General features: G+C 47.9%; 4 protein-coding genes across 6 annotated transcripts in view; 2 read left to right on the top strand and 2 right to left on the bottom strand.

Annotated features, from left to right (window-relative positions):
• The first annotated feature begins 51,368 nt into the window (after positions 1-51,368).
• LOC115078612 (WAP four-disulfide core domain protein 12-like) lies at positions 51,369-56,581 on the top strand. 2 transcript variants are annotated; one of them, XM_029581545.1, is made up of 4 exons: positions 51,369-51,528; positions 52,611-52,784; positions 53,026-53,121; positions 56,455-56,581. In XM_029581545.1, coding segments are annotated over exons 1-4 (339 nt in total). In that variant the 5' UTR covers positions 51,369-51,461; the 3' UTR covers positions 56,457-56,581. The 2 variants fall into 2 exon arrangements, with proteins under 2 accessions (XP_029437405.1, XP_029437404.1); XM_029581544.1 differs by lacking the exon at positions 56,455-56,581 and having other exon boundaries at positions 53,026-53,305.
• A 5,551-nt stretch (positions 56,582-62,132) lies between these two features.
• On the top strand, positions 62,133-76,781 carry LOC115078895 (WAP four-disulfide core domain protein 3-like). Its single transcript, XM_029581965.1, has 4 exons — positions 62,133-62,259; positions 67,485-67,703; positions 76,224-76,357; positions 76,525-76,781. Exons 1-4 carry the CDS (start codon positions 62,175-62,177, stop codon positions 76,534-76,536), a joined length of 450 nt encoding a protein of 149 aa, XP_029437825.1. The 5' UTR covers positions 62,133-62,174; the 3' UTR covers positions 76,537-76,781.
• A 340-nt stretch (positions 76,782-77,121) lies between these two features.
• On the bottom strand, positions 77,122-132,881 carry LOC115078024 (putative DBH-like monooxygenase protein 2). 2 transcript variants are annotated; one of them, XM_029580593.1, is made up of 14 exons: positions 132,707-132,881; positions 122,307-122,570; positions 121,593-121,739; positions 119,307-119,468; positions 118,419-118,502; positions 117,756-117,932; positions 114,476-114,578; positions 97,306-97,475; positions 95,372-95,463; positions 94,778-94,871; positions 91,982-92,041; positions 83,125-83,255; positions 81,340-81,448; positions 77,122-79,028 (listed from the first exon to the last, which is right to left on the bottom strand). In XM_029580593.1, exons 2-14 carry the CDS (start codon positions 122,565-122,567, stop codon positions 78,735-78,737), a joined length of 1,884 nt encoding a protein of 627 aa, XP_029436453.1. In that variant the 5' UTR covers positions 122,568-122,570; positions 132,707-132,881; the 3' UTR covers positions 77,122-78,734. The 2 variants fall into 2 exon arrangements, with proteins under 2 accessions (XP_029436453.1, XP_029436454.1); XM_029580594.1 differs by having other exon boundaries at positions 97,306-97,358.
• Positions 132,882-140,175: 7,294 nt separating this feature from the next.
• Positions 140,176-143,415, bottom strand: part of LOC115078241 (DBH-like monooxygenase protein 2) — a 10,023-nt gene continuing 6,783 nt past the window's right edge. Inside the window, exons 2-3 of the mRNA XM_029581032.1 lie at positions 143,189-143,297; positions 140,176-140,973 (exon numbers count right to left, since the gene is read on the bottom strand). Of these exons, the coding sequence (XP_029436892.1) occupies positions 140,860-140,973; positions 143,189-143,297 (223 nt within the window). The 3' untranslated portion in view covers positions 140,176-140,859. The remainder of the gene's footprint in view (positions 140,974-143,188; positions 143,298-143,415) is intronic.

The raw sequence follows: 143,415 nt of genomic DNA, 5'->3' as shown, positions 1-143,415 counted from the left end.
AGATGAGCTTCTCTTTGGAATGGAGGAATAAGATGCAGCCAGATTTTCTCTCATACATGGGCTGGAGCTCCATCTCACACGTCCCATAAGTAGAGTATTATATAATGCCACATGAAAATCAAGAACTGCACGGTTCAGAAGATTTATCAAGCTGGTAGGGTGTGTTCCAGATGAGCTTCTCTTTGGAATGGAGGAATAAGGTGCAGCTGGAGTTTCTCTCATTCATGGGCTGCAGCTCCATCCCATTTGTCCCATAAGTAGAGTATTATATAATGCCGCATGAAAATCAAAAACTGCACGGTTCAGAAGATTTATCGAGCTGGTAGGGTGTGTTCCAGATGAGCTTCTCTTTGGAATGGAGGAATAAGGTGCAGCCAGAATTTCTCTCATACATGGGCTGGAGCTCCATCCCACACATCCCATAAGTAGAGTATTATATAATGCCGCATGAAAATCAAGAACTGCACGGTTCAGAAGATTTATCGAGCTGGTAGGGTGTGTTCCAGATGAGCTTCTCTTTGGAATGGAGGAATAAGGTGCAGCTGGAGTTTCTCTCATTCATGGGCTGGAGCTCCATCCCATGTGTCCCATAAGTAGAGTATTATATAATGCCGCATGAAAATCAAGAACTGCACGGTTCAGAAGATTTATCGAGCTGGTAGGGTGTGTTCCAGATGAGCTTCTCTTTGGAATGGAGGAATAAGGTGCAGCTGGAGTTTCTCTCATTCATGGGCTGGAGCTCCATCCCATGTGTCCCATAAGTAGAGTATTATATAATGCCGCATGAAAATCAAGAACTGCACGGTTCAAAAGATTTATCAAGCTGGTAGGGTGTGTTCCAGATGAGCTTCTCTTTGGAATTGAGGAATAAGATGCTGCCGGAATTTCTCTCATTCATAGGCTGGAGCTCCATCCCATGTGTCCCATAAGTAGAGTATTATATAATGCCGCATGAAAATCAAGAACTGCACGGTTCAGAAGATTTATCGAGCTGGTAGGGTGTGTTCCAGATGAGCTTCTCTTTGGAATGGAGGAATAAGGTGCAGCCGGAATTTCTCTCATACATGGGCTGGAGCTCCATCCCACGCATCCCATAAGTAGAGTATTATATAATGCTGCATGAAAATCAAGAACTGCACGGTTCAGAAGATTTATCGAGCTGGTAGGGTGTGTTCCAAATGAGCTTCTCTTTGGAATGGAGGAATAAGGTGCAGCTGGAGTTTCTCTCATTCATGGGCTGGAGCTCCATCCCATGTGTCCCATAAGTAGAGTATTATATAATGCCGCATGAAAATCAAGAACTGCACGGTTCAAAAGATTTATCAAGCTGTTAGGGTGTGTTCCAGATGAGCTTCTCTTTGGAATTGAGGAATAAGGTGCAGCCAGAATTTCTCTCATACAGGGGTTGGAGCTCCATCCCACGCATCCCATAAGTAGAGTATTATATAATGCCGCATGAAAATCAAGAACTGCACGGTTCAGAAGATTTATCTCACAGCAGCTGACACAAAAAGGGGTTGACTTAGCATAAGTTTGAAACTTGGGAGCAGTCTCATCAGTCGTCAAGTCTTCAGCCCTGGCTCCTGTCCATTCGGGCCTCTTTCGCATCCATTCAGAATTCAATCAGCTTTTTCCATTTAAGTCTGATCTAAAGTGGAGAGTGGAACAAAGCACATTTACTTACCTCAGGCCTGGTTCATAAAGGGCTGGCCAGCGGGCAGGCGGAAACTGATAAAGGAGAGTTAAGTGTCAATAGTGAGGTGTGACTGCGCGATGAAGATCTGGGAGAAAAGTGCCATATTTCTAAAAGTAGTAGGAAATGCAGCTGAAAATCACATAAAATACCGCCAGAATCATAGATTGCCACCGATCCTGCCACTGGTCCCCGGGGCGAGTGAGTGGGGGCTCCTGATGCTTGGCTTCATGGGACGAAGGCTTTGCTGCCCCCTTGTTTCTGACCCTCGAAGGAGTTTGATTGCCTTTTCATAGAAGAGAGGTCTGGGCAGGAAAGTCTCTGCCGGATTCCATGAGTTTGGCACCGAGAGTCCAAAGACAGATAAGGGAGGCATCAGTGCTTGGAATTAAAGGTACTCGGACAGTGCTTCTCCACCTTTTCCCCATCCTGACAGGCCACGTTCACACGTGTGACACGCTGCTCATTACAATTCACGACGGAAATGAAAAATAAAGCCCCAGTCTTACTTTCATTGTTAAGAATGACACAAGGGAAAGATGCGTACTCTGTCCGAACATAAATAGCATAAACAGTAATCATCCCACACCCAAACAGCATCAACTTCCAGCACTCAAGCAGTAACCACCTTACCCAAGAAAAGGCAACACTGAAAATATTACACCAGGCCATAAGACACCAATACTCCTCCTATTGCTTGCCAATGTTACTTTCTCCTCATGGCATACTGTCCAGATAATAACAGGATGTGAAGGTATGAAAAGATGACCAAACAGCTTTGGAGATGTCTAATGGAAGTAGCCTTGATATGAGCCACAGAAGTCACCATGGCTTCCACTTGATAAGACTTGACAAGAGTCCGTATTCTTTAAGCATGAAACAGTGTACGATACATTCTGCCACCCAACTGGACAGCGTTTATTAGGCTACTGCACTGTCCAATCTATTGGGATCAAAGGACATTAACAGCTGAGAATATTAACGCAAGGTTGAGTCCTCTTTAGGTAATATCCCAAGGATCTCTTTCAGTCCAAGGAGTGAAAAGCCCATTCTCCTTTGTGTACCTGTGATCTTGGAAATTTAGGTAGCACAAGAGCTTAACTAATGTGAAACACAGATACCACTTTCGGAAGGAAGTTGGGATGAGTTTGTGGGACAACCCTATTATGGAGAAATTGAAGATATAGTAAATTTGAGACTAGACTCTGTAGTTCATGTACTCTCTGTGAAGTGATGGCCATGAGAAACAGCACTTTCTAGGTGAGTTCAAGGGAGGAGGAATAGCCTAGTGGTTAGAGCAGTGGGCTACAAACCAGGAGACCAGGGTTCAAGTCCAGCTCCTTGTGACCTTGCTGAGCTGCTATAGAGCCCTACATAGAAACTACACACCAGCAGAAAACCTGACCTGAATCACATGTGCAGACTCTCACCTAATAAAGAATAGAGAGACCAAAACGCATAACTAGAAACATGCAGAGGAAAAACTGAACTGGAAACCACAAGAAGGCAGAGACTGTATGCAGTGCAACAAAGGAAAAAGAGAAACATCACCAGTCCTCATAAAACAAATCAAGAAATATAAAATCAGTAGCAGTAAAACCATTCTAACAAAAAGAACAGATTATTTCAAAACAGCTGAGGATCAGAATCTTCAATAATTAAATAGCAGACACAAAGACCCAATAATGAAAAATAAGGATAAAAAAATGTTTTGCTCTGCACACCTGGGAACGTTTGATATCCAGGTGCCCTGAGATTGTTTTGAATTTGCAGGAGGGATGGTTTGCTTGCAACTTTCTCCTCACTGTCACACATAAGCTCTCTCAATCACACTCACACTCCTCACTGTCACACACAAGCTCTCTCAATCACACACACATACACATGCTTTTTCTCTCTCACTTATATAGGCTGTCTTTTCACACTTACACACAGGCTTTCAATCACACACTTACATAAATACTGTCTCACGCATACAGACTCTCATTCACACACATACATGCTCTCTCTCTTTCTCTCACTTACACACAGGCTCTCAATCACATACTCACGTGCTCTCTCATCTACACCAGCTCTCAGTCACACACAGACATAAATTCTCTCTCTCTTACTTATACGCACAGGCTCTTAATCATACATACGCATGATCTCTCGCATTACATATACAGATTCTCAATCATACACTTACATTCATGGTATCTCTCTCTCACACACACACATACTCTCTTTCACACAAACAGCTGAACTAGCAGCAGCCGCAGCCTCCTCCACTTCCAGCCCTCACGACCTTGAGAAAGGTCCCATTGGCCGCAGGGGATGAGGTTGCTCCTCGTGTGCTCTGTGCTGATGATGCACACACTAGCATGGTCTCTTCTTCCCATGCACGTGGCCGCTGCACAGCACATCCTCTTCCGGGCCGTCGCAGGAAGACATGACCATGCTGGGGCCACTGACTCCAGCTCTCCTGCAGCGTTCCGCCTGGGCTATCAGCATTTTAAGCCTGGGCGGAAGATGAGTTCCTATTTCGCGGGGGCAGGGGGAGCAGCTGGGTTAGCTGTGGACCGGAAAGTGTGGCGACATACCTGTGTGAGCTTGGCGATACACTGGTGTGTCGCAACACACCGGTTGAGAACCGCTATACTAGGATAAGAGACTGGTGTGTGTAGGACATGCAAAGGCTGGGGAGAGAAGTTGTTTTCTAAAGCAAGAGATGGCAGTGGGAATAAAGACACAAGAGTCTGGATTCCCAGGATAAAAAAGAAAATATACTACAGCTGTGACACCTGCAGACCCAGCTTCCAATCCGACTACGACCACCAGCTCTCACTATGTGACCTTCAGCCTGGAGTCACTCAGAGCTGTGACACCTGCAGAACCAGCTGCCAATCCCACTGCTACCACCATCTCTAATTGTCTGACCTACGGCCTGGAGTCTCTCAGAACTGAGACACCTGCAGACCCAGATCCCAATCCCACTGCTACCACCAACTCTCACTCTGTGACCTTCAGCCTGGAGTCACTCAGAGCTGTGACACCTGCAGACCCAGCTCCCAATCCCATTGCTGACACCAACTCTCACTCTGTGATCTTCAGCATGGAGTCACTCAGAGCTGTGAAACCTGTATACACAGCTTCCAATCCCACTTCTGTCACCAACTCTCACTGTGTGACCTTCAGCCTGCAGTCACTCAGAGCTGCAACACCTGTAGACCCAGCTCCCAATCCCACCTCTACCACCATCTCTAATTGTCTGACCTACAGCCTGGAGTCATTCAGAGCTGAGATATCTGCAGACCCAGCTCCCAATCCCACCTCTACCACCATCTCTAATTGTCTGACCTACAGCCTGGAGTCATTCAGAGCTGAGACATCTGCAGACCCAGCTCCCAATCCACCTCTCCCACCATCTCTAATTGTCTGACCTACAGCCTGGAGTCATTCAGAGCTGAGATATCTGCAGACCCAGCTCCCAATCCCACCTCTACCACCATCTCTAATTGTCTGACCTACAGCCTGGAGTCATTCAGAGCTGAGACATCTGCAGACCCAGCTCCCAATCTCACCTCTACCACCATCTCTAATTGTCTGACCTACAGCCTGGAGGCATTCAGAGCTTAGACATCTGCAGACCCAGCTCCCAATCCCACCTCTCCCACCATCTCTAATTGTCTGACCTACAGCCTGGAGTCATTCAGAGCTGAGATATCTGCAGACCCAGCTCCCAATCCCACCGCTACCACCATCTCTAATTGTCTGACCTACAGCCTGGAATCATTCAAAGCTGAGACATCTGCAGACCCAGATCCCAATCCCACTCCTACCACCATCTCTAATTGTCTGAGCTACAGCCTGGAGTCACTCATAGCTGAGACACCTGCAGACCTGGCTCCCAATTCCACTGCTATCACCAACTCACACTCTGTGACCTTCAGCCTGGAGTCACTCATAGCTGAGACACCTGCAGACTCAGCTCCCAATCCCACCCCTACCACCATCTCTAATTGTCTAACCTACAGCCTGGAGTCTCTCAGAGCTGAGATATCTGCAGACCCAGTTCCCAATCCCACCTCTCCCACCATCTCTAATTGTCTGACCTACAGCCTGGAGTCTCTCAGAACTGAGACACCTGCATACCCGGCTCCCAATCCCACCTCTCCCACCATCTCTAATTGTCTGACCTACAGCCTGGAGTCACTCATAGCTGAGACACTTGCAGACCTGGCTCCCATTGCCACCCCTACCACCAACTCTCACTGTGGGACCTTCAGCCTGGAGTCACTCAGAGCTGTGACACCTGCAGAACCAGCTGCCAATCCCACTGCTACCACCATCTCTAATTGTCTGACCTACAGCCTGGAGTCTCTCAGAACTGAGACACCTGCAGACCCAGATCCCAATCCCACTGCTACCACATCTCTAATTGTCTGACCCACAGCCTGGAGTCATTCAGAGCTGAGATATCTGCAGACCCAGCTCCAAATCCCACTGCTACCACCATCTCTAATTGTCTGACCTACAGCCTGGAGTCATTCAGAGCTGAGATATCTGCAGACCCAGTTCCCAATCCCACCTTTCCCACCATCTCTAATTGTCTGACCTACAGCCTGGAGTCTCTCAGAGCTGAGACACCTGCAGACTCAGCTCTGAATCCCACCTCTCCCACCATCTCTAATTGTCTGATCTACAGCCTGGAGTCTCTCAGAACTGAGACACCTGCAGACCTGGCTCCCAATGCTGCTCTAACCGTGTAACCTTCAGCATAGTATCTCACATCCTCCTTTCACTTAGATGATAGCCCTTGTGAGTGCTCAAGCTCTATCTGGTGAAGCACTGTGTACGTGATGGCACATTAAGAATAATAAACATGCTGACACATTTAGTAAATGAGAAGAAGAGAAGAGCGCAGAATGGCAGGGAGGAGAGGAGCCCAATTTTTGAAAAAATGTAAAGGCGTTCCCCACCTGAAAGTTTTGAATTGGTGTTGCGAAATGACTGAAATGGGATCCTGCAGAGCCCTCCAATCTCCTGTGGTTTCCCTGGGATAATAGCAGAGGGTATTACTGACAGACAATGAGGAGAATGAGGGAGGGGCAGGGAGGGGAGAGCAGGAGCAATAACCAAGGAGATTTGAAGACCTTCTGGAGTGTCTCATTTCAGTCACTTCACAAGGACAATGGAAAGCTTTCATGGGGGCAACGCCTTTACCTGTTCAGGTAGGCAAAACACTTTCTAAGAACTTGCTGCTCGCTCCTCACAGAATGATCCAACTGGGAGGGACCTCAGGAGCTCTCCCAGCCCATTCCCAGCTTCCAGGCTACAGCCCTTTAACTAATGCATTCCCAACAAATATGTCTAAGCTGCTCCTGAAGTCCCCGATAGGAACCCTTGCTGTGCTTTGTCCCTTTTTTTTGTTTGTATTTGACATTCACTCAGATGGGGTTGAGACCCCTCAGTTCCTGTCCAGCTCTGTCTCTCCGGGACTCCAGATGACCTCGTATCTCTCTGTGTTCCTTCTGCTGGTGAGAGGCTGTACAAGGCCCCACCACTCAGAGAGGGAGTCTCTAAATATGGTAAAAGGAAGTCCCGCCAAGCTTCTCCACTCATGTGTTCATGGGCTCAGTGAGGTCAGATACGGACTGAAGGCACTCAGAGCTTCTGCCCGTTCTTCCTTCTTAGAGCAGTGCCTCTTGCTTTATCACCCAGGAAGACTCCCTTCTAATACAATTTTCCTCCCCATGCATCCACCTTGCCTTCTGTGAAGAAATATTTTGTTGATGTTATTCCTGAGTCTACCCTCTTTGAGCTTTACAACATGATCTCTGGTTCTAGAATGTTCTTTCCTCTGAAAATCATAGTAACACAGTATTTATTTATCTATTTAAATCTGTTATTTTATTTTAAATCTTTTCTATACTGTCGTTAAGATAATATAGTAAAGGTAATACAGTAACACAATAACATAATAATGTAGTAACAGTAATACAGTAACACAGTAACTTGGTACCATAGGAATGCTTAAACACAGTAATGCAGTAACATAGTAACACAGTAATGTATTAGCATTCTAACATAGCATTATAGTACCAGAGTAACATGGTAATACAGTAGCACAGTAACATAGTAATGTGGTAACACAGTAATGTAATTATATAGTAACAGTAACATAGTACTACAGTGCCATAGTAACATGTCAATATAGTACTAAAGTACCATAGTAATATGGTAACAGTAACATAGTGAAATGGTAACAAGGTAATACCCTAATGCAGTAACACAATAATGTAGCAACATATAGTTACATATTAGTACAGTAACATAGTACTATAGTACCATAGTAACACAGTTGTGTAATGCTATAGTATCATAGTAACACAGTAACAGTAATACAGTGATACAGTAACAGTAATACAGTAAAACATGGTAACATAGTACTACAGTGCCATAGTAACATGTCAATATAGTACTAAAGTACCATAGTAATATGGTAACAGTAACATAGTAAAATGGTAACAAGGTAATACCCTAATGCAGTAACACAATAATGTAGCAACATATAGTTACATATTAGTACAGTAACATAGTACTATAGTACCATAGTAACACAGTAACAGTAATACAGTAAAACATGGTAACATAGTACTGTAGAACCATAGCAACACAGTAACACTATCTTTCCCCTCTTACCTCCTCTAAGAACTCCATCTCCTCCTAACCCTTTCCTGTAGCCTTTACCTATTCCCCTTGAACCCTTTTACTCTCTATTACTTTTTAATTCAGCTCCGTTAAGTTACAACTAAATGATAGTTCTTTTTTAAAAGTTTCTAATTGTTTTATGTTCAAATATTTATATACTTACCTTTGTTAATTGTATAACGCTTATATAACTCTGTTAATTGTATAACGCTCCGGCGTAAGTTCCTGTTCACTGTACACCGACGTGATATCTTTGATGAGCGTCGGTATATAAAAATTTATAAATAAATAAATAAATAACAATAACAGAGTAACATAGCACTATAGTAGCATAGTAACACAGTAACAGAGTAACACTATATCATAGTTCTATAGTAACAAAGTAGCATAGTAAAATGGTAATACACTTATGGCAGATAAAGACCAAAGGGTCCATCCAGTCTGCCCAGATTGAGACTCTTTCCTCTGGTTTTCTCCCACCTGAGAGGTTAAGCATATCCGTCCTCACTGGCTAAACCAATGCTTCACCACACAGTTTTCCGAATACACACAGCCAGCCGGGTTTTCAGGATATCCACAATGAATATGCATGAGAGAGATTTGCATCACCTCCTCCTTTTTCTGGAAATCTATCTCATGCATATTCATTGTGGACATCCTGAAAACCCAACTGGCTGAGTCTGTCCTGAAGTCTGAGTTGAAGTTTCAATGGTCTAAATCAACAGCACCTGTCCTCCCTCCTTCCATGTCTTCAAAGTTTGCTTCTTGTGAATGTCTTTCTCACATCTCCCCATTTCTCCTCTCTTCTCACTCCAAATCTTATTATTCATCTTTCTCCTCCATGTGGGACATCCATTCTTCTTTCCTCCCTCCTTCCATGTCCTCAAGGTTTGCTTCTTGTGAATGTCTCTCTCACAACCCCCATTTCTCCTCTCTTCTCAGTCCAAATCTTATTATTCATCTTTCTCCTCCATGTGGGACATCCATTCTTCTTTCTTCCCTCCTTCCATGTCTTCAAGGTTTGCTTCTTGTGAATGTCTCTCTCACAACCCCCATTTCTCCTCTCTTCTCAGTCCAAATCTTATTATTCATCTTTCTCCTCCATGTGGGACATCCATTCTTCTTTCTTCCCTCCTTCCATGTCTTCAAGGTTTGCTTCTTGTGAATGTCTCTCTCACATTCCCCCCATTTCTCCTCTCTTCTCAGTCCAAATCTTATTATTCATCTTTCTCCTCCATGTGGGACATCCATTCTTCTTTCTTCCCTCCTTCCATGTCTTCAAGGTTTGCTTCTTGTGATTGTCTCTCTCACACCCCCCCATTTCTCCTGTCTTCTCAGTCCAAATCTTATTATTCATCTTTCTCCTCCATGTGGGACACCCATTCTTCTTTCTTCCCTCCTTCCATGTCTTCAAGGTTTGCTTCTTGTGAATGTCTCTCTCACATCCCCCCATTTCTCCTCTCTTCTCAGTCCAAATCTTATTATTCATCTTTCTCCTCCATGTGGGACATCCATTCTTCTTTCCTCCCTCCTTCCATGTCCTCAAGGTTTGCTTCTTGTGAATGTCTCTCTCACAACCCCCATTTCTCCTCTCTTCTCAGTCCAAATCTTATTATTATAGAAACATAGAAATGACGGCAGAAGAAGACCGAATGGCCCATCCAGTCTGCCCAGCAAACCTCACACATTTTTTCTCTCATTCTTATCTGTTACTCTTAGCTCCTTGTTCTATTCCCCTTCCACCCCCACCATTAATGTAGAGAGCAGTGATGGAGCTGCATGCAAGTGAAATATCTAGCTTGATTAGTTAGGGGTAGTAGGGGCAGTAACCGCCGCGATAAGCAAGCTACACCCATGCATATTTGTTTTACCTAGACTATGTTGTACAGCTCTTGTTGGTTTTTTGTTTTTTTTTTTCTTCTCCCCTGCTGTAGAAGCAGAGAGCCATGCTGGATATGCATTGAAAGTGAAGTATCAGGCACATTTGGTTGGGGTAGTAACCGCCGTAACAAGCCAGCTACTCCTCGCTTTGTGATTGCGAATCCTTTTTTTTCTTCACCCCTGTCGTTGAAGCTATGCAGGATATGCGTGAAGCATCAGGTTTTTTTTTTTTCCCCCTGCCCTTGAAGCAGAGAGCTATGCTGGAAATGCGTGATGTATCAGTCTTTCTCCCATGCCGATGCAGGAGAGAACCATGCTGGATATGCATGGAAAGTGAAGTATCAGGCACATTTGGTTTGGGGTAGTAACTGCCGTAACAAGCCAGCTACTCCCCGCGTTTTGAGTGCGAACCCTTTTTCTTCTCCTTTGCCGTTGTAGCAGAGAGCTCTGCTGGATGTGTGAAGTATCAGTTATTCTTCTCCCCTGTCATTGAAGCAGAGAGCTATGCTGTATATGCATTGAAAGTGAAGTATCAGGCATATTTGGTTTGGGGTAGTAACCGCCGTAACAAGCCAGCTACTCCCCTCTTTATGAGTGCAAATCCTTTTTTCCATTACCTCTTGCTGTTGAAGCTTAGAGCGATGTAGGAGTCACAGTAAGCATGTGTATGTTTATTTAGTAAGGGTATTGTGTCAATAGCCATCATTCTGGCGAGTCACCCACTCTTCATTGGTGGCCTCTTGACTTTATGGATCCGCAGTGTTTATCCCACGCCCCTTTGAAGTCTTTCACAGTTCTGGTCTTCACCACTTCCTCCGGAAGGGCATTCCAGGCATCCACCACCCTCTCCGTGAAGAAATACTTCCTGACATTGGTTCTGAATCTTCCATGTGGGACATCCATGTGGGACATCCATTCTTCTTTCCTCCCTCCTTCCATGTCCTCAAGGTTTGCTTCTTGTGAATGTCTCTCTCACACCCCCCCATTTCTCCTGTCTTCTAAGTCCAAATCTTATTATTCATCTTTCTCCTCCATGTGGGACACCCATTCTTCTTTCCTCCCTGCCCTTTCTCCAACCCTAACACGTCATTAGTGTCACAGCTCCCTGGGAACCATGGATCCCCTTCCCTTCCCAACCTATTATGTCTTGGCTCGGTTGTTTGGGTTTCAAAGAACCAAACAAAGCTCACTGCAAGCACAAATGGAACTATCTAATCTGTTAATTGTCTGATTAATTAGGGGTTTTCAGTCTGCAGCCCTGAAAAGTATTTGCGTAACCGGAGAAGCCCACCAGATGTATAAATAGTGGATGGGAACCTCTGGCTTTCTACTCAGAAAGGTTTCTTCTGCCTCTCTCTGTCCCCCTTGAGGAAGGCGAGTGAAGGTCTCTGGAGAATGCTGAGGAGCGTGGCTATCGTGACTCTTCTGACCGTGGCCTTAGCTGTCCCTTTCCGGCCGGGTGAGGACCAGGCACATTTTGTGAATATAATAGAATGTGATAGGGTCGAGGTGAAAAAGGAGAGTGAGACAGAGATAGAGAGTAAGAGATGACAGGGAGTGAGAGAAAGACAGATTAGAGGAACAGTGAGTGGGGGCAAGGACAAAGAGATGGATCTTTTTTAAAATGTTTCTTTAATGTAAATACTTTTACAATGTCACAAGTACAAGCTTTATTGGGCTGTGGTGGTTTCTGAAGTCAGAATGTACATTTGTGTGACACCATCCACGACCCAAAGGCACTGGGCAGGGTGCGTGGCGTCGCACTAACGCTATGATTCAGAGGCTCCCTGGGGGAAAGATGGTGGCGTTCCCAGGGACCTTCCATCTACTGAGCCTCGAAGATACTGAAAGCCCAGCATTTCTTTATTGAAAGGATATTTCCTGACAATTCATGATATAAACCCACTAAGGGGAAAACGGGATCTTTCAGATGGTTTTGTTGAAGAGAAACAACCTCTGAGGTAGCTTCTGGTTTCCTTTGGTGATTCTTTGTTTATGGGAAAAGATGTCTGATAATGTCCCAGGGGACCAGGTGCCCCACTCCAACTCCACGCCCCAGCTGGGCGCAATACTAATGAGTTCACATTTCTTTGAAGGTCCAGATGGAGATCCCAAGGGAAACTCAAGAAAGGATGTGGAGAAAGCTCCTGGAGCACCACAAAGTTCAAGCATGAGAGAAAAGCACCAGAGCAAAGAAGAACACCTGAGCAGTGCCGAAGGCTCTGGAAAAGGCCAAGAATCCACTTCACCTGAAGCTGAAAAGGGTGGTGTAGGGAGGCCAGGAAAAGAGCAAGTGCCCAAGCAATCCAAAATTAACAAGCGCAGTGCAGGGGGCCCTGGAAACAGCCAAGGGTCCGGTCCTCCTGAACTTAACAAGGGTGGGCCAGGGGGCCCTGGAAACAGCCAAAGGCCCGGTCCTCCTGAACCTAAGAAGGGTGGGCCAGGGGGCCCAGGAAACAGCCAAGGGTCCGGTCCTCCTGAACCTAAGAAGGGTGGGCCAGGGGGCCCAGGAAACAGCCAAAGGCCCGGTCCTCCTGAACCTAAGAAGGGTGGGCCAGGGGGCCCAGGAAACAGCCAAGGGTCCGGTCCTCCTGAACTTAACAAGGGTGGGCCAGGGGGCCCAGGAAACAGGCAATAGTCCGGTCCTCCTGCACCTAACAAGGGTGGTCCAGGGGATCCCGGTAAAGGACCAGGGCCCAGTCCTCCTGAACATAAGAATAATAGCTCAGGGTCCCACAAGTAACCCCTGGGCTGATAATCCCAGATAAGATCCCAGGAACCACACATCGAACACGGTTTTTCCAAGCTGTCCAGGAGGAAGAATAATCCTCCAGGGCTGTGTATTGCATTTACTCAAAGTTCATGCAAAGAGCACCGATGCTGATATTCAATTCCGGGTAAAGAGCAGCAATAGTCACACCAGAAGCATTCAGTGGTTTCCGACCGATGATTATGGTTCATGTTCTTTCACAATTTAATGTCACATTCTGAGTGCTTAATACATTTGTGTTGTTATCGTTCATTAAAGTCATTTAATCAGCAAAGCAAATTCCCATTGTATTATTTCAGTCCTTCCCTTCATTATGGTTTAGGGCAGGGGGGTGAACCTTTCTCCCATAAGCAAATATTACATCAAAGATCATTCCAGTTCTCCTACCTTTCCTGTACTTCTTCCTCCTTCTTCTCCTCACTACTCCATGAACGGCACCTGCATTATTTATTTATTTTTATTTAAAAACTTTTCTATACCGTCGCTAAGTTATCGCAACGGTTTACAAATAGGCACATAGACTAAGGTAAGTAAATGTAGGATATCTTACATTCTAACAGGTGCCAATAAAGTTCAGTTACAATTTCATAAATAAAATCATTATTTGAGTAATGTTGGTCAAGTCCAGGTGTATTATTGAGTTACTATCGCTTTGAGATGTTACTTCTTAAATGTAGGATTGAGTAAATTCATTCTCATCTGCATTACCCTGTACCTTCATTCTCTACCCTCCACACTCTTTAGTGAAGGCTTTTTTAAAGAGCCATGTTTTTAGATTTTTCTTAAAAGTTTTGAGATTATTCTGTAATCTGAGTTCGGGGGGCATCGTGTTCCATAGTATGGACCCAGCCAATGATAAAGCCCTTTCTCTCACTTGGGTTAATTTTGCTGACTTTACTGAAGGGATTGTTAGTAGTGCTTTGTTTGCTGAGCGGAGGTTTCTTTGTGGAACGTGTACTCGTAAGGCTGTGTTTAGCCAGTCTACTTCTTTATCATATATTAGTTTGTGTATTTATTTATTTATTTATTTATTTATTTATTTATTTAAATACTTTTGATATACCGATACTCAAGACTGGTGTCTTATCGTACCGGTTTACATTGAAACAAGGGGTAACCAATTAACTATGAGAATAAATAAATAAAGTTACAAAGAACAAGGGGTTTACAGGATGGGAGAGTAGAGAGCAAAAGCAAAACAATTAGTATAATAAGTTATACATAACTAAGATTTAAAATAACGGAGTTTAACAAATAAACAAATGTAGCAGGCTTAGACAATAGATTAGTCTTTAGGTCTATAAAGTTGCCGGTGCGAGTGAGGGAGGGGGAGGGAGGGGATATGTGAGAATGGATTGCATAGCTGTGTTGTTCGTATGGTGTCCATTAAGGGAAGGCTTGGGTGAACAGCCACGTTTTTAATTTCTTTCTGAAAGAAAGCGGGCAATGTTCCTGTCAAAGTTCCGGGGGAAGGAGATTCCAATAATACGGTCCATAAGTATGGTACATAAGGCCTTGTATTTTATCCTGTATTCGATGGGTAACCAATGTAAGTCTGCTAGAGTTTCGGTTATATGGTCCCTCCTCTTGGTAACTCCTAGGGGAAGAAAATACTCCTTCTTCCTCATTTCCACTCCTTCTCCCTGTAGATGACTCCTGTGTCATGAGATGAAGAGGGTGGAGAAACTTCCCTCTCAGGTCTCTAAATGAGTAAAGGCTCTTTGTCTCCTTTCTAAAACCAGGTCTCACCCCTACAGACTCCGGAGACCTTCCTCCTTAAAAAGAAGCAAAACCAGGAGGCAACCATTGACATGCTGGTTTTGGAATGGTCAACTCAAAAACCCCAAACGGTAAACCCAAAAACTTGAACCACTTTCTCCAACCCCCTAGGCTCCGAAGGCATCGCCATCAGTTTGATGCTCGGCCTTTCCATCAGCTCAAGGGGAGACAAGGAGCAACCTCCCCTTCCCCAAAGACACGGGTGTAATATGGCCATATTGGGAATCAAACAGAGAAGATAAGTTATAATAGAACGCCAAAGGACCGAGAAAATCCCCAAAATCCTTCCAAAAGGTAAGGAGGAAGCTAATGAAGACTAAGAAGGAGAAAAAGGGAAAAGGAAACCAAACAAAAAAACCCCTGCCAACTCTTCTAAGGACTCGTTAAGCACGAGGCTATGACGACCCAGCTGTCAGGTCGTCTCTCGGGGGCCACAGGCTTTTTACGATCTCACTGGTGGGACCGAATCCGTTTTTGCCTCGTCAGATCAGAAGAAGGGGAGAGTGCGTATTCTCTCCACGAAGACCTTTCCCTTTATGGTTCAGAAAGTCCAAAAGGACAGATTTCTTTTATCAAAGGGCACCTTTAACAATCTTAAATACACGTTGGTATCTGTACGTGCTCCTAATGTTTGAGACGTCCTTCATTACACTTCTGCTCTCTTTTGAAGAGAGTAAGATTATTGTGCGTGTGGCTGTGTCTCCTCATCACAGTCCAAATCTTCTCTGAACTGTGTTTCCCAGCAGATTATATGATTTCTGGAGGCATGTCCACTCTTCTGCTAAGGAGTATACCTTTCCCTCCACACCTCATTGCACTTATTCTACAATAGGTTTCATCTGGGATAGCAGAGATTTTCTTTGTGATCCTGTTAGTTTTAAAACTGGCAGGATCTCTTGGTCAGATCATGCCCCAGGCATTGTTACCCTTCACATGAACCATAATATTTTTTCCGCAGAGGACGTGGTCTTTTTACTACTCATTATTAAAAGATGAGGATAATATTTCTTCCCTTGAACAATGTTTGAGAGAATATTTTGAGTTAAATGATACCAGTGGGATCCACATAAATATGGTCTGGGATGCAAGAAAGGCCGAAATCAGGGGTCATGTAATTTCCTTAAGGAAGAGTGTGCTTAACAAGAAAACGCGAGAAGGAGACCACATTGAGAGGGGAGCGGAGGATACTAGATGTACAGCATGCTGTAAATTCATCTACGTTGCTTGGAGCTCAACTGGTTCGCAAACGTTGCCTTCTAAGTAATCTCCTTGAGCGTGAGGCTGTCAGTGCCCTTAGGAAAGGTCACCATAAATGTTATGAACAAAGTAATGAAGCGGGTAGATTCCTGGCATCTCGGGTGAATAAAGACGAGAGATTAATGTGAAGCTTGCTGGGCAGACTGGATGGGCCGTTTGGTCTTCTTCTGCCGTCATTTCTATGTTTCTATGTTTCTATTAATGGTGCCTTTGTCTCTTACCATCACCATTGATATTAGCAAGGGACTACAGGGATGGAAACTAGAATTAGCACCTTTTTAGAGGAACTGAGTCATTGGAGAAGGAAATTTCAGCACACGAAGTAAAGTAGGCTAGCAAGTCCTTACGCACCGGAAAATCACCAAAGATGGCTTCACCTTAAATTATTATAAGACTTTTGCACCAATTCTCATCCCTAATCGTACTGTAACATAGTAACATTAATGACGGCAGAAATTTGGTAAACAAATGACAAGAACAATTTTTTTTTTGTTTTAAACTAATGATCCAAATGGAGATGCCCCACAAAATGAATGAATGACTCTGGTAAGGTGTTTCTCTACCTCCTGGGTTTAAAAGGGACTTGGATAAGTTCCGGAGGGAGAAGGCTATTAATGGGAAATAGCCACTGCTTGTCGCCGGCACCAGTAGCATGGGATCCGCTCAGTGCTTGGGTACTTGTGACTTGTATTGGCCACCCCTGGAGAAAGGATGCTGGGCCCGATGTTAAACTGCTCTGTTTAACAATGTTCTGAAGGGAGAACCACTTCCGTCCTCTATGTTACTAGCTTCAATTGTGCTGATCGCTAAAGAAGGGAAGAACAGACAAGAATGTAGTTCTTACCATTCAATCTCACCTTTCAACTATGATGTAAAGATTTTCACTAAGATCCTTCCTGGGCATACAGTTCTTCCTGTACTGATCCATAAGGATCAACGTGCTCTGCTGTCAGGATGCCGACAACATTAGACAGACTATTAATTTCATCTATGAAGCAGTCATCCATAATCCTAATTCAGTGCTGTTCTCATTTCATTTCATTTTCATTTATTAAAACTTTATAACCCGTTTGTAAAACACATTATCCAACTGGTAGTACAACATTTAAAACAATCATAAACTTCAAATAGTAACATAGAATAACAAAAAAACATAAATAGAAATACAAATTAATAATCCAGAAATACACAATCAAATTAAAATAAAATAAATAAAACACAATAAAATTCAACAGATTAGCAGTGACAAGATAAGTTTTGTCAAATAAGTTACTGAAAAAAACCAGGATTTAACTGCTTTCCTAAACTTTAAGTAGTCAGGGATGGAACGAATGTCAAATGGTAAGGAGCTGAATAAAGAAGGTGCTTGATAAGTAAATGTATTCTCTGGTGGCATCTAGACGGATTACTGAAAGTGATAGAACATGAAGAAGCCCGGCAAAGAACGAGTCTGCAGAAATAACATGGAAGGCTCATTAAGACAGTACGAAACACAAAACTTGAAACTTTATATCTAATCCTATAAGAGACTGGTAACCAGTGCAACAGTTTCAAAGCAGGTGACCAAAAATGAGGTGGGCTGCAGTAATTCTGCTTCGCCTGTGAATTAGAAACCCCGGTAACAAAGTGGTACAGTAATCACAAATGATTGCACCAGAGATTTAAGATCTTTTACTTCTAATAAGAAACGGATCTTCCTAATGTACCTCGCAGAACAAAAAGATTTTTGAACAGCAGCGGAGATGAAATTTGACATAGAAAAGTCAAACTGAACAGCTACTGAAATCAGCCGAGGTTTTAGAGAGATCAGTACACCCAACGTCATGGGAGCCACAGCAAACCACATTTTCTCTGATTCTGAAAGATTCACCTGGAGGTTGTGATTAGACAGAAATCTAAACAATTGTTTAAGCAACAGATCAATACATTCTTTTATATTAAAGAAACCAGTTACTTGTAAATCATCCACATAAAATGAAGGACGAAATCCCAAATCCTGGAATTAACGTCGCCAGTGGATAAACAAAGATATTAAACAGCAAAGGTGATAACATGGAGCCCTGTGGGAGGTCCAAATGGAAGTTTCACTGCATTAGAAATTCTGATTATTCCAATTTAATAAGCAGCCAATGGTTTACAGTAACAAATGCCCTACTCGTGCCTAAAAATACTGTCAGTGCAATCTTCCAAATATCTGAAGTAATTCTGATGTCATTAGTTAATGAAAGAACAGCTTCACTGACAATGATGAAGTGCATTGCTCGTGCAGACAAAGTCACGCAACTGCTTACATACCAGCTTCTCAATTACTTTTGATAGGGTAGGCAAATGGGATACTGGTGTATAGTGAGAGACCTCCACGGGGTCCCATGCTCCTTTTTTTTTTATTAATGGCTGGACCATGGCCTTTTTCACCTGATGATGGAAACTCCCTGAGTTTCCATCATCAGGGTGGGTACTTGCCAGGGTGGGTACTTGCCAGGTTCTTATGGCCTGGATTGGCCACTGTTGGAAACAGGATGCTGGGCTTGATGGACCCTTGGTCTGACCCAGTATGGCATGTTCTTATGTTCTTATGTTCTTATGCTCATAGCTGCTGAAGGTGCCAGATCTAAAACAGCTTCCAACAGTAATCTAGAAGGCATGGGATCCAATTTAGAAGTGCTGAAACGAATAGATTTTAGTAAAACAATTCACACCAATTAAATGCTACTAATTGAGCAGCAGTAGCAGTTTGAGACAGAGACCAACTTGGTCTGAATAGTAGGAAAATTGTTGTAAATTAATTTGATTTTACCAAAGAAAAATTATGCAAACTTATCTGCTGAACAAGAGGAGAAGCCCAAAGAGAAGGTTGATTAGACGTAGGAGTAAGCAACCGGAATAATTGGCTGAAGCACGCTTATTAGAAATAAACCTTTTCTTGGCAACTACAACTGCAGACTGATAGAATCAATGTATTAGTCTCACTCCACTTCAGTTTGTATTAGTCTCACTCCACTTCAGTTTGTTTAACCCTAACTCTTATCCTTTGTTGGTTATAAACATCTCCTAGGGCTCAGATAGGAGTCGAGACAGGGGTTGTACCTTCTCCCTTGCTCTTTAATACCTTCTTGTGCAATTACATCTCATCCTAACATCCAGGGAAGGCAGACATGCATAAGTTAACTCTTCATCAGAGAACCTCTCCTGTCTCTAAAATCTCTTTCTGGTCCGATTGAGGACTTCAGCCAGTTATCTGGCTATAAAATTAATGTAAATAAGTCAGAATTGTCAAACGTAGGCATTCCCTAAACATTGAGCATTCATGTCACTGAAATACCTGGGGGTGCAGCTGTCTGCCAATTTAAATCAACTGTAGTCACTGAAATATCTACCTCTGTAAACAAGATCTTAGGAGATGGAAGAATCTCAAGGACAAAGATGAATATTTTACCCCTTTTGCTTTTCTTATTTGAGATGTTGCTCCCCCTCCTTTGTATCTGATAGAAACATAGAAACATAGAAATGACGGCAGAAGAAGACCAAACGGTCCATCCAGTCTGCCCAGCAAGCTTCACACTTTTTTTTCTCATACTTATCTGTTTCTCTTGGCTCTTAGTAACTTTTTGGTTCTATTTACCTTTCACCCCCACCATTGATGTAGAGAGCAGTGTTGGAGCTGCATCTAAGTGAAATATCTAGCTTAATTAGTTAGGGGTAGTAACTGCCGCAATAAGCAAGCTACACCCATGCTTATTTGTTTACCCAGACTATGTAATTCAGTCCTTGTTGGTTGTTCTTTGTATATAGATCCACTTTTCTTCATTCCCCCTGCCATTGAAGCAGAGAGCTATGCCGGATATGCGTGAAGTATCGGTCTTCCTCCCCTGCCGTTGAAGCAGAGAGCTATGCCAGATATGCGTGAAGTATCAGTCTTCCTCCCCTGCCGTTAAAGCAGAGAGCTATGCTGGATATGCATGAAGTATCAAACTTTCTCCCCTGCCGTTGAAGCAGAGAGCTATGCCGGATATGCGTGAAGTATCGGTCTTTTTCCCCTGCCGTTGAAGCAGAGAGCTATGCTGGATAAGCGTGAAGTATCAGTCTTTCTCCCCTGCCGTTGAAGCAGAGAGTTATGCTGGATATGCGTGAAGTATCAGTCTTTCTCCCCTGCCGTTGAAGCAGAGAGCTATGCTGGATATGCATTGAAAGTGAAGTATTGGTCTTCCTCCCCTGCCGTTGAAGCAGAGAGCTATGCTGGATATGCATTGAAAGTGAAGTATCAGGCTTATTTGGTTTGGGGTAGTAACCGCCGTAACAAGCCAGCTACTCCCCGCTTTGTGAGTGCAAACCCTATTTTCCACATTTCCTCTTGCCGTTGAAGCTTAGAGCAATGTTGGAGTCACATTAACCGTGTGTATGTTTATTGAATCTTATCTCAATTTACATATATCTGCCTTTGTTTGGAAGGAAAAAAGAGCTAGAATAGCGGGTAACGTGATGAAGGGACTTCAAGAAAAGGGAGGCCTTGCTTTTCCTGACCTTGGAGCTTATCATTGGGCAATTCATCTACAAAGTGTTTTAATGCCATGAAAAGCCCCGACTGGAAAGCACTGGAGCTGTGCTCCCTGTCCACGCCTCCTGTTAAGTTCTGTTAGGGATGACGGATCATCATCCTAACCACATCATTCACCTCTGTAGACTCAGTGCTTACTCCCTCTAATCGTGTCACTCACTTTCTATGCCATTGCTCGGCAGGGATTCTACAGGACGGCCGCTTGGCATGGACTGTGCAAACCAGCTATAAGCTACCTTCGGTCCTGTGGCCCTGAATCTCACAGACTACATGACCTTTAGTAGCCTCAAGTGCTGAGAATCCACATAGAGGCATGAATGAATTTCTGGCAGATATTAGTGGGACATCCCTGTAAATGGAATGAGGGGAGGGTGCTGCTTCCTTCCTCTGTGAGCTCCATTGTCTGGCTGGAAAATGTGCCTTTATTCCAGGTTGCTGTCCCCTCTTTAAGTAGTCTCGTCTTACCCTGTCTGTTGTAAGGGAATTGTAGGTGCATTGTACAACCCGAATAGGAACATTTAGAATCAGAGTCAAGTTTTAAGGATTGCTTTCAGAGGAAGAGACACACTGAAGACTATGGAAAGATGTTTTTATAAGGGGAGTATTTTTACATCAGGAACTTAGCTTCTACACAGACTCCGGACTTTTTAGTTTTGTTGTTCACTGGGTGAGCCCTGTAGATGGAGGGTCTGGGTCACTCACATCATAATGTAGGTTGCCCCTCTCTTTTCCAACCTTCATCTTTTCACATTCTGCCACACCCTGCCCGGTGCTTTAATACCTTCCCCTACCCACCCTGAAACAAAAGCCCATGGGTGTTCATTTCAGGGACAATGACAACACAAGAGACATTGGGTAACACCCATTCTCACCCCCTCTCCTTGACCTGATTACCAAATCACTTCATGTTCTCTCCCACCCCAAATGCTATCTGATACCCAACAAGTTATTACCATCTGACAGGGCCTTCTATTGTCCAATGAATGCTGAGATTATAAAGAGGCACTCCTGTGTCCCTGGATTACAGACCTCTTCTCTTGCTTCACTCCTTCTCTCCTCCTTCCCGGCTCTGCCAAGAAAGGGAACGTGCCATCAGAAACCATGAGGGGGATCTTGCTCGTCTCCGTGACACTTTTGGCCTTCTCATTTTGTGCCAATGGAGTTCCCTTGACCTGTAAGTCTTCCTTTGAGAATATTAACTGCAGTGGGGAAAGGGAGCCAGCTACATTAATGGATATATTAATATTAATGGAAGAGCTGAGAAAGATGATAAAATGGGAGAGTGCAAAAATCTGTCCTGCCTTGAGTGGAAAGAAAGTTTAATTCTCCTAATGAACAGCATTTCTCTTGCTTGACTGTATCCCAAGTTCTGTCACAGGGAGGGAGCTCACAAGGTCATTAGAATTATGAAGAGTTAGAGTTGGAAGGACCTCAGAAGGTCACCTAGAGTCAGAGAAAGATGGGACTGGAAGGGACCTTGGGAGTCATCTAGAGTCAGAGAAAGAAGGGGATGGAAGGGATCTCAGGAGGTCATCTAGAGTCAAAGAAAGATGGGGCTGGGAGGGAACTCGGGAGGTCATCTAGAGTCAGAGAAAGATGGGGCTGGAAGGGATCTCAGGAGGCCATCTAGAGTCAGAGAAAGATGGGGCTGGAAGGGACCTTGGGAGGTCATCTAGAGTCATAGAAAGATGGGGCTGGAAGGGATCTCAGGAGGAAATCTAGAGTCAGAGAAAGATGGGGCTGGGACAGACCTCAAGAAGTCATCTAGAGTCAGAGAAAGATGGGACTGGTTGGGATCTCAGGAGGTCATCTAGAGTCAAAGAAAGATGGGGCTTGATGGGACCTCAGGTGATCATCTAGAATTAGTGAAAGATGGAGATGGAATTAACATCAGAAATCATCTCGCCCATTCCTTGCCCCCTTCATCTACATCTCCCAGGTTATTCTCTATATGCTTGTTTGTGTTTTCTTGCAATAAAAGCAGTTTTCATGGTCTTTATTTCCACAGCAACCACTGTGAAACCCTCACCCACTGTGAAGCCCTCACCCCATAGCACCACAAAACATGTTAACCCAATGCCCACAAAACATGGTAACCCGACGACTACAAAACATGTTAACCCGACAACTACAAAACATGTTAACCTGATGACTACAAAACATGCTGATAACCATGTAACCACAACAGAACTCCTCCACTCACGAGTCAGCACGACTAACCAGAAACCCCCAACACACATGCCATCAGGAGCCAATGCTGAACATCGTGACCCTCTTGTCGGAACTACCACCAAGAAACCTACCGTAAGTCCATCCTCAACCAAAGAAGGAAAGATCACACCTCATGGTTAAAGAATCTGGACCAGCTAACATCAGGGTAAGACATAAAGCTCATGGCCAATAATATCCGCATAGTTAGAAAAAACCTACTATACACGTGGATTATAAGCCACGGGGGTCACAGCTAGTTACCTATGTATTGTCAGCTTATACATTTTTTATTATTATTTTTATTTATTATTTTTACTATACCGGCTTTCATGACATGGATCACATCAAACCGGTTTACATTTAACAAAGTGTGCAAGAAACGTGATAACTCAAAACAACTGAAACAAGAGCATTGTAAGGAGAGTGACAGTTACAATAAAACAAGGAAATAAATAACTGGGCGTTAGAGGTGAGAAGAGGGGGATATAACTTTATATTCTCTCTTTATATTCTCTGTTATAGCCCTTAGCTTGCCTGAACAGGTGAGAAGCCCAGGTGTACTTAATTAAGTTCACAAGTATCAACAATGTCTGATATTAGTCTGTAATGGGAGGCTTCATGTTCTCTGCTGGTGCCGAATGTAGTGCTAGCATGAGAATTATCGTTATTATTATTATAAATGGAAGAGATGATGCACCATACATCCGTTGTCTTCCTCCATATCTCTCCATTATAAAGATAGTTTCTGAAGAAAGGACCAAGGAAGGCTTAGTCAAAGTAGAAGCCTTGGCAGTAGGGCCACCAAGTGACTCCATGTGATCTAGACCAGTTGGCCCAGTCCTTTTTTCATTCCTTATTATATCTTTGTAGTTGTGGTACCACAAGTCCATAAATAGAATGCGAGACAAATCCAGGTCCCCAAGAGGCTAACTCCGAACAACACTGCGATGGCAAGGAATGGATATTCTCTCTTAGGGCTAGGCTTGAGCATTAGGTAAAGTAGGCGTTCACCTAGGGTGCCAGCTTCTGGGGCCTGGGGGGAGGAAGTGGCAAACAACAGCAGCAGCAAAGCCAGCCTTGGGGTAGGACAAGCCAGGCGGTTACCTGGGGTGCCATGAGTTGAGCAGAGCCCTGGGCATTGCTCGTATCACCCACCCTGCAGTGATGGAGGAGGGGCCCAGCAGTGGCAGGGCCGGAGAGATGTGGCCGGCCAATGGGAGCATTAGGCACATACATTATTTTTTTTAATGCGACTGTGCTGGCAGTGCCTGATTGGAGACCCCACAGGCACTGCAAGCAAGCCAAGTGTGCCTGGCACTCCTGACAGACATGGCCAGCTCAGTGGCCGAGAGCTTCCCTCCTGCTCAGGGCCCCTGCCTTTGACTGGCGCTGAGGGACGCCTGATCTTGCCTGGCACTGAGACCGCTGCTTCCTCCACCACTCCCGGGCTGAATGAAGACGGGAAAGATTATTCCTTGCCAGGTATGGGGCAAGCAGTGGTGGTGGGGGGGCACCATCAGTTGGGGGAGGCGATTTAAGCCCAGGGTGCCATTTGGTCAAGATTTGGCCCTGAGCAGCAGTGACAGCAATACAAGCACAGAGACTCAGGAAGCCATCGGTGCTTCTCATTACTTTCTTTTCCCATCTCTGATGTCTACAAATAGGCACCAAGTACTGTTTATCACGATAGCTTTCTTTATTCTTGGATTTAGGTTTTTGTTGGGGTGTTCCTATATCTCTGACTAGCTTTCAGCTGCATCCCTATGGCTTATCCTGGGATGCAGAGACCAGGAGGGGGTAAGGTTGGAGTTTCTCTGCTCCCCAGTCCAGCCCCTCTCCCCCTCTTGTTCACCTCTCTTCCCAGGCAGAATCAGGACCCAGGAAGGGAGAGCAGACAGGACTCTCTAACACAGCCCCTCCCCTCCCCTTGCACAGATAAGAGAAGGGGAGGAGAGGGGGTGAGGCCAGAGCAAACACTTTGTTGCCAGAGGATGTGGTTAGTGCAGTTAGTGTAGCTGGGTTCAAAAAAGGTTTGGATAAGTTCTTGGAAGAGAAGTCCATTACCTGCTATTAATCAAGTTTACTTAGGGAATAGCCACTGCTATTAATTGCATCAGTAGCGTGGGATGTTCTTAGTGTTTGGGTAATTGCCAGGTTCTTGAGGCCTGGTTTGGCCTCTGTTGGAAACAGGATGCTGGGCTTGATGGACCCTTGGTCTGACCCAGCATGGCAAGTTCTTATGTTCTTATGTTCTTATGAGCAGAGCAGAGTCACTCTGCTTCCCTATACAGCCCTTTCCTACTGTCAGGGTCCTTTCTCATATATTGTACATGATATCACTACCTTAACAATCTTCTTATCCTCCTTAACCTTGTAACCTTTCTATTTTTGTAAACCGTTATGATGGCGAAACCGAATGACGGTATATAAAACTCGACAAATAAATAAATAAATAGAAATATAAAGGGAATGTGTAATTAGAAATGCAGACTATGTGATCACAGCCTGGCTGTGTGGGGGGAGGGAGGATTTGTCTGATTCCTTTGCACTGGCCCTCACCGGAGCTCCCGTGTACCAGTAAGAGGCGGATCCTGCTATTTAGAAATAAGTAACCGCCCTTCTCCTTCATTTCTTCTCCTGTAGAACGAAGCATCGTTGCAGTCTGCTGAGATCGCTCTCTGGACACCCACTAGTTTAGATTTTGAAAATTAAAAATAAAACTTGTAAAGCAAAATGGTGCTTGTCCTCTGTTGATTCATTGGTATCCCAAAATTTGGGAGAAAATACAAGACTTTCTGTGTGGCAGACTCCTCCTGTGACATCACTTCCTTCTTTCATGATGTCACTTCCAGGTGAACTCTCTTCTGTGACATCACATCCTTCTGTAAAGTCTCCCACCACCCCATGACCTCACGTCCTCCTTGTCCCCTTGACATCTCCAGGTTGCTCTTCTGGCAGTGGCACAAAATATCTGACACACGCCCACCCCTCCCCTTCCCCAGCACAGCGCTGTCATCCAACTTAGCAAAAAACTGCAGCGAATCCAAAATCCCACCTTGAAATGAGTCAGGGGCACAGAGCAGCTTCTAAAAACAGGAGGCAGACATCCTGCTAAAGGCCAGGACAGAGGTCACCATGAGCATCACCAAATCACAAGAGCAGCAAATTCAGAAACTTGGTCCTGGCTGCTCTATGGGGGGGAGGCAGCCTCCTGGAACACAGGGGGAGAGGTGCCAGTGTCACAGGAATACTAGAGGAATGGATTCTGCAACCATTCAAATTAGATACTCATCTTCTCTGAGGGAGCAAAAACATTTACTTGGGAGAGAAGGTGGGGACAGTTCTGTATCTGCATCTGTATTCAGCACTGAACAACATTTGGGCAAACTGAGCACAGGGAAATAAAGAGACTCCTCCAAGGTCACACACAGAGAGTCAGTGACAGAGCCAGGGATTAGAGCTGAGGCACAGGGAAATAAAGAGACTCCTCCAATGTTACACACAGAGAGTCAGTGACAGAGCCGGGGATTAGAGCTGAGGCACAGGGAAATAAAGAGACTCCTCCAAGGTTACACACAGAGAGTCAGTGACAGAGCCGGGGATTAGAGCTGAGGCACAAGAAGATAAAGAGACTCCTCCAAGGTTACACACAGAGAGTCAGTGACAGAGCCGGGGATTAGAGCTGAGGCACAGGGAAATAAAGAGACTCCTCCAATGTTACACACAGAGAGTCAGTGACAGAGCCGGGGATTAGAGCTGAGGCACAGGGAAATAAAGAGACTCCTCCAATGTTACACACAGAGAGTCAGTGACAGAGCCGGGGATTAGAGCTGAGGCACAGGGAGATAAAGTGACTCCTCCAATGTTACACACAGAGAGTCAGTGGCAGAGGCGGGGATTAGAGCTGAGGCACAGGGAAATAAAAAGACTCCTCCAATGTTACACACAGAGAGTCAGTGACAGAGGCGGGGATTAGAGCTGAGGCACAGGGAGATAAAGTAACTCCCCTGAGGTCACACACACACAGAGTCATTGACAGAGCCGGGGATTAGAGGTGAGGCACAGGGAGATAAAGTGACTCCCCCGAGGTCACACACAGAGAGTCAGTGTCAGAGCCAGGGATTGGAGCCGAGGCACAGGGAGATAAAGTGACTCCCCTGAGGTCACACAGAGTCAGTGATAGAGCCGGGGATTAGAGCTGAGGCACAGGGAAATAAAGTGACTCCTCCAGGGTCACACACAGAGAGTCAGTGTCAGAGCCCGGGATTAGAGTGTGAGTGACTCCCCTGAGGTCATAGACAGAAAGTCAGTGACAGAGCCGGGGATTAGAGCTGAGGCACAGGGAGATAAAGTGACTCCTCCAAGGTCACACACAGAGAGTCAGTGTCAGAGCCGGGGATTAGAGCTGAGGCACAGGGAGATAAAGTGACTCCCCTGAGGTCATACACAGAAAGTCAGTGTCAGAGCCGGGGATTAGAGCTGAGGCACAGGGAGATAAAGTGACTCCTCCAGGGTCACACACAGAGAGTCAGTGACAGAGGCGGGAATTAGAGCTGAGGCACAGGGAAATAAAGAGACTCCTCCAATGTTACACACAGAGAATCAGTGACAGAGCCGGGGATTAGAGCTGAGGCACAGGGAGATAAAGTGACTCCCCTGAGGTCACACAGAGTCAGTGATAGAGCCGGGGATTAGAGCTGAGGCACAGGGAAATAAAGTGACTCCTCCAGGGTCACACCAGAGAGTCAGTGTCAGAGCCGGGGATTAGAGCTGAGGCACAGGGAGATAAAGTGACTCCCCTGAGGTCACACAGAGTCAGTGATAGAGCCGGGGATTAGAGCTGAGGCACAGGGAAATAAAGTGACTCCCCCGGGGTCACACACACAGAGTCAGTGTCAGAGCCGGGGATTAGAGCTGAGGCACAGGGAGATAAAGTGACTCCTCCAAGGTCACACATAGAGAGTCAGTGTCAGAGCCGGGGATTAGAGCTGAGGCACAGGGAGATAAAGTGACTCCTCCAGGGTCACACACAGAGAGTCAGTGTCAGAGCTGGGGATTAGAGCTGAGGCACAGGGAGATAAAGTGACTCCCCTGAGGTCATACACAGAAAGTCAGTGTCAGAGCCGGGGATTAGAGCTGAGGCACAGGGAGATAAAGTGACTCCTCCAGGGTCACACACAGAGAGTCAGTGACAGAGGCGGGGATTAGAGCTGAGGCACAGGGAAATAAAGAGACTCCTCCAATGTTACACACAGAGAATCAGTGACAGAGCCGGGGATTAGAGCTGAGGCACAGGGAGATAAAGTGACTCCCCTGAGGTCACACAGAGTCAGTGATAGAGCCGGGGATTAGAGCTGAGGCACAGGGAAATAAAGTGACTCCTCCAGGGTCACACCAGAGAGTCAGTGTCAGAGCCGGGGATTAGAGCTGAGGCACAGGGAGATAAAGTGACTCCCCTGAGGTCACACAGAGTCAGTGATAGAGCCGGGGATTAGAGCTGAGGCACAGGGAAATAAAGTGACTCCCCCGGGGTCACACACACAGAGTCAGTGTCAGAGCCGGGGATTAGAGCTGAGGCACAGGGAGATAAAGTGACTCCTCCAAGGTCACACATAGAGAGTCAGTGTCAGAGCCGGGGATTAGAGCTGAGGCACAGGGAGATAAAGTGACTCCTCCAGGGTCACACACAGAGAGTCAGTGTCAGAGCTGGGGATTAGAGCTGAGGCACAGGGAGATAAAGTGACTCCCCTGAGGTCACACACAGAGAGTCAGTGACAGAGCTGGGGATTAGAGCTGAGGCACAGGGAGATAAAGTGACTCCCCTGAGGTCACACACAGAGAGTCAGTGACAGAGGTGGGGATTAGAGCTGAGGCACAGGGAGATAAAGTGACTCCTCCAGGGTCACACACAGAGAGGATGGGGGGGGGGGGGGGGGGGAGGTAAGGGAGCTGGAAGTTCAGGGTGTTGAATCTCCCTAGAGCTCTGACCTCTTCCTGTTGTTAAGAACATCTCTCTGAAGATCCTTCTAGTCGCAGGACATCACACGCTGTGCGCTGTGCGAATGGCTCCCGATGCAGTGAGTCTGGGACACTGAGGAGTCAGGGCTCAATCCTATCTTCCTGTCTGCCTGTGTAAGACTATAGCCCTGCTCTCCAGCCAATGTGAATGCTCTCTTTCTCCTGGCTTGCTGCTTTACATTACCCTATTGCTCCTGGCTGTATAGTGATGTCACCTATTACTGGGATGCTTTTCACTCCTATAGGTTGGCTGCTTTACATTACCCTATTGCTACCGGCTGTATTGTGATGTCACCTATTACTGGGATGCTTTTCACTCCTATAGGTTGGCTGCATTATATTACCCTATTGCTACTGGCTGTATTGTGATGTCACCTATTACTGGGATGCTTTTCACTCCTATAGGTTGGCTGCATTACATTACCCTATTGCTACCGGCTGTATTGTGATGTCACCTATTACTGGGATGCTTTTCACTCCTATAGGTTGGCTGCATTATATTACCCTATTGCTACCGGCTGTATTGTGATGTCACCTATTACTGGGATGCTTTTCACTCCTATAGGTTGGCTGCATTATATTACCCTATTGCTACCGACTGTATAGTGATGTCACCTATTACTGGGATGCTTTTTCACTCCTATAGGTTGGCTGCATTATATTACCCTATTGCTACCGGCTGTATTGTGATGTCACCTATTACTGGGATGGTTTTCACTCCTATAGGTTGGCTGCATTATATTACCCTATTGCTACCGGCTGTATTGTGTTGTCACCTATTACTGGGATGCTTTTCACTCCTATAGGTTGGCTGCATTAATTTACCCTATTGCTACCGGCTGTATTGTGTTGTCACCTATTACTGGGATGCTTTTCACTCCTATAGGTTGGCTGCATTATATTACCCTATTGCTACCGGCTGTATTGTGATGTCACCTATTACTGGGATGCTTTTCACTCCTATAGGTTGGCTGCATTATATTACCCTATTGCTACCGGCTGTATTGTGATGTCACCTATTACTGGGATGCTTTTCACTCCTATAGGTTGGCTGCATTATATTACCCTATTGCTACCGGCTGTATTGTGTTGTCACCTATTACTGGGATGCTTTTCACTCCTATAGGTTGGCTGCATTATATTACCCTATTGCTACCGGCTGTATTGTGTTGTCACCTATTACTGGGATGCTTTTCACTCCTATAGGTTGGCTGCATTATATTACCCTATTGCTACCGGCTGTATTGTGTTGTCACCTATTACTGGGATGCTTTTCACTCCTATAGGTTGGCTGCATTATATTACCCTATTGCTACCGGCTGTATTGTGATGTCACCTATTACTGGGATGCTTTTCACTCCTATAGGTTGGCTGCATTATATTACCCTATTGCTACCGGCTGTATTGTGATGTCACCTATTACTGGGATGCTTTTCACTCCTATAGGTTGGCTGCATTGTGATGTCATCCAGGCTAGTGTGAAAGCAGCTTTGCTGGCATTGGTCAGTTAATATGTAATGGAGACAATAATCGCAAATAAACACTGATTTTTTAATGCATTTTATTCTATGTAAATTTACACATAAAGTTCCCAGTGCTAAACATTTACAGGCATCAATCAACCAAACGTCTAAGGGAAAAAAATCTTTATTTTGCCAGTGGGAAGAAGAGGAAGAGAAAAGCATGATGGAGATGTTAGGGAGAGAGGGGCATGATAGGAGGTGAAAGGGAGAGAGGGGCATGATGGAGATGGTAGGGAGAGAGGGGCATGATAGGAGGTGAAAGGGAGAGAGGGGCATGATGGAGATGGTAGGGAGAGAGGGGCATGATAGGAGGTGAAAGGGAGAGAGGGGCATGATGGAGATGTAGGGAGAGAGGAGCATGATGGGAGGTGAAAGGGAGAGAGGGGCATGATAGGAGGTGAAAGGGAGAGAGGGGCATGATGGAGATGGTAGGGAGAGAGGGGCATGATGGAGATGGTAGGGAGAGAGGGGCATGATAGGAGGTGAAAGGGAGAGCAGCGGCCGTGGAGATGGGAAGGGCTGGATTCGTTTCTCCCTCTTCATTGACATTTGAGTCTTGGTTGAACCACAAGGATCATAAGTAGAAGCTTTCACCTTCCCTTTTCTCCCAACATGGTCTGGATTTCTGGCAAATTTCTTTCCTTCCTGCAGAGGAAAAGGGGATAAAAAGTAAACAGTGACTGAGAGAAAAGGCAAAAGCACCGAGTCCACGACATGAACAGTGAGGTCAATATTCAGAAGGGCTTCAGTTACCTGGACAAACCCCGAATTTGAAATTTCCTGCCCTCTCATACCAGTGACATTTTAGGAAGGGGGGTGGGTGGCCGGCCTAGTGATTAGAGTAATGGCCTATGAACTCGGAGGCCTGAGTTCAAATCCTGCTCCTACTGACACGTTTAAGCCACGCTTAGGAGTGGCTCTGTGGTGCAGTGGGTAATGTAACTGGACTTCTAGATTGATAAACTATTAATCAATAGGGAATAGTCACTGATTGTTGCCAGCAGTAGTCACATGGGATCTATTTAATGTTTGGCTATTAGCCAGGTACTTATACTGTTGCCGTGCCAGAGCACCCGGCTGCTCCCTGCCTTTCCCCTCACTTCCCCTGTGCCCATCCTGGCCTCCCGTGAATTTGGCTTTCATTGCCACCACCTGGGGCCTGCCCCTCGCACTCATCACCCTCTCCGTGAAGAAATATTTTCTGATGTTACTCCCGAGTCCACCCTGCAGGAGCCTCAGACTCTGAGCTCTTCTTCTGAACCAGAATATTCTCTCCTGTGGAAAATGTTTCTATCTTTGAGGAATTTTAAAGTTCTCTATGAATAGTCCCTCCTCCTCCCTCCTCTAGGGTTTGCGCGTTCTGGCCCTGACGTCGTCTCCTCTCACAGGGCTTTTGGTGCACATTATTCCTCTGGATTTATCTCCTTCAACAAGAATGACTATTAATGACTACATAAGGACCCCAAAAACTTCCCTCTGAATAGGATCAAGCAAAGGTTTCCCCGGAGAAAGAAAACACCACAATCAGCTTGGCTGGCTCCGGCGCGTTTCCCTGCCTTAGGAAGAGGGGAAATGACGTTGAGAAGGTGCTTAATTTTCATCTGCAAAGCGCCGTGCGCTCTTTGCTGTTCACTGGCAGCGGATGCAGACTGAAACCGCGAGCGACCCTCACCTGGGGATTCCTAGTGTCTCCCTCTCTCCAGGGGTGGTTTGCCGAGTTTCTCCTCCTTCTGCTGCCTGGCCTGCTCTGCGGGCTTCATGTCCTTGTCCAGGAAGCTGGTCAGGTTCTTCACCTGTTCTTGGGTGAGCTTCCCGTCTTGGATGGCCTGCTGGAGGTCCTTCAGGCAGTGCGCCAGCATCTCGGGGGGCAGGCTGCTTTTGTTCAGCTTATTCCTGGCCTTGTCCAGAAACTCGTTCATGGAGGTGAGCAGGCTCTTGTCGGAGATCTTTTCCTTGGTAAGGTCCTGGATCTTATTAAGGGTGTCCAAGATGTCCGTCACCTGAACCCCCCCGTCAGGGCCACTGTGGGAATGTTCAGGAGGAAAACCTACAAAGAGGTGGAAAATGTTAATAGAATTCACTAATTTGCCATGAGGAGGAAACTATCTCGTAATACCTTCTGCTCCTTTGGGGTTCCAGCTCATTCAGAACCAGCCTCTGTCGGGGGGCCATGACCCAGGGATCTTTACTCACCTCCATCTCAGCCAAAGTCCTTGGCCAGGGATGAGAAACCTCAGCTCTAACGTGGCCCCTAACATCTGGCCACTAGGTGTCACTGTTGCATGATGGCAAGAAGGGGCACACACCAGACGTCCCCTGGGCTGTAGGAGAGAAACTTTGCAGGACAGGAGAGGCAAACATGAGAGACTGTCCCATTCTACAGCCGGCCAGCAACTTCCCGTTCTGAGGGACTCTCTCCTAGTCTCCTCTGCCTCTTGCTTTTGCTTTCTTTATGTGTCAGTTTTTTCTCCTCTTTCTATCTCTTGCTTTTGACTCTTTCTGTCTCTCCCTGCTTCCTCGCTATCTCTCTTTAACTCCATTATTTCTCTTTTCTCTCCTACAGTTTCCTAAATTTCTGATGTACCTTTCAGCGGAGGAGGAGGAGGATGTCCAGCCAGGGCGATGGCCACCAGCAAAGCGAGCATGACTGCCTTCAGCATGGTCAACCAGATGTACCAAAGGGATGGAGAAGCCGTGGAGATGAAGGCACCTTCTGAGGAGGCAACTCAACGAGCCCTGATATTTATACAGCAAACTCTGCTTTCAGACTGGGAAAGGGGAAAGGGCCAGAGAGCGTGAGAAGAGAAAGAAAACCGCTCAACCCCTTCATTATGGCATTAGAAACCTTTTTCTCCATGAGGCAGTGGCTTCTTTTATCACTGACAAAAGAGAGAATAGAAAGTGAGAAAGGAGCTCGAGTGGGTGAGCTTGGACAATGACTGCAAACCAGATTCTTAGAAATTGGCCAACAATAAACAGCTGAGCAAAACAACCCCAGCCGGGGGCTATCAAGGCCTTTGGACCACCCTTCTCATGACAAAACCTGCAGGCTATGAGGGGTTTAGCCATGCGAATTAGTAATTCTTAGAAAAGAATTCCAGGAAACTCCGGCCACTCTGGAATGTTCCTGACTATGAATTCCTCCTCTGTAAGCAATCTTTGTGTGTTTGTGTTGCGCTGGAGGTGGACCCTTGGCCTGGTGCAAGGGTCCTGGTACGGCCCTCTGGTTGGACCCAGAGAGCGCCTGCCACCAGGAGGCGGAGCACAGGAGGAGACAGAGGCGAGCTGGAGCTTCACCAATAACTGTCCGGGGTTTCCGCAGGTTGAACCCTTGGGTACCCGGGCCACCTGGTCTTAGGTGGGCCTCGCAGGGTCTCCTAGAGAGGAAGCGTAGGGGCGTGCGCACCACAAAGAAGGGTGCACGGTCAATGTCCAAGCGAGAATGTTCAGAGGTCACAGGAGGCCAAAATAGAGTGTCCGAGTGGATAGCGAGGATCAAGGCCAGAGTATCAGTCCAGAATGGTCAGCCGAAGCAGGGGTCAGTACCTTTAGTCAATCCGGGAGCAGTCAGGTCAGGCAGAGGTCAAGTTCCAGGCTGTGGTCAGACGAAGTCAGTGGACAGGCAGAGGTCAGGTTCCAGGCAGCGATCAGACATGGTCAGTGAACAGGCAGAGGTCAGTACTGTGGGATCAGTCCAGGAATGGAGATATGAAGGAGCAGGAGACGCTGGAACAGGAGACGCTGGAACAGGCAAACTAGATAACGCCAGAGTGTTCGACCCGATTGCCAAGGCAGGGATCATGGGTTTGAGCCCTGCCTTATATATGGAGTCCCTCTGATGTCATTAGCGTGCGCCTCTCGGGGTTTTCCCACGCTTGGCCCTTTAAAGGGCTGAAGCCCGGCTGTGCACGTGCATAGGGGCGGGGCCGAGGACGCCGAGGACGCGGAGCCCCGACGGGAGCTCTGCTGTGAGGCCTGCACGGGAGACTGAGAGCGGGGGAGCCGGGGACGCCGTGAACTGGCTGCGGAGGAGGAGGAGGAGAGCCCGGAGCTCGTGGACGGGAGAGCGAGGTGAGCAGACGAGGCTGGGATGCGCAACCGTTTGTGGAGTTAGAACTATGAATGTCCCTCTGTAAACCGTTGTGACGTACACATGGAAAGACGGCGTAGAAAATGTCTAAATAAATAAATAGGTTTCTCACTGCAGATAGCAGGGCTTAGGTGAAGGAGACACAGAGCCAGGGGGAGCCCCTTTAGAGAAGCAGAACTTCAGGGCAGCTGGCACGGGCTGGACCCACCCCCCCAGTCCTGCTCTAAGCCCCGGTGTGTGTGAGGCAGGCCCGGTGCTGGTCAGAGGACCCCAGGAATGTACGGAGCTCCGGGGAAAGTAGATGAGGGCAGGAGTGGGAAAAAGTGCAGGATGAGGCTGATACAATGTATTTAGATATTCAAAAAGAGCATAAGAAGTTTAGTGCTGGGACAGCCCAGCCTTCTGTCTCCCACAGAGGCCTGGAGGTAGCTGACAAAATGCAATATAAAAGTCTGCTTCATGCTGCTTTCCCCAAGAAATTAGAGGTGGAGAAAGCAAAGTCCATCTTGCTAGTGATCATTTATGGACCTGACATCCATTCACCTGCACTACCAGCCTTAACCACATCCTCTGGCAATGAATTCCACAGATTAATTGGGCGCTGAGTGAAAAAAATACTTTATTAAATGTGTTAGTTTCCTGGAGGCTCCCCTTGGTTTAGATTTATTCGAGAGGGTAAATAATCATCTTTTGTTTACCTGTCCCACCCCACTGCTGATTTTATAAACCTCTCTCATGTCCTCTCGCAGCCACCCTCGCAGCCTCTCATCACAGGAGAGATGCCCCTTCCCCTCTATCACTTCTGTCGCCCTCCTCCGCACCTTTTCTAGTTCTGCTCTGTCTTTCTTGAGATGGGAGGACCAGAACTGCACACAATACTGGAGGTGTGGTTGCAGGATGTGCTGCCCCATGCAAATGCAAGGAATGCACACCTGGTCGCGCCGGGCCTGGGTGAAACTGGTTGTGGCAGAGGCCCAACTGGAGCTTCGCCTATACCAGCCCTCGTTCCCCATAGGTTGAACCCTCGGGTGCCGGGGTCAGCAGGTCTTAGGCAGGGCCCTCTGCTGATGAGCTAAATATTTGGAGAGATGGTGGTGTCCCAGGCCAGGGTCCAAGGCAGGCTGCCTACAGGCATAGTCGAAGGCAGGCAGTGGTCAAGACAGGCAGCATTCGGTTGTGGTTGATGGTCAGGCAGTGATTAGTGGCCAGTGGCAGGTGAAATTCAGGCAAGCTCAAGATGCAGACTTAGGTCAGTGGCAGGTGGAGTTTAGGTAACGTCAAGAGCCAATCAGGTTGAAATTAGAACCAGGGATCCATCCAAGGGAAGACGGGACAGAAAGGCAGACAGGGAGGCGAGGAACAGCACAAGCGGGCAGATGGTGACACAGGAGACACTGAAAAAATGAAGACTGACCACAAGACGAGGAACTGAAGAACTGAAGACTGACCACAGGACGAAGAACTGAAAAAGAACTGAAGACTGACCACAAGACAAGGAACTGAAGAACTGAAAACTGACCACAGGATGAAGAACTGAAGAAGAACTGAAGACTGACCACAAGACGAGGAACTGAAGACTGACCACAGGACAAAGAACTGAAGACTGACCATAGGACAAAGAACTGAAGAACTGAAGACTGACCACAAGACGAGGAACTGAAGAAGAACTGAAGACTGACCACAAGACGAGGAACTGAAGACTGACCACAGGACGAAGAACTGAAGACTGACCACAGGACGAAGAACTGAAGAAGAACTGAAGACTGACCACAAGATGAGGAACTGAAGACTGACCACAGGACGAAGAACTGAAGACTGACCACAAGACGAGGAACTGAAGAAGAACTGAAGACTGACCACAGGACGAAGAACTCAAGAAGAACTGAAGACTGACCACAAGACGAGGAACTGAAGAAGAACTGAAGACTGACCACAGGATGAAGAACTGAAGAAGAACTGAAGACTGACCACAAGATGAGGAACTGAAGACTGACCACAGGACGAAGAACTGAAGACTGACCACAGGACGAAGAACTGAAGAAGAACTGAAGACTGACCACAAGACGAGGAACTGAAGACTGACCACAGGATGAAGAACTGAAGACTGACCACAGGACGAAGAACTGAAGAAGAACTGAAGACTGACCACAAGATGAGGAACTGAAGAAGAACTGAAGACTGACCACAAGACGAGGAACTGAAGACTGACCACAGGACGAAGAACTGAAGAAGAACTGAAGACTGACCACAGGACGAAGACGAAGACCAAGAGCACAGGAACGAGGACCAGGAACACACTGAGGCCTGTTGCTCCACCAAGAGAATAATTTGCCTGATGATATTCATGGGATAATTGATTTTAAACTGTTTCGGAAGTTGTAAAAACATTTTTATTTACTGAGGCATTTGAAAATGTTTAATTTGAAATCCAGATTGTGATGTATAGTGTTTTATACTCCCCATTTTTATGTGTTGACGTATTGTATTTTGCACTGTCTGCAATGCGCTTAGCATGATAGTTATCAATAGAGGTGGAATGTAAATTAAAATGAATACATAAAATACATAAAGACGTGGACCTGTGCCCTTATATATGTCATCAGCAGAGGCCACGGAGGCTTTTCCCGCTGTGGTCCCTTTAGACCCAACGATGGGAGCGAGAGGCTGAGTCGGAGGCCAGGCTGGACATGGCGGGCTGCCGGCACACTCTCAGTCCTGCTCGATAAGCCATGTCTATCTATATGGGCAGAGACTTTGTTCTGAGCTCTACTTTCTATCCCTTCCCCCTGGCAACGATGTCTGTGCTCTCGTCCTCCATCGCCAGCTCACTCACTCCGCTGAGCCCCTCTTCAATCCATGCCTCATGCTCTCTCTCTCTCTCTCTCACTGTAAAAATTCACCTTTTTCAGGCTGCTTTTGAATCTACAATAAATCCACTTCCCACAGACTCTTGCTTGTCATTTATCTTGCTCTTGAAGTAGATTATAAGGTCCTTGGAGCAGGTGCTGTATTTATTTAATAATGTACATTCTGCTCATGGCAGATCACATGGGAACATGCACAATCTAAAATGCAAAAGCAATATTACAGAACAGAAGACACATTTGGCTACTTTATCATCACAAATACCAAGAAAACTACAGCTAAACCGCCACTGACCATAAATTAGAAATTCCTTAACTGCACATATTCAAATCATGTTATCGCCACTGGTTCGTATGGTTATCGTCAAAACTCAGCGGTTAAAAGCTACAACATTCTCATCTATCCTTCTCAGCCTGGCCAAGCTCAGTACGGACAAGATCTCCCCAAAGGCCTGTTTAAAGAGATAGGCCTTTAACGCTTACCTAAATGCTGAGCTACAAGTCAATGTCTGCAGATATTCTGGAAGCTTGATCCCCAGCAAAGGACCCATGAGAGAAAAAAGCTCTTCCAATAGCTGTACTGCCCGACACAATGGCACGTCCAGGAGACCACGACTGGCAGAGCGCAAAACCTGCGGAGACCTGTAGCTAAATGCTCTCCAGTCTTAGCACCTGTAACAGCTCTGGAGGGTTTCCAGTGCTCCTAGAGCATAGCAATAAGTAAAAGCGATCCCGAAATCCCGAGCAGAAAAAAATGCATTCAACAAGGGAGGGGGCGCTTGAGGAATGAGATGGGACGCATAGACTCAAAAATAATTCCTAAATTCTAAAGTTGTGATAACACAGGAATTATAAATCCTTTAAAACAAAACAGGAGGATTTTTTAACTTACAATAATGTCTGCCTTGTCAAGATTGAAGCCAAATAGTTATGAAACAACCAGGATTCAATGGATGATATACAATATTTAAAAACTCATTTCTTGCAGACCAGAACTAGATAATTTATAATTAACTCCTAAATTAGCCAGGAATGTGTAAATGGGGCCAGACAGTGCAGACTCCTGTGGCACCCCAGATGTTGGATGCTGCTAATGCTGTGTTCACTTGCTGTGCACGATCAGACATAGAGGAGGAGACCATTCCCGATATCCCAATTTCTGACAAGAAAGTAGAATATATTGAATGGTTTAGGCCGGAATCAAAAGCTGCAGAAATGTTAAGCAGGAGCATCACACAGCTTGTCCCACATCTGATCCAGCAATGCTTCTGCACTAAAGAGTTTCTGAAAATCAAAATGGAACCGGGGTATAAGGTTGTATTGTTGCAAAATATCAAGTTTGGGACAAGGCAGGGCTTTCAATGATCTCTGCTAAAATAAAAGGCAAAGTAGAGATAGGCTTGTCATCTGTGTGACGAGAGGGACGGAAGGAACGGAGGCTGCCTTCAAGCAGGGAAGCAAATACGCCTCTGCTAGAGATCAACTAACCATCTCCACAATGCTAGAGATCAGCTATCCATCTCCTCAATGCTAGAGATCAACTAACCATCTCCACAATGCTAGAGATCAGCTATCCATCTCCTCAATGCTAGAGATCAACTAACCATCTCCACAATGCTAGAGATCAATTAACCATCTCTACAATGCTAGAGATCAATTAACCATCTCCACAATGCTAGAGATTAACTAACCACTTCCACAATGCTAGAGATCAACTAACCATCTCCACAATGCTGGAGATCAATTAACCATCTCCACAATGCTGGAGATCAACTAACCATCTCCACAATGCTAGAGATCAACTAACCATCTCCACAATGCTGGAGATCAATTAACCATCTCCACAATGCTAGAGATCAATTAACCATCTCCACAATGCTAGAGATTAACTAACCACCTCCACAATGCTAGAGATCAACTAACCATCTCCACAATGCTGGAGATCAATTAACATCTCTACAATGCTGGAGATCAATTAACCATCTCCACAATGCTGGAGATCAACTAACCATCTCCACAAGGCTAGAGATCAACTAACCATCTCCACAATGCTGGAGATCAATTAACATCTCCACAATGCTAGAGATCAATTAATCATCTCTACAATGCTAGAGATCAAGTAAACATCTCCACAATGCTAGAGATCAATTAACCATCTCCACAATGCTGGAGATCAATTAACCATCTCCACAATGCTAGAGATCAACTAACCATCTCCACAATGCTGGAGATCAACTAACCATCTCCACAATGCTAGAGATCAATTAACCATCTCCACAATGCTAGAGATCAACTAACCATCTCCACAATGCTGGAGATCAATTAACCATCTCCACAATGCTGGAGATCAACTAACCATCTCCACAATGCTGGAGATCAATTAACCATCTCCACAATGCTAGAGATCAACTAACCATCTCCACAATGCTAGAGATCAACTAACCATCTCCACAATATACTCAGTCGTGGCTTCGCCAAGCACTTGCACTAAGGCTGGCAGGCATTGCTTCAGGGGACAGGTTTAGCCAGAACCTGAACAATCTCTTCCTTGGAAACCGGTGAAGAGGAATCCCATAAAGACTCAAAAGTACAGGAAATGTTGCAAATAGAAAATCTACTTGTACACTCTGTGTGCAAGGTCGTCCCGGCACTCGGGATCGAGCAGAATGTACTGCCAGAGTCAGCTTCAGCCTTCTGTCTGTCTGCACAGTGCTGCATGCGTCCAGCAGTGTCTTACAAACAGTCACAGTTTCCTAGGTCACCTTGCAGCCCTTAGATATTTTATATACCGTTGTTCCATGTAACGATCACCACGGTTTACAAAACTAGTGTTATATCGGCCATCCTCCAATCTTCCAATACCGTGTCAGATTTTAAGATGTAACAGATTAACAGGAATAGATCTGCAGTTTCACATTTGAGTTCTTTCAGAAATCCGGGGTGAATACCAGCAGGTCCTGGTGATTTGCTGCTATTTAACCTGTCAACATCGCTCAATAGTAAAGTGATTTACTTCACTTTCCCTGGCTCATCACCGTTAAAGAAAGCTTCTGCTGTGAGTATATCCCCAGCATCCTCTTGCAGTAAATGCCAAAGCAAAGAAATCATTTAATTTTCTGCAATGGCTTGGTCTTTGCTGAACATCCATTTTACCCCCTGTCCTCTTGTGGTCCAGCTGACTCTCTCACAGGCTTCTTCCTTTTGCCTCCATGCCAAGCCTCTTCCCAAATTCCTTTTTGGCCGGCCTTCTTAATTAATGTTTTTACAACTCTTGCCAGTGCCTGGGCTCGTTCCTGTTCTCCTCATTTACATTTGCTCACCATTAAAATATTTGTTATCTGCCTATAATGAGTCATGCTAGGCGCAGTACAGACAAATTTAAAACAATGAATCTACAAAATACATCAACATCATCATAAAATTTAAACCAGAAAATGAAATAAAATAAAACCAGAACAATTATTACAATAAAATTATCTAGCAAAAACTTCTTCAAGCAGGAATGTCTGGAGGTTTTTACAAAAAAGCTCTGAGACCTTCCGGTAGGCCATTCCATAATTTTGGCCCAATCAATGATATAAATCGATCACGAACCTCCTGTAAACATGAGTCAGGTACACGTGGATCACTAAAGGCTGGAGATGAAGAAAAGAGCGCATGGGGGTAACGTGCTGGAGCGGGGGTTACTGCCCTTACCCAATAAGCCTTGATATTGTTGATGCAGCTCCATCAGTGCTCCCTGCTTCAGCAGCGAGAGGTAAACGGGGAATTGGACTCAGACAGCAAGCAACAGGGGCCCCGACCATGACAGATTGGAAAACTAACGGAAGTCCACGGGAGAACGGACGAACGCCCGCTCTCCCGGCGCGCGCACAGGCCACTCGCTGGTGCGTGCGATTCTGTATGTAAATGAGGTGGTGCGGTAGAAACGGGCAAAAGGAGGCGCTAGGGACACTAGTGCGTCCCTAGCGCCTCCTTTAGACCCGGAGCGGCGGCTGACAGCGGGTTTGACAGCCGACGCTCAATTTTGCCGGCGTCGGTTCTCGAGCCCGCTGACAGCCACGGGCTCGGAAACCGGACGCCGGCAAAATTGAGCATTCGGTTTTCAACCCGACAGCCACCGGCCCATTTTAAATTTTTCTTTTTTTTTTTTACTCTTTGGGACCTCCGACTTAATATCTCCATGATTTTGAGTCAGAGGGTGCACAGAAAAAGTTTTTACTGCTTTTCTGTGCACTTCCCCGGTGCCGGCAGAAATTAGCGCCTACCCAAAGGTAGGCTCTAATTTCTTAAAGTAAAATGTGCGGCTTGGCTGCACATTTTACTTTCTGTATCGCGCGGGCATAACTAATAGGGCCGTCACCATGCATTTGCATGTTGAGGGCGCTATTAGGTGCCGCGGGTTGGACGCGCGTTTTCCGCCCCTTACTGAATAAGGGGTAAGGGAAAATGCGCGTCCAAGTGCAGGTAAACAGTGCGCTCCATCGGCGCGCACTGTACTGTATCGGCCTGTGAGTCTGGAGGTGAGCAGTATGGTGCGGTAGAAGGGGGTGACCTGCACCATGCGGCAGATGCTAGCATGAGCTTGCTGGGCAGTCTGGAGGGAGCCTGAGCTCCTCTCGCTGTGTTTCTATTGTCGGCATTAATACCCAGCTAAGACTTTCAGGGCTGGAGCTGCAGAGAGGTTTCTCACATTCTCTATCTCTCAGCACTGGGGAAAGGTTAAAAATCCATTGGAAGAAATCATTCAGAAAGACAGCGTTGGCACGAGTTTGCAGCGAGAGAAAGGTGAGCAGAACTGCACGTGATCTGCAGAAGGGAGGTGGAGCAGGGAGGGGGAGGATGGGGGCACCTTCCTCCCCCCCATCCTCCTCCTCCCTCCACACTCTCTGACGCCCACCATCCTCACGGCACAGCCACATCTGATCTTTTAAACAAAAGGTGCCAGCAGTTCTCAGAAACCACAAAAACCCTCTGAAAGGTCTCCCAGAACATTGCATGCCCAGCTCTGGTTTCACCATCCCCTCCTCACTTTTCTCTAATAAAAAGGCACTGGGGTGGAGGTGATTATCTATTGTTACCCTGCCCTGATAGCCTGAGGAGTAGCACAGACAAAACTTCCCTTTCAAAGAAGCAGGGCACCTGGAAGAGACTCCCAGCATTAAGAAATATCAGGTTTCATCTCATGAGCTGAGTTCCTACCACACTCCCCTTCCATTATACACAGAGAGGACAAAGTACCTAATATCCATCGCTGCTCACAATCTCCCTCCTTCCTCTGAGTTATCTGTCTTTGTTCCTGACACTGTATGAAGATATTTTTAGTGATGTTGTATTTTTATAAATTTTCAATTTCTGTAAAGTGGTTTGATTTTTTAGGAATATTGCTATATAAAAATAGATAAATAAAATACAAGAAATAAATCCCCTGATCCCTCCAGTCCTAGAGGTGACAGGCTCTGTATCCCTGCTCCCATCCCCTGATCCCTCCAGTCCTAGAGGTGACAGGCTCTGTATCCCTGCTCCCATCCTCTGATCCCTCCAGTCCTAGAGGTGACAGGCTCTGTATCCCTGCACCCATCTCCTGATCCCTCCAGTCCTAGAGGTGACAGGCTCTGTATCCCTGCTCCCATCCCCTGATCCCTCCAGTCCTAGAGGTGACAGGCTCTGTATCCCTGCTCCCATCCCCTGATCCCTCCAGTCCTAGAGGTGACAGGCTCTGTATCACTGCTCCCACCCCCTGATCCCTCCAGTCCTAGAGGTGACAGGCTCTGTATCCCTGCTCCCATCCCCTGATCCCTCCAGTCCTAGAGGTGACAGGCTCTGTATCCCTGTTCCCATCCCCTGATCCCTCCAGTCCTAGAGGTGACAGGCTCTGTTTCCCTGCTCCCATCCCCTGATCCCTCCAGTCCTAGAGGTGACAGGCTCTGTATCCCTGCTCCCATCCCCTGATCCCTCCAGTCCTAGAAGTGACGGGCTCTGTATCCCTGCACCCATCCCCTGAGCCCTCCAGTCCTAGAGGTGACGGGCTCTGTATCCCTGCACCCATCCCCTGATCCCTCCAGTCCTAGAGGTGACGGGCTCTGTATCCCTGCTCCCATCCCCTGATCCCTCCAGTCCTAGAGGTGACGGGCTCTGTATCCCTGCTCCCATCCCCTGATCCCTCCAATCCTAGAGGTGACGGGCTCTGTATCCCTGCTCCCATCCCCTGATCCCTCCAGTCCTAGAGGTGACAGGCTCTGTATCCCTGCTCCCATCCCCTGATCCCTCCAGTCCTAGAGGTGACAGGCTCTGTATCCCTGCTCCCATCCCCTGATCTCTCCAGTCCTAGAGGTGACGGGCTCTGTATCCCTGCTCCCTCCAGTCCTAGAGGTGACGGGCTCTGTATCCCTGCTCCCATCCCCTGCTCCCTCCAGTCCTAGAGGTGACAGGCTCTGTATCCCTGCTCCCATCCCCTGATCCCTCCAGTCCTAGAGGTGACAGGCTCTGTATCCCTGCTCCCATCCCCTGCTCCCTCCAGTCCTAGAGGTGACAGGCTCTGTATCCCTGCTCCCATCCCCTGATCCCTCCAGTCCTAGAGGTGACAGGCTCTGTATCCCTGCCCCCATCCCCTGATCCCTCCAGTCCTAGAGGTGACAGGCTCTGTATCCCTGCCTCCATCCCCTGATCCCTCCAGTCCTAGAGGTGACAGGCTCTGTATCCCTGCTCCCATCCCCTGATCCCTCCAGTCCTAGAGGTGACGGGCTCTGTATCCCTGCTCCCATCCCCTGATCTCTCCAGTCCTAGAGGTGACAGGCTCTGTATCTCTGCTCCCATCCCCTGATCTCTCCAGTCCTAGAGGTGACGGGCTCTGTATCCCTGCTCCCATCCCCTGATCTCTCCAGTCCTAGAGGTGACAGGCTCTGTATCCATGCTCCCATCCCCTGATCTCTCCAGTCCTAGAGGTGACGGGCTCTGTATCCCTGCTCCCTCCAGTCCTAGAGGTGACGGGCTCTGTATCCCTGCTCCCATCCCCTGCTCCCTCCAGTCCTAGAGGTGACAGGCTCTATATCCCTGCTCCCATCCCCTGATCCCTCCAGTCCTAGAGGTGACAGGCTCTGTATCCCTGCTCCCATCCCCTGCTCCCTCCAGTCCTAGAGGTGACAGGCTCTATATCCCTGCTCCCATCCCCTGATCCCTCCAGTCCTAGAGGTGACAGGCTCTGTATCCCTGCTCCCATCCCCTGATCCCTCCAGTCCTAACGTGACAGGCTCTGTATCCCTGCTCCCATCCCCCGATCCCTCCAGTCCTAGAGGTGACAGGCTCTGCATTCCTGCACCCATCCCCCGATCTCTCCAGTCCTAGAGGTGACAGGCCCTGTATCCCTGCCCCCATCCCCTGATCCCTCCAGTCCTAGAGGTGACAGGCTCTGTATCCCTGCTCCCATCCCCTGATCCCTCCAGTCCTAGAGGTGACAGGCTCTGTATCCCTGTACTCATCCTCTGAGCCCTCCAGTCCTAGAGGTGACAGGCTCTGTATCCCTGCTCCCATCCCCTGATCCCTCCAGTCCTAGAGGTGACAGGCTCTGTATCCCTGCTCCCATCCCCTGATCTCTCCAGTCCTAGAGGTGACGGGCTCTGTATCCCTGCTCCCTCCAGTCCTAGAGGTGACGGGCTCTGTATCCCTGCTCCCATCCCCTGCTCCCTCCAGTCCTAGAGGTGACAGGCTCTGTATCCCTGCTCCCATCCCCTGATCCCTCCAGTCCTAGAGGTGACAGGCTCTGTATCCCTGCTCCCATCCCCTGCTCCCTCCAGTCCTAGAGGTGACAGGCTCTGTATCCCTGCTCGCATCCCCTGATCCCTCCAGTCCTAGAGGTGACAGGCTCTGTATCCCTGCCCCCATCCCCTGATCCCTCCAGTCCTAGAGGTGACAGGCGCTGTACCCCTGCCTCCATCCCCTGATCCCTCCAGTCCTAGAGGTGACAGGCTCTGTATCCCTGCTCCCATCCCCTGATCCCTCCAGTCCTAGAGGTGACGGGCTCTGTATCCCTGCTCCCATCCCCTGATCTCTCCAGTCCTAGAGGTGACGGGCTCTGTATCCCTGCTCCCATCCCCTGATCTCTCCAGTCCTAGAGGTGACAGGCTCTGTATCCCTGCTCCCATCCCCTGATCTCTCCAGTCCTAGAGGTGACGGGCTCTGTATCCCTGCTCCCTCCAGTCCTAGAGGTGACGGGCTCTGTATCCCTGCTCCCATCCCCTGCTCCCTCCAGTCCTAGAGGTGACAGGCTCTATATCCCTGCTCCCATCCCCTGATCCCTCCAGTCCTAGAGGTGACAGGCTCTGTATCCCTGCTCCCATCCCCTGCTCCCTCCAGTCCTAGAGGTGACAGGCTCTATATCCCTGCTCCCATCCCCTGATCCCTCCAGTCCTAGAGGTGACAGGCTCTGTATCCCTGCTCCCATCCCCTGATCCCTCCAGTCCTAACGTGACAGGCTCTGTATCCCTGCTCCCATCCCCTGATCCCTCCAGTCCTAGAGGTTACAGGCTCTGTATCCCTGCTCCCATCCCCCGATCCCTCCAGTCCTAGAGGTGACAGGCTCTGCATTCCTGCACCCATCCCCTGATCTCTCCAGTCCTAGAGGTGACAGGCCCTGTATCCCTGCCCCCATCCCCTGATCCCTCCAGTCCTAGAGGTGACAGGCTCTGTATCCCTGCTCCCATCCCCTGCTCCCTCCAGTCCTAGAGGTGACAGGCTCTGTATCCCTGTACTCATCCTCTGAGCCCTCCAGTCCTAGAGGTGACAGGCTCTGTATCCCTGCTCCCATCCCCTGATCCCTCCAGTCCTAGAGGTGACAGGCTCTGTATCCCTGCTCCCATCCCCTGATCCCTCCAGTCCTAGAGGTGACAGGCTCTGTATCCCTGCTCCCATCCCCTGATCCCTCCAGTCCTAGAGGTGACAGGCTCTGTATCCCTGCTCCCATCCCCTGATCCCTCCAGTCCTAGAGGTGACAGGCTCTGTATCCCTGCTCCCATCCCCTGATCCCTCCAGTCCTAGAGGTGACAGGCTCTGTATCCCTGCACCCATCCCCTGATCCCTCCAGTCCTAGAGGTGACAGGCTCTGTATCCCTGCTCCCATCCCCTGATCCCTCCAGTCCTAGAGGTGACAGGCTCTGCATCCCTGCACCTATCCCCTGATCTCTCCAGTCCTAGAGGTGACAGGCTCTGTATCCCTGCTCCCGTCCCCTGATCCCTCCAGTCCTAGAGGTGACAGGCTCTGTATCCCTGCTCCCGTCCCCTGATCCCTCCAGTCCTAGAGGTGAGAGGCTCTGTATCCCTGCTCCCATCCCCTGATCCCTCCAGTCCTAGAGGTGACAGGCTCTGTATCCCTGCACCCATCCCCTGATCCCTCCAGTCCTAGAGGTGACAGGCTCTGTATCCCTGATCCCATCCCCTGATCCCTCCAGCCCTAGACGTGACAGGCTCTGTATCCCTGCTCCCATCCCCTGATCCCTCCAGTCCTAGAGGTGACAGGCTCTGTATCCCTGCTCCCATCCCCTGAGCCCTCCAGTCCTAGAGGTGACAGGCTCTGTATCCCTGCTCCCATCCCCTGATCCCTCCAGTCCTAGAGGTGACAGGCTCTGTATCCCTGCTCCCATCCCCTGATCCCTCCAGTCCTAGAGGTGACAGGCTCTGTATCCCTGCTCCCATCCTCTGATCCCTCCAGTCCTAGAGGTGACAGGCTCTGTATCCCTGCACCCATCTCCTGATCCCTCCAGTCCAAGAGGTGACAGGCTCTGTATCCCTGCTCCCATCCCCTGATCCCTCCAGTCCTAGAGGTGACAGGCTCTGTATCCCTGCTCCCATCCCCTGATCCCTCCAGTCCTAGAGGTGACAGGCTCTGTATCACTGCTCCCACCCCCTGATCCCTCCAGTCCTAGAGGTGACAGGCTCTGTATCCCTGCTCCCATCCCCTGATCCCTCCAGTCCTAGAGGTGACAGGCTCTGTATCCCTGCTCCCATCCCCTGATCCCTCCAGTCCTAGAGGTGACAGGCTCTGCATCCCTGCACCTATCCCCTGTTCTCTCCAGTCCTAGAGGTGACAGGCTCTGTATCCCTGCTCCCGTCCCCTGATCCCTCCAGTCCTAGAGGTGACAGGCTCTGTATCCCTGCTCCCATCCCCTGATCCCTCCAGTCCTAGAAGTGACAGGCTCTGTATCCCTGCACCCATCCCCTGAGCCCTCCAGTCCTAGAGGTGACAGGCTCTGTATCCCTGCACCCATCCCCTGATCCCTCCAGTCCTAGAGGTGACGGGCTCTGTATCCCTGCTCCCATCCCCTGATCCCTCCAGTCCTAGAGGTGACGGGCTCTGTATCCCTGCTCCCATCCCCTGATCCCTCCAATCCTAGAGGTGACGGGCTCTGTATCCCTGCTCCCATCCCCTGATCCCTCCAGTCCTAGAGGTGACAGGCTCTGTATCCCTGCTCCCATCCCCTGATCCCTCCAGTCCTAGAGGTGACAGGCTCTGTATCCCTGCTCCCATCCCCTGATCTCTCCAGTCCTAGAGGTGACGGGCTCTGTATCCCTGCTCCCTCCAGTCCTAGAGGTGACGGGCTCTGTATCCCTGCTCCCATCCCCTGCTCCCTCCAGTCCTAGAGGTGACAGGCTCTGTATCCCTGCTCCCATCCCCTGATCCCTCCAGTCCTAGAGGTGACAGGCTCTGTATCCCTGCTCCCATCCCCTACTCCCTCCAGTCCTAGAGGTGACAGGCTCTGTATCCCTGCTCGCATCCCCTGATCCCTCCAGTCCTAGAGGTGACAGGCTCTGTATCCCTGCCCCCATCCCCTGATCCCTCCAGTCCTAGAGGTGACAGGCTCTGTATCCCTGCCCCCATCCCCTGATCCCTCCAGTCCTAGAGGTGACAGGCTCTGTATCCCTGCTCCCATCCCCTGATCCCTCCAGTCCTAGAGGTGACGGGCTCTGTATCCCTGCTCCCATCCCCTGATCTCTCCAGTCCTAGAGGTGACAGGCTCTGTATCTCTGCTCCCATCCCCTGATCTCTCCAGTCCTAGAGGTGACGGGCTCTGTATCCCTGCTCCCATCCCCTGATCTCTCCAGTCCTAGAGGGTGACAGGCTCTGTATCCATGCTCCCATCCCCTGATCTCTCCAGTCCTAGAGGTGACGGGCTCTGTATCCCTGCTCCCTCCAGTCCTAGAGGTGACGGGCTCTGTATCCCTGCTCCCATCCCCTGCTCCCTCCAGTCCTAGAGGTGACAGGCTCTGTATCCCTGCTCCCATCCCCTGATCCCTCCAGTCCTAGAGGTGACAGGCTCTGTATCCCTGCTCCCATCCCCTGCTCCCTCCAGTCCTAGAGGTGACAGGCTCTATATCCCTGCTCCCATCCCCTGATCCCTCCAGTCCTAGAGGTGACAGGCTCTGTATCCCTGCTCCCATCTCCTGATCCCTCCAGTCCTAACGTGACAGGCTCTGTATCCCTGCTCCCATCCCCCGATCCCTCCAGTCCTAGAGGTGACAGGCTCTGCATTCCTGCACCCATCCCCTGATCTCTCCAGTCCTAGAGGTGACAGGCCCTGTATCCCTGCCCCCATCCCCTGATCCCTCCAGTCCTAGAGGTGACAGGCTCTGTATCCCTGCTCCCATCCCCTGCTCCCTCCAGTCCTAGAGGTGACAGGCTCTGTATCCCTGTACTCATCCTCTGAGCCCTCCAGTCCTAGAGGTGACAGGCTCTGTATCCCTGCTCCCATCCCCTGATCCCTCCAGTCCTAGAGGTGACAGGCTCTGTATCCCTGCTCCCATCCCCTGATCTCTCCAGTCCTAGAGGTGACGGGCTCTGTATCCCTGCTCCCTCCAGTCCTAGAGGTGACGGGCTCTGTATCCCTGCTCCCCTCCCCTGCTCCCTCCAGTCCTAGAGGTGACAGGCTCTGTATCCCTGCTCCCATCCCCTGATCCCTCCAGTCCTAGAGGTGACAGGCTCTGTATCCCTGCTCCCATCCCCTGCTCCCTCCAGTCCTAGAGGTGACAGGCTCTGTATCCCTGCTCGCATCCCCTGATCCCTCCAGTCCTAGAGGTGACAGGCTCTGTATCCCTGCCCCCATCCCCTGATCCCTCCAGTCCTAGAGGTGACAGGCTCTGTATCCCTGCCTCCATCCCCTGATCCCTCCAGTCCTAGAGGTGACAGGCTCTGTATCCCTGCTCCCATCCCCTGATCCCTCCAGTCCTAGAGGTGACGGGCTCTGTATCCCTGCTCCCATCCCCTGATCTCTCCAGTCCTAGAGGTGATGGGCTCTGTATCCCTGCTCCCATCCCCTGATCTCTCCAGTCCTAGAGGTGACAGGCTCTGTATCCCTGCTCCCATCCCCTGATCTCTCCAGTCCTAGAGGTGACGGGCTCTGTATCCCTGCTCCCTCCAGTCCTAGAGGTGACGGGCTCTGTATCCCTGCTCCCATCCCCTGCTCCCTCCAGTCCTAGAGGTGACAGGCTCTATATCCCTGCTCCCATCCCCTGATCCCTCCAGTCCTAGAGGTGACAGGCTCTGTATCCCTGCTCCCATCCCCTGCTCCCTCCAGTCCTAGAGGTGACAGGCTCTATATCCCTGCTCCCATCCCCTGATCCCTCCAGTCCTAGAGGTGACAGGCTCTGTATCCCTGCTCCCATCCCCTGATCCCTCCAGTCCTAACGTGACAGGCTCTGTATCCCTGCTCCCATCCCCTGATCCCTCCAGTCCTAGAGGTGACAGGCTCTGTATCCCTGCTCCCATCCCCCGATCCCTCCAGTCCTAGAGGTGACAGGCTCTGCATTCCTGCACCCATCCCCTGATCTCTCCAGTCCTAGAGGTGACAGGCCCTGTATCCCTGCCCCCATCCCCTGATCCCTCCAGTCCTAGAGGTGACAGGCTCTGTATCCCTGCTCCCATCCCCTGCTCCCTCCAGTCCTAGAGGTGACAGGCTCTGTATCCCTGTACTCATCCTCTGAGCCCTCCAGTCCTAGAGGTGACAGGCTCTGTATCCCTGCTCCCATCCCCTGATCCCTCCAGTCCTAGAGGTGACAGGCTCTGTATCCCTGCTCCCATCCCCTGATCCCTCCAGTCCTAGAGGTGACAGGCTCTGTATCCCTGCTCCCATCCCCTGATCCCTCCAGTCCTAGAGGTGACAGGCTCTGTATCCCTGCTCCCATCCCCTGATCCCTCCAGTCCTAGAGGTGACAGGCTCTGTATCCCTGCACCCATCCCCTGATCCCTCCAGTCCTAGAGGTGACAGGCTCTGTATCCCTGCTCCCATCCCCTGATCCCTCCAGTCCTAGAGGTGACAGGCTCTGCATCCCTGCACCTATCCCCTGTTCTCTCCAGTCCTAGAGGTGACAGGCTCTGTATCCCTGCTCCCGTCCCCTGATCCCTCCAGTCCTAGAGGTGACAGGCTCTGTATCCCTGCTCCCGTCCCCTGATCCCTCCAGTCCTAGAGGTGAGAGGCTCTGTATCCCTGCTCCCATCCCCTGATCCCTCCAGTCCTAGAGGTGACAGGCTCTGTATCCCTGCACCCATCCCCTGATCCCTCCAGTCCTAGAGGTGACAGGCTCTGTATCCCTGATCCCATCCCCTGATCCCTCCAGCCCTAGACGTGACAGGCTCTGTATCCCTGCTCCCATCCCCTGATCCCTCCAGTCCTAGAGGTGACAGGCTCTGTATCCCTGCTCCCATCCCCTGAGCCCTCCAGTCCTAGAGGTGACAGGCTCTGTATCCCTGCTCCCATCCCCTGATCCCTCCAGTCCTAGAGGTGACAGGCTCTGTATCCCTGCTCCCATCCCCTGATCCCTCCAGTCCTAGAGGTAACAGGCTTTGTATGCCTGTATCTGTCCCCTGAGCCCTCTCACACAGCCCTCTTATGAATGGAGAATACATAGCCTGAAACAAGACCATACTGGTTCTCCCAAGCTTCCTTACAGCTTGCAGTGCATGAGGGAGCACAGGAGATGAAAATAAGGCGTGGTAGAACACATAAACCGGATGCTTGTGAGAAGAAACTCTTCCCATCTCCCGGAAGACTGTAGGTGTCTTCTCACAGAAGTTCTTATCAGACGTGGCTGCTGAATAATCCTTCCTGAGATCCATTACGCTCTAAGGAACCTGCCAGTACCATGCTGAGGATCCTAGTTCTGTCTGTGCTGCTGCTCAGCACAGCTTATTGGGAAGGAGGAGTTGATGGTAAGAAATACAAGAGAGAAGCCAAGACAAGAGAGACGTGAGAGAGAGTGAGAAAGTGGGACAGCAGTTCATCTGTCTGTGCTGTATTCATGCTTTACGTGTATCAGTGTGATTCTTGCATGGGGCTCTGATGAGGATCTGCTCTTCAGCTATCTGTGCTGTATTCATGCTTTACCTGTATCAGTGTGATGCCTGCATGGGGCTCTGATGAAGATCTGCTCTTCAACCGTCTGTGCTGTATTCATGAAGTGTATCAGTGTGACGTCTCATAGAGCTCTGATGAAGATCTGCTCTTCAGCTGTCTGTGCTGTATTTATGCCTTGTATATAGCAGTGTGACATCTGCATGAGGCTCTTATGAAGTTCCACTCTTCAGCTGTCTGTGCTGTATTCATACTTTACGTGTATCAGTGTGATTCTTGCATGGGGCTCTGATGAAGATCTGCTCTTCAGCTGTCCGTGCTGTATTCATGCTTTACATGCATCAGTGTGATGCCTGCATGGGCCTCTGATGGAGCTCTGCTCTTCAGCTGTCTGTGCTGTATTCATGCTTTACGTGTATCAGTGTGACGTCTCATCGAGCTCTGATGAAGATCTGTTCTTCAGCTGTCTATGCTGTATTCATGCCTTGTATGTGGCAATGTGACATCTGCATGAGGCTCCTATGAAGATCCACTCTTCAGCTGTCTGTGCTGTATTCATGCCTTTTATATGGCAGTGTGACATCTGCATGAGGATCTGCTCTTCAGCTGTCTGTCTGTATTCATGCTTTTCATGTATCTGTATACATCTGCATGGGGCTCTGATGAGGATCTGCTATTCAGCTGTCTTTGCTGTATTCATGCTTTACGTGTATCAGTGTGAGGTTCTGATGAAGATCTGCTCTTCAGATCTCTGTGCTGCATTCATGCATCTGTTTACGTCTGCATGGGGCTCTTCAGCTGTCTGTGCTGTATTCATGGTGTATGCATTTCTGTGACTCCTGGCTCAGACTCTGATGAAGAGGCTGGTGTATAAAATGAATTTTCTGATTTAAGAGCAAGTGCTTTTTCCTCCTTGTGTATCATGTTGTCTCCTTTCTAGGGTCTGATTCCTCATCCAAGAAAGCCGAAGAAGAGAATGGAGGGATGAAGTCTGGAGACTGTGCAAGCAATTCCATCTGCACATTCAAGAACTGCACTGTGGATTCAGATTGTCTCGGCACTATGAAGTGCTGTAATGCCTACTCTGGCAGATATTGTGTGGCTCCAGTCTTTAGTGAGTTCCAATCCCCAACTGCAGAGGGGCTGGCTTCTAAGGGGTCAAGCTGTGGATGGAGAGCGAGACAGAGGGAGAGACAGAAAAACACTGAGAAAACCTCAAAGGTAGAGAGAGAGAGACGTAGGTGTGGACAGAGACACATAAAGACAAGTAGAAGAGCAGTCTCTTCAGTAGCAGAGGATGCAGTCCCTTTACACATTCTCTCTCTTTCTCTCCCTTCTCTCGCCGCTCATCACAGAGACCCCCTGTGAGGATAACAAAGACTGCCCTGGTGAATTGAAGTGCTGCAAGAATGGAGCCTGTGACAGTGCCTGCCACCCCAGCTCTCTCCTCTGTATGTAACGTTGCATCCTTCTATTGTATTCATCCACTGGGGTAGAGCAGGCATTAGCAGTCCATGGAGGGCGCCTCTAATCATTTTCCCTGTGGCTTCTGGGGTGGCCATTTTGAGCTTCCGTAGCAAAGCTGGCATGCCTGGCTCTCCCCCATGTGAAGGGAAGTGACATCACAGGCTTCGCTGCTGCTGATGGCAGAAAATGGCCACCGCCATTTGCAGCAGGAGCTTCCTGTAGAATGTCCTTAAAAAGGAGGAGGTCATTCCTGCTGGGCTCAGCCATCAAACTGATTTTTTCTTTTTCAATTTTGCCACAAATGTTGTCCTGAAAACCACCATAATGCATAGGGTTGCCAATTGCCCAGTTTTGGACTGGACAGCCAGGTTTTCAGATTTGCTGTACAATGTCCGGTTAGAAGTACTGACTGGACACTGCAAATTCGTCACTGAGTGCTGGGCCAGGACCTGAGGAGGAGAAGAGACAGTCAGAGTCATAGGGTGGGGAAAGGCGAGAGACAGAGGGGAAAAGGGAGAAAAGGGAGGGAAAGAAAGATAGGCATATGGGGAACAAGGGAGGAAAGAGACACAGAGGGGGTAAGGAAGGAAGGTCATGGGGAAGGGGAGAAGCATAACGGGAGCATGAGGGATGGAGGGAGATGGGGGGAAGGGAAGGAAGAGACAGAAGAGGCAGAAAGGAGACAGGGGGCACAGGAAGACAGGAGATACAGAAAGAGGAAGACACTGGGGAGGAGAGGGAGACAAAAGGGAAGAAGGAGAGAGAGAAAGACTAGAGTATGGGGAGGAAGAAGAGGCTGTATGTGTATCTGACAGAGAAGGCTGTGAGTTTGGGAGTGTTTGTGTGTGTATGAGAGAGGAGGCTGTGAGTTTGGGAGTGTGTGTGTGTATGAGAGAGGAGGCTGTGAGTTTGGGAGTGTGTGTATGAGAGAGAAGGCTGTATGTGTGTGTGTGTCTGACAGAGGAGGCTGTGTTTATGAGAGATGAGGCTATGTGTTTGGGGGTGTGTGTATGAGAGAGGAGGCTCTGTGTATGTGTGTGTGTGTGTGTCTGACAGAGGAGGCTGTGGGTATGAGAGAGGAGGCTTAGTGTATGTGTGTGTATCTCTGACAGAGGAGACTGTGAATTTGGGAGTGTGTGTGTATGAGAGAGGAGGCTGTGAGTTTGGGAGTGTGTGTGTAAGAGAGAGGAGGCTGTGAGTTTGGGAGTATGTGTGTATGAGAGAGGAGACTGTGTGTACGAGAGATGAGGCTATGTGTTTAGGGGTGTGTGTGTATGAGTGAGGAGGTTCTGTGTGTGGGTGTGTGTTTCTGACAGAGGAGGCTGTGTGTATGAGAGAGGAGGCTCTGTGTATGTGTGTGTGTGTCTCTGACAGAGGAGACTGTTAATTTGGGAGTGTGTGTGTATGAGAGAGGAGGCTGTGAGTTTGGGAGTATGTGTGTATGAGAGAGGAGGCTGTGTGTATGCGAGATGAGGCTATGTGTTTGTGGGGGGGTGTATGAGAGAGGAGGCTGTATGTGTGTGTGTGTCTGATAGAGGAGGCTGTGTGTATGAGAGAGGAGGCTCTGTGTATGTGTGTGTGTCTCTGACAGAGAAGACTGAATTTGGGAGTGTGTGTGCATGAGAGAGGAGACTGTGTATATGAGAGATGAGGCTATGTGTTTGGGGTGTGTATGAGAAAGGAGGCTCTGTGTATGTGTGTGTGTCTCACAGAGGAGGCTGTGTGTATCTGTCTGACAGAGGAGGCTGTGTGTATGAGAGAGGAGGCTGTGAGCTTTGGGGAAGTATGCAGGTGGATGTGTATTTGAAAGGCTTTAGTTGTGATAGAGAGCAAAACTGCATGAGAGAGGCTGATGTGATTGAGGATAGTTGAAATAACATTTTATAAAACAAAGTATATTGAGAGGGTGCTTGAAAGGCAGGTAATGAGCAGATCAACAACTGGCAATAGTCTGTAACCTTCCCGCCCCCCCGCCCCCACACACACACACACCTCTCCTCCCAAAGCATGACGTTTAGTGGAAAGGTTGGCCACCCTAATAATGCACTGAAGGAAAGGCATGAACCCCAGAGTAGAAAATGTGGGGACAGCTCTCGCAATAAAGGGGGAAACAATTATTTGGGGGAAAGGATATTTTTTTAAAGGAGGAGAATGCTTATTGCTGGTAATTTTTGAAAGCCACTTCTGCATACAAAATCCAGTTTTGTGCCTGTAAGTGGTTCTTTCAAATGGTGCCTGTTAGGTGTGTGAAAGTACAATTACTGATGTTCCTATGACAGGCGTTGCACGCAAGCAGTGCTGGGTGCAGGCTTTTGGATTTTCAGAAGTCTGAGCATTATGTTTACATCACTAGGAGCAGGTGCCACTTCCTGTGTGTAACGTGGGTGTACCAGAGGACTTGACCCCAGCTTTTTCAGGGCCAACATCACTTTGGAAATTTAGCATTAAAGTATGAGCATAAGCACACTCCCCTTATAAGCACACACCCAGACATTATTGCTGCATGCGGCACTCTTAAGAAGGATGTGCTTATAAATGGAGTGTGCTTATAATGGGAGTATGCTTATAAGGGGGATGTGCTTACAAGAGTGATGTCCGTTTAAGGGGGATGTGCTTATAAGGGGAGTATGCTTATAAGGGGGATGTGCTTATAAGGAGAGTATGCTTATAAGGGGATGTGCTTACAAGAGTGATGTGCGTATAAGGGTGATGTGCTTAAAAGGGAGATGTGCTTACAAGAGTGATGTGCATATAAGGGGGATGTGCTTATAATGGGAGTATGCTTATAAGGGGGATGTGCTTACAAGAGTGATATGCATATAAGGGGGATGTGCTTACAAGAGTGATGTGTGTATAAGGTGGATGTGCTTATAAAGGGAATATGCTTATAAGAGGGATGTGCTTACAAGAGCGATGTGCGTATAAGGGGGATTTGCTTAAAAGGGAGATGTGCTTACAAGAGTGACGTGCATATAAGGGGGATGTGCTTTTAAGGGGCGTATGCTTATTAGGGGGATGTGCTTATAAGGGGAGTGTGCTTATAAAGGGAGAGTACTTGATATGATATATTTCATGAATGTCGGTATAAAAAAGTATAAAATAAATAAATAAATACTTATAAGGGGGATGTGCTTATAAGGGGAGTGTGCTTATAAGGGGGATGTGCTTACAAGAGTGATGTGTGTATAAGGGGGATGTGCTTATAAGGGGAGTGTGCTTATAAGGGGGATGTTCTCACAGAAGGACTTTCACTTTAAGCACACAGGGCTGGAAATCTTGCCTCACCTGACTTTTCTCTCTCTCGTTCTTGCCTGCAGAAAGGGACGTGCACGTGAGAGCAGGGGGGGGGGCCATCACTGCCTGATGATGTCACTTCCTCCGTGAGCGCATGAACCAGAAACGCTTTGCCCTTCCTACGCTCCTCTGGCAGTAAACTTAGGGAATAAAGAGATATTCTGCTGTGAAGCTCCTTGTGTCCTGTGTGTTTCCTGTGCTAAAATCCACAGAAGAGTGGCCAGCCTGGCCTGCAGAATGAGAGTCAGCTCTTCCAGTCCCTCAGGTCTGGATTTAGATCCCATGATGCAGAGTTTGGGAAAGATCCCAGGTGCATGGCTCCCAGCGTCAGGACCATGGCTGCAGTAACCTGACTAGGACCAGTGGGAGGGAGGGCTTATTAAAATACAGAAATGATGGCAGAAAAAGACCGAATGATCCATTCAGTCTGACCAGCAAGCCCATGGCAGCTCCTCCATACTCATCAGATTCTCACAGCCCCTGATTGTTGCTGTCTGAATCCAATTCCCCGTTATCTCTTGCCATGGAAGCAGAGAGCAATGTTGGAGTTGCATCAAAGTACCAGGCTTATTGGTTTAGGGGAGTAACAGCCGCATCAGCAAGTTACCCCCATGCACTCTTTTCTTCATTCCCATCCTCTCGCCTTTAGGAATCCACAGTATTCATCCCACGCCCCTTTTAAATCTTTTACCGTTTTTGTCTTCATCACCTCCTCCGGAAAGGCCTTCCAGGGGACCAACAGTGCTACTACAACTAATTACCATATTGTATTCAAACGCAAGATACGTCTGCCTGAACATTATACTGAGAGAATAAATACCTCTTCTACTCTACTACGGTCTCTGTGCCTGTGGATGGTTCATCTGATTTGACACAGCCCTATATCACTAAGAAATATTTCCTGACCTTGGTTCTGAGTCGTCCTCCCTGGAGTTTCATTACTTGACCTCTAGTTCTATTGATTTCTTTCAAATGGAAAAGGTTTGACAATTGTGCATCAATAAAACCTCTCAGGTATCTGAAGCTCTGTATCACATCCCCCCTGCACCTCCTCTCCTCCAGGGTATCTGAAGCTCTGTATCCTATCCCCCCTGCTCCTCCTCTCCTCCAGGGTATCTGAAGCTCTGTATCCTATCCCCCTGCACCTCCTCTCCTCCAGGGTATCTGAAGCTCTGTATCCTATCTCCCCCCTGCACCTCCTCTCTTCCAGGGTATCTGAAGCTCTGTATCCTATCCCCCTGCACCTCCTCTCCTCCAGGGTATCTGAAGCTCTGTATCCTATCTCCCCCCTGCACCTCCTCTCTTCCAGGGTATCTGAAGCTCTGTATCCTATCCCCCCTGCTCCTCCTCTCCTCCAGGGTATCTGAAGCTCTGTATCCTATCTCCCCCCTGCACCTCCTCTCTTCCAGGGTATCTGAAGCTCTGTATCCTATCTCCCTCCTGCACCTCCTCTCTTCCAGGGTATCTGAAGCTCTGTATCCTATCCCCCCTGCTCCTCCTCTCCTCCAGGGTATCTGAAGCTCTGTATCCTATCCCCCTGCTCCTCCTCTCCTCCAGGGTATCTGAAGCTCTGTATCCTATCCCCCCTGCACCTCCTCTCCTCCAGGGTATCTGAAGCTCTGTATCCTATCCCCCTGCACCTCCTCTCCTCCAGGGTATCTGAAGCTCTGTATCCTATCCCCCTGCACCTCCTCTCCTCCAGGGTATCTGAAGCTCTGTATCCTATCTCCCCTGCACCTCCTCTCCTCCAGGGTATCTGAAGCTCTGTATCCTATCTCCCCCGCACCTCCTCTCCTCCAGGGTATCTGAAGCTCTGTATCCTATCCCCCCTGCACCTCCTCTCTCCCAGGGTATCTGAAGGTCTGTATCCTATCTCCCCTGCGCCTCCTCTCTTCCAGGGTATCTGAAGGTCTGTATCCTATCTCCCCTGCACCTCCTCTCCTCCAGGGTATCTGAAGCTCTGTATCCTATCCCCCCTGCTCCTCCTCTCCTCCAGGGTATCTGAAGCTCTGTATCCTATCCCCCCTGCTCCTCCTCTCCTCCAGGGTATCTGAAGCTCTGTATCCTATCCCTCTGCACCTCCTCTCCTCCAGGGTATCTGAAGCTCTGTATCACATCCCCCCTGCACCTCCTCTCCTCCAGGGTATCTGAAGCTCTGTATCACATCCCCCCTGCACCTCCTCTCCTCCAGGGTATCTGAAGCTCTGTATCCTATCCCCCTCCTCTCCTCTCCTCCAGGGTATCTGAAGCTCTGTATCCTATCCCCCTGCACCTCCTCTCCTCCAGGGTATCTGAAGCTCTGTATCCTATCCCCCCCTGCTCCTCCTCTCCTCCAGGGTATCTGAAGCTCTGTATCCTATCCCCCTGCACCTCCTCTCCTCCAGGGTATCTGAAGCTCTGTATCACATCTCCCCTGCACCTCCTCTCTTCCAGGGTATCTGAAGCTCTGCATCCTATCCCCCCTGCACCTCCTCTCCTCCAGGGTATCTGAAGCTCTGTATCCTATCCCCCTGCACCTCCTCTCCTCCAGGGTATCTGAAGCTCTGTATCCTATCCCCCCCTGCACCTCCTCTCCTCCAGGGTATCTGAAGCTCTGTATCCTATCCCCCTGCACCTCCTCTCCTCCAGGGTATCTGAAGCTCTGTATCCTATCTCCCCTGCACCTCCTCTCTCCCAGGGTATCTGAAGCTCTGTATCCTATCCCCCTGCACCTCCTCTCCTCCAGGGTATCTGAAGCTCTGTATCCTATCCCCCCTGCACCTCCTCTCCTCCAGGGTATCTGAAGCTCTGTATCCTATCCCCCTGCACCTCCTCTCCTCCAGGGTATCTGAAGCTCTGTATCCTATCTCCCCTGCACCTCCTCTCTCCCAGGGTATCTGAAGCTCTGTATCCTATCCCCCTGCACCTCCTCTCCTCCAGGGTATCTGAAGCTCTGTATCCTATCCCCCTGCACCTCCTCTCCTCCAGGGTATCTGAAGCTCTGTATCCTATCTCCCCTGCACCTCCTCTCTCCCAGGGTATCTGAAGCTCTGTATCCTATCCCGCTGCACCTCCTCTCCTCCAGGGTATCTGAAGCTCTGTATCCTATCCCCCTGCACCTCCTCTCCTCCAGGGTATCTGAAGCTCTGTATCCTATCTCCCCTGCACCTCCTCTCCTCCAGGGTATCTGAAGCTCTGTATCCTATCCCCCCTGCACCTCCTCTCCTCCAGGGTATCTGAAGCTCTGCATCCTATCCCCCCTGCACCTCCTCTCCTCCAGGGTGCACAGAGTCAGATCCTTCAGCCTCTCCTCATAGGTTTTCTGATGATACTGAGCACCCACCATTTTGGTCGCCCTTCTCTGCACCGCCTCCATCCTGTCTCTGCTCCTTTTGAGATAAGGGCTCCAGAACCAAACACAGTACTAGAGGTGAAACCTCACCAAGGATCTGTACAGGAGAATTAGCTCCTTTTTCCTGCCGTTATTCCTCTCTCTATGCAGCCCTGCATTCTTCTGGCTTTGACTATCACCTTCTCACATTGCTAAGGGGAAACGTCCTCAGGTACTTATTTATTTAGATTTTTATATTCCACTTTTCGGCACTTCACAGTGGATTACATTCAGGTACTCAGGGCTTACAAGGAGGGTAAAGTGACTTGCCCAACGTCACAAGGAGTGAGAGTGGGATTTCAGCCCCTGGTTTCCCTGGGTCATAGTCCACTACTCGAACCACTAGGTTATTCCTCCACTTGTTGTGAATGAGGTAGAAGAGAAAGGAGGAAGCTGCTGGACAGAAGAAAACCTTGGTGGAAAACTGACTCAGCACAGTGACCATGATATCTTGCATCTCTCCTCAGCTTTCCATGGTCCTTCAAAGTGCCCTAGGGACACGAAAACCTTCAGTACAGTTTATTTGGGGGAGCTGGACAGTGCATTGGGTGGGAGGGGAGTCCTGCTGTATCGCCCTGCACCCTGGAGGCTTGATGTCTGTTGGTGGGGATTTCCCTACTCCGATGGAGCTTCTGCATTCAGTTCCTCCTTTGTGTCACTGAGCCTGTGGCTTTTGTGCTATATGACCCTGAGAAGAAAGAGACTGCGTGAGATCCTTGTGTGTGCGTGTGAAAGGAGCCAGGAGCTGTGAGTGAGGAGGGGGAGAGATGGCCCTAGGCAGCAGGGTCCTCTGCAGCTCATCCTTCTGCAATGGACATGACCTAGACATGAGAAAGAGGGGTGGTGACACTGTAAGGGGACAAGCTGTACCTGGGACTTATTGTGAGGGAGGATGAAACCTGAGAGGAGCTGTGAGCGAGGAGAGGGAGAGATGGACTGAGGCAGCAGGGTCCTCTGCAGCTCATCTTTCTGCAATGGACATGACCTAGACATGAGAAAGCAGGGTGGTAACACTATAAGGGGACAAGCTGTACCTGGGACTCATTGTGAGGGAGGATGAAACCTGAGAGGAGCTGTGAGCGAGGAGAGGGAGAGATGGACAGAGGCAGCAGGGTCCTCTGCAGCTCATCTTTCTGCAAAGGACATGACCTAGACATGAGAAAGAGGGGTGGTGACACTGTAAGAGGACAAGCTGTACCTGGGACTCATTGTGAGGGAGGATGAAACCTGAGAGGAGCTGTGAGCGAGGAGAGGGAGAGATGGACAGAGGCAGCAGGGTCCTCTGCAGCTCATCTTTCTGCAAAGGACATGACCTAGACATGAGAAAGAGGGGTGGTGACACTGTAAGGGGACAAGCTGTACCTGGGACTCATTGTGAGGGAGGATGAAACCTGAGAGGAGCTGTGAGCGAGGAGCGGGAGAGATGGACTGAGGCAGCAGGGTCCTCTGCAGCTCATCTTTCTGCAATGGACATGACCTAGAAATGAGAAAGAGGGGTGGTGACACTGTAAGGGGACAAGCTGTACCTGGGACTCATTGTGAGGGAGGATGAAACCTGAGAGGAGCTGTGAGCGAGGAGCGGGAGAGATGGACTGAGGCAGCAGGGTCCTCTGCAGCTCATCTTTCTGCAAAGGACATGACCTAGACATGAGAAAGCGGGGCGGTGACACTGTAAGGGGACAAGCTGTACCTGGGACTCATTGTGAGGGAGGATGAAACCTGAGAGGAGCTGTGAGCGAGGAGCGGGAGAGATGGACTGAGGCAGCAGGGTCCTCTGCAGCTCATCCTTCAGCAATGGACATGACCTAGAAATGAGAAAGAGAGGTGGTGACACTGTAAGGGGACAAGCTGTACCTGGGACTCATTGTGAGGGAGGATGAAACCTGAGAGGAGCTGTGAGCGAGGAGCGGGAGAGATGGACTGAGGCAGCAGGGTCCTCTGCAGCTCATCTTTCTGCAATGGACATGACCTAGAAATGAGAAAGAGGGGTGGTGACAATGTAAGGGGACAAGCTGTACCTGGGACTCATTGTGAGGGAGGATGAAACCTGAGAGGAGCTGTGAGCGAGGAGCGAGTAGCGGGAGAGATGGACTGAGGCAGCAGGGTCCTCTGCAGCTCATCTTTCTGCAATGGACATGACCTAGACATGAGAAAGCGGGGCGGTGACACTGTAAGGGGACAAGCTGTACCTGGGACTCATTGTGAGGGAGGATGAAACCTGAGAGGAGCTGTGCTCTCAAGGCCCCCTTGGGGGCGGGGGAGTCTTCTCATTGTGCTGGTAGACACACGTCCCTCACTGTCACAGAATGCTCTTTAAATACAGGTGTGGTTCCTCCTGGCAGCACTCTCAAACAGGTGCACCAGGCAAGGAAGATGATGCTGAGGCTGACCGTGCTGTCTGCTCTGCTGGTTCTGGTACTCACTCATGGTGAGGGCCCGGGAAGATCAGAGAATACCCGTGAGTCATTCCATACACTAACACCAACCTGCTCGGTAAAGAGGAGGCTGCAGGGGATGTGCAATAGAAGTGTTCTCCAAGATATGAGGTACTGGATCTTTGGAGACCAGACCGCTCCCTGCTCCAGCTGCCATACATGCTCTCAAAAGCTTAGGAACAAATAGCGTCTTGGAATAAGCTTTATGTTAGAGATGTTCCTTATTCTTTGCACCATGTGATATTATGAGATGAAATGCCTGGGGATGGTCTTTATTTCCTGCATTATGTGATATAATGAGATGAAATGCCTGGGGATGGTCTTTCTTCCCTGCATTGTGTGATATACTGAGAAATGCCTGGGGATGGTCTTTATTTCCTGCTTTATGTGATATAATGAGATGAAATGTCTGGGGATGGTCTTTCTCTTTCTTCCCTGTACCATGTGTTATAGAGAGAAATGCTAGGGGTTGATCTTCCTTTCCTGTAATGTGTGAGAAACACCTGGGATGGCCTTTCTTCTCTGCGCTGTGTGATTTACTGAGAAACACCTGGGGATGGTTTTTGTTCCCTGCATCGTATGATATAGTGATAAACACCTGGGGATGGTCTTTGTTCTCTGAATCGTATGATATAGTGATAAACACCTGGGGATGGTTTTTGTTCCCTGCATCGTATGATACAGTGATAAACACCTGGGGATGGTCTTTGTTCCCTGCATCGTATGATATAATGATAAACACCTGGGGATGGTCTTTGTTCTCTGAATCGTATGATATAGTGATAAACACCTGGGGATGGTCTTTGTTCCCTGCATCGTATGATATAGTGATAAACACCTGGGGATGGTCTTTGTTCCCTGCATCGTATGATATAGTGATAAACACCTGGGGATGGTTTTTGTTCCCTGCATCGTATGATATAGTGATAAACACCTGGGGATGGTCTTTGTTCCCTGCATTGTATGATATAGTGATAAACACCTGGGGATGGTTTTTGTTCCCTGCATCGTATGATATAGTGATAAACACCTGGGGATGGTTTTTGTTCCCTGCATCGTATGATACAGTGATAAACACCTGGGGATGGTTTTTGTTCCCTGCATCATATGATATAGTGATAAACACCTGGGGATGGTCTTTGTTCCCTGCATTGTATGATATAGTGATAAACACCTGGGGATGGTTTTTGTTCCCTGCATCGTATGATATAGTGATAAACACCTGGGGATGGTCTTTGTTCCCTGCATCGTATGATATAGTGATAAACACCTGGGGATGGTCTTTGTTCCCTGCATCGTATGATATAGTGATAAACACCTGGGGATGGTCTTTGTTCCCTGCATCGTATGATATCGTGATAAACACCTGGGGATGGTCTTTGTTCCCTGCATCGTATGATATAGTGATAAACACCTGGGGATGGTCTTTGTTCCCTGCATCGTATGATATAGTGATAAACACCTGGGGATGGTTTTTGTTCCCTGCATCGTATGATATAGGGATAAACACCTGGGGATGGGTTTTTTTCCCTGCATCGTATGATATAGTGATAAACACCTGGGGATGGTCTTTGTTCCCTGCATCGTATGATATAGTGATAAACACCTGGGGATGGTCTTTGTTCCCTGCATCGTATGATATAGTGATAAACACCTGGGGATGGTTTTTGTTCCCTGCATCGTATGATATAGTGATAAACACCTGGGGATGGTCTTTGTTCCCTGCATCGTATGATATAGTGATAAACACCTGGGGATGGTTTTTGTTCCCTGCATCGTATGATATAGTGATAAACACCTGGGGATGGTCTTTGTTCCCTGCATCGTATGATATAGTGATAAACACATGGGGATGGTTTTTGTTCCCTGCATCGTATGATATAGTGATAAACACCTGGGGATGGTCTTTGTTCCCTGCATCGTATGATATAGTGATAAACACCTAGGGATGGCCTTTGTTCCCTGCATCGTATGATATAGTGATAAACACCTGGGGATGGTCTTTGTTCCCTGCATCGTATGATATAGTGATAAACACCTGGGGATGGTCTTTGTTCTCTGCATCGTATGATATAGTTATAAACACCTGGGGACGGTCTTTGTTCCCTGAATCGTATGATATAGGGATAAACACCTGGGGATGGTCTTTGTTCCCTGCATCGTATGATATAGTGATAAACACCTGGGGATGTTTTTTGTTCCCTGCATCGTATGATATAGGGATAAACACCTGGGGATGGGTTTTTTTCCCTGCATCGTATGATATAGTGATAAACACCTGGGGATGGTCTTTGTTCCCTGCATCGTATGATATAGTGATAAACACCTGGGGATGGTCTTTGTTCCCTGCATCGTATGATATAGTGATAAACACCTGGGGATGGTTTTTGTTCCCTGCATCGTATGATATAGTGATAAACACCTGGGGATGGTTTTTGTTCCCTGCATCGTATGATATAGTGATAAACACCTGGGGATGGTCTTTGTTCCCTGCATCGTATGATATAGTGATAAACACCTGGGGATAGTTTTGTTCCCTGCATCGTATGATATAGTGATAAACACCTGGGGATGGTCTTTGTTCCCTGCATCGTATGATATAGTGATAAACACATGGGGATGGTTTTTGTTCCCTGCATCGTATGATATAGTGATAAACACCTGGGGATGGTCTTTGTTCCCTGCATCGTATGATATAGTGATAAACACCTAGGGATGGCCTTTGTTCCCTGCATCGTATGATATAGTGATAAACACCTGGGGATGGTCTTTGTTCTCTGCATCGTATGATATAGTTATAAACACCTGGGGACGGTCTTTGTTCCCTGAATCGTATGATATAGGGATAAACACCTGGGGATGGTCTTTGTTCCCTGCATCGTATGATATAGTGATAAACACCTGGGGATGGCCTTTGTTCCCTGCATCGTATGATATAGTGATAAACACCTGGGGATGGTCTTTGTTCCCTGCATCGTATGATATAGTGATAAACACCTGAGGATGGTCTTTGTTCCCTGCATCGTATGATATAGTGATAAACACCTGGGGATGGTCTTTGTTCCCTGCATCGTATGATATAGTGATAAACACCTGGGGATGGTTTTTGTTCCCTGCATCGTATGATATAGTGATAAACACCTGGGGATGGTCTTTGTTCCCTGCATCGTATGATATAGTGATAAACACCTGGGGATGGTTTTTGTTCCCTGCATCATATGATATAGTGATAAACACCTGGGGATGGTCTTTGTTCCCTGCATCGTATGATATAGTGATAAACACCTGGGGATGGCCTTTGTTCCCTGCATCGTATGATATAGTGATAAACACCTGGGGATGGTCTTTGTTCCCTGCATCGTATGATATAGTGATAAACACCTGGGGATGGCCTTTGTTCCCTGCATCGTATGATATAGTGATAAACACCTGGGGATGGTCTTTGTTCCCTGCATCGTATGATATAGTGATAAACACCTGGGGATGGTCTTTGTTCCCTGCATCGTATGATATAGTGATAAACACCTGGGGATGGTTTTTGTTCCCTGCATCATATGATATAGTGATAAACACCTGAGGATGGTCTTTGTTCCCTGCATCGTATGATATAGTGATAAACACCTGGGGATGGTCTTTGTTCCCTGCATCGTATGATATCGTGATAAACACCTGGGGATGGTTTTTGTTCCCTGCATCATATGATATAGTGATAAACACCTGAGGATGGTCTTTGTTCCCTGCATCGTATGATATAGTGATAAACACCTGGGGATGGTCTTTGTTCCCTGCATCGTATGATATAGTGATAAACACCTGGGATGGTTTTTGTTCCCTGCATCATATGATATAGTGATAAACACCTGAGGATGGTCTTTGTTCCCTGCATCGTATGATATAGTGATAAACACCTGGGGATGGTCTTTGTTCCCTGCATCGTATGATATCGTGATAAACACCTGGGGATGGTTTTTGTTCCCTGCATCATATGATATAGTGATAAACACCTGGGGATGGTCTTTGTTCCCTGAATCGTATGATATAGTGATAAACACCTGGGGATGGTCTTTGTTCCCTGCATCGTATGATATAGTGATAAACACCTGAGGATGGTTTTTGTTCCCTGCATCGTATGATATAGTGATAAACACCTGGGGATGGTTTTTGTTCCCTGCATCATATGATATAGTGATAAACACCTGGGGATGGTCTTTGTTCCCTGCATCGTATGATATAGTGATAAACACCTGGGGATGGCCTTTGTTCCCTGCATCGTATGATATAGTGATAAACACCTGGGGATGGTTTTTGTTCCCGGAATCGTATGATATAGGGATAAACACCTGGGGATGGTCTTTGTTCCCTGCATCGTATGATATAGTGATAAACACCTGGGGATGGTCTTTGTTCCCTGCATCGTATGATATAGTGATAAACACCTGGGGATGGTCTTTGTTCCCTGCATCGTATGATATAGTGATAAACACCTGTGGATGGTCTTTGTTCCCTGCATCGTATGATATAGTGATAAACACCTGGGGATGGCCTTTGTTCCCTGCATCGTATGATATAGTGATAAACACCTGGGGATGGTTTTTTGTTCCCGGAATCGTATGATATAGTGATAAACACCTGGGGATGATCTTTGTTCCCTGCATCGTATGATATAGTGATAAACACCTGGGGATGGTTTTTGTTCCCGGAATCGTATGATATAGTGATAAACACCTGGGGATGGTCTTTGTTCCCTGCATCGTATGATATAGTGATAAACACCTGGGGATGGTTTTTGTTCCCGGAATCGTATGATATAGTGATAAACACCTGGGGATGGTCTTTGTTCCCTGCATCGTATGATATAGTGATAAACACCTGGGGATGGTTTTTGTTCCCTGCATCGTATGATATAGTGATAAACACCTGGGGATGGTCTTTGTTCCCTGCATCGTATGATATAGTGATAAACACCTGGGGATGGTTTTTGTTCCCTGCATCGTATGATATAGTGATAAACACCTGGGGATGGTCTTTGTTCCCTGCATCGTATGATATAGTGATAAACACCTGGGGATGGTCTTTGTTCCCTGCATCGTATGATATAGTGATAAACACCTGGGGATGGCCTTTGTTCCCTGCATCGTATGATATAGTGATAAACACCTGGGGATGGTCTTTGTTCCCGGAATCGTATGATATAGTGATAAACACCTGGGGATGGCCTTTGTTCTCATCTTTCTCTTCTCCCGTATAGACAATTCTGAACACAGTAAGGAGAGCCATGAGGAGGGGAGCCATGAGGAGGAGAGGCATTGTCCAGGGGGTGCCTCCAGTAATTCCACCCTCCCTTCCTGCCCTTGCGTGGTTGGGGTGAATTGTACCGCAGTGGACTGCACCAGTGATGGCAACTGTACAGGGGACGCGAGATGCTGTAACACCACATGTGGACTGAAGTGTCTCTCCTTAACACCCGGTGAGTGTAAATCTTGGGGGAGGGCAGGCAGACTCCATTCAATAAGAGGACTCTTTCCCCTCCACGCCTGATTCACAGTTATGGCTCTCTTCCTTCTCTCCATCTCTCCAGTTCTATCCTCAGTCCTCTCTTCAGCATGAGCTCTGGCTCTCTTTTCCTCCCTCTCTGCATCTTGATATCAGCTCTTCAAACTCTCCCCCTGGATCCTATTCATTCTCCCAGATTCAGCAGGCTGGGCAGGTACCCTCCTGGTCATGAGAGACAACTTTATAAGGTGCTAAATGCAACATCAATTACCCCTCTCTGCCGTGCCTTCGGAGCACATGGCAGACTGTTGTGGGGGGGGGAGGGGGAGCAGGATCAGTGCACAGGTACACCTGCCCCCCCCCCTCTCTTTTACAGGCTGGACCCTGTGAGCTGGTGCTCCTGCTCTTGCCCAGTCCAGTCACATGTTCCCATGGTATCCCCCCCATCCTCCAGCCTAGCACATGGTGCACTGCGAGCTTCGTGTAGACTTCTCGCTGCCACGGCCGCACTGGGGTACCTCTGGCTGAGGGAAGGGCTGTGGAAAGCAAGCCCCACCCGACTAGAGCTAACTTCACCTGTCCCCGACTCATCTGACTAGAGCTAACTTCACCTGTCCCTGACTCACCTGACTAGAACTAAACTCACCTGTCCCCGGTTCATCTGACTAGAGCTAACTTCATTGTCCCTGACTCACCTGACTAGAGCTAACCACCTGTCCCTGACTCACCTGACTAGAACTAAACTCACCTGTCCCCGGTTCATCTGACTAGAGCTAACTTCACCTGTCCCCGGCTCACCTGACTAGAGCTAACTTCACCTGTCCCTGACTCACCTCACTAGAACTAAACTCACCTGTCCCCGGTTCATCTGACTAGAGCTAACTTCATTGTCCCCCGGCTCACCTGACTAGAACTAACCTCACCTGTCCCCAGCTCACCTGACTAGAACTAACCTCATCTGTCCCTGGCTCACCTGACTAGAGCTAACTTCACCTGTCCCTGACTCACCTGACTAGAACTAAACTCACCTGTCCCCAGTTCATCTGACTAGAGCTAACTTCATTGTCCCCGACTCACCTGACTAGAGCTAACCACCTGTCCCTGACTCACCTGACTAGAACTAAACTCACCTGTCCCCGGTTCATCTGACTAGAGCTAACTTCACCTGTCCCCGGCTCACCTGACTAGAGCTAACTTCACCTGTCCCTGACTCACCTGACTAGAACTAAACTCACCTGTCCCCGGTTCATCTGACTAGAGCTAACTTCACCTGTCCCCGGCTCACCTGACTAGAGCTAACTTCACCTGTCCCTGACTCACCTGACTAGAACTAAACTCACCTGTCCCCGGTTCATCTGACTAGAGCTAACTTCATTGTCCCCCGGCTCACCTGACTAGAGCTAACTTCACCTGTCCCCGACTCACTTGACTAGAGCTAACCTCGCCTGTCCCCGGCTCACCTGACTAGAGTTAACCTCACCTGTCCCCGGCTCACCTGACTAGAGCTAACCTCACCTGTCCCAGGTTCACCTGACTAGAGCTACCTTCACCTGTCCCCGGCTCACCTGACTAGAGCTAACTTCACCTGTCCGTGACTCACCTGACTAGAACTAAACTCACCTGTCCCCGGTTCATCTGACTAGAGCTAACTTCATTGTCCCCCGGCTCACCTGACTAGAGCTAACTTCACCTGTCCCTGACTCACTTGACTAGAGCTAACCTCGCCTGTCCCCGGCTCACCTGACTAGAGTTAACCTCACCTGTCCCCGGCTCACCTGACTAGAGCTAACCTCACCTGTCCCAGGTTCACCTGACTAGAGCTAACCTCACCTGTCCGTGACTCACCTGACTAGAACTAAACTCACCTGTCCCCAGTTCATCTGACTAGAGCTAACTTCATTGTCCCCCGGCTCACCTGACTAGAAACTAACCTCACCTGTCCCCAGCTCACCTGACTAGAACTAACCTCATCTGTCCCTGGCTCACCTGACTAGAGCTAACTTCACCTGTCCCTGACTCACCTGACTAGAACTAAACTCACCTGTCCCCAGTTCATCTGACTAGAGCTAACTTCATTGTCCCCGACTCACCTGACTAGAGCTAACCACCTGTCCCTGACTCACCTGACTAGAACTAAACTCACCTGTCCCCGGCTCACCTGACTAGAGCTAACTTCACCTGTCCCTGACTCACTTGACTAGAGCTAACCTCGCCTGTCCCCGGCTCACCTGACTAGAGTTAACCTCACCTGTCCCCGGCTCACCTGACTAGAGCTAACCTCACCTGTCCCAGGTTCACCTGACTAGAGCTAACTTCACCTGTCCGTGACTCACCTGACTAGAACTAAACTCACCTGTCCCCGGTTCATCTGACTAGAGCTAACTTCATTGTCCCCCGGCTCACCTGACTAGAGCTAACTTCACCTGTCCCTGACTCACTTGACTAGAGCTAACCTCGCCTGTCCCCGGCTCACCTGACTAGAGTTAACCTCACCTGTCCCCGGCTCACCTGACTAGAGCTAACCTCACCTGTCCCAGGTTCACCTGACTAGAGCTACCTTCACCTGTCCCCGGCTCACCTGACTAGAGCTAACTTCACCTGTCCGTGACTCACCTGACTAGAACTAAACTCACCTGTCCCCGGTTCATCTGACTAGAGCTAACTTCATTGTCCCCCCGGCTCACCTGACTAGAGCTAACTTCACCTGTCCCTGACTCACTTGACTAGAGCTAACCTCGCCTGTCCCCGGCTCACCTGACTAGAGTTAACCTCACCTGTCCCCGGCTCACCTGACTAGAGCTAACCTCACCTGTCCCAGGTTCACCTGACTAGAGCTAACCTCACCTGTCCCTGGCTCAGAGGAATGTCTCGCTCCTGCCACCGGGGCTCCAGGTCTGTCTGATCTTCCAAGCTGCTGAGACTTTTGGCAGGTGCAGAGCTCATCTCCTACTTCTCGTGTACGTGAAAGAGAGGGAGTGGCAGGAGAGAGGAGAGGGCAGGGGCTCCCCCTTACACTCCCACCCATCAGCAGCAGGCCTGGCACAGCATCTCCCACCTCCCTTGTCCTGCACATCTCTCTCTTTGCCCTGTCCACAGGGCACAGCTCTCTCCCTTTCACTCCCTGCTCAGTATATCAACCTCACCCCAGTCTCTTTGCCCATTTTTTGCAGTGCCCAGCATCCACCCGACCAGCACCCTCACTCCACAACTCCCCCACCAACCCAGCTTCCTCCTCTCCACCCCCTACCCCATGTCTACCCAGCATCCATTGCCTTCTCTCTTGCGCGCTCTGCCTTGAAGGTGTGTGTGGTGCACCTGCAGGCTTTCAGGGTTTGGACGAAGCAGCCCTGGGAGAGGGGGATTAAGTCACTGGAGAGGCAAAGGGGAGTAGGAGGAGGAGAGAACAAAAAAGAAGGGGAGGAGAGCGGCATTCGTTTGATCTGGTGATGCTCATTACCTGGCAGTCACCTCTGGGTCCATCCTGACACGGTAGCGAGCCAGCCGGTGCCTCCTGTGCAGCTCCGGACCCAGGAAGTCCCCCCCCTGATGGGCTCTCGGGGGCTCCCCCTCACCGCGCCGGCTGCAGGCCACGAAGTCCGCGTAGCAGGCCCTGGGAGCCGGCTCCTCTGGCAGCACCCTGCTCGGCCAGCAGCCCATCAGCAGGGCAAGCTCCAGGCTCTTGCAATCCCTTCGCACCGAGAGCCTGCAGCCTGGTGCCAGGGCAGGCACGGCCTCTCCTCCCTCCCCACCTGTCCTAGGAAACGGCTCAGAGCTGAGCTCCTTCCTCCCTACTCTGGGGAGGCCTCCAAGCACAGAGCAGCGGCTTCTGCCAGCTCTAGCAGCTTAAAAACAGCCACCACATTTGCCAAAGCTTTCCTGCTTTACACTGTAATATATACCGACTGCATGCAGCCCACGGCGAACTATAGCATCCAAAAACAAAAAGTTACAGTCCAATGACAAAAGAAATGAAAGTAAGAAAAAGCGATTCACAGCATAAGCAAAGCAGCAAATATAATCAGATAATCAAGTGTAAGAACTGCTGTAAATAAATACCAACACTTAAAAATCCCACTAGAAGAGGAGAGAAGGATAAGGCCGTGTGATTCACAAGGAAAAACAAACTAGCATTAAGTCTGAGCCCCCGAGTCCTCCAGGGCCAGGAGGCTCTGTGACCCCACAAGGGGATCAGAGAAGAGGGGCCCGGTGGTCCAGCCCTGCTGAGGAGTCTGCAGTCCTGCCTGGGTTATAGAGCAGGGGTTCCCAACCTTTTTTCTGTAGGGACACACCTGGCAGGTAATGCTTACAGGCAGGGCACACACTGAACCCTTCACCATCACGGGGCTGAATGTAAATATATACTCTGCATCCACAGGAGCCCACACCCACCCACAAACAACGGAGGCAGAGCAGAACTTCAAATACAACTCGCTGTATAAAAAAGATCTTCTGATCCTGCTGCTATCTCAGTAACAGAAACACAAACTCCCTTACCAACAGGCGCATTGTAAAATACAAAACAGGAAAGAACGCTCAGCTCATGTGTAGCAAACCTTCCCTACCCTTGCAACACTAACTCCAAGAAGTCAAACAGCAACATCCCCACCTATGAAACGGCAGCGGTGCAGCCCCCCTGAGAATAAGAAAACGCAACAAAGAAGATGGAGACTAATCCCTACCTACGAGTAAAATATCTCACACCAGCCACACATCCAGATCCAGCCTGCACCAAATACAGAATAAGAGAGCACAAATTACAGAGGTGGAGACAGAAACTGGAATGGAAACCTCAAGAAGCCACCAAAACTGAAATACATCTCCTCCTATCCTAAGCAAGGTACAAAGAGAGAAGAAATGCACATTCCCAAAGCCCACCTAGTATGGCTCTCACAACCCATCACTCCCCTTCCCTGCCTCCATCATCCTTCACTTCTCCCTTTAATCATCTGCTCACACTCATATTCCCGACCCCCACATCCTCTTCCCTGTGCTCCCTACCCCCTTCATCCCATCCCCCTCCCTGCCCAGCATTCCCGACCCCCCACATCCTCTCCCCTGTGCTCCCTCTCTCCCCTGCTTGACTCTCCCTACCCCCTTCATCCCATCCCCCTCCCTGCCCAGCATTCCCAACCCCCACATCCTCTTCCCTGTGCTCCCTCTCTCCCCTGCTTGACTCTCCCTACCCCCTTCATCCCATCCCTCTCCCTGCCCAGCATTCCTGACCCCCACATCCTCTTCCCTGTGCTCCCTCTCTCTCCTGCTTGACTCTCCCTACCCCCTTCATCCTATCGCCCTCCCTGCCCACAATGCCTGACCCCCCACATCCTCTTCCCTGTGCTCCCTCTCCCCCCTGCTTGACTCTCCCTACTCCCTTCATCCCATCCCCCTCCCTGCCCACAATGCCTGACCCCCCACATCCTCTTCCCTGTGCTCCCTCTCCCCCCTGCTTGACTCTCCCTACCCCCTTCATCCCATCCCTCTCCCTGCCCAGCATTCCCGACCCCCCATATCCTCTTCCCTGTGCTCCCTCTCTCCCCTGCTTGACTCTCCCTACCCCCTTCATCCCATCTCCCTTCCTGCTCAGCAGCCCCCACACTCCTTCTCCGTTCCACCCTTATCTTCTCGGTATCCCCAACCTCCTTTCCCCCACCCCTCACAGGGGGAAGAGATCATTAGCAGCGTCACTCCCAGACTCCGCAGGGGAAGATAAAGTCACTCCCAGACTCCGCAGGGAGAGATAAAGTCACTCCCAGACTCCGCAGGGGAAGATAAAGTCACTCCCAGACTCTGCAGGGGGGGGGGGGATAAAGTCACTCCCAGACTCCGCAGGGGAAGATAAAGTCACTCCCAGACTCTGCAGGGAGAGATAAAGTCACTCCCAGACTCTGCAGGGGAGGATAAAGTCACTCCCAGACTCCGCAGGGAGAGATAAAGTCACTCCCAGACTCCACAGGGAGAGATAAAGTCACTCCCAGACTCTGCAGGGAGAGATAAAGTCACTCCCAGACTCTGCAGGGGAGGATAAAGTCACTCCCAGACTCTGCAGGGAGAGATAAAGTCACTCCCAGACTCCGCAGGGGAAGATAAAGTCATTCCCAGACTCTGCAGGGAGAGATAAAGTCACTCCCAGACTCTGCAGGGGGAGATAAAGTCACTCCCAGACTCTGCAGGGAGAGATAAAGTCACTCCCAGACTCTGCAGGGGGAGATAAAGTCACTCCCAGACTCTGCAGGGGGAGATAAAGTCACTCCCAGACTCTGCAGGGAGAGATAAAGTCACTCCCAGACTCTGCAGGGGAAGATAAAGTCACTCCCAGACTCTGCAGGGGAGGATAAAGTCACTCCCAGACTCCGCAGGGGGAGATAAAGTCACTCCCAGACTCTGCAGGGGGAGATAAAGTCACTCCCAGACTCCGCAGGGGAGGATAAAGTCACTCCCAGACTCCGCAGGGGGAGATAAAGTCACTCCCAGACTCTGCAGGGGGAGATAAAGTCACTCCCAGACTCCGCAGGGGGAGAAAAAGTCACTCCCAGACTCTGCAGGGGGGGGGGATAAAGTCACTCCCAGACTCCGCAGGGGGAGATAAAGTCACTCCCAGACTCTGCAGGGGGGGGAGGATAAAGTCACTCCCAGACTCTGCAGGGGGGGGGGGGGGATAAAGTCACTCCCAGACTCTGCAGGGGGGGGGAATAAAGTCACTCCCAGACTCTGCAGGGGGGGGGGATAAAGTCACTCCCAGACTCAGCAGGGGAAGATAAAGTCACTCCCAGACTCTGCAGGGGAAGATAAAGTCACTCCCAGACTCAGCAGGGAGAGATAAAGTCACTCCCAGACTCTGCAGGGGGGGGGGGATAAAGTCACTCCCAGACTCTGCAGGGGGGGGGGGGGGATAAAGTCACTCCCAGACTCAGCAGGGGAAGATAAAGTCACTCCCAGACTCTGCAGGGGAAGATAAAGTCACTCCCAGACTCTGCAGGGAGAGATAAAGTCACTCCCAGACTCAGCAGGGGAAGATAAAGTCACTCCCAGACTCAGCAGGGGAAGATAAAGTCACTCCCAGACTCTGCAGGGGGAGATAAAGTCACTCCCAGACTCAGCAGGGGAGGATAAAGTCACTCCCAGACTCCGCAGGGAGAGATAAAGTCACTCCCAGACTCTGCAGGGGGGGAGGGATAAAGTCACTCCCAGACTCAGCAGGGGGAGATAAATTCACTCCCAGACTCAGCAGGGGGAGATAAAGTCACTCCCAGACTCAGCAGGGGAAGATAAAATCACTCCCAGACTCTGCAGGGGGAGATAAAGTCACTCCCAGACTCCGCAGGGGGAGATAAAGTCACTCCCAGACTCTGCAGGGGGGGGGGGGGGATAAAGTCACTCCCAGACTCTGCAGGGGGGGGATAAAGTCACTCCCAGACTCTGCAGGGGGGGGGGGATAAAGTCACTCCCAGACTCAGCAGGGGAAGATAAAGTCACTCCCAGACTCTGCAGGAGGGGGGCGGGGATAAAGTCACTCCCAGACTCAGCAGGGGGGGGGGGGGGGATAAAGTCACTCCCAGACTCTGCAGGGAGAGATAAAGTCACTCCCAGACTCCGCAGGGGAGGATAAAGTCACTCCCAGACTCTGCAGGGGGGGGGGATAAAGTCACTCCCAGACTCTGCAGGGGAAGATAAAGTCACTCCCAGACTCAGCAGGGGAAGATAAAGTCACTCCCAGACTCTGCAGGGGGAGATAAATTCTGCATCCCAACAAGCCCAGAACAGCAGGAGCTGGCAATGTCTGGCTCTGATCTGGGTGAAGGAGGAAACAGGAAAGAGGAGAAGGAAGTGAGAGGAGCCTCCCATCAAGCCAAATGTAAGAGAAGTCAATCAACTCCCATCCGGGCTGATAAGGAGGCAGCCATCTGCTGGCCCTGTGACACCTCCCAGGACCTCACGACACACCTGATGAGAACCACTGGTATAGACAGTATAAGAAGCCAGGCTGCAGGCACTTCCCAAAGCTGAGAGAGAAAATCACAGACGTCCTACAAAAGAAGGAGCAGGAAAAACTGCGTCTAATCCTGGGGGAAAGAGGAGAAACAGCAGCGAGAGCAGCAGAGTCTGTGGGATCCTGGCCCCGGGCCAGAACCAGGATCTGAGCAGAGACAATCCGGAGCAGCACCAGAACCTGGGATCTGAGCAGAGACAGTCTGGACCAGAACCAGAACCAGAGATCTGGGCAGAGACGATCCGGACCAGAACCAGAACCCGGTATCTGAGCAGAGACAATCCGGACCAGCACCGGAACCTGGGAAGGCTCTCTGGGATTTCTCTCCTGCATGTTGTAATTTTATTTTACTGTTCTTCTCTCTTCTAATTTTTAAGCACTTGCCATGTATTCCTTTGACACCATGTGTACAAGCAGCGAGAGTTTCCTGAATCCCAGAGAGGAATACAGGGAACGTCTCAATCTTACTATTATTACATTTGTTTATGGCACTTTCTCTCTCCTCAGAGAAGCACTGCACTGCTGACACCGACTGCTCTCAGGGCCTTGTCTGCTGCCGTGGAGAATGTGAGCGCGTCTGTTTAACCTCACTGTCCCCCAACAAGAAACCTACAGGGCCCCAGCGCTCAAAGGAACTCAAGGTACAACAACCTCCGTTCATATTGCTTTCCTGGTCTCTTCCAGTCTTACTGTCACTCTGTTCCTGCATCTCTCATTCTCTCTGTCTCTTCATCTCTCCTCCCTGTATCTTCCTCTGTCTTTCTGAGAGTTCATAATCCTCGCATTTCTTTCTGTTTGTGTCCCACAGAAGGGACACTGATGAAACGAACCTCCTCATCCTCTGCATCCCACGACTGGAAGGAGCCTCTGGTGTAACAGTCCCGCTCCCTCGTGCCTAGCATTGCAGGAATAAAATTATTTCAAGCACACTGTGTCCCTGAGTGTCTCTGTGTGAAACTAAGTGTGGCACCGCTGACCATGCATGATCTTACAGAATCTGTGGGCTAATTAATCACCATTTGATACTAAGTGTGGTACTGCTGCCCATGCATGACCTTACAGAATCTGTGGGCTAATTAATCACCATTGGGAGGAGCTGGCAGACTGCAGATCAGCCTCAGAAACAGGATGGAGCCAAGAAGAGATGTACCAGATCCATCCCCACTCCAAAGAGAAAAGGAGGAAAAAGAGGCGGGAGAGAGACCCCTCATCATGCTGAGTGCTCTGTGACTGTCACTATTGCATTTTGTAGTTTTTTTGTAACAGTATAGTCAGCAAATTAAGGCCCACCCAGTCTGTCCAGGTCCTGTCTGCCTACAACATGGGAGATCACCTGGGAAGACCAGGGTGCAGTTGGTCTGAAGAAAACTAAGGTAACAGTAATAGTGGTGGAGCCGCTTAGCAATAAGGCAATCACATTTTATATAATCATTGGAGGGAGACTACAATACAATGAGAACATTAGAAAAATCTAAAAGGGATAGTGCTAAGCTAAAAGTTTGCATGAGGAATAGACATTGTTTAAAAATCCCATCTTGGAAGCCCAGATAAAATGTATTCCATGCATTAAAAAAGGCTGAAGGAAGACCAAACGACTGCCGGCATGGTTTAACAGTGAGGTAAAGGAGGCAGTTAAAACTAAAAGGGCGTTGTTCAAAAAATGCATTTATATTAACCGCAATGCATGCATGTATTTCTAAATACAGTAAGTTAGATGTAAAACAGAGGTTAGACGGGCCGAGAGACTTTGAGGAAAAGCTTGTCAGTGAAGCAAAATTCATAATAAAAACCTTTTTCATGTACACTCGAAGCAAAAAGCTTCTGAGGGAGTTAGGGCTGGATTTAGGGGCAAGCCATTGAATATACTTGGCTATTTTATACTTAGCCAGAGAAGTTTACCTGCCTAAATGTGGGACAGTCAAACAGCTGTCCTAGACTTATCTGGCTAACTAAGGTGGATAAAGCTGAATATCGGTATTTCTCTGGGTAAGTAGGTTCTGCCCGCTCACTTATCCAGCTCATTGTGTGTGTGTGGGGGGGGGGGGGTGTGTGTGTGCAGTTCTGTTCCTCCCATCTCAAAAAGACAGAGCAGAACTAGAAAAGGTGCGGAGGAGGGCGACAGAAGTGATAAAGGGGAAGGGGCATCTCTCCTGTGATGAGAGGCTGAGAGGGGACACGAGAGAGGTTTATACAATCAGGAGTGGAGCAGAACGAGTTATTTATCCATTCAACACTAATTTCAACGCATTGTCCACAACGATTCCAAGATCCTTTTCCTGGGCGTGGCTGCCTAACATAGAACCCAGAATTATTTGTACCTATCTGCATCACTTTATTTACTAACAAATCAGAAAAAGTACTTTCACTCAATGCATAATTAAGCTGAGGCTCTTGTTGCTTCAGGATGGGCCAAGGCATTTAGCAAAGGGACAGGTTCATTGGGCGTTATTAGCCAGGTACAATTGGGATAGCTACTGTTAATCCTGGGAGTGAACCGTAAGGAATGGATCTACTCTTTGGGATCCAATGGGTGCTTCCATGGACTTTTTGGTTTCATCACACAGGGCGCATCCTGAGTTCCTAACCACTGCGGGATCCTGCTAGGAAAATCAGGGGCAGATGGTTGGGCCCATGTTTGACAAAGCTTGTGAAAAGGTGACCCACCGCGTGGGCCCTGAGAGACAGCAGTGACGGTTTTTGAGATTTCTCATGAGCGCAACACGTATCCTTCACAAAGATTGTTTTCTGTGTGTATTCTTTAAGTGAGGGGTGTGTGTGTGTGAGTGTGTGTGTGTGTGTGTGTTTCCAGCACTGGTGGAAGTGGAGAAGGGTGGCTGGCAGTGTCCCACTGAGGCATCATGGAAAGGGGGAGTGCGTGAATCCTACAATGTAAATCACAGCGTCACAATCCCAGTATTTCTGCTTCACACGTTACGGGTGCAGAAGGTCACCAGAGCAAGAGGCCACCAGCAGACCATGAACCTCACTCGGCTCTGACGATATTCTCCGCTCCACCATCTATAGACTTATAGAGACAGAGCAGGCAAGCGTCACGCAACAGAAAACAGAAGCAAGAAGGAGCAGGGTGAGCGAGGAGGGGGACAGCATCAAGGCAGCACTTTCCACAGCTTGGGAAGTGCTATCAGTAGAAACTCCATGCGTGCTTTGTGTCCTGAAGGCCTCCATAACAGTGGATGGTGAGGCGGTTGTTTTCGGGTTGGTGCCCGGGACGGGATAGGTGGCATTACTGCAGGCGCCTCTCTCTGGTGGGATGATCTCATGGTTTAATCCCACGTCAGTAACAAGGTTCCCCTACAATCAGAAAGGGGAAGTCACTCCTGGTGATGCCTTCCTTACCATCAGTCATTACATCTCTGCAACGTAAACCTCTAATGGCCTTAAGGATGCAGGAGGATCCTGGGTCCTCTCAGGCCTGTGACACTACATAATGCGGAGTTACAAACTGGCTCTCAGACCCTTTTAGTGGACTAACGTAACACATCTGTAACAAGCTCTGGAGAGTTATCCTTTCTTCATCAGGTCAGCAAAGCTTTCCTTTTTTTATGTACTTGGATTATTTATTCAACAAAAGATTCAACAATAAGTACGCGAACCCTTCGTTCAGCAACTGGCGGCAGCTCCTAGAGCGGCAGTCACTTCAGCTAAATCTTTCCTGTAACAGCTGCTCAGCCTCTCACATTGCCCTTCCATAACTCTGCGACATTGGAGGGCGTCCAGCTCGCCTCAGCTCTTTCCACAGCACCTAGGCTGGGACGTTGATTTGGCCAATCTCTTCCTCTTCGGCCAGTCTCTAGTAGATTCACTTGAAGGCTCAGGTTCATCGATCGCCTTGCTGCACGACTCACTCTTGGCTAAGCTTCAGCTCACGAAAGAATGACCTGACGTTCTTCTCTAGAATTTTCTAGCTTCGCTGATAACTCCGGAAAGCTCGTCTCAGATGTATTTACTCCAACTAAAAGCTTTCATCTGCAAGCTGTTTGCCGACCCTTCATTCCTTGCATCCAAGTGGACTAACATAGCAAATTCAATTCTTTCCTCAAAAAGTCTCATTTTAAATACTCGCCTCTGAAGTTCATTCCTTTAATGCAATTAATGAGGATTTTAACAATCATAACAGCCAAAATTATAGCGGCGTAAAAATGATCTCAGTATTGACCCCTCCTTGATGATGCTGCTGCTCACAGAGCTCTGACTCCCCACCCCCCCCTCCAAAAAAGGGGGCAGGGAGAGGAGAGCAGAGGAGAGGCAGAGACCTCATTCCATGCAGGGGCCAGAAACTCTGCAGTCCCATGGACATAAATAATCTCTTTACCCAGAGCTATCAATACATTATTACAAATAATAACACTAATAATTATTTCCACTTGTATTTATCAAAGCAAGATTTTAAAATGCTTATCAGCTATGATACAGATACGCAGCCACGGCTCGGGTGGGATGTGTTTCTGCTTGGCAAATTCCACAGGAGAAAGGGGACAGAAAGTGACTCTCCCGAGATTACACAGAGAGTCAGTGACAGAGCCGGGATTAGAGCTGAGGCACAGGGAGATAAAGTGACTCCCCTGAGATCACACACAGAGTCAGTGACAGAGCTGGGGATTAGAGCTGAGGCACAGGGAGATAAAGTGACTCCCCTGAGGTCACACACAGAGTCAGTGACAGAGCTGGGATTAGAGCTGAGGCACAGGCAGATAAAGTGACTCCCCTGAGGTCAGACACAGAGAGTCAGTGACAGAGCCGGGGATTAGAGCTGAGGCACAGGGAGATAAGGTGACTCCCCTGAGGTCACACACAGAGTCAGTGACAGAGCCGAGGATTAGAGCTGAGGCACAGGGAGATAAAGTGACTCCCCTGAGGTCACACACAGAGAGTCAGTGACAGAGCCAGGGATTAGGGCTGAGGCACAGGGAGATAAGGTGACTCCCCTGAGGTCACACACAGAGAGTCAGTGACAGAGCCGAGGATTAGAGCTGAGGCACAGGGAGATAAAGTGACTCCCCTGAGATCACACACAGAGAGTCAGTGACAGAGCCGGGGATTAGAGCTGAGGCACAGGGAGATAAAGTGACTCCCCTGAGGTCACACACAGAGAGTCAGTGACAGAGCCGGGGATTAGAGCTGAAGCACAGGTAGATAAAGTGACTCCCCCAGGGTCACATACAGAGAGTCAGTGACAGAGCCGGGGATTAGAGCTGAGGCACAGGGAGATAAAGTGACTCCCCTGAGGTCACACACACAGAGTCAGTGACAGAGCCGGGGATTAGAGCTGAGGCACAGGGAGATAAAGTGACTCCCCCAGGGTCACACACAGAGAGTCAGTGACAGAGCCGGGGATTAGAGCTGAGGCACAGGGAGATAAAGTGACTCCACCAAGGTCACACACAGAGAGTCAGTGCCAGAGCCGGGGATTAGAGCTGAAGCACAGGAAGATAAAGTGACTCCCCTGAGGTCACACACAGAGAGTCAGTGACAGAGCCGGGGATTAGAGCTGAGGCACAGGGAGATAAAGTGGCTCATCCCAGGGTCACACACAGAGAGTCGGTGACAGAGCCGGGGATTAGACTTGAGGTTCATGGTCTCAGTATTTTATAAAAGAACTTACAAGGTCATCTAGAATCATAATGGACTGGGCCGACGCTTCATATGCCTGTTGGGCAACTTTAGTCCTCTCAGCATCCCAGGAGTAATTAGCAAGAGACAGCACTAAAGGCCTGCAGAGTGAATCAATACAGCATAAATTATCAGGTGTTGCATTTATACATTTGTAGTGAGATACCCCATATTGAACCCCTGAAAGCTCCCAATATGAATCCTATAGCCAAGAAGTGTGCTGACCAGTCTTCTGACAGGCCAAAACACTGTCACAGCTAAAGAAAAGAAACTTTGCCCATATGAGCGCTTTAAACCAGAACTGAAGGATTCTTATCAAGATCTGCCTGTTTGTAAGATGCTGAGTAATAATTAAAACTAAGGCAAAGGGACAATGCAGCAACCTTGGTTCATAATCAGAAGTCATGGACCGGCCAAGGGAAGTCCAGAGGTCAGAGGGACTCCCACCCTTGGATGATGGGGGAGCGCTCTGAAACAGAGAAAATGCTGATCCTGGCATACATCCTCGGTCCAGACATTGCAGGACCCCCCACAAAGAAATGGGAAGGGGGGGGGGGTGGAAAGACCTGCAATACAGCAAACACCCTACACCCACTACATGATTATGCAGGAGCTTATGCATATTTATCAGCTGGAAAGTATAAGATGGGAGGGGAAAATAAGGAGAAGGGGAGTGGACACAAAGCAGCCCAGCCACCCCCTGCTACCGAGGAGGGAGAAGACGAGGCGGGGCCAGGAGACTGGAGAGAGGAGGCATCCTGCCTGGGGTCAGACGGTGGTGCGGAGTCTGAGGCAGTGAGAAGCCGAGAAAAGCCCGGCAGCTCTGCCAGTACCAGACCCAGAAGCGAGCCTCCTTCTCAGATGGTTCTTCAGAGCTCCAGCCAGAGCCTGCTTCAGAGGCAAACAGAGGGAAATCGCCGGAAGCTGGGAACAGGGGTCAATAAGTTAGCCCTAAGTATTAATATATTAAGCAGGCTAAGGTTTATCGCATGTTTGAAACCAACCATGGTACAGAACCTTCTTTAGGGTAAACTGGTGCTTAGTAGCCAGGCTGTTAGAAACATGTATTGTTATTACCTTCTAAATGCTAATCCTGCCAAATCTGATAAATAAAAGTCTAATTCTGTGGAGAACACGTTGTCTCTTCCTGAACTGAGCATCATGAGGTGAAGTGCTAGGGGAAATGGAAGTGTCCTGTAGCAGACAGGTTCTTGCACCCCTAAAACCTACTTACACAGTGCTGATAATGTGCTGAGGACTATACAAGGTATCATTATATTTATACAGCACTGCCGGTGTGCGCAGGGCTGTATGAAGCATTATATTTATACAGTGCTGATGGTGTTCTCAGGGATGTACAAAGAAAAATTGGTTCTTACCAGGTAATTTTCATTCCAGTCCAGTCCAGAGAAGTGGGTTTATGCATCCCTACCAGCAGATGGAGACAGAGAACAAAACTCTGAGGCCCTGTTACATAACCGAGAGCGCCACCTGCAGTCCCTCAGTATTGCCCTGTACCCAAGACAATGTGTAGACAAAACTGATTCCCCATCCAGGGTGAACAGTTAACTCGAGGCTGGCAGAGGTGCATAACACACTGGTGAGGACTGGCCTGCCTGAATGCAGAGGAAAAATATTTCAAACATTGCAAAATATAGTAAGGGACAAGAGGAAAAGGAAACAAAAAAAATAAGAGCTGAAGAGAAAGAAACAGACTATACAGTGACACACGGGGATATTTTTGAGCTTGAGGTAGACCTGAGGTGCTGGGACTTACAGAGATGGATCCACACCCAACAGCTCTGCCACTAACGTCCGGTTCACTTGTCCATCACAACTTGCAATATTGTTCTTTGGGTAATAGTAATAGAAGATCAGACACATTTCATCTTTGGTGCTTAGTCCTCCCTGACAGACAGAAAGAGGTGAAAAAGCATGAAATGTAATAGCACTCACCGTGGAAAACTTAGCCCAGAAAAATCTCCTCCCAAGACAAAAGATAGATGAACCCCTCTGAGCAAATTTACAAGGCAAGGAAAGAGAATGAGGGATATCCTCACTGTGAGGAGAGCATGGGGTGTGTCCTCAGTGTGAGGAGAGCATGGGGTGTGTCCTCAGTGTGAGAAGAGAGCATGGGGTGTGTCCTCAGTGTGAGGAGAGCATGGGGTGTGTCCTCAGTGTGAGAAGAGAGCATGGGGTGTGTCCTCAGTGTGAGGAGAGAGCATGGGGTGTGTCCTCAGTGTGAGGAAAGCGCATGGGGTGTGTCCTCACTGTGAGAAGAGAGCATGGGGTGTGTCCTCACTGTGAGAAGAGAGCATGGGGTGTGTCCTCACTGTGAGGAAAGAGCATGGGGTGTGTCCTCAGTGTGAGGAGAGCATGGGGTGTGTCCTCACTGTGAGGAGAGTATGGGGTGTGTCCTCAGTGTGAGGAGAGCATGGGGTGTGTCCTCAGTGTGAGAAGAGAGCATGGGGTGTGTCCTCAGTGTGAGGAGAGAGCATGGGGTGTGTCCTCAGTGTGAGGAAAGCGCATGGGGTGTGTCCTCACTGTGAGAAGAGAGCATGGGGTGTGTCCTCACTGTGAGAAGAGAGCATGGGGTGTGTCCTCACTGTGAGGAAAGAGCATGGGGTGTGTCCTCAGTGTGAGGAGAGCATGGGGTGTGTCCTCACTGTGAGGAGAGTATGGGGTGTGTCCTCAGTGTGAGGAGAGCATGGGGTGTGTCCTCAGTGTGAGGGGAGAGCATGGTGTGTGCCCTCAGTGTGAGGAGAGCATGGGGTGTGTCCTCAGTGTGAGGAGAGCATGGGGTGTGTCCTCAATGTGAGGAGAGCATGGGGTGTGTCCTCACTGTGAGAAGAGAGCATGGGGTGTGTCCTCACTGTGAGGAAAGAGCATGGGGTGTGTCCTCAGTGTGAGGAGAGCATGGGGTGTGTCCTCACTGTGAGAAGAGAGCATGGGGTGTGTCCTCACTGTGAGGAAAGAGCATGGGGTGTGTCCTCAGTGTGAGGAGAGCATGGGGTGTGTCCTCACTGTGAGGAGAGCATGGGGTGTGTCCTCAGTGTGAGGGGAGAGCATGGGGTGTGTCCTCAGTGTGAGGAGAGCATGGGGTGTGTCCTCACTGTGAGGAAAGCATGGGGTGTGTCCTCAGTGTGAGAAGAGAGCATGGGGTGTGTCCTCAATGTGAGGAGAGCATGGGGTGTGTCCTCAATGTGAGGAGAGCATGGGGTGTGTCCTCACTGTGAGGAAAGAGCATGGGGTGTGTCCTCACTGTGAGGAAAGAGCATGGGGTGTGTCCTCACTGTGAGGAGAGCATGGGGTGTGTCCTCAGTGTGAGGAGAGCATGGGGTGTGTCCTCAGTGTGAGGAAAGAGCATGGGGTGTGTCCTCAGTGTGAGGAGAGCATGGGGTGTGTCCTCAGTGTGAGAAGAGAGCATGGGGTGTGTCCTCACTGTGAGGAAAGCATGGGGTGTGTCCTCAGTGTGAGAAGAGAGCATGGGGTGTGTCCTCACTGTGAGGAAAGCATGGGGTGTGTCCTCAGTGTGAGGGGAAAGCATGGGGTGTGTCCTCAGTGTGAGGAGAGCATGGGGTGTGTCCTCAGTGTGAGAAGAGAGCATGGGGTGTGTCCTCACTGTGAGGAAAGCATGGGTGTGTCCTCAGTGTGAGAAGAGAGCATGGGGTGTGTCCTCAATGTGAGGAGAGCATGGGGTGTGTCCTCACTGTGAGGAGAGCATGGGGTGTGTCCTCAGTGTGAGGAAAGAGCATGGGGTGTGTCCTCAGTGTGAGGAGAGCATGGGGTGTGTCCTCACTGTGAGGAGAGCATGGGGTGTGTCCTCAGTGTGAGGGGAAAGCATGGGGTGTGTCCTCAGTGTGAGAAGAGAGCATGGGGTGTGTCCTCAGTGTGAGGGGAGAGCATGGGGTGTGTCCTCAGTGTGAGGGGAAAGCATGGGGTGTGTCCTCAGTGTGAGAAGAGAGCATGGGGTGTGTCCTCAGTCTGAGGGGAGAGCATGGGGTGTGTCCTCAGTATGAGAAGAGAGCATGGGGTGTGTCCTCAATGTGAGGAGAGCATGGGGTGTGTCCTCAGTATGAGGAGAGAGCATGGGGTGTGTCCTCAGTGTGAGGAGAGCATGGGATGTGTCCTCAGTGTGAGGAGAGCATGGGGTGTGTCCTCACTGTGAGGAAAGAGCATGGGGTGTGTCCTCAGTGTGAGGAGAGCATGGGGTGTGTCCTCACTGTGAGGAGAGCATGGGGTGTGTCCTCAGTGTGAGGAGAGCATGGGGTGTGTCCTCAGTGTGAGGGGAGAGCATGGCGTGTGCCCTCAGTGTGAGGAGAGCATGGGGTGTGTCCTCAGTGTGAGGAGAGCATGGGGTGTGTCCCTCAATGTGAGGAGAGCATGGGGTGTGTCCTCACTGTGAGAAGAGAGCATGGGGTGTGTCCTCACTGTGAGGAAAGAGCATGGGGTGTGTCCTCAGTGTGAGGAGAGCATGGGGTGTGTCCTCACTGTGAGAAGAGAGCATGGGGTGTGTCCTCACTGTGAGAAGAGAGCATGGGGTGTGTCCTCACTGTGAGGAAAGAGCATGGGGTGTGTCCTCAGTGTGAGGAGAGCATGGGGTGTGTCCTCAGTGTGAGGGGAGAGCATGGGGTGTGTCCTCAGTGTGAGAAGAGAGCATGGGGTGTGTCCTCAGTGTGAGGGGAGAGCATGGGGTGTGTCCTCAATGTGAGGAGAGCATGGGGTGTGTCCTCAGTATGAGGAGAGAGCATGGGGTGTGTCCTCAGTGTGAGGAGAGCATGGGGTGTGTCCTCAGTGTGAGGGGAAAGCATGGGGTGTGTCCTCAGTGTGAGAAGAGAGCATGGGGTGTGTCCTCACTGTGAGGGGAGAGCATGGGGTGTGTCCTCAGTGTGAGAAGAGAGCATGGGGTGTGTCCTCAATGTGAGGAGAGCATGGGGTGTGTCCTCAGTATGAGGAGAGAGCATGGGGTGTGTCCTCAATGTGAGGAGAGCATGGGGTGTGTCCTCAGTGTGAGGAGAGCATGAGGTGTGTCCTCAGTGTGAGGAGAGCATGGGGTGTGTCCTCACTGTGAGGAAAGAGCATGGGGTGTGTCCTCAGTGTGAGGAGAGCATGGGGTGTGTCCTCAATGTGAGGAGAGCATGGGGTGTGTCCTCAGTATGAGGAGAGAGCATGGGGTGTGTCCTCAGTGTGAGGAGAGCATGGGGTGTGTCCTCAGTGTGAGGAGAGCATGGGGTGTGTCCTCAGTGTGAGGGGAAAGCATGGGGTGTGTCCTCAGTGTGAGGAGAGAGCATGGGGTGTGTCCTCAGTGTGAGGAGAGCATGGGGGTGTGTCCTCAGTATGAGGAGAGAGCATGGGGTGTGTCCTCAGTGTGAGGAGAGCATGGGGTGTGTCCTCAGTGTGAGGAGAGAGCATGGGGTGTGTCCTCAGTGTGAGGAGAGCATGGGGTGTGTCCTCACTGTGAGGGGAAAGCATGGGGTGTGTCCTCAGTGTGAGAAGAGAGCATGGGGTGTGTCCTCAGTATGAGGAGAGAGCATGGGGTGTGTCCTAAGTGTGAGGAGAGCATGGGGTGTGTCCTCACTGTGAGGAAAGAGCATGGGGTGTGTCCTCAATGTGAGGGGAAAGCATGGGGTGTGTCCTCACTGTGAGGGGAAAGCATGGGCTGTGTCCTCAGTGTGAGGAAAGAGCATGGGGTGTGTCCTCAGTGTGAGGAGAGCATGGGGTGTGTCCTCACTGTGAGAAGAGAGCATGGGGTGTGTCCTCACTGTGAGGAAAGAGCATGGGGTGTGTCCTCAGTGTGAGGGGAGAGCATGGGGTGTGTCCTCAGTGTGAGGGGAGAGCATGGGGTGTGTCCTCAGTGTGAGGAGAGCATGGGGTGTGTCCTCACTCTGAGGGGAAAGCATGGGGTGTGTCCTCAGTGTGAGAAGAGAGCATGGGGTGTGTCCTCAATGTGAGGAGAGCATGGGGTGTGTCCTCACTGTGAGGAAAGCGCATGGGGTGTGTCCTAAGTGTGAGAAGAGAGCATGGGGTGTGTCCTCAGTGTGAGGGGAGAGCATGGGGTGTGTCCTCAGTGTGAGGAGAGCATGGGGGGTGTCCTCAGTGTGAGAAGAGAGCATGGGGTGTGTCCTCACTGTGAGGAAAGCATGGGGTGTGTCCTCAGTGTGAGGAGAGCATGGGGTGTGTCCTCACTGTGAGAAGAGAGCATGGGGTGTGTCCTCACTGTGAGGAAAGAGCATGGGGTGTGTCCTCAGTGTGAGGGGAGAGCATGGGGTGTGTCCTCAGTGTGAGGGGAGAGCATGGGGTGTGTCCTCAGTGTGAGGAGAGCATGGGGTGTGTCCTCACTCTGAGGGGAAAGCATGGGGTGTGTCCTCAGTGTGAGAAGAGAGCATGGGGTGTGTCCTCAATGTGAGGAGAGCATGGGGTGTGTCCTCACTGTGAGGAAAGCGCATGGGGTGTGTCCTAAGTGTGAGAAGAGAGCATGGGGTGTGTCCTCAGTGTGAGGGGAGAGCATGGGGTGTGTCCTCACTGTGAGGAGAGCATGGGGGGTGTCCTCAGTGTGAGAAGAGAGCATGGGGTGTGTCCTCACTGTGAGGAAAGCATGGGGTGTGTCCTCAGTGTGAGGGGAAAGCATGGGGTGTGTCCTCAGTGTGAGGAGAGCATGGGGTGTGTCCTCAGTGTGAGAAGAGAGCATGGGGTGTGTCCTCACTGTGAGGAAAGCATGGGGTGTGTCCTCAGTGTGAGAAGAGAGCATGGGGTGTGTCCTCAATGTGAGGAGAGCATGGGGTGTGTCCTCAATGTGAGGAGAGCATGGGGTGTGTCCTCACTGTGAGGAGAGCATGGGGTGTGTCCTCACTGTGAGGAGAGCATGGGGTGTGTCCTCAGTGTGAGGAAAGAGCATGGGGTGTGTCCTCAGTGTGAGGAGAGCATGGGGTGTGTCCTCACTGTGAGGAGAGCATGGGGTGTGTCCTCAGTGTGAGGGGAAAGCATGGGGTGTGTCCTCAGTGTGAGAAGAGAGCATGGGGTGTGTCCTCAGTGTGAGGGGAGAGCATGGGGTGTGTCCTCAGTGTGAGGGGAAAGCATGGGGTGTGTCCTCAGTGTGAGAAGAGAGCATGGGGTGTGTCCTCAGTGTGAGGGGAGAGCATGGGGTGTGTCCTCAGTGTGAGAAGAGAGCATGGGGTGTGTCCTCAATGTGAGGAGAGCATGGGGTGTGTCCTCAGTATGAGGAGAGAGCATGGGGTGTGTCCTCAGTGTGAGGAGAGCATGGGGTGTGTCCTCAGTGTGAGGAGAGCATGGGGTGTGTCCTCACTGTGAGGAAAGAGCATGGGGTGTGTCCTCAGTGTGAGGAGAGCATGGGGTGTGTCCTCAGTGTGAGGGGAAAGCATGGGGTGTGTCCTCAGTGTGAGAAGAGAGCATGGGGTGTGTCCTCAGTGTGAGGAGAGCATGGGGTGTGTCCTCAGTATGAGGAGAGAGCATGGGGTGTGTCCTCAGTGTGAGGAGAGCATGGGGTGTGTCCTCAGTGTGAGGAGAGAGCATGGGGTGTGTCCTCAGTGTGAGGAGAGCATGGGGTGTGTCCTCAGTGTGAGGGGAAAGCATGGGGTGTGTCCTCAGTGTGAGAAGAGAGCATGGGGTGTGTCCTCAGTATGAGGAGAGAGCATGGGGTGTGTCCTAAGTGTGAGGAGAGCATGGGGTGTGTCCTCACTGTGAGGAAAGAGCATGGGGTGTGTCCTCACTGTTAGGGGAAAGCATGGGGTGTGTCCTCACTGTGAGGGGAAAGCATGGGGTGTGTCCTCAGTGTGAGGAAAGAGCATGGGGTGTGTCCTCACTGTGAGGGGAAAGCATGGGGTGTGTCCTCACTGTGAGGGGAAAGCATGGGGTGTGTCCTCAGTGTGAGGAGAGCATGGGGTGTGTCCTCACTGTAAGGAAAGCGCATGGGGTGTGTCCTAAGTGTGAGAAGAGAGCATGGGGTGTGTCCTCACTGTGAGGAGAGAGCATGGGGTGTGTCCTCAGTGTGAGGAGAGCATGGGGTGTGTCCTCACTCTGAGGGGAAAGCATGGGGTGTGTCCTCAGTGTGAGGAGAGCATGGGGTGTGTCCTCAGTGTGAGGAGAGCATGGGGTGTGTCCTCACTGTGAGGAAAGCGCATGGGGTGTGTCCTAAGTGTGAGAAGAGAGCATGGGGTGTGTCCTCAGTGTGAGAAGAGAGCATGGAGTGTGACCTCAGTGTGAGGAGAGCATGGGGTGTGTCCTCACTGTGAGGAAAGAGCATGGGGTGTGTCCTCACTGTGAGGAGAGCATGGGGGTGTGTCCTCAGTGTGAGGAGAGCATGGAGTGTGACCTCAGTGTGAGGAGAGCATGGGGTGTGTCCTCAGTGTGAGAAGAGAGCATGGAGTGTGACCTCAGTGTGAGGAGAGCATGGGGTGTGTCCTCACTGTGAGGAAAGAGCATGGGGTGTGTCCTCACTGTGAGGAGAGCATGGGGTGTGTCCTCAGTGTGAGGAGAGCATGGAGTGTGACCTCAGTGTGAGGAGAGCATGGGGTGTGTCCTAAGTGTGAGAAGAGAGCATGGAGTGTGACCTCAGTGTGAGGAGAGCATGGGGTGTGTCCTCACTGTGAGGAAAGAGCATGGGGTGTGTCCTCACTGTGAGGAGAGCATGGGGTGTGTCCTCAGTGTGAGGAGAGCATGGGGTGTGTCCTCAGTGTGAGGGGAAAGCATGGGGTGTGTCCTAAGTGTGAGAAGAGAGCATGGGGTGTGTCCTAAGTGTGAGAAGAGAGCATGGGGTGTGTCCTCAGTGTGAGGAGAGCATGGGGTGTGTCCTCAGTGTGAGGAGAGCATGGAGTGTGTCCTCACTGTGAGGAAAGAGCATGGCGTGTGTCCTCAGTGTGAGGAGAGCATGGGGTGTGTCCTCACTGTGAGGAAAGAGCATGGGGTGTGTCCTCACTGTGAGGGGAAAGCATGGGGTGTGTCCTCACTGTGAGGAAAGAGCATGGGGTGTGTCCTCACTGTGAGGAGAGCATGGGGTGTGTCCTCAGTGTGAGGGGAAAGCATGGGGTGTGTCCTAAGTGTGAGAAGAGAGCATGGGGTGTGTCCTCAGTGTGAGGAGAGCATGGAGTGTGACCTCAGTGTGAGGAGAGCATGGGGTGTGTCCTCAGTGTGAGGGGAAAGCATGGGGTGTGTCCTAAGTGTGAGAAGAGAGCATGGGGTGTGTCCTCACTGTGAGGAAAGAGCATGGGGTGTGACCTCAGTGTGAGGAGAGCATGGGGTGTGTCCTCACTGTGAGGAAAGAGCATGGGGTGTGTCCTCAGTGTGAGAAGAGAGCATGGGGTGTGTCCTCACTGTGAGGAGAGCATGGGGTGTGTCCTCAGTGTGAGAAGAGAGCATGGGGTGTGTCCTCAGTGTGAGGGGAAAGCATGGGGTGTGTCCTAAGTGTGAGAAGAGAGCATGGAGTGTGACCTCAGTGTGAGGAGAGCATGGGGTGTGTCCTCAGTGTGAGGGGAAAGCATGCAGTGTGTCCTCAGTGTGAGGGGAGAGCATGGGGTGTGTCCTCACTGTGAGGAGAGAGCATGGGGTGTGTCCTCAGTGTGAGGGGAAAGCATGCGGTGTGTCCTCAGTGTGAGGAGAGCATGGGGTGTGTCCTCAGTGTGAGGGGAAAACATGGCGTGTGTCCTCAGTGTGAGGAGAGCATGGGGTGTGTCCTCAGTGTGAGGGGAAAGTATGCAGTGTGTCCTCAGTGTGAGGGGAGAGCATGGGGTGTGTCCTCAGTGTGAGGAGAGAGCATGGGGTGTGTCCTCAGTGTGAGGGGAAAGCATGCGGTGTGTCCTCAGTGTGAGGAGAGCATGGGGTGTGTCCTCAGTGTGAGGGGAAAGCATGGGGTGTGTCCTAAATGTGAGAAGAGAGCATGGGGTGTGTCCTCAGTGTGAGGGGAGAGCATGGGGTGTGTCCTCAGTGTGAGGGGAAAACATGGCGTGTGTCCTCAGTGTGAAGGGAAAACATGGCGTGTGTCCTCAGTGTGAGGAGAGCATGGGGTGTGTCCTCAGTGTGAGGAGAGAGCATGGGGTGTGTCCTCAGTGTGAGGGGAAAACATGGCGTGTGTCCTCAGTGTGAGGAGAGCATGGGGTGTGTCCTCAGTGTGAGGAGAGCATGGGGTGTGTCCTCAGTGTGAGGGGAAAACATGGCGTGTGTCCTCAGTGTGAGGAGAGCATGGGGTGTGTCCTCAGTGTGAGGAGAGCATGGGGTGTGTCCTCAGTGTGAGGGGAGAGCATGGGGTGTGTCCTCAGTGTGAGGGGAAAACATGGTGTGTGTCCTCAGTGTGAGGAGAGCATGGGGTGTGTCCTCAGTGTGAGGAGAGCATGGGGTGTGTCCTCAGTGTGAGGGGAGAGCATGGGGTGTGTCCTCAGTGTGAAGGGAAAACATGGCGTGTGTCCTCAGTGTGAGGAGAGCATGGGGTGTGTCCTCAGTGTGAGGAGAGAGCATGGGGTGTGTCCTCAGTGTGAAGGGAAAACATGGCGTGTGTCCTCAGTGTGAGGAGAGCATGTGGTGTGTCCTCAGTGTGAGGGGAAAACATGGCGTGTGTAGCCAGAGGGAAGAGGGAATGTGAGGTGTGTCCTCAGGATAACAGAGATGTTTCTAATAATAAAACCTACATTCAAAGTCTTATGAAGACCTTTGGTATTGTAAACACATTTCACCTGAATCTCATCTCCCTAGAGAAAGAAACAAAACAGAAAGGAAAGTTTAATCCCACGTCTATGTAAGCGTGAAGCTTGCCCCAATGCTGCCCCTACTTTCCCTGTTGTGTAACGGAGCAGTGTGTGTGTGTCTGCGTCTGAAGCTTGCACCAATACTGCCCCTACTTTCCCTGTTGTGTAACGGAGCAGTGTGTGTGTGTGTCTGCGTCTGAAGCTTGCACCAATGCTGCCCCTACTTTCCCTGTTGTGTAACGGAGCAGTGTGTGTGTGTGTCTGCGTCTGAAGCTTGCACCAATGCTGCCCCTACTTTCCCTGTTGTGTAACGGAGCAGTGTGTGTGTGTCTGCATCTGAAGCTTGCACCAATGCTGCCCCTACTTTCCCTGTTGTGTAACGGAGCAGTGTGTGTGTGTCTGCGTCTGAAGCTTGCCCCAATGCTGCCCCTACTTTCCCTGTTGTGTAAGGGAGCAGTGTGTGTGTGTGTCTGCGTCTGAAGCTTGCACCAATGCTGCCCCTACTTTCCCTGTTGTGTAAGGGAGCAGTGTGCGTGTGTGTCTGCGTCTGAAGCTTGCACCAATGCTGCCCCTACTTTCCCTGTTGTGTAACGGAGCAGTGTGTGTGTGTGTCTGCGTCTGAAGCTTGCACCAATGCTGCCCCTACTTTCCCTGTTGTGTAACGGAGCAGTGTGTGTGTGTGTCTGCGTCTGAAGCTTGCACCAATGCTGCCCCTACTTTCCCTGTTGTGTAACGGAGCAGTGTGTGTGTGTCTGTGTCTGAAGCTTGCACCAATGCTGCCCCTACTTTCCCTGTTGTGTAACGGAGCAGTGTGTGTGTGTGTCTGCATCTGAAGCTTGCACCAATGCTGCCCCTACTTTGCCTGTTGTGTAAGGGAGCAGTGTGTGTGTGTGTCTGCATCTGAAGCTTGCACCAATGCTGCCCCTACTTTCCCTGTTGTGTAACGGAGCAGTGTGTGTGTGTGTCTGCATCTGAAGCTTGCACCAATGCTGCCCCTACTTTCCCTGTTGTGTAACGGAGCAGTGTGTGTGTGTGTCTGCATCTGAAGCTTGCACCAATGCTGCCCCTACTTTCCCTGTTGTGTAACGGAGCAGTGTGTGTGTGTGTCTGCATCTGAAGCTTGCACCAATGCTGCCCCTACTTTGCCTGTTGTGTAAGGGAGCAGTGTGTGTGTGTGTCTGCGTCTGAAGCTTGCACCAATGCTGCCCCTACTTTGCCTGTTGTGTAAGGGAGCAGTGTGTGTGTGTCTGCGTCTGAAGCTTGCACCAATGCTGCCACTACTTTCCCTGTTGTGTAAGGGAGCAGTGTGTGTGTGTGTCTGCGTCTGAAGCTTGCACCAATGCTGCCCCTACTTTCCCTGTTGTGTAACGGAGCAGTGTGTGTGTGTGTCTGCATCTGAAGCTTGCACCAATGCTGCCCCTACTTTCCCTGTTGTGTAACGGAGCAGTGTGTGTGTGTCTGCATCTGAAGCTTGCACCAATGCTGCTCCTACTTTCCCTGTTGTGTAAGGGAGCAGTGTGTGTGTGTGTCTGCGTCTGAAGCTTGCACCAATGCTGCCCCTACTTTTCCTGTTGTGTAAGGGAGCAGTGTGTGTGTGTCTGCATCTGAAGCTTGCACCAATGCTGCCCCTACTTTCCCTGTTGTGTAAGGGAGCAGTGTGTGTGTGTGTCTGCGTCTGAAGCTTGCCCCAATGCTGCTCCTACTTTCCCTGTTGTGTAAGGGAGCAGTGTGTGTGTGTGTCTGCGTCTGAAGCTTGCACCAATGCTGCCCCTACTTTCCCTGTTGTGTAAGGGAGCAGTGTGTGTGTGTCTGCGTCTGAAGCTTGCCCCAATGCTGCCCCTACTTTCCCTGTTGTGTAACGGAGCAGTGTGTGTGTGTGTCTGCGTCTGAAGCTTGCCCCAATGCTGCTCCTACTTTCCCTGTTGTGTAAGGGAGCAGTGTGTGTGTGTCTGCGTCTGAAGCTTGCACCAATGCTGCCCCTACTTTCCCTGTTGTGTAACGGAGCAGAGTGTGTGTGTGTCTGCGTCTGAAGCTTGCCCCAATGCTGCTCCTACTTTCCCTGTTGTGTAACGGAGCAGTGTGTGTGTGTGTCTGCGTCTGAAGCTTGCCCCAATGCTGCTCCTACTTTCCCTGTTGTGTAAGGGAGCAGTGTGTGTGTGTCTGCGTCTGAAGCTTGCCCCAATGCTGCTCCTACTTTCCCTGTTGTGTAACGGAGCAGTGTGTGTGTGTCTGCGTCTGAAGCTTGCCCCAATGCTGCTCCTACTTTCCCTGTTGTGTAAGGGAGCAGTGTGTGTGTGTCTGCGTCTGAAGCTTGCCCCAATGCTGCTCCTACTTTCCCTGTTGTGTAAGGGAGCAGTGTGTGTGTGTCTGCGTCTGAAGCTTGCCCCAATGCTGCTCCTACTTTCCCTGTTGTGTAAGGGAGCAGTGTGTGTGTGTCTGCGTCTGAAGCTTGCCCCAATGCTGCTCCTACTTTCCCTGTTGTGTAAGGGAGCAGTGTGTGTGTGTCTGCGTCTGAAGCTTGCCCCAATGCTGCTCCTACTTTCCCTGTTGTGTAAGGGAGCAGTGTGTGTGTGTCTGCGTCTGAAGCTTGCCCCAATGCTGCTCCTACTTTCCCTGTTGTGTAACGGAGCAGTGTGTGTGTGTGTCTGCGTCTGAAGCTTGCACCAATGCTGCCCCTGCTGTTGCTGTTCTGTAGGGGGCAGTGTGTGTGTGTATGAGAGAAGTGTGCCCTGTACACACCACTTTCACAGTTGTTGTGTTTATCAGTCTGGTTCGCTGCAAGTTGAAATCATATTTCAGGTCACTACCCAGGAGCGTGATCTGTGTTCCGTTCCTAAATGGGGGGAAGAGAAGGGAAGCCGGGTTATTTCACTTTCTCCTGCACAGCCCGGTTCTGTAACCTCTAAGCACACAGGAGTGAGGAAAGGCCGGGCCCACCCGGTGCTGCTCTGACCCTCCCCCCGGGCCAGTCTGGGTTTCAGTACCGGTGCTGCTCTGACCCTCCCCCCGGGCCAGTCTGGGTTTCAGTACCAGTGCTGCTCTGATCCCCCCCCTCCGGGCCAGTCTGGGTTTCAGTACCGGTGCTGCTCTGACCCTCCCCCCGGGCCAGTCTGGGTTTCAGTACCGGTGCTGCTCTGACCCTCCCCCCGGGCCAGTCTGGGTTTCAGTACCAGTGCTGCTCTGATCCCCCCCCTCCGGGCCAGTCTGGGTTTCAGTACCGGTGCTGCTCTGACCCTCCCCCAGGGCCAGTCTGGGTTTCAGTTTCAGCACCGCTGTGGGATGTGCAGAGCAAGGAGGAGGAGGAGCTCTGCGTAGGACTAAGCCCCTCCTTACCTGTAGAGAGCTCCTTGCACGGATATTCCCTTCAGGTGTGTGTGGGGAAAGAAGGCGAACACCTCCATGTCCGGCACTGTCCCAGCGTTCAGCTGCAAGGGAAATCAGCCTTTCTGTTTGTGAGAAAGATTCTCCCCACCGCACAAATTATTTACTTTATTGTATATACACCGACATTCATTTGCATATCACATGCGTTTGCAATCAACGGGGATATTAAACAGGGAATAGAAAAGGAAAATAAACTTCCGTGTAAGAGGGAGAAGATGGGAGAGGAGAGGAAGTGAAAGGGTCCAGCGGAGAAGGCAGAGTGCAAGAGATTGATAAATTCACTGTTTGCAAGAATCGGTATTAAACCAAGCTCAGAATTAACTGAATGTTAACGAGATTAGGGACCAGGGTTCGTTTGGGGGGCCAGGGCGTGTTTTCTGGGAGGGGGGAGAGTGCTTAGGGGGAGAATAGAGGCGGCGGTGCTGTTATGTGTTGTGAATTGTGCTGGGTACTCTCTATCTTATCTTATCTTAATCGTTCAACATATTTTAATATATTTTTATGTTTTACAGTATTTTGTATATTTTGGCTGTAAGTCGCCTTGAAATACTTTCATTACTTGTTATAAATCTGATAAATAAATAGAGGTTCACCATTCCACATAGGAACATCAGAACTAAAACCGTGCCTGAAATAGGGTAAAACCACTCCTGGATCAACCTCTGCTGCTGACCTGGGGTGACCTGGCAATCCCTACATTTCTTTCCTTGTGCACTTACCCAAGACGCCTTCCGTCTGCACTGAAACTGTACAGGGGTTTTTTTTTGTAGGGAAGGGGGGGCAGGCAGGAAACAATTTGTAGGCATAGCTTGAAATACCAGAGGAGACTCCAGCAAAATGCAGAGAGCACAGAGGCTGAAAATACCAGAGGAGACTCCAGCAAAATGCACAGAGTGCAGGGGCTGAAAATACCAGAGGAGACTCCAGCAAAATGCAGAGAGCGCAGGGGCTGAGAATACCAGAGGAGACTCCAGCAAAATGCAGAGAGCACAGAGGCTGAAAATACCAGAGGAGACTCCAGCAAAATGCAGAGAGCGCAGGGGCTGAGAATACCAGGGGAGACTCCAGCAAAATGCAGAGAGCGCAGGGGCTGAGAATACCAGAGGAGACTCCAGCAAAATGCAGAGAGCGCAGGGGCTGAGAATACCAGAGGAGACTCCAGCAAAATGCAGAGAGCGCAGGGGCTGAAAATACCAGGGGAGACTCCAGCAAAATGCAGAGAGTGCAGGGGCTGAAAATACCAGGGGAGACTCCAGCAAAATGCAGAGAGCGCAGGGGCGGAAAATACCAGGGGAGACTCCAGCAAAATGCAGAGAGTGCAGGGGCTGAAAATACCAGGGGAGACTCCAGCAAAATGCAGAGAGCGCAGGGGCTGAGAAAACCAGAGGAGATTCCAGCAAAATGCAGAGAGCGCAGGGGCTGAAAATACCAGGGGAGACTCCAGCAAAATGCAGAGAGCGCAGGGGCTGAAAATACCAGGGGAGACTCCAGCAAAATGCAGAGAGCGCAGGGGCTGAAAATACCAGGGGAGACTCCAGCAAAATGCAGAGAGTGCAGGGGCTGAGAAAACCAGAGGAGACTCCAGCAAAATGCAGAGAGTGCAGGGGCTGAAAATACCAGGGGAGACTCCAGCAAAATGCAGAGAGTGCAGGGGCTGAAAATACCCGGGGAGACTCCAGCAAAATGCAGAGAGCGCAGGGGCGGAAAATACCAGGGGAGACTCCAGCAAAATGCAGAGAGCGCAGGGGCTGAAAATACCAGGGGAGACTCCAGCAAACTGCAGAGAGTGCAGGGGCTTAATATTCCAGGGATGAGACACAAACAAAATAAAGTACAGAGGTTGAAAATACCAGAGCCATTTCTGTGTCTGAAGTGTTACTCACATCTTGGAATTTCTCTGTCTTGCACAGTGCATGAATATCAAAGGAGTCTGTGTCTGCAGGGATAAACATGTCGCCGTTAAAGAGATTGTATCCCACTTCTAGAACGCCTGCATCATACTGCCTCAGCTCTGGGGTATAATAAAATCGGAACCCTGAATTATCTCTCACTCCTAAAAAAAAAAAAAAAGAAGAGTAATTGTGATTTTGCCATTCTTTAACCAATCTTTCTTTGTAAATTACAGATAAGGATTCAGAAGAGCCATCCCTAAATTTTCAACTCTGCACAGATAAGGTGCCAGAAGTGAAATCATCCTATCTTAAAGCCTAGGATAGTTTCTAGTGTACTGCTCATCTGTACTACAGAACATGCTGTGAAATACACATTGACCAGTGCCTGTGACAGAATAATCCCCTATTCTACAGCACAGATACTGAGAGAAATACACTGACCAGTGCCTGTGACAGAATAATCCCCTATTCTGCAGCACAGATACTGAGAGAAATACACTGATCGGTGCCTGTGAAAGAATAATCCCCTATTCTACAGCGCAGATACTGAGAGAAATACACTGATCGGTGCCTGTGACAGAATAATCCCCTATTCTACAGCGCAGATACTGAGAGAAATACACTGACCAGTGCATGTGAAAGAATAATCCCCTATTCTACAGCGCAGATACTGAGAGAAATACACTGATCGGTGCCTGTGACAGAATAATCCCCTATTCTACAGCGCAGATACTGAGAGAAATACACTGATCGGTGCCTGTGACAGAATAATCCCCTATTCTACAGCACAGATAGTGAGAGAAATACACAGATCAGTGCATGTGATAGAATAATCCCCTATACTACAGCACAGATAGTGAGAGAAATACACTGATCGGTGCATGTGATAGAATAATCCCCTATTCTACAGCACAGATACTGAGAGAAATACACTGACCAGTGCATGTGATAGAATAATCCCCTATTCTACTGCGCAGATACTGAGAGAAATACAGTGACCGGTGCCTGTGACAGAATAATCCCCTATTCTACAGCACAGATAGTGAGAGAAATACACTGATCGGTGCATGTGATAGAATAATCCCCTATTCTACAGCACAGATACTGAGAGAAATACACTGATCGGTGCCTGTGATAGAATAATCCCCTATACTACAGCACAGATAGTGAGAGAAATACACTGACCAGTGCATGTGATAGAATAATCCCCTATTCTACAGCACAGATACTGAGAGAAATACAGTGACCGGTGCCTGTGATAGAATAATCCCCTATACTACAGCACAGATACTGAGAGAAATACACTGACCAGTGCCTGTGACAGAATAATCCCCTATTCTACAGCACAGATAGTGAGAGAAATACACTGATCGGTGCATGTGATAGAATAATCCCCTATTCTACAGCACAGATACTGAGAGAAATACACTGATCGGTGCCTGTGATAGAATAATCCCCTATACTACAGCACAGATAGTGAGAGAAATACACTGATCGGTGCCTGTGATAGAATAATCCCCTATACTACAGCACAGATACTGAGAGAAATACAGTGACCGGTGCCTGTGATAGAATAATCCCCTATACTACAGCACAGATACTGAGAGAAATACACTGACCAGTGCTTCTGACAGCATAATCCTAAATCCTCTATTCTGTTCAATGCTTGTGCCTATCTTTCAAAGAGAACAGGGGGATACACAATAAGGTTACTAGATGATACATTTAAAATAAGAGAAACATTTTTTATTCAATAGTCAGTTAAGCTCTGGAATTTGTTGCCAGAAGATGTGGTGAAAGCTGTTATTGTAGCTGCATATAACTGTTATGAAGAGAGAGTTGCAGAAATCCATTGCTTACTCTTGGGATAAATAGCTTCAATCTTTCTGCCCCTTGGGATCCTGCCAGGTACTTGTAACTTGGATTGGCGTCTCTTGGACACAGGATACTGGGCTTGATAGGCTCTTGCTCTGAATCAGTATGGCATGTTCTTATGTTATGTGTAGGGAAGGAGGAAAGAAGTCCCTCATTTAATTTAATGTGGATAAGTGCAAGGTGGTGCATATAGGGAAAAATAACCCATGCTATAATTACACAATGTTGGGTTCCATATTAGGAGCTACAACCCAAGAAAGAGATCTAGGTGTCATAGTGGATATTACATTGAAATCGTCGGCTCAGTGTGCTGCAGCAGTCAAAAAAGCAAACAGAATGTTGGGAATTATTAGAAAGGGAATGGTGAATAAAACGGAAAATGTCATAATGCCTCTGTATCGCTCCATGGTGAGACCACACCTTGAATACTGTGTACAATTCTGGTCACCGCATCTCAAAAAAGATATAATTGCGATGGAGAAGGTACAGAGAAGGGCTACCAAAATGATAAGGGGAATGGAACAACTCCCCTATGAGGAAAGACTAAAGAGGTTAGGGCTGTTCAGCTTGGAGAAGAGATGACTGAGGGGGGATATGATAGAGGTGTTTAAAATCATGAGAGGTCTAGAACGGGTAGATGTGACTCGGTTATTTACTCTTTCGGATAATTGAAGGACTAGGGGGCACTCCATGAAGTTAGCATGGGGCACATTTAAAACTAATCTGAGAAAGTTCTTCTTCACTCAACGCACAATAAAGCTCTGGAATTTGTTGCCAGAGGATGTGGTTAGTGCAGTTAGTGTAGCTGGGTTCAAAAAAACAGGATTGGATAAGTTCTTGTAGGAGAAGTCCATTAATGGCTATTAATCAAGTTGACTTAGGGAATAGCCACTGCTATTAATTGCATCAGTAGCATGGGATCTTCTTAGTGTTTGGGTAATTGCCAGGTTCTTGTGGCCTGGTTTGGCCTCTCTTGGACACAGGATGCTGGGCTTGATGGACCCTTGGTCTGACCCTGCATGGTAAGGCTTATGTTATGTGCGTTCCAGCATTTGTGTATGGGCAGTGCCACTATTTGAGCCTCGAGTTTGCATAGGGGGCGGATGGGCCTCAGCGTTTGAACTCAGGCGAGCTGCCTTGCTTGCTAGTGAAGAAACGCTGCCCCCCGTTAGATTTCCGCGTTTATTCTTTTTATATTGCCCTGGCTTGCCTCTTCTTGCTCGGTTGCACGGGCCCGGGCAGCCACGTTTTGCGGCTTCCTCCCCGGGGAAGGAGAGCGAGGCGCGCGGCTTCTCCGGGCCGCTCTGGAGTGGGCGGGGCCTTGAAGGTTGCGCGGGAAGGGAGGGGGAGGCGGTATTTAAACTTCCGCTTTGAAGGGAAAGGAGAAAATACCTGAAGGGGAAGTTTCCCGTCGATAGCAGGCTGAATTAGCCCTGCTGTTATGAGACCTGTCCGTCAGGCACAGGAGGCGGAGCTTCCCAAGTGAGGTCAGAGCTTTGCTCTGAGGCTGCGCGTGTGTTCCCGCGCTGGATCAACGACTCTCCTCAGTCTGTTTTTCCGCGCGCGGGACACGCACGCGGAGCTCCTAGACCTCCTCAGAAATATAATAAAAGATGGCTGAAAAACAACAAAAAACCCGACCATCGGGGTTTAAACCCTGCGGCTGCGGGAAGGTGATGTCTATAACAGACACCCACGACAAATGTTACCGCTGTTTGGGCCCGAACCACGATATCACCACCTGCACTTCATGTGGACGGATGTCGCCAAGAGCCCGAAGAATCCGAGCCGAACGTATGGACTCCCTGCGATCACCCTCACAGGTGAGCTCTGTAATCACGTCCCCATCTGGCCAAAAAACACTGTCTACGGACACGGGCTCAGACAGGCCCAAAAAACGCAAGTGGCAAGAGGAACGTAGGCCCTCAATAAAGAGTCCACCTACTAAAACCTCTGAACACTCCCACAAAGAAAAATCTTCACAAGACAAAGACTCGGACGAGTCCTGTCATCTAAAACACTTATCGGAACGGGGACCCGTTCTCCATAAACAAAAGCGCGCCAAAACTTCGGCGCCAAAAACTACGCCTCCTACGGCGCCGATAATAACGCACCTCCTCGCTCCTACAGAAGACGCGACGCACGAGGAACGAAGCGACGCGACCCATATTAAACGGACCGGCGCGGCGCACACGGCGCGGACCGGCGCGGCGCACACGGCGCGGACCGGCGCGGCGCACACGGCGCGGACCGGCGCGGCGCACACGGCGCGGAGCGGACCGACGCATACAGCGCGGAACGAAACGGCGCACTCGGCGCGGGCCGGAACGGCGCACACGACGCGGAGCGAAGCGACGCCCACGGCGCAAATCACTACAGAACCACAGAAGGACTCTGTGTATAAAAGAAAACGATACGCATCTCATACCACTCATGTACCAAGCCGGAACACGACGCATACTACGCGTCCAGATTCACCATCTTCCCAACGTAAGATTACTCCACCACAATCGACAAAGGAAATTGACTATTTCCACACTGAGTTAGATAAAGGAGATGTCTACTCTCATGCGACTTCCTCCTCTCTCTCGGATAGGGATCACTCTGATTTTTCCTATACCTCCAGAAACCGGGATGATATTAATCCACTGCAGGAACCATTACGAAAGAAAAAATCTCTGCCAACAGAAACTCGTATCCATAAACAACTTACACCTCAACCTGCATCAGAAATTTTGAAAGCAAAAATTTCAACAACCCATGCCTCACAAAAAGAAAAAAGAGGCATGTCTCCAAATACAAAAGAGGCCTTCAAATCATTATCGTATGCTTTAGCAGGTTTCTATGAAAATATGACAAGAAAATTTGATATGTCTACTTCACCGGAAACTGAAGACAACCATTCACCAATACACTCGACTGTCACTTCTCCTAGATCAATCAGATCTGAAGAATTAACTCGGTCACCCATAGACCCAACGACACAATACTCTCCAGCTATCTCCCCTATAACACCTCATTATAACCAACCCGTCGATGTCTCGCTATCGCCTGACCGCGGACAGGGAACCCAATTCAACAACCCTACTCCGGATTCCTCTACGGGTTATCCATCAGATCCGGACGTCGATCAAAACGAACCATACTCCCCACCAGAAGATTTGACGTACCCAAAATTTTTAGAAAAAATGGGAAAAGCGTTAAATATTACGATACAAAAAATACCAGATCCAAGAGCAGAAACTCTTGACCTATTAAAAATATTTGATACACCACACGAACCAACGGCATTACCCCCACACACAGTTTTGCATAGTTTGCTAGAAAAATCATGGGACACCCCGTTTACAATCCCTGCGGTGTCCCGTAAAATTGATATCAAATACAAACTACAAAAGACCACGCACTACTCCAACACACAGCTGCCACACACCTCTTTGGTAGTAGAGTCAGCGATGGGAAAAGCCAGAAAGAATAAGCTGCATTCCTCAACTCCACCAGTTAAAGATATGAGAACTCTGGACGACTTCGCAAAAAGAGCCTACCAGGGATCTATGTTGGGGGCACGCATATACCACCACCAATTTTATCTAACACAATATTTATATGATTGTGTACAAAAGATAAAGGCAAATCCAGAACTCACAGATTTCTCCCCAGTCCAGGATATGGAGGAAGGTATCCGACACCTCCTCCGCACCACTTATGAAGGATTCGATACTACTTCTCGAGTCTCCGCTAGTGCCATAGCAGCGAGACGATTAGCCTGGCTGAAGTCGAGCTCCATAAGAGAAGACGTTCATACCAAACTTGCTAATCTTCCGTGCAAAGGTGATAACCTTTTTGGAGAGAAACTTCAAGAGACTGTTGCACAGTTAAAAGAACAATCCGCAGCAGTACAATCATTAACAACTCAACCCTCATATCAGACAACAAGAAGGGGATTCACTCCATACCGACGTCAACCCTTCCAAAGGAGACCGTACAGGCAATACCCATCATATCGCACACCTCTTTATCAATCCTACCAACCATACAGTAGACCAGCTTCGTCACAGAGTCAACTAAGGAGAGGCCGTGGACGATCTCAACGCCCACAGCAGAACCAACAACAACAAACTACCTCCAACAAACCCTCGCAGTCTTTTTAACACTGCCTCAGCCACTACCACAACAACAACAAGCAGGAAGGATATCTATGTATTATCAACAGTGGGCTGCCATCACGACGGACCAATGGGTCCTAACTATCATACGACAGGGATACCAAATTCCATTCCATCAAAAACCACCCCTTCCACATCCTTCGTCCAGAATATATCAAACAAACGCAATAGAAATTCGCCAAGAATTAAACAAATTGCTACAGCAAAAAGCAATTCAACTTCTACCGAAGACCTCCTGGGACGATGGATTTTACTCCCCTTACTTCCTCATTCCAAAGAAATCAGGAGACCTACGTCCAATCCTCGATCTCCGTCAGCTCAACAAATTTATAATAACGGAAAAATTCAAAATGATATCCCTCAAATCCATCTTACCTTTGATCCAACGCAATGCATGGATGTGCAGTATCGACCTCAAGGACGCTTATACTCATATTCCAATGCACCCCTTGTCATGGAAATACCTGTCGTTTCAGGTCCTGAACAACCACTATCAATACAAGGTACTACCTTTCGGACTGTCCACAGCACCGAGAGTCTTTACCAAATGCATGGCAGTGGTAGTGGCTCACCTCCGCCAACAAGGAATCATAATCTTTCCATACCTCGACGACTGGTTGCTGACAGCATCAGACCCGACGTCCTTACATCACAATCTCTCACAAACCATTCACTGTCTCCAAAACCTGGGACTTCTCATCAACTACCAAAAGTCGCATTTTCAAGCAACCCAAACCTTACAATTTCTAGGAGTTCTCCTAGATACGATCAGGCACAAAGTCTTTCTAACACCAGAACGACGAACTACAATGACACAAATATTCCGCACATTACAACGCATACAGCGACCAACAGCTCGACAAGTCCTTGTAGCATTAGGGCACATGGCAGCGGCTATACATGCCGTGGCAAATACCCGTCTACAGATGCGTCAAATACAATGGCACCTTCGCCGTCAGTGGAAACAGCACTCACAACCATTGTCTTGGAAGATCCAAATGAACACAGCGATAATCAATCAACTTCAGTGGTGGCTCCAACGACACACCTTAAAGAAAGGAGCACCTTTCATGATCCTTCCACACAATGCGGTTCTCACTACAGATGCGTCAAAGAAAGGCTGGGGTGCCCATCTAAACAAGTTTCAAACACAAGGTCTGTGGTCGTTAACAGAACAGACCTTGCCAATCAATCTCCTGGAACTCCGGGCGATTCGTTATGCATTACGGGCTTTTCTCCCGTATATACGGGGTCACAGACTTATGATCTACACCGACAACCAAGTAGCAATGTTCTACATAAACAAACAAGGCGGCACGGGTTCCTGGCCACTATGCAGGGAAGCAATTTGGACATGGGAATGGGCGTGCAAACACTCAATCCACCTACAAGCCACTTATATTCCAGGAATAGCCAATACACAAGCGGACAGACTCAGCCGCATTTTCCATCCACACGAATGGGAACTTCACCAAGAGGTAGCAAACTACATCTTCCAAACATGGGGAACACCCTCCATAGACCTCTTTGCGACCGAACACAATCGCAAAGTAGAGAACTTTTGTTCAATTTGGCCGAGTCCGTTACGACAAGCGCAAGACGCTTTTCTCCTCCCATGGACACAAGAACTCCTATATGCCTTTCCACCGATTCCGCTGATCACACGTACGCTGCAAAAATGCATACTGGATTCAGCACAATTAATTCTTATAGCACCTGCATGGCCTCGCCAACATTGGTATCCTTACCTTCTACACCTGTCGGTACAACCACATATTCGACTTCCACTCCGAGTCGATCTTCTTTCACAAGAAGAGGGTACATTACTTCACCCACTCCATCAATCTCTACACCTCACAGCATGGAGACTGAGCGGATCCTCCTAGAGGAACAGGGTATCTCCGTCATGGTTCAAGACGTCATCCTTGCATCACGCCGACTATCCACAAGGAAAAACTATTATTCCAAATGGCAGAGATATCTTCGTTGGTGCATGTCGGAGTCCGTGGACCCCTTATCCTGTCCTCCAGCACGACTGTTAGACTATCTTCACACTCTACATACCTCAGGCCTAGCCACTTCTTCAGTGCGAGTACACCTCAGTGCCATTGCGGCGAGACATAGATTATATAAAGACCAATCCATTTCCATGCACCCTATCATTTCTAGATTTCTCAAGGGACTCACGAATTTGCGTCCCCCAATCTCAAAGCCACCAATACCGTGGGACCTAAACATTGTTCTGGACCAGCTCACGCAATATCCATTTGAGCCTTTATACTCGGCTCATATGAAATACCTTACATGGAAAGTTGTGTTCTTAGTTGCCATCACATCAGCAAGACGAGTGAGTGAACTACAAGCCTTGGTACATTATTCACCATATTTGCAATTCTTGCCGACCAAGGTGCTATTACGACCACATCCATCATTTCTACCAAAAGTGGTAACCTCTTTCCATCTCAATCAATCCATTGAACTTCCAATTTTCTTTCCAGAACCACACAACTCAGACAAAGAAAAACAACTGCATACTCTAGATTGTAAACGTGCACTAGCACTATACACATTAAAAACTCAATCTCCAAACAGACCATCTCAACTATTCTTGTCATTCAACCCGAATATGCCTGGGAAACCAGTAGCTAAACGTACTATAGCTAGTTGGATTGCACAGTGCATTCAATTCTGCCATACCAAACGACAAATCTCTCTACCCTCTCGACCAAAGGCACATCAAACAAGAGCATTAGCAACCTCTGTTGCCTACCTCGCCAATGTGCCACTTTTAGACATTTGCAAGTCAGCAACGTGGGCTTCTCTTCACACCTTTGCGGCTCACTACTGCCTAGATCACCAGTATACAACAGACACTAGACTGGGCCAGACAGTTTTACAAACACTATCAAGAGAAAATACTGAGTTCGATTGACACACTTAGGCATCACGACAAATCATACAAACTACTACCGTGATGCTAGCTTTGAACTCTCATAACAGCAGGGCTAATTCAGCCTGCTATCGACGGGAAAAAGCAAGTTTGCTTACCGTAAACGATGTTTCCGTAGATAGCAGGATGAATTAGCCATGCTGACCCACCCTCCTCCCTGTCAGTCGAACTTTGTGCTCACGCTTGCTATTTCACAGACTGAGGAGAGTCGTTGATCCAGCGCGGGAACACACGCGCAGCCTCAGAGCAAAGCTCTGACCTCACTTGGGAAGCTCCGCCTCCTGTGCCTGACGGACAGGTCTCATAACAGCATGGCTAATTCATCCTGCTATCTACGGAAACATCGTTTACGGTAAGCAAACTTGCTTTTATGTGCGCGCGCGCGCGGGAAGGGAGGGGGAGGCGGTATTTAAACTTCCGCTTTGAAGGGAAAGGAGAAAATACCTGAAGGGGAAGTTATGTGCGCGCGCGCGCGCGGGAAACATAAACCGCAAGAAGAGTGAGAAGAGGGCGCGGGTGACAAATGTCACTTAAAGTCTTCAAGAGCCGGGGGGGATCAAACACTGTCCCTATGAGGACTGGGGAGGTTTCCTGTGTGGGGGAAACATAAAAGATGAATTTCTTCCTGAGGTAAAGAGCAGGCGGTGAGGACCGAAGGGAAAAAGTAAAGAACCCCGGCTGCTCTGAGGAGAAACTTTAAAGCTGAGAGGAGCCTGTGAACCTGGGGGGGGGGGGGGTCTGTGAGGCGCCCCTGTGAAATAAAAAATGCACCCAGGCGAAGGGGGGAGGCTGTGGCGGTGCATGAACGTGGACGATGGGAAGAGCAGCGCCCTGTACAAGAAGTGGCTCAAACAAGAACTGGAATACCCCTGTGTGGAGCATTAACTCTGAAACAATCAAACAATAAACAGATCCTGCTTCTAATAAGTCATGGTGCAGTGGATGAGCATCATGTCACTGGCTATGCAGATAAAGCCTATAATGACATAAAGACCTGGGAATGGTGCTGCAATAGGCAAATAAGGTAAAGCCTTTGAGCACTGTGTATCCAGATTAATCATCCCTCATTCCTCACCTCTCACCTATATCTGGCCATTGGGATTGCTTTTTGCTATAATGAGTAGGAGGTAGTGCACCAATCAACATTGACTGTGCACTTAACTGAATCCTGAAGGTGGCCCGAAAATGAATCCTGAACCGATAAGGTTAACAATGCACATCTCTACACTTATAGACTTATACCCCAGCCGAGTCCAGAGCAGCTTCTGACGCTGCCATACAATAAATACATGCACGTGCAGCACGATGGCATGATGCTTCAAGGACTGCCGAGCAGAGATGGGGGCGCAGACCAGCAAACCTGCTGAGGGGAGCAGCTTCTGACGCTGCCACACAATAAATACATGCACGTGCAGCACGATGGCATGATGCTTCAAGGACTGCCGAGCAGAGATGGGGGCGAAGACCAGCAAACCTGCTGAGGGGAGCAGCTTCTGACGCTGCCACACAATAAATACATGCACGTGCAGCACGATGGCATGATGCTTCAAGGACTGCCGAGCAGAGATGGGGGCGCAGACCAGCAAACCTGCTGAGGGGAGCAGCTTCTGACGCTGCCACACAATAAATACATGCACGTGCAGCACGATGGCATGATGCTTCAAGGACTGCCGAGCAGAGATGGGGGCGAAGACCAGCAAACCTGCTGAGGGGAGCAGCTTCTGACGCTGCCACACAATAAATACATGCACATGCAGCACGATGGCATGATGCTTCAAGGACTGCCGAGCAGAGATGGGGGCGCAGACCAGCAAACCTGCTGAGGGGAGCAGCTTCTGACGCTGCCACACAATAAATACATGCACGTGCAGCACGATGGCATGATGCTTCAAGGACTGCCGAGCAGAGATGGGGGCGAAGACCAGCAAACCTGCTGAGGGGAGCAGCTTCTGACGCTGCCACACAATAAATACATGCACGTGCAGCACGATGGCATGATGCTTCAAGGACTGCCGAGCAGAGATGGGGGCGCAGACCAGCAAACCTGCTGAGGGGAGCAGCTTCTGACGCTGCCACACAATAAATACATGCACGTGCAGCACGATGGCATGATGCTTCAAGGACTGCCGAGCAGAGATGGGGGCGAAGACCAGCAAACCTGCTGAGGGGAGCAGCTTCTGACGCTGCCACACAATAAATACATGCACGTGCAGCACGATGGCATGATGCTTCAAGGACTGCCGAGCAGAGATGGGAGTCCACCTGTCCAAGAAGGGGCGCAGCTTCTTCCAGCACAGACCAGCAAACCTGCTGAGGGGGGGGGGCTTTAAACTAGAATCATTGGGGATCGGTGAACAAAACCCTCAGAGAAGTACAACGTTAACTCATTCACAAATGGGAGAAAAAAGGCAACACTTGGAAAGCTATGTATACTAATGCAATAAAGTCCCAGATCTAGAGGCAGTCATGGGAGAAGCTAAATTAGATACAGTGTCTGCCACGGAGATCTGGTGCATGACTGGGCTTCAATCTATTCAGGAAGGAAGGAATGGAGAAACCGTGAACAATATTAAAGCAACAGCATTGCTGGGCTTACAAGATAAAGAGGAGCACTGTAGGTTAATCTGTGCATTGGGACCTGAATTCACTTTGGAGCTGGGATCTACCTGAACCAGAACCTTTCCTGCTAAAGTTAAGTCCATTTTGGTTGTTATCTGTTGTTATCTGTGCTTAGAAGTAGGGCATTATATTTGCCAAACCTAGTGCACTGTCTGTAAAAAGAAGCACAACTGAAATAGAAAGTTGGGAGGGCTGTTAGTCTGCTGTAACTGTTTAACACCCTCTCACCCTACCCCTCTACCCACCCACCCCTAGGTTTGTGTTTCTTATATAACCTGCCTAGATTCATAAATGGCAACAAGGTAAATTAGTATTTCCATAATTGCTATTCATCAAAAATCAAAACTTACCAAAATGAGGACTATCCAATGTAACTGCTGTGGAGCCTTTATTCTGAGGGAAAGCATCTGGAAACTTAGGGCTTGCCCAATTTGTGCACAACTCTCTTCCTTGAAAAAGGAGCTGACTGAGGTTAAAGCTCAATTAGCTTCAATTATAAGAATTACACCCACATTGCATTACTCAGAAAATAATTCCCCAACATCACAGAAAAACCAGAAGTCAAGAAAAAGAGATTCATTAGGCTCAGGTAGGACCCACAGTCACCCATTCTTGACATATGGGCAGCCAACAGATACACCCTCCCACTCAAACAGGTCATTAATAAATTCTTTAATATCCAGGATTACAGTGGGCTCTGGTAGAATTAGACCTGTGATGAGGAGACACACAATGTACCAAATGCAAAAAGAACAAGCCTTCTCTATATTAAAAACTGAAGAAGTTCTTGAGAAAAACCTTGAAGTGTTACCAGAAAAGAGAAAACAAACACAATGCAGGCAGAATTTCAAGATCCATAAACAAAAGAAAAATCTAATTGAGATGGACAACTCTGTCAACAGTGGCACAACTGCAAAAGGAAAGAGTGAAGTGAATAACAAATCTCAAATAGAGTCTCATAAGGAGTCCAGGACCCCCCCACTGGGGGGGTCCAGTGATCTTCCACTCTCGGGCAACAGGTGCGTTGATAGAAATGGCACCATTTTGCTTCCTGTCCCCCAACGTCACGAGCATAGGAGATCGCTCCTGGACCCCCGCTGGACCCCCAGGGACTTTTGGCCAGCTTGGGGGGGCCTCCTGACCCCCACAAGACTTTCCAAAAGTCCAGCGGGGGTCTGGGAACGACCTCCTGCACTCGAATCGTGTTGCCGTATGGCAAAGGTAGCGCTGGCGCCATTTCTATCACGCACCCGTGGCCCGAGAGTGGAAGATCACAATGGGACCCCCCCACTGGACCCCAGGTAATTTAAGACATTTTGGGGGGGGTTCGGGAGGGTGGGGGATTTATTTTAAAGGGTCGGGGTGGGTTTTAGGGATGTTTTAGTTTGCCGGTTTTCCCGCCCTCCCCCCTTCCCCTCCCCCTTCCCCCGATTTACAATTTTTGACGATAAATCGGGAGAATTCCTATTAAATATCGCCTCTAACGATTTTTGACAATTTAAAATATATCGGACGATATTTTAAATCATCAAAAAACGATTCACATCCCTATTCATTCCTGCTTGTACTCTTAGACATCTCTGCGGCGTTCGAAACCGTGAACCATAACATCCTTCTAAATCGCCTCTCAGACATTGGATTATCTGGATACACCCTCAGATTGTTCAACTCCTTCCTCAATAACAGAAGCTTTAAGGTCACAATCAATAATAAAGAATCCCCTAATTTCAAATTTACTCTAGGCATTCCCCAAGGCTCTTCTCTATCCCCTACCATCTTCAATATCTACCTTCTGCCCCTCTGCCAGCTGCTCACAAATCTAAACCTAATTCACTACCTATACGCAGATGACGTTCAGATCTTGATCCCTATAAAAGAATCCCTTCCAAAAACGCTCTCCTACTGGGAGAACTGCCTTAAGTCCATTAACCGCCTACTCACCAGCCTGAACCTGGTTCTCAATGCAGCCAAAACAGAAATCCTTCTTATCTCCCCCAACCGTTCAGCCAACCCCAATCAGATAGTCTCAATCCCTCAGACCACTCAAGTTAGAGATCTAGGAGTCATCCTTGATAACCATTTGAACTTAAAGAAATCAATCAACAATATCACAAGGACTGTTTCTACAAGCTTCAAGTTCTGAAAAGACTCAAACCCCTTCTTCATTTCCAGGACTTCAGAACTGTCCTCCAGTCAACACTGTTCTCTAAAACTGACTATTGTAACACTCTCCTCTTAGGACTCCCGATTTCTGCCACTAAACCATTACAGATGCTCCAGAACTCAGCAGCCAGGATCTTAACCAACACCAACCGGGGAGCTCATATCACTCCCATACTTAGAAACCTGCACTGGCTGCCAATAAAATTCAGAATCTTGCACAAAGCCCTCACCATAATCCACAAATCCATCCACAACCAACTACCTCTAGACCTTCAGTTCCCATTAAACTATACTCATCTGCAATACCCATCAGAGAGGCACATAAAGGAACCCTTCAAGTCCCCCCAACTAAATCCACACGTCTAACCTCCAAAGAACGGGCATTCTCCACAGCAGGCCCCACCATCTGGAACAACCTACCGGCTGCTCTAAGATTGGAACCCTGCCTGCTTACCTTCCGAAAAAAACTCAAGACTTGGCTTTTCCTCCAAGCCTTCCCTTAAGTTCCAACATCTCAACATTACTCTCTATCAGACTCAGCCCAATTGGCTAGATGCCCGGTCCAACCACAGTATAGACATTTGTTCTCAACCTCTAGTTTTTTGCTGTCCTTTTATTTCCAGGCTACTCTAGCCCCCAAGTTCTATCTCCCTGTTATATGTAACTGCGCTTCCTGTTTTGTGGTTATGTTTAGTTAATCCCTAAGTTCCATGTAAACCGGTCTGATATGAATCTTGTCATGAAGTTCGGTATAGAAAAAAGTTAAATAAATAAATAAATAAATAAATAAATTACTAGCAGTATGCCTTAGGGATCAGTCCTGGGACTGGTTCTTTTCAACATTTTGTGAGCAACATAGTGGAAGGATTGTAGGGAAAGAACTTTATAATTTCTAATAAATATTATATAATATTTCTGCTTCAATTTTGTGCTTTGCTTTTGCAAGACAAACTGACACTGCGGGCTAAACAGAAAATGCTGCATTATCTAAAAGAACTGGGCTTCAGCGCTATGGGAACCTTGCTTAGAATCAACAAGATCATACCGGCAATTTAGTTAGTTGCAGGCCCATTAGCATACAAGGCAAGGATGAACTTATATGCAGAGCAAGAATGAATTTACATATGGATATTCAGAATAATTGTTTATAATGGAAAGCCAATCATAGAAATTTTGACAATTTTGTAACCTAGTTTAGGAGTTGGAAATTTACAAGAGAAAAATCCTGTATAAAGTTTTGTTATCAGTGAAATCATTTGAGAAAGAGAGTTTTGTGCTGGTGCTGTGTTTAGCACCCTGCCAGTCTCGCTCTCCATAAGGCCTTATTATATTATTTTATAGCATTTGAATAAAAAGCTTTTCTCTACAGCTGTTAGCGCTATTTCAGAGAACCACAGCAGGATAGACACCGAGGAAGGTGTGGAAAACACGGGGGAGGAATGCAGCAAAGCTCAAGGAATGGTCTAGAGACTGGCAGCTAAGATTTAATGCTAAAAAAATGCAGAGTAATGCATTTAGGATGCAAAAACCCAAGGGAGAGCTACAGTATTGGAAGCAAAATTCTTGTAAACATGAAAGAAGAGCAGAATCTGAGGGTGACTGATGTTCTTAAGGTGGCTAAACAGGTGGATAGAGTGAAGGCAAAAGTCAGAAAGCTGCTCGGCTGCACAGGGAGAGGAAGGGTCAGCAGAATAGGGAGGTGATATTGCCCCTGTATAAGACCCTGGTGAGACCTCACTGGGAATACTGAGTGCAATTCTGGAGACCGCACCTTCAAAAGGATAAGACCAGGATGTAGTTGGTCCAGAGGGAGGCTACTAAAATGATCAGAACTAACATGTACACCCTAGGAGAAAGGCGAGATAGGGGAGATATGATGGAAACATTCAACTATCTTAAAGGCTTCCATGCACAGGAGCTGAGCCTTTTTCAATGGAAAGGAAGCTTTAGAACGAGGGGGGTCATGGGATGAGGGTGAAAGGGGATAGACTTGGAAGTAACCTTAGGAAATAATATCTCTTTACAGAGAAGGTGGTGGATGCACGGAATGGCCAGTGGAGGTGCTGAAGGCAAAAACTGTATATGAATTGAAGAAAGCCTGGGATACATACAGGAGATCTGTAAGGGAGTGATGGGAATTGTAAAGGCTAAATAAATTGGATAATTGAGCAGACTAGATGGGCCATATGGTCTTTTTCTGTGGTGTTTCTGTTTATTTTTATTGGATCTTCATAAACAATACAAATAGTATAAATCTCTTGACAAATGTGCTTGGAATAGTCTTTCTGAACTGGTGCATCCTGCTTCCTCTCTCGCCATATTTAAATCCCATTAAAGACCTACCTTTTTAAATCTTAGGCCTGATGTCTGCTTTTAACCTCTTTAACTTTCTTTTCTTTTTTTAACCATTATCTTAGTTTATGAAATTCCCCGTTTCTTGCCCTGTATGTTTGTATTATTAGATTGTAAGCTCTACTGAGCAGGGATTATCTGTTTTGTGTGTTTGTACAGAGCCACGTATGTTGTGTAGCGCTATAGAAATGTTAAGTAGTAGTGGTAGTAATACAAATGAATGACAAACAAGAATAAACCCCAGAACAGCTCAGGTGTCACCCAAAAACTTTTAATAGCATACCCCCATGAATAATAAACCACACACATAGCCACTCGCTCACATCAACACACACTGTATGTCTATGTTTTTATGTTGTATCATTTCATTATACAAAATACTATAAATAAAACATAGTAATAATTAATACTCTATTACACAACTGAACTCATTCCCCACTCTCACAAAGGAGAAAGACTAAAGGTGTACGTTCTAAAACATAGAATCACTTCATTTAAATTTCCTAAAATAACCCCCCTCACAAGCCAATATACAAGCTGAACAAGTTACATCATAAATAACTACATTGTTGTGTGTCTTTAGATTGTATTACATGTTGGTGACGTTGGATCTCATGTCATATTTGATTTAATTGACACTGCAATACTATTTTTTGATTAGATGCATGAAAAAAATCGTTCTGTTTAACTGCGACGAGAGAAAAATTATATAACATTTTGCAAGAAAATAAGCTTTTATTTTTGCAGTCATAGTCTAAATAAGAGTGTGATCTTATTTTGATGTGGTTGATTCTGGTTTGTACAGCGCATTATAGAGTTTTTAATGTTTTATTTTATGGTTTTGTGTCTTTGATTGTAATTATGTATGTTTATTGTAGTCTACATTAAACAATTTTGCAATCATGGAATATAAGATTATTAATTAAATAAATAGATAATAATGTAATGTAATATAAAAAAAAACCAACCCCTCTTGTCTAAATAGTCCTAGTGAAGCCCCCCTCCCTGCTCATGCACCCAGGCAGCAAATACATACCACTTAGTCCGTTAGGGTTATTATAGTGAATTTCTAGTCTGTAATAATGAGGATCAGAATGGGTGCCAATAGAAAGCCCGGCTTCTGGTGGGAACTTTAAAGACTAGGAAATGAAGGTGAAATGAAATAATATAAATTATAATGAAATACATTGCTCAGTATTTCACTATTGTATTTCTACAGCACAGATGCTGCGAGAAATGTTCTGATCAGTGCCTGAGGTAGAATAAGCCATTATTCTATTCTGTTGCACAGATACCGTGAAAAACATGCTGATCAATGGTTTTGATAGAATAATCTGCTTTTATATTCTACAGCACAGATGCCATGAGAAACATACTGATCAATGCCTGTGATAGAATAATCCACTATTCTATTCTACAGCACAGATGCCACAAAAAACATTCTGATCAGTGCTTGTGGTGGAATAATCCACCTATTCTTAGACACTATGAGAAATGTGCTAATCAATGCTTGCGATAAAATAATCTGCTATCTCTTTGCATATGGAAAGGTGGATTCAAAACCAGTGGGTTATGCACTTCTACCAGCAGATGGAAATGGAGCAAAGCTGACATCATGGTATATATATCCCTGCAGTGTCGTCAGCCCGCCATATTTTCCATCTCTAGAAGATGGTGAACTATTCGATTTGGCTCCACCTACAGATGGAGATCTGCATACACTTGAAGTGGTGCAAGTGGATCATCTAAAAAAGGGGGTTTACCTAGGATCACTGGACTGCCTAGGACAGGTGAGAGCCTCCGGGGTTGGGGAGCTTACTGTCAGGAGCTGATAGCGCAAGGGCACTGGAGTACAGAAGAGTCTCTCTGGAGCATCAATCGGCTAGAAATCCATGCCATCCGGTTGGCATGCTTGAGATTTGGCGACCAATTGCAGGGTCAAATGGTCTGGATAATGTCAGACAATGCAATGACAGTGGCTTACATCAATCAGCAGGGAGAAACCAAGAGCCAGCAAGTGTCGCAGGAAATAGCCCAATTTATGGAATGGTCAGAAGTGCATTTTCAGGAGATCTTAGCCTTGCACATTGCGGGAAGAAACAATGTAAGAGCCAACTTTCTCAGCAGACAGAGTCTGGATCCAGGAGAATGGGAATTGTCAAATGAGGCATTCCAGCTTGTAGTGGATCACTAGGGCCTTACGATTCTGGACCTGCTGGCAACCTCGCAATGCGAAGGTTCCTCATTTCTTCAGTTGCAGGAGAGATCAAAAGTCCTTGGCATCAATGCCCTCGTGCAGGAGTGGCTGGAGGGCAAGCTTCTGTGTGTCTTTCCCCCATGGCCCATGATGGGCAGAATGATTTAAAGTCTCAAAAGTCATACAGGGATGGTGCTTCTGGTGGCACCAGATTGGCCCAGAAGACCATATAAGCAGATTTACGAAGGCTCTTGGTAGACTCTCCCCTTCAGTTTCCAAATCCATGGAATCAGGTATGGCAGGGGCCTGTTCTTCATGAAGATCCAGCTTGATTTTGTCTTATGGTATGGCAAGAATATTCTGCTGCGGTGATTGCCACCTTGCTACGAGCGAGAAAGTTCTCCACTTCCTTAGTGTATGTGTGGGTTTGACGAGCGTTTGAGGCTTGGTTTGATTGAGGGGTTCTTACTCGTTCGGTTTAAATCCCGCTCATTTTGTAATTTTTGCAGGATGGATTGAGTAAAGGGTTGGCCCTTAATTCATTAAAGGTACAGGTGGCGGCTTGTCTGTTTTTGAGGTAAGGTGAATGGTGGACCCTTGTTGGCTCATTCAGATGTAGCCCATTTCTTGAAAGGAGTGAAGTATCTTCGTCCTCTCCAGTGGATACCAGTGCCTTTGTGGAGTCTTAATCTAATTTTGGATTTTTTGGCATGCCCTACTTTTTGACCGATGCGTAGCCTTTCCTCGAGGTTACTGACCTTGAAAACGGTGTTTCTTGTGACAATTTGTTCGGCACATAGGGTTTCTGAACTGCAGGCCTTGTCTTGCTGGAGTCGCCCTTTCTACGGGTGACTCCAGGGGCGATTCAGCTGTGTACTTTTCCTTCTTTTTGCCAAAAGTGGTCTCAATTTCACTTGAATAGGTCTATTTCCCTGCCATCTCTGAACAGGGAAAGAGATGCAGAGGAATATTGCCTGTTATGGCCCTTGGATGTCAAGAGGCATATCTTTAGATATTTGGAGGTTTCTAAACCTCTCAGAAAGATGGATCACCTTTTTGTTCTCCATGGGGGAAGTAAACAGGGCAAGCTGGTGTTGTGGTCTGTGATAGCTCACTGGATTAAGGAGGTAGTCACGGCCACATATATGGATGCTGAGCAGCCATTGCCTAGTTAGATTAGGGCTCATTCCACTAGGGCTCAGGCAGTGTAGTGTCATAGGCGGAGGTTAGATTGTTGTCTCCCGTTGACATTTGCCAAGCTGCGACAGGTCCTCCTTACATACTTTTTCCAGGCATTACTGCCTAGATGTGCAGGCCCAGGAGGACACAGCCTTTGCACGTGCAGTGTTGATCGGACCACGGGCAGCCTCCCACCCTGTTCAGGAGTAGCTTTGGTACATCCCGCTGATTTTGGATCCACCTGACTGTATGCTAAGAAAGGAGAAATCACTACTTACCTGATAATTTCCTTTAATAAGGACAGGTGGAGTCATCTTCCATCCCTTGGCTGCTGGATGGTTGTGCTATTGTCCTCCTGCATGGCAGTGTGTTCCAGGGGTAAATGGTAAGTGTTACTCCAGTCCGTAGACTACTGCTATTACACTCTTTATCTGAGTTCAGTGTTTTTCCTGTTGGCTGAGTACTGGAATGGTTATTTGTTAATCAAGTTTTGTTAGTTTGTCTGCAGTTGGCTTTTGCAGAGAATACTGGCAGGCTGATGTCACTGCAGGGGTATATATTCCGTGATGTCAGCTTTGCTCCATCTCCATCTGCTGGTAGAGGTGCACAACCCACTGGTTTTGGATCCACCTACCCTTATTAAAGAAAAGTAAATTATCAGGTGAGTAGTAATTTCTCCTTCTATTCTTCAACACAGACACCGCAAGAAACATTCTGATCAGTGCCTGTGGTAGAATAATCCCCTTTTCTACAGCACAGATATCATGAAAAATTGACTAATCTGTGCGTGTGATAGAATAATCTGATATTACGTTCCACTGCACAGATACCATGCGAAACATGCTGATCAGTGCTGTGATAGAATAAACTGCTATTTTAATCTATAGTGCAGGCATGATTAAGCAGACAGTGTTTTCTGTTGGATGTTTGGCTAACTCACGTTTCCTCCGACAGCCCAGGCAGCCACCACCTGTGTACACTGATAATAGATTGCATCCTTTGGGTCCACACCGAAGCAAGGTCCCGCTTCAGAAGTAATGTTGGTTATGTTGGGGCAGGAATAAAGAACTATGTGGTGAACCAGGTTCTTACTTCTTGGCTGTATGACTGGATCAATCTGCAAAAAGGCAATGGGCAGAGAGTGAGAGAGATCAGAGAAGGAGAGAGAATAAAAGCTGAGAGAGAAAATCACAGACTTCCCACAAAAGAAGGAGCAGGAAAACCTGCGTCTAATCCTGGGGGAAGAGGAGAGAAACAGCAGCGAGAGCAGCAGAGTCTGTGGGATCCTGCCCCCGGGCCAGAACCAGGATCTGAGCACAGACAATCCGGACCAGCACCAGAACCTGGGATCTGAGCAGAGACAATCCGGACCGGCACCAGAACCCAGGATGTGAGCAGAGACAATCCGGACCGGCACCAGAACCAGGATCTGAGCAGAGAGAATCTGGGCCAACACCAGAACGTGACATCTGAGCAGAGAGAATCCGGGCCAGCACCAGAACCCGGGAAGTATCTCTGTAATTCTCTCTTTAGGTGTTACTTTAGAGACAGATGGACAGATTGTCAGGCCTGGAAAGATGCTGGAATGTGAATGGGACCGTACCTTGTAGACGTGATATTTCCGTGAGAAGACGAAAGGACCAGTGAACTGGCAGGCGTATGTGGTTTCATTTGAGGGTACCGTGTACTGTTAAAGAGACACAGGCATTGAGTTCAGGAAGGGAAGCCAGAATTATCTGCCTCTCTTTTTTCACTTCTCTCTCTCTCTCTTTCCATTCCTCCTCTATGTCTTCATTTTTCTTTTTTAATTTATTTTTCCTATCACACTCCCTTTCCCTTTCTCTTCTCCCTCCCTTCCCTTTTTTCTAAGAACAAAGAACATAAGACGTGCCACGCTGAATTAAACGAAAGATCCTTTAAGCCCTACATCTTGCCTCCAACAGTGGTCAATCCAGATCTCTAGGAGATACCCAGCAGATCTCAATGAGTAGATCCAGTCCCTTGTTGCTTATTCCTAGGGATAAATAGTGGCTTTCCCAAGTCTACCTGGCTAATAATGAACTTTTCTTGTTGGAACTTGTCCAAACCCCTTTTAAACCCTCTGTCTAGATGCGTTGACCATGTCCTCCACCTCTCCCTCTCTCTTCTGACCCCATCTATCTTTTTCTGCTCTCTCCATTCTTCTCCTTTATCTGTCCATCTCTCACTTTTGTCAGTCTCTCTTCTTTTCTTCTGTTTCACTTTCTTTCTGTCAGTATCTCCTGCTCTCTCTTTGACTCTCTGTCTTTTCCTTCTTGCCTGTCTCTTTATTTCTTGGTCTGTCTCTGCAATTTTCTTTCCCTTTTTGTCTGACTGGCTTTCTTTTCCTGTGATTCTTGTCTCTTTCTGGTATTCTCCCCCTCTGAATATCTGTCTGTGATTTTCCTTTTACATCCCTCCCCTTCTGTTCTTTTAACCAGAGCCTCGCCCTCTCCAACTCCCTAGTACTCACATTCTGCATGAGGATATCGAAGCTGCTGGACACGACGGGTTCTGGATCGTTGCTACTTTCACCATCATTTAGCAGAATCATGTTCTTCTGAAAACGATTCTCCCTGTGATAGTTTATGTCATCATCTCGTCCGAATGCTGCAATCACTGTCATAGTATCTTCCTGAATGAGACAGAGAGACAATCACAAGCTGCAGTGCTAAGCCAGGATTCTAGGGCAACACTGCGGGACCAGATGGTTTCAGGCCCAGGAAAGGATTTGCCCACTGCATGCAGCGACATGTTCCAAGTTGTAAGAGAAGAAGGAATTACAAGCAGTGGTGTCACTGCAGAGGGAGATGCGAGGGGTGCTGGGAAATGCCCTGGCCTTCCAAAAATTCTTTTACCTTCTTGCAACCCAATTTCAGTCATCCTGTTCCCTTCTCTGTGGTCTGATACAGAACGTATAGCAGAGAACAGCTTCAGTTGTCTGGCTCTTCTAATCTGCTCTTCTGACTGCCTGTGCCTCCTCCTCTCACATGTTCAAATTGCAAACAGGTGCTTGAGCCGCGCATTGCTCTATACGTGTACTAAGTGTGTGTGCTTCACTTAGTTGGCTGTGTGAATTACTGGAGAAGAAGAAGTGCCAATGGCAGCAAGAGAAGCAAGTTAAACACTGGGCTGCCTGTACCTTTCTGCTGCCAGCCATCCTGTGCTAGACCATCGAGGAGGGAGTTAAGAGAGCAGGAGCTTGGGGGGTGGAGGAAGAGCAGGGTTTATGGGTAGGGGGAGTGGAGAATCAGGGATTAGATGGAAACTTGGGATGGAGGAAGAATGTGTTAGCAGCATCTACCTAACACTATCATCCATACTATTCTGTTGCAATGCCCGTGTGATCCTTAAATGGTTCTCATCTGTCTGACAGGCCTCACAGAGTGCCTCTGTCTTCTGAACATTCATCGTGGCAGTCACTTATAAGAGGTGTCCCACAGGGCTTGGCATTATCTGTTGCCCACTTTAACGTTTATTTGGTTGCTGTGTGCAAGCGTCTTTCCTGGCTCTGATAGAGATACCAAAATGGATACAGAGGTAAAGCTTCACACTCAGTATTATAGCAAAAGCAGCATGGTGCAAAGTAAGGGTCATTGAAGGGAGTCAATCATCCAGTTGTAAGTACTTATACACAGTTTATTAACGAAGAAACTCCAGTATTTTCCATTATTTCACATTACAAAGGTCAGAATGTCCCCTGACACAGACACCATGTTTCAGCAAACAGGCTGCATCAGGAAGGACTATTTATTTATTTGTTTAAAGTTTTTATATACTGACATTAGTGGGGAACATCATACTGGTTTACATGTGAACTAAAAGGTGGAAAGTACAAAAAACAGGTAATGGGGATGGGGAATGAAGAGAAGGAGCCAGAGACAGAGCAAAGAGGAATATAATGCAGATAACAAGTAACAACAAAGTGATAACAAAAACTTTATACAGGCTCAGTTCTTACGGAGGTTAGCAAGAGGATGAGGGGGGTAAGAGTCTAATTTGGGTAGGCCTGCTTAAAGAGCCATGTCTCTAATGTCTTTTTGAATTTGGTGTTGCAGGGCTCAAGGTGCTCAGTGTGAAGCTTTACCTCTGGATCCATTTTGATATCCCTAACAGAGCCAGGAAAGAAGCTTGCACACAGCAACCAAATAAACGTTAAAGTGGGCAACATGCAGGCAGTAGCTCAACCTCTAAAATTAGAAACAAATAATTAAAATATATAAGGGACAGAAAAAGTTGGGTAAGCAATCATTTTTAGAAACTTACCTTTTCCTGGCTTGTTAAAACTGGTCAGGAATTCCTTTATTGCACAGAAAATCATAGGGTCTTTTTTAGTCATTTTAAAGGCCGGGTCCATGCTGGAGGGGGTAGGCATAATGTGTGGAAATGTCACTTTGGTGTTTCCCCTTCCATATCTGATTTATTCCTCTGTTGCCTTCCTCCCCCAGTATTTCTGTCTAGAGATGCCACTGACTGCATTTCCCAGCATGCATTGGGGAACACAAGCAGCCTGCCCCCAGTGGGAAGGGTCAGCAAGCGATCTTATGGGAAAGTAATACCTGAAAAACCTTTGACTAACTGTGAAAGACTTGAGAACTGGGAAGGAAGACAGGAATTAGAGAAATGACAGAAGTTCTGAGTTAGGAGAGCAGAGGGAAGGGGAGGAATGGATGGGTGGAAAATTGTGTGTTGTCACTGCAGTGAGGAAGGTCAGAAAGTTCAGCAATGAGTGAGTGGGAAGAAAATTATTCTAACTCACAGTGATGTCCAGGTCAAAGTCATCACAGGTGCGGAAGGCACGGGAGAAGCGCAGGGTGGTGGTGGTCTCATTCTCTGTCACCGAGATCAGCTGGTAATTCTGCTTCTCATCCTTCAATGGCCTAGAGGATCCTATGGCATGATAGTCCTGAGGAGGGACAGATGCAGGAGTGAATCCAGGTGGGAATCTACCAATTAGACTCCACTCCAAAAGCACCGGTCTTACTTTAAACTAAAGATCCCATTGTCCATATTCTGCAACATGGTAACTCAGAGGCTAAAAATACCAGAAAAATGTAGAGATTCTGATATTCAAAAGACCTAGGGTCCTAGCTTTAAAATATAGGCGCCTAGACTTTTGAATTTTAGAATTTTCCCAGGCTCGGTACCAAATTTTGGCATCTTAAATATCAAGGCTTCTAAATTTAAGTGCCTTGAAATTGGACGGAGCCAAGTCTGGGGAATGAACCTTGATGCTCAGGGGTCATGTCCAGCGCTGGGCAACCTGAGGTCTTCCCTATACCTGGCTGGCCTCACATCAGGCACCTCGCGTTAAGGCAACTGAAAAACATTTTGGTGCCTTGACTCACTGATTACAGGCACTAACGTAGGCACTCAGTGCTCTTTGAATGTTAGGTTTAGAGAGCACAGGAGCTGAAAATACCAGGAAATTGCAGAACCATTAGTCGACTGAAGAAAAATTATTCCGACTTACCGCAAAATAGATGCTTTGGTTGGGGAACATCCCTCCAATGATTAAGTCGGCCCCGGTCATCCCTCCATTTGGACTGAAGCCACAGCCCACCCACCCTGTAGTGTTTGCACTTATTTCAATGGTTATATTGCTGCCATCACTCGCCCATTTAATTCTGACTTTCCCATCGTTGTCCACATTTTCAGAGAACCTCAGATCCTCAGCAGCCATCAGAGCCAGCAGGAAGGGGCCGAGCAGCAGCGGCAGCAGCAGAGATTGCATGGTCTGTGGAAGAGAAAACCTCAGGAGATTATTAATGTGTGAGCAGGGATAAGCTCAGGTCTGGTGACAGCTGCCGGTGGGTTCCCCTTTATACTGCCACTGCCCGCCTGCAGGAGGAGGAATAGAGCCAAGGGCACCTCCTCTTCCCACGTTTCCTGGGAGTTCTCCTTGATCTTACTGCAGCTTTTGAAGATCAGATACTTCTGCTCACAAAACAGCAACATTTCTGCCCTGCTGAGCTCTACTCACATGTAGATGCAACACATCAAGTACATGTGTGCTCGCAAGGGTGACTTCAATAAATACAGTCCTGCAGGTTTAAATTCAGAAATTGAATGGGTTGCATTAAGTTGAAGCCATAAATGTTATCAAAGAAATAAATTCCTCTGAGTGCGATTGGTTGTTCATTGTCCTGCAGTATTTTCCCTTGTTATTTTTGTTATGAATGGTGGTCATTCTTTTTGAATGGACTTTATCATCAGAAGTCATTGGGGAAAGTGATGAAAGCACTTTTCACTGGTAGAGCGCATTGACCTGGGTTTAAATAGGATAATAATTATGTCAGCCCTCGTTTGCACATCCCTAGAGGTAGGCAGCCGCCGAGACATCGAAGTCAGGACTGGTATATGGTATTGAAACTGGGCGAAGCTCCTTCATTGGGGATGCTCCAGCCAGCTAAGGATTGACTGAGGTGAATTTTGTCAAAATGGACTGAAGCAGATTGAGTTTGCTCTTTTAACATTTTATGATGATAAATGAAACAAACAGTGGACCAAAGTTGAAAAATGTTATCGAGAAACATGGACGTTTTTAATTCAGGGAAAAAGAATTGAAAAAAAAGTTGATGTGATTATGCTGCTAATTGATTGTTAGTGTATGGTTTGGTTAATTGCAGTAGCAACTGCTTCAGATGAAACACTTTGAAAGGATAACCATTTTGGCGTGGAGCCAGTGACTGAGCAATGTACAACTTTGGAACAGATGCAAAAGACTGAGTTAAATTTGAGATTTAAGTGGAAAATTATGCATATTCACTATGGATAGCATGAAAACAAGACTGGCGCTAGGAGCTACTCCAGGAGAGTTGGGGATCACTGACTTAGAGCAATTATCCCAAGACTGAATTTGTGAGACTGCTAACTTGTAATTGTGCCCAATGTTTGTTTATTGCCTGTATGTGCAGACAGATAATCAATCAGTGTCCATGTTATCAACCTTTTTTTTGTTAAGTAAATAGCAAAACTGGTTCTTAATAAATATATGACAAACTCTGGAGTGAGCATTAGACAAGAGGGCATCTCACTGATAGGCTGAATAAGAGCACACAAGAATTTTCAGAGAGAAAGCAATTTGAATGGTTGTGGGACATAGCACAGTCCGACCAGCTGCTCCCATACCTTCTACTGCTTTGTGTATGCTTTAAAGTCTTGTGAGCCCCTGGGATGTGTGTGGGTGTCCCTGTGTAGGTGTTCTGAAAGAGTCTGCAGGAGGACGCAGGAGGAGGAACACCTTACTGGGTGATCTACCAGACTGCAGGGAGAAACTCAACTTCCCAGCCTGCTGCTAGACTGGGCTTCCCGTTGACCCCTAGGAGGAAGATGCAGCATCCTCAATGAGGGAGCTGGTAATCGCTGAGTGACTGTGAGCAGAAGGCCTGCTGTGCTTGACCTGAGCAGGCTTCAGAGCTTCTAATCTCACAGCCATTCACCGTGAACTGCCTGCCACAATCTATCTCATGCATATTCATTAGGGATAGACTGGTTAGGTCTTCCTCCAGGAGAGGGTTCGGAGGATGTTGTCATCCTTTGTGAGTGTTAGTGCAACACCTGCATGTGGGCTGCCAGCTCTTTCCCCCAACCTTTGATTTCTTAGATGACAGATACGACTGAGAATGGATTTAAAAAAATAAATCTCAACCCTGATACTTCATCAAGAACGAAATGAAGAATCGTAAGTGAGACAAAATTCACATGGAATTTGTTTAACTGCAGCCACATTTCCATCTGGGTTATGAATGGTAATTTATGGTGTCATGATGACACCTCCCATAAATCTTCCTGCCCCAAATGTGACAGCTGGAAAGAAAGATCCCTTGTGGAATTGTGAGCACTCCCGGGCAGAGCTTGCAGAAAGGGACCCAGAGCTGGTAATTGCAACATATACTCTCTGTTAGACTGGAACAACCAGTACAACATGCACACACCGACAATAATTTAGGGGAGGATTATACTAATGTCTGCAATCAGAGGCTCTACCCTCCTGCAAAACTACAGCCTAGACAAGCAGAAAGTCCCAGCGCCCTTCCGAGAATCCTCTGCTTCCCAGCCCTCACAGTGGACCAGTCCCAGGCTTTGCTTTTCTACAAGTCAGGGTTCTTCAAGATTTTAAATAAAATGAAAGAATCAAAACATGGTTTATTGATGGCAAAAGGTTTGGAACCAACTCGTCACAAACGCTTTTCGCGTTCTCATATTACTTTACAGAGCAATTAATGCATCCAACCACATTTCTAGCCAACTAATTTTTGTCATATAAAGTCGTTTCTGATTACCATGGAAATGATTCAAATGTTAAACCTGGCAGTGACCATCTCTTTCACCACGCCATCCTTCCGAGATGTCATCACCACCGTGCAAAAGATGCCTCATTCCTGCATGGTGTGGTCTTCTATCAATATAATATATAGTTCTCCCCATCACTATTTTTAAGACCAATATCGAGTCAAGAAAATACATTAGTATATATGTATGTATGTAGTACCGCTATGTAAACCAGCCTTAATGTGGCATGTTGAAGACTGAAACAACCTTAATGGTCCATATTAATATTTTATGTTCTTAGTGTTATTATTTTTTTATTTTTCCATTTTGCAACTAAAATCAAATGACCAGCAATTATCAAAAATATGTGAGGCACTCCAAATTTGAACCAGATTAAATGTCACCAAGAAGGTTAAATATCACAAAAAGAATCAATTTATCTTAAAAGGAGGAGATGTCGATCTGGCAAATTCTATCACCCATGCTCTGATACTGCTTCCAGGTGGGAACAGGCTTGGGGACTCCTCAGTGTTTAAGTCACACAGTCCTATAGAAAAAGATTAAATGTATACCTTTCCCATACAAGTGCTACAGCAAATCTTGTGCACCCAAGATTGTAAGCATAGTAAATGAGAGCATGGTGATAGAATCTGTGAGATGGACATCACCTACTTTTCAGATAAGTTGATTCTGTTTGTGATATTTAACCTCTTGGTGACATGTAATCTGGTTCGAGTTTAAAGTGCCTCACATATTTTTCACAGTCGCTAGTCATTTGATTTTAGTTGCAAATGGACCTGCTATTGGAATTTTGTAAACTATCAATAACATCATCTATGGTGCCTGAAGACTGGAGGGTTGCCAATGTAACGTCAGTTTTTTAAAAGGGATCCAGGAGTGATCCAGGAAATTAGACCAGTGAGTCTGACATCTGTGCCAGGCAAAATAGTAGAAACTATCATAAAGAACAAAATTGCTGAACACATAGATAGGCACAGTTTAATGGGACAAAGCCAACATGGATTTAGCCAAGGGAAGTCTTGCCTCACAGATCTGCTACATTTTTTGAGGGTGTAAATAAACCTGTGGATAAAGGTGAGCCAGGTGATAAAGTTTATCTGGATTTCCAGAAAGCATTTGACAAAGTCCCTCATGAGAGACTTTTTAGGAAATTAGAAAGTCATGGGATAGGGGACAGTGTCCTATTGTGAATTGTCAACTGGTTAAAAGATAGAAAACAGAGAGTAGGGCTGAATGGTAAATTTTCCCAATGGAAAAAGGTGAAAAGTGGAGACCCCAGGGACTGATTGTTTTTAATATATTTATATATGTCCTGGAAATGGGAACAAGTGAGGTGATCAAATTTGCCGATGACACAAAATTATTCAAAGTTGTCAAATCACAAGGGGATTGTGAGAAATTGCAAGAGGACCTTGCAAAACTGGGAGACTGGGCATGCAAATGGCAAATGAAATTTAATGTGGACAAGTGCAAAGTGATGCACTTACGAAAGAGAAACACAAATTATAGCTACAAAATGCAAGGATCCTCATTAGGAGTCAGTACTCAGGAAAAGGATCGAGGTGTCATCGTTGAAAATACTTTGAAGTCTTCTGCTCAGTGTGCAGCAGCAGCCAAGAAAGCAAAGAGGATGCTGGGGATTATTAGGAAAGGAATGGAGAATAAAACAGAGAATATCATAATGCCTCTGTATCACTCCATGGTGCATCCTCATCTTGTGTTCATATATCACACACAAAGAGAATGCTGGGGATTATTAGGAAAGGAATGGAGAATAAAACAGAGAATATCATAATGTCTCTGTATCGCTCCATGGTGCATCCTCATCTTGTGTTCATATATCATACACAAACAGAATGCTGGGGATTATTAGGAAAGGAATGGAGAATAAAACAGAGAATATCATAATGCCTCTGTATCACTCCATGGTGCATCCTCATCTTGTGTTCATATATCATACACAAACAGAATGCTGGGGATTATTAGGAAAGGAATGGAGAATAAAACAGAGGATATCATAATGTCTCTGTATCACTCCATGGTGCATCCTCATCTTGTGTTCATATATCATACACAAACAGAATGCTGGGGATTATTAGGAAAGGAATGGAGAATAAAACAGAGAATATCATAATGTCTCTGTATCACTCCATGGTGCATCCTCATCTTGTGTTCATATATCATACACAAACAGAATGCTGGGGATTATTAGGAAAGGAATGGAGAATAAAACAGAGAATATCATAATGTCTCTGTATCACTCCATGGTGCGACCTCATCTTGTGTTCATATATCATACACAAACAGAATGCTGGGGATTATTAGGAAAGGAATGGAGAATAAAACAGAGAATATCATAATGTCTCTGTATCACTCCATGGTGCAACCTCATCTTGAGTATTGTGTGCAGGTCTGATCACCACATCTCAAGAAAGATACAGCAGAATTAGATAAGGTACAGAGAAGGGCGACCAAGCTGGAACAATTCCCCTATGAAGAAAGGCTAAAGAGGTTAGGACTCCAGCATGGAGAAGAGACAGCTGAGGGGAGACATGATAGAGGTCTATAAAATAATGAGAGGAATGGAACAAGTAAACGTTAATCAGTTGTTTACTCTTTTGAAAAGTACAAAGACCAGGGAACACATAATTAAGTTACTGGGTAATACATTTAAAACTAATAACATTTTTTTTTATTCAATGCATAATTAAGCTTTGGAATTCATTGCCAGCGGATGTGGTGAAAGTTATTAGTGTAGCTGCGTTTAAAAAAGGTTTGGACAAATTCCTGAAGGAAAAGTCCATAAACTTTATTAAGTAGAGTTTCTTCTCTTAACCACCTCCACTTCCTCCCAAACAATGTAGCCACCTGGCACTGTAAATAATTATTAACTTATGTTAAACCCTTTACTGCTCTTTTCTCCTTCTCCAGGTACTATTACCTTGTTTCATTGTAACTGCAAGATGCACCAGTTATAGTTTTATTGTTCTATGCACCCCCTGTTCTAATGTAAACCGTCTTGATGTGATCTGCTCATGAATGCCGGTATAGAAGAAACCTAAATAAATTAAATAAATAAATAGAGTTGCAGAAATCCCCTGCTTATCCCTGGGATAAGCAGCTTGGGGTCTCTCTACCCCTTGGGATCCTGCCAGGTACTTGTGGCCTGAATTGGCCACTGTTGGACACAGGATGCTGAAGGACCCTCGGTCTGACCCATTATGGCAAGCCTTATGTTCTTATGTTATTCTGTACTCGTAAATCGGATTTGGGCTCCTTTGTTAGTTTGTTCCTTTTCCTTTTTTTCTTCTTCATTTAATTTAATTCAATGACTTGGCTTCTGCCATGCTTAACCATAATAGAAAATTCATGGCAGATTAATAAAGTCATAAGATATACATATTCCATAACAAAAATAATTAAGAATAAACAATCACGTGATATAAAAATTGGCTGCAAATTTGTATTCCATTATTATAATAATATATAATATTACATTCATATTTTCATAATCCATTATAAATAAAACAGTGATGCATAAACATATATCATATAAATAGTCATAACTATATAATGCATAATAAACAATCATACATATATATCATGGCATTTAATTCTTTAACAGAGGAAGGAAGTGACAAATGCATCATAAAACGCCTGCCACAGCATATAAAAAATAAAATACAACCATGAGACATACATGCATCATAAAACAAATGCGGCCCACATATTGTTGGAGAAGTTGACATATTTTTTATTTTTCCTTGAAGTGCTTTCAGTCTTCTCTATATCCTGTAACACTAAGTCACGGAATGTGGCAATATGTGGGTCCAAGGGACCCGATGGTATCCATTTTGATTTGGAGCGTACCAGAGATATGGTGTCTTGTGAAACTTCATGAGATTCACAATATAACCTTAATTGCAGTTTCCTTATAAATCGATGTAAAGAAATTCAGCTGTCAAAAGAATTATGATAACTATGAGGGACGAACGATAGACCCAAATCAAGTACTTCTTTTTGTGTATTAGGCAAAGAAGTATCAGACAAGTTGATTATTGTGGATCGTATCGAGTCTTGGATCTTGTCTGAGGTCCTTCCCATTCCAAATGAGCCTGCGTTATCGGATCTTTGCGAGGATGCCTGCGTTGTCCTCTCGATTGCCAATGGCCTCTCTTGCCGCGACCAAAAAATAGGCTGATTGCCACGTGACGATTGGCCTCTGCCCTGGACTCCAAAAGACCCATCACTATCAGAACTATCTGACCCGTCGCTAGATTTACCAAACGTGACATGACGTGAAGCTGATTCATCCTTTTTATTCAACCGTTAATAAACATTATTGGTTGAGTAATCATGCTCATCCCTTTTTAGTTTTTTGACTTTAGCCTGCTTAATTGCTGAATGAAAGTTATCCAAATCATTTTTATGTTTCTCAGTGATAGTATTTAGATGTTTAGAAGAACATAATGGATGTTTGAAGAGCTCCCAGACTTTGCACAGTTTCCGTGACTAACACTTTAGTGCGTTCAACGATTAGTACCATAAGGTCATTGGAACGCTTATTTAATATGGAAATCCATCTGGCCACAAACGCCTCATCATCCTGGAAAGAAAATGGTGGCTTGTTCATCCTTAATCCACGAGATATGATTTGTAACCGTAAATATTGAATCTTAGTAGCAGATTGCAGTTCAGATCTTATCAATTTCTTTTGCAAGTCCATGTATTGTTGCTCAGAATCAATTTCAGAATGAGGCAACTCGTCCCCCAATAAAGATTGTCCTTGTAACATGTCGGAGACATATTCAGCTGAGAAGCTAAAAGTTTCTTTTCATTTTGACGGATCCATTTAACCAGTAATATTTAACACTATATTTTTTAAACAACTGGATGTAAACCGTGGTAATAATGTAACAATTAGGAAAGATAATAGGCCACGTTATTTAAAGTGCCAGTGATACTACCATGTGCAGGTATGCTCTGAATTTTAACAGGTTACTCGAGCAAAACCTTTAAAGGGGCCGCGGCGGGAAACCTTGGCCTGGCCCTGATGGATGAGGTCACTCCAGAGGGGAATTTAAACCCCGCAGCAGTCTCCACGCCAACCTTTTGCCTTTGCAACAGGTCATCTCCTGGGCGTGCTCGTGGCTGTTCCAGGCATCTCTCGTTCCTGTACCTGCTCCTGGTTCCCTTCCTGCTCCTGCTCCAGTCCTTGAGTTCCCGAGTCCTGTCCCGGTGTTCCAGTTCCTGCTTTCCTTCCCATGCCTCCATTCCTGTCTCCCGTCTCCTCCTTTTACACACTTATGTAAGTGGATTTTAAAACCTGCTCACGCGAGGGACGTTCCCAGTTTTTCCAATTAGTCCACCAGTTTGCCCAGTTAATCTCAAGGTCTTCCAGGCCCCACCGGTTCTTCATCCTGCGCACTCCCCAGTTGACCTGAACTCCTCACCCTGTCCTGAAGCCCTAAAATGCAAAATCTGCAGACTTGCTCCTCATCAGGCGCAGCGGTAAGTTTTTAAAATACGGAGTGTGGGTGCCACTCCAGAACGCTCCTGCCACCCCCCCCCCCCCCCACCCCACACACACACATGCATATGTGGCATTTTTGCGCAAGCAGTGCTTTTAAAATTGACCCTTTACTGCATCACCTTTCAGTAGCGTAAGGAGGAGCTCTACCAGTACGTGCGTAATAATATCAGCATCACCCTTCAGTAGCGTAAGGAGGAGCTCTACCAGTACGTGCGTAATAATATCAGCATCATCCTTCAGTAGCGTAAGGAGGAGCTCTACCAGTACGTGCGTAATAATATCAGCATCACCCTTCAGAGCGTAAGGAGGAGCTCTACCAGTACGTGCGTAATAATATCAGCATCACCCTTCAGTAGCGTAAGGAGGAGCTCTACCAGTACGTGCGTAATAATATCAGCATCACCCTTCAGTAGCGTAAGGAGGAGCTCTACCAGTACGTGCGTAATAATATCAGCATCACCCTTCAGTAGCGTAAGGAGGAGCTCTACCAGTACGTGCGTAATAATATCAGCATCACCCTTCAGTAGCGTAAGGAGGAGCTCTACCAGTACGTGCGTAATAATATCAGCATCACCCTTCAGTAGCGTAAGGAGGAGCTCTACCAGTACGTGCGTAATAATATCAGCATCACCCTTCAGTAGCGTAAGGAGGAGCTCTACCAGTACGTGCGTAATAATATCAGCATCACCCTTCAGTAGCGTAAGGAGGAGCTCTACCAGTACGTGCGTAATAATATCAGCATCACCCTTCAGTAGCGTAAGGAGGAGCTCTACCAGTACGTGCGTAATAATATCAGCATCACCCTTCAGTAGCGTAAGGAGGAGCTCTACCAGTACGTGCGTAATAATATCAGCATCACCCTTCAGTAGCGTAAGGAGGAGCTCTACCAGTACGTGCGTAATAATATCACACTGTTATGTGAGTGGGGAAGAGGAGTTCTGGGGGTGGAGTATGGGCTGTACTGGGACTTTCTCATCTTAAAAAGTTTGCACATAAATTCTCTTGGCAAAACTAGAAAGATGGAAACATGACGGCAGAAAAAGGGCCCATCTGGCCTGTCTAGTCAGCCCATCCACACCAAATGATTCAGCTTTACAATCCCTACCACTCCCTCAGAGTTCCTCCGTGTTTATCCCAGGCTTTCCTGAATTCAGATCCTGTCCTTGTCTCCACTGGAGGCCGTTCCATGCATCCACCATCCTCTCTGTAAAGAGGGATTTCCTAAGATTACTCCTGAGTTTGCCCCCTTTCACACTCATCCCATGACCCCTCGTTGTAGAGCCTCCTTTCCATTGATAGAGGCTCAGCTTCTGTGCCTGGAAACCTCTGAGATATTTGAATGTCTCTATCATCTCTCCCCTAAGTCTCTCCCCATGTGCTTTAGAAGGAAGACCCCTGATCATTTTAGCAGCCTCCCTCTGCAGAGACTCCACCCTGGTCTTATCCTTTTGATGGTGCGGTCTCCAGAGTTGTACACAGAATTCCCGGTGAGGTCTCACCTATACAGGGCAATATCACCTTCTTTTTTGTGCTGCATTTTTTAGCATTAAATCTTAGCTGCCGCCAGACCCTAGACTATTCTGGAGCATTGCTAGATGCCTCCTCATGTTTTCCTCTCCTTCCTGGCTGTCCACCCTGTTGCACATTTTGGTATAATCTGTAAAAGCCAAAACACACACCAAACAGGCAGGTGGAGTTTTGTGTGCACCGTTTCCCCGGGATAATTTTCAAAGCAGACTTAGGCACGTACGTTCACTTTGAAGACCGGTGTAACTTGGGCACATAACACACACACGTTTGCGGAGCGGTTATAAAATTAACTCCCACTGTCCCTAATTAATTCATCTACAACAGCCTAAAAGAAACAATTAAATCCATGTAAGGATCCCATGAACCATATTTGGTTCCCACCTGTGGCACATCTGCACCATTCTCATTTAAGAAGAATCATTAAAGAAATTCCCACTGTTGCCCTTTTCCCAGCCCAGACACAGGTCAGCCGGCTTTAAATGCACCCATTCTGTCGGGAACAGGCAGTTACTTACCCCCAATTACTGTCTGCTGGAAAGTCACCCAGCTCAGGCTCCTCCACTTCTAGATCTTGACCCCTTTTATCCTGCGGTTCTGAAAACGGAATGGAGGATGTTCGGTTGCAAGGGTGAGGAGCCAGGGGCACAGGGCAGCTCTGTGTGATGCTGCAGTGAGACAGCAGCAATTACAGGTAAGTAATTACCCTGTTCTGCAATCCCTTCAGTCTCAGAGATTTGGAAACTCTTTCCTTTCCCTCCCACTGTGGACCTGGCAACTCCCATTACATTTTCTGCCGACTAGGATTAGCGCCTGAAGCACAATCAAGCCAAACCCAGAAGTATATAATCATACTTACATTCCGCCTTTTAATTCAAAAGGGACCCAAAGCACTTTTTATTAAGAAATGGTATGCAATACAATACAATCTATGATAATATGACTTGTTTTTTTCATGGACATAGTTGCAGATAATTATCTTAATTATTTATCAGTTTATGTATGTTTATTTTTTAAAATGTGTAGGCCGCACAATCCATAGTCCTAGGCAGTTTACAATAAAACCTACATATTTACAATAGAAACAAAGCACAATACAGAGACAAGTCTGCTGCAGATAGTTATTTTATATTTTATTTATAAAAATGTTGTGGGTGAGTAACATCAAAACATACATAAGAACAAATGAAATACAAAACTGAACTGAAATAAATAGAGAGGCTTATGATGTAAGCTGGCCAGCAAAACAAAATTAAAAGCCAGCAAGTTGCATTATATCATCAAACTGTTTGGTGCCTAGATGTTAAAACTAATTCTGGGTAAAAGCCAGCGCCTTCTGAAAAGGATTCACTGAGGCTGATCATCTGCTGTCAGCTAACTGTGGCTCCCGCTAATGCCAGAAGCTAAAAGCTTGAAGGAACAGATGGGCCTTCCCTCGCCTCTGGAAACAGGTCAATGAGGTATCTGGTTTTAACTCATTTGGATGTGTTCATCTTGCCTCCCCTTCTACCCCCCGTAGGAACGTATGCCCTATAAAGAAAACACCTGTACAGATGTATTTATTTATTTATTTTATTTAGGCGTTTTATAGGCCGTCGTTCCAAAAGAAGATCACAACAGTCTACAAATTCTGTATGCATATTCATGGTCAATGATCACCTACTGGGACAGCGCTACAGCAAATACATATCCAAGTTCATATTCATAGGTTATTACAAAGCCAACAAGTAATCTGAGTCATATTCATACATTTCCAGGTCAGCACAACAGCAGCCTCAAATTCTAATTCTCCTAGAGGTGTACATTACATCTTTCAGTTCTTTCTTATTGCTTCACTGATAATATCTCTGGTATTTACAGAGGAGTTATCGTCGTATAGGTATTTTACATTAAGTCGTATGCATTCCTAAAGAGCCATGTTTTCAATTCACACTTGAAGCTTTTGCTTTCTGTTATCCCACGCAGTGACTCTGGGAGGGAGTTCCACAACTTGGGACCCCCTATGGAGAACATTCGATCTCTTATTTGTGTAGGTGTATGTTCCCTGTTGAAGGTACTTTTAGAAGTCCTTTGTTTTGTGATCTTAGGGATTTTGTGGAATGGCTAGATTTAAATACAAAAGGCACAGGACTGCAGTAACTATTTGGACTAGGCAGGTAGGAGGGCAGGTGACTGCAGTAAACATTTGCTTCCCTTTTGACTAAATTCAGATGGGTTCAAATTTTTCATCTAAATACTGAATGTCTGATCTTCAGTTTGGAATGCATGTGGTATAACATCATTACCTCTCCAGACTGACCTGCAAAATTCAGTGTTCCCAAGGGCTATAGAGTACCCTATAGGGAGAGGAGTAATTTGGGCTGTCCCTTATCTTATCCCGAATCTTCTTCTGAAGGTTTGAATACCACCACTACTTTATGGGATATTAATATCAGCTGTAGGGGACATCTTCTGTGTTTTTAGGCCCTTCGGTGTTGCTTCATATGATACCGACTATTGACCTTCATACCTAGGATCTTTTATATTTATCTTTCGTCCTCTTCAGTTTATAAAGGCCATATGTTTATATCCCTGATGCAGGAGGCAAGCTGAAACATGATCATGTCAGGTCACAGATTTCATTTAGATCATTTTTCTGATATTGATATTATCCTTATTATTATTTATTGTGTTATATAAATCAGTGGAACTTAGTGTATGTTTTTATGCTTTGCTGTGAATTATTAAAGTGTATTTTAATGATCCTTTGTTATAATTATTATGTATATTAGTTTCATTATGTATGCTGTTTGATATTGCATTTGATATATTAGCTAGATTAGTATCATATCATTTTCTTTGGCTTGTATATACGTATGCATATAAGTTCCCATGCATAAGTTATGCCATCTGAGAATGTTATTAGGAGAGTCCTGGATAGTGGCCATGAATATGTCCTGGTTTTAGATGATGTTAGCTCAGCTTTTGACAACCATTGACCACTAGATCCTATTACGGTCGTGGACCCTTGGGCCGGCTGAGACTGTAGATGGTAACCTGTGGGAAGCCACAGGAAGCGTCACAGCTGGGAGGCGGCGCTGAAGAGACTCTGGAGAAGACTTCACCACTGGAAGTCCGTGGTCCCCCCCGGGAGGAGCCTGTAGGAACCCGGACCTCTTGGACTTAGGTGGAATTCTATGCGACCAAGGATCCAGGCAGCGGCCGACGAGATGGACGATGGGTCCGGCTGAGACCAGGAGTCTGGATGGGACTTCACCCTCGGAAGCCCGCAGCTCCCCCGGGAGGAGTCCATGAGAGCCCGAGCCACTGGGACTTAGGAGAATTCTCTGGGCCAGCAAGTACCGGATACCTGCGGTGATGGAAGAGGCTGAAGTCGGAGTCCAAGGATGAAGCCGGGTCAGAAGCCAGAAGACAAATCCAAAGCCAGGGACGGAAGCTGAAGACGTAGTCAGGGAACGGAGCCAGGTCAGAAGCGACGATCCAGAATCCAAACGCAGCAATTAGTAACTCAGGGGAACTGAGCGAACCTCGTTGCAAGGCGAGGTTTAGGCCAAGCTGCAGGGTTTAAATCCCTTGCAGCGTCTGACGTCATCCTGAGGGCGTCCCCCGAGTTTCCCACGCTGGCCCCTTTAAATACTGAACCCCTGCACGTGCGCACGCCTAGGGGCGTGGCCAGATGCGACGCGATGCCGGCATCTCTCTCGAGGAGGGAGCGCCGCGGCTGAGGCCTGGGAAGGCCGAATCGGCAGCGCAGCGGCCCGGGCCAGCCTCGAGGTGAGTGATGGACCCGGGGCACGGCCCGGGGCCGTAACAGGTCCTCCTTTTTCATCTTAAAGAAGGAGGGATTACTGGGTTGGACCTTGAACAGTTTAGCTCTTACCTCTCTGGAAGGTCTCAGCAAGTCTGTTTTTCATCTCATGGTATTGCTGGCATAATATTAGTTCCAGAGTAGCACAGGGTTCAGCTCTGTCAGCTATGTTATTCAACAAATATATAGCACCCATCTGCAAACTGCTTTCTGGAATTTGCAATGGGTATAGATTATATGCTGATGACATCCAGTTTTTTATCAAATTGTCGCCATGATGGGCTGACTCTAGCGAGGCAGTGTCCATCTGCATTAATGCCATAAAGGCTTGGATGTCGCACAATAGGCTTGCGCTCAATCTATCTAAAACAGAACTGATTTTGTTATGTAGAAAGCCATCATTTTCTTATCCCCTGTCTGTGCCTGAGGCAGGCACTTTACTCCCCATCGCTCACTACATGAAAAACCTGGGTTTTCTGATTGACTCTAAACTCTCCTTTCAGCCCCAATTTAAGGCTATCCTGCGCAATGGGTTCTTCAAATTAAGAGTGCTTTGAGGTCTTAAATCTCTCCTTGAGCCATCAGATTTCATACAGTGCTTTAGACTTTCACCTCGCCCCTACTGACTACTGTAACTCTTTGTTTGTTGGCCTGCCTGATTTTATGTTTAAATCATTGCAGACTTTACAGAATGCAGCTGCTAGATTGATTAGTGGTAGGGATCATATTACTTCTGTTTTGGTCAGCCTTCTTAGATGCCTGTTGGTTATCGTGTTAAGTATAAAATTGCTACTTAAGTTCACAAGCTTATTGCCTTTGATTCTGTACCTTGGGCGAACGCCATGCTCCATCTGTACAATCCAGTGCCTGCCTTGCATGCTTTTCAGCGAGAGCTGTTGGATGTCCCATGTGTACACTGTGCACATCCCCTGGAGACTTGCAATCAAGCCTTTTCGGTTGCAGTCCCAGCCTTCTAGAATTCACTGCCTGCTGAATTGCGTCTTACCACTTGCACCAAAACATTCAGGTCTCAGCTGAAAACATACCTGTTCCAACCTTGCCTTTGCTTAGTTGATGTTTAAGTTCTTTAGGGATTGTTTTTTGATTGCTGATGTTTTAGTTGTTTTATCAAGTTTTGTTTCAATAGGAATTATTAGACTTATGCATTTGGATTATTATATGTATGGTAATTTTATTTCTGGATTGTTTGGATTATGTACATATTTTTTTTTTGTAATGTTTGTCACCAGGTGACTAATAAATAAATATATTTACACATGTAAGTTTGTTCTGAAAATTACTCAGTAAAGTCTGAATGTACAATGAATACGGACTTTACTGCTGTGTGGGCTGCTTAAATTACCCTTTCTGTGATATTAATGAGCTGCTGGAAGGTAGCAGCAGTCCTGTGCAGTCCGAAGGGTAATACTTTGAATTGTGATAACTCTAATGGAGTAGTAAAGGCGTCTTCTCTCAGGATACTGTGTCTCGGGGATTCTGTCAGTACCTTTTGGTTAAATCTAGTGTAGTAAGGTACTTAGCCTGACCTAGCTGTTCAGTTATCTACCATTTACATTGGATAAGCATCAAACTCGGAGATTGTGTTAGATTCTGTATAGGTATTCAAAAAGCTATATGTGCCATTAGTTGTTGGCACCAAAACTACCAGGCTAGCCTATGAACTATGGGGTCTCTTTGATAAATGTAAGCCATAGCATTTCTATGATTTTTTTTTAATCTAATTCCTTTTTCTTCACATCAGGTATCTGTGGCTTTTATCTCACAACCCACCAGGGTGCTATGATAATTCTTTGCTGGATAAGAGCTATGTGGCTTGGAATAGGGGAGAATGCATCCTGAGCTGTACTTTCTCTGGCTCTTTGTCAGATGTTAAGTAACTCAAACCTCCACTTCCTGCCTCATTTCATCTACATATGATTCTAAATCCTCCTCACTTTGCTCCTGTTTGATCATATACATGTCCTGCTCAAGCCATGGCATCACTAAACCGAAATGATTCCCTTGCGTCCATCACCCTCCCCCCTCCAGGTTTACGTCATTTTTCATGATATAAAGTTGTCTCTTGGTAATGCTGAATCCTTGCTGTTTTACGAGCATTTGTTATGAGATGTGGATAATAGAACTCGTACCTTCTCCCACAGTTGGTACTTCCCCTCCCAAATCCCATGGTTAATAACTTTCTGCTTGTTTTTCCTGTGCTCTGTTTGCCTCCTCCACATCTACCACTACGCTATTCAGTCATCCACCACCCTTTCCATAAAGTGGTTTCCCTTGTGCTCTCTGAGCCTCTCAGCTTCAGATCTTGACCCCATATCTCTGAGTTTATTTTTCTATTAAAAATGTCTCTTTGCCATGTATTATTGAAGCCTATCAAATATTTGTATGTGTCCATTCTATTCTTTATTCCAGCTAGTACAATTTGAGAACCTCAAGTCTGTGTTGCAGGTCTTGTATCACTTTACTATCCCTTTTCTGAACTCCTTCCATCTTTTCAATGTCCTTATGAAGGAAGCTACAACAGTCAGAAGTGAACACAGTGTTCAAGGTGGAGAATCACGAGTGATTTATACAAGAGTAGGGGCAAAGGTCTGTGTGTGTGATAGGCCGGCAGAGGTTACAGTGTACACAGACCAGGTGTGAGGGTTTTAAAAGCTTTTTTTTTTTTAGAGAGCTTTTCTTCTGTTGCTGCCATTTAAAGGACCTAATACACCCCATGTGAGTCAGACCTGGCTACTACTTCGACAGGAGACCACCTGGGAAGGTCAGGGTGCTGCATGCTACAAAACTCAAGGGCAAACCACTGCAGTAAATCAGGGTAAGATGGGTAGGCCACGATTGCCAAACCTTTGAAAATGTGTCTACCTCGACCGCCACCACCGTACCTCACCGCGGGGACCCTGAGAGACACCTACTGCTGCCTCAGAAGCAGTCACGTTTTCATCTGAATGCAAAACTCATAATATGTGAATAATATGTCACCACAGAGACTTCTTTGTTTACTTAGATTTTTATTTGTAGTATGACAGAAATCAGCTTACAGCAGCTTCCCTGAAACCCAAAGTGAGCATGCTCAGACTCAGTTACGGTACATCATAGGTTAACTCTACTGCAACCCAGCAAAGCCTTGACAAGCCACAGCAAAACCTGCAAGTTAATGAGTGGAAAGCATCTAAGTGGGTTTCTTTGTCTGTGTGTTTTTACCACTGGTGAAAGTGCAGAGTGGCAGGAGTGTCCCAGTCTGCCTTTGCAAAAGCCAATGTTGTGGGAGAGTCGCTGGCCCACCAACCCATTTCCTGCAGGAGAAGGGCATTATGGGAAAGGGAGCAAACAGCATCATGAGAAAGGGGCGAGGAGACGAGGCATCATGGTGTACGAGAAATAAGGAGTATATTGTGGGGGAGTGCATGGACAAAAGGAGAAACTGATAGAGATGTGAATCGTGTGCCAGATCGTCTTAACGATCAGATTCGGCTGGGGGGGGGGGGGGGGGGGTGAGGAAATCTGATCGTTAAGATATGTGAATTGGAATCGTTTCCGATTCCAATTCACATCGCTAATTTTTTTTTTAGGGAGCCCCTATAGGGGCTGATGAGTAAAGATGGCCGGCCAATGGCACGGATACCCTGTCACATGGTAAAGGCAAAGGGGCATCGGCACCATTTTTTTTTTTAGAACAGCTGATGCCTGGGAACGGGAAATCTTTCCCCGAGGCCCCCCTGGATCTCTCCTCTCCCCGAAGCCCCCCAAAGCCCCCCTGGACCACCAGGTAACTTTAAAAGTTTTTGGGGGGGTCGGGAGGGGGGGGTTCGATTTAAAGGGTCGGGTGGGTTGTTTTTTTTATCGGGCCATCGGCGCCATTTTAATTAGTGGCAGCCAAAATGGCGCCGATGGTCCGAGAGTGGGAGATCGCGCCGGGACACCCCCCCCCCCCCACTGGACCACCAGGTAACTTAACATTTGGGGGGGGGTTCGGGAGGGTGGGGGAGGGTAAGGAATTGGTTTTAAAGGTTCGGGGTGGGTTTAGGGGTTGTTTTGGTGTGTCGGTTTTCCCGTGCCCTATTTAACGATACAATACAAATGCCCCTGACGATAAATCGGGGGCATTTGTATTGTATCGTGCACTCTAATGATTTAGGACAATTTTAAAATTATCTGACAATAACTTTAATCGTTCAAAAACGATTCACATCCCTAGAATCTGACATCTCAGGAGGTGGCAGGGAGAGGGAGACTGGACATAGTGGAAGGATGTAGGGAAGAAGGGGGCAGTGAGAGAGGGGCATCATAAGAGGAGGTAGAGGCAGGGGCATAATGGGAAAGAGGAGAGACAGACCGTCTTGAGAGAGAGAGAGGCATCTTGGATGCAAGGAGAGAAGTGATCATAAGAAGGGACAAGAAGAGAGGAATAGCAAGTCTAGGGCAGGGAGAGGGCCCATCAGGTGATCACTTGAGTCAAGCCAACATCCTAAGTAATAGTCTTACGATTGTAGAGCTGCTACTTCATACCTGATGGCTTGGTGGGGGTAAGGGGAAAGGCAGGAGAAGACCACCCCTCCATTTGGTTACCCATCACAGCAACAGACCACTACTCGGCCATGAATCGCACCCCAGCTCTGATGATATCCCCCTGCCGCACACTACCCTATGGGCCTCCCTCATCTCTAGACCTCAGTGGTTTAGTGGAGATTCTACAAAGGAAAAGCAAGCAAGCAAGCATCACCCTGAGAAAGCAGCTGCAAGGCGCAGACCCAATACCAACTTAACATCCACCTGCGCTAGGGAGGCGGGTCTGCTCTTTCTACAACTTAAGGAGCTTCATGAGCATTTTGCCTAGAGCAGACCTTAAGCGGTGGATGGTGCAGCTGTACCCGGGACGGGATAGGTGGCATTGCTGCAGGCACCTCTCTCCGGTGGGATGATCTCGTAGTTGCTTCCCATATCGGGAACAATTTTTCCCTACAATCAGAAAGGGGAAGTCAGGTAAAAATCCCTTACTGTATATCATTCTATGTAAGGTAGACACCAAGAGAAATCTGCATCCTGCCCACCTATCTGCAGAGACTGAGGGCAAACTTTGCACTGGTCTCAAAGAGAAAACATCCATGCATTTTTCCTCTGAAATATTCCGAAAGGAAAATGGGCCTAACGCACTCGCACCTCTTTTTTGTGTGGCTACCTTTTTTCACGTGAATCTCTGCGTCTACTTTTCAAAATGCAAATACACACGCATAGGGGTCTATATTCAAAGGCATTTAACCAGATAACCTGTCAGATATCCAGCTAGATGCCAACTTTTGAATATCTAGGTCACTTATCCGGCTAAAACTTAGCGAGATAATTTAGGGATGCTCCAGGGCGAGGCTACGTTTTCCGGTTTACTTAAGCCCATTTTCAGCTGTATCCCGCTAAGTTATTCAGCTGCGTGTGGGGGAAAAAGTGAGGTGTAGGCTTGTGGCCCGACTCCCATAACTCCGCTCAGTATGTGAAACATGGGGCCCGCCAGGCCAAGCACCCCCCACCTGCTCCCAGCCTAGCGCACAGGTTCCTGGGCTTCTGAACGCACTAGACCAGCGCCTGATGCAATAAGGAGATTAGAGCGTCCAAAACGCACGCCCACACAAATGCGTGGCCGATGGTGCCCATCACATATAAATCACATGTAGATGAGGCTCTTAGCTATTACCCCCCCCCCCCATGCAGAAAATCGCAGGGCACCCAACCTGCACCTTTTAATGCAGAAAATGTAACTCCTGCCCCGCAGCTGGAGTTGTCAAGGGCTCAGGAGAAATTTAAAAATACGGTCATCTATGGTTCCTCCGATTTGGTATCGATGTGACACTTAGATGCACTGCTCGCGGTGTTGAAAAATAAACGTAGCTTGGATTGATTAAAAAAAATATATGTTATGGCTGCATAATTTAGCTTTGGGCGTCTTCAGCAACTTCAAAAAAGCCGAGCAGAAGAAGTGGCATAAAACGGACGCTCGTACTGCGCGCCCGAAGCATTTCAGCGCTAGGGCTGCGCATTTCTTTCCTAGCGCGTCCTTTTTAACGCATTTAAATGCTGCATCGGGCGCCCGGGGGGGGGAAGACACATTTTCAATGCGCGTTTTATTGCATCGGCCCCACAGCAGGAGGGCAGTGAGTGACTTGTAGTTGCCTCACCTGCTAATGTTTTCCTGCCTGACAATGCTTGCTGTGGCATTGTTTGTTTATTACATTCAATAACAATTCAATTATAAAGAAAGAAATGAGCAGGGCTTCTACAACTATGCAAGATTCACCCTCGTTCAGACTGTATTTTAACTGCCTTACTACATGGAGTTTCTAGAGGTAGGCGTAAAGTCTCAAATAAAGGTAGGGGGGATTTAGGTAGGGCTGGGGGGTTGGTTAGATAGGGGAAGGGAAGGTGGGGGGAGGCGGTAGGAAAGTTCCCTCCGAGGCCGCTCCAATTTCGGAGCACCGACCCTGCCTTGTATCCCCTCTCTCTATCTGCCCCCGACCCTCTATCCTGCTGACCCCCCCCCCCCCCCCCATAGAGCAACCTCAATGTTTATTGGTTCAATGTGCTTCCAAAGGAAAAGGCAGAAAAAAATTAATTGGCAGAGCTGGGGATTAGAGCTGAGGCACAGGGAGATAAAGTGACTCCCCTGAGGTCACACACAGAGTCAGTGACAGAGCCGGGGATTAGAGCTGAGGCACAGGGAGATAAAGTGACTCCCCTGAGGTCACACGCAGAGAGTCAGTGTCAGAGCTGGGGATTAGAGCTGAGGCACAGGGAGATAAAGTGACTCCCCTGAGGTCACACACAGAGAGTGTCAGAGCTGGGGATTAGAGTTGAGGCACAGGGAGATAAAGTGACTCCCCTGAGGTCACACACAGAGAGTCAGTGTCAGAGCTGGGGATTAGAGTTGAGGCACAGGGAGATAAAGTGACTCCCCTGAGGTCACACACAGAGAGTCAGTGACAGAGCCGGGGATTAGAGCTGAGACACAGGGTGATAAAGTGACTCCCCTGAGGTCACACAAAGAGAGTCAGTGATAGAGCCAGGGATTAGAGCTGAGAAACATGGAGATAAAGTGACTCCCCTGAGGTCGCACCCACAGAGTTAGTGACAGAGCCGGGGTTTAGAGCTGAGTTTTGTAGTTATAATGTTTCATAAAGGAACTTACTGCATTACTTGTTATGAGGATCATCTGGGTTGACTCTCGATTGGCCTTTTGGGCAAAATCAGTGTTTATGGAATCCCAGGAGTAATTAGCAAGAGACTGCACAAGAGGCCTGCAGAGTGAATCAATGAAGCAAGTATTATACAGAAATACACAAAGTACCAGATGTGTTTTGTAAGTACTGATGGCATGGTTGCAGCTGTATGGGGCATTATTATTGTACTTATACA

This window comes from Rhinatrema bivittatum, chromosome 16 (assembly GCF_901001135.1).
Source record: "Rhinatrema bivittatum chromosome 16, aRhiBiv1.1, whole genome shotgun sequence".
NCBI lineage: Eukaryota > Metazoa > Chordata > Amphibia > Gymnophiona > Rhinatrematidae > Rhinatrema > Rhinatrema bivittatum.
This window is presented reverse-complemented; position numbering and strand designations above follow the sequence as displayed.

Bases quoted from the DNA above. Each gene is read 5' to 3' on its own strand.
- LOC115078612 (XM_029581544.1), top strand. From the start codon at position 51,462: ATGCTGAGGATCCTAGTTCTGTCTGTGCTGCTGCTCAGCACAGCTTAT. The intron at 51,529-52,610 runs GTAAGAAATACA...TCTCCTTTCTAG, and splicing joins TTGGGAAGGAGGAGTTGATG to GGTCTGATTCCTCATCCAAG. The intron at 52,785-53,025 runs GTGAGTTCCAAT...CGCTCATCACAG, and splicing joins TTGTGTGGCTCCAGTCTTTA to AGACCCCCTGTGAGGATAAC.
- LOC115078895 (XM_029581965.1), top strand. From the start codon at position 62,175: ATGATGCTGAGGCTGACCGTGCTGTCTGCTCTGCTGGTTCTGGTACTC. The intron at 62,260-67,484 runs GTGAGTCATTCC...TCTCCCGTATAG, and splicing joins GGGAAGATCAGAGAATACCC to ACAATTCTGAACACAGTAAG. The intron at 67,704-76,223 runs GTGAGTGTAAAT...CTCTCTCCTCAG, and splicing joins GTGTCTCTCCTTAACACCCG to AGAAGCACTGCACTGCTGAC.
- LOC115078024 (XM_029580593.1), bottom strand. From the start codon at position 122,567: ATGCAATCTCTGCTGCTGCCGCTGCTGCTCGGCCCCTTCCTGCTGGCT. The intron at 121,740-122,306 runs GTAAGTCGGAAT...GTCCCTCCTCAG, and splicing joins ACCAAAGCATCTATTTTGCG to GACTATCATGCCATAGGATC. The intron at 81,449-83,124 runs GTAAGTCCCAGC...TTCACTCTGCAG, and splicing joins TTGGGTGTGGATCCATCTCT to GCCTTTAGTGCTGTCTCTTG.